Genomic DNA, 144179 nt, shown 5'->3' with positions numbered 1-144179 from the left:
GGAAAAAGCGAAGGAAATGTTGGCGGAGTTGTTTGTTTATTTAACCTAAGTCATTGTAACGACATCCCCGCAGTTAAATTTAGAAAATATTAAGTAAATGTAATAGGAATGCCTCATATATAAACAAATTATCACAACAGCCAACCAAAGAATCGACATCAAACTGCTTACAAAGTTGTGAAAATTGATTGCAAAGTTGGTTATTTCAAGCGGGATTGTTACCTGAGATATCATAATAACAAGTATCATAGTTAAAAGTTCGAAAATGTGAATAAATATTTCGAGAATTGCTGTTAAATTACCGTAGTGTTGCTCCAAGTATGTAGAGGTCATAGGTCAATACTAGAATGTACTTTGTGCCAGCGATAACGATTTTAAAACATCCAAAAACATGAAATACCCGCCAAATCGGCTTAACTTCAAATAATCCATGCAGCTACATGGTTATGTGACCGACAAATGTTTAAAATAAAGCAAGATCGGGCGTCGTTAGTACTTTGCATGGGAGACTCCCTGAGAGAACGAGCAGTTGAATTTATATTTTTTGTTTCATCACACACATAGTAAAGATATAAGGCAGCGTTCCTGCATTCTTTTATACAGTGATGTCAATCATTTATAGTGGAAAATCGTGGATTTTTTGTAACTGTTATAATTAAGGAAATGTTTTCAAATTGCTTCTAATTTTCATGAACAAGTTGTAGATGCTATCGGCACGTAGTGGGTTTTAAGCCGTTAACACACCGGGCAAAGTTGTTCAAAGTGATGGCAAAATTGTGCAAAGTTGTGTAAACTTAGGTAGATTTATCAGTATATATGACATAAGTTGTTGGCATATAGAAACGTGCAGCAGTAAAGTCAACAAATTTAATAAATGCCAATTGAAAGCAACCTATAGATGTTCACATAAACTGACTGAAAAATGTTAGAAAACAGCGTGCAATGTTGGAAAAAGCGAAGGAAATGTTGGCGGAGTTGTTTGTTTATTTAACCTAAGTCATTGTAACGACACCCCCGCAGTTGCAATTAGAAAATATTAAGTAAATGCAATAGGAATGCCTCATATATAAACAAATTATCACAACAGCCAACCAAAGAATCGACAACAAACTGCTTACAAAGTTGTGAAAATTGATTGCAAAGTTGGTTGTTTCAAGCGGGATTGTTACCTGAGATATCATAATAACATGTATCATAGTTAAAAGTTCGAAAATGTGAATAAATATTTCGAGAATTGCTGTTAAATTACCGTAGTGTTGCTCCAAGTATGTAGAGGTCATAGGTCAATACTAGAATGTACTTAGTGCCAGCGATAACGATTTTAAAACATCCAAAAACATGAAATACCGCCAAATAGGCTTAACTTCAAATAATCCATGCAGCTACATGGTTATGTGACCGACAAATGTTTAAAGCAAAGCACGATCGGGCGTGGTTAGTACTTGCATGGGAGACTCCCTGAGTAAACGAGCAGTTGAATTAATATTTTTTGTTTCATCACACACGTAGTAAAGATATAAGGCAGCGTTCCTGCATTCTTTTTTACAGAGATGGCAATCATTTATAGTGGAAAATCGTGGATTTTTGTAACAATTATAATTAAGGAAAAGTTTTCAAATTGCTTCTAATTTTCAAGAACAAGTTGTAGATGCTATCGGCACGTAGTGGGTTTTAAGCCGTTAACACACCGGGCAAAGTTGTTCAAAGTGATGGCAAAATTGTGCAAAGTTATGTAAACTTTGGTAGATATATCAGTATATATGACCTAAGTTGTTGGCATATAGAAACGTGCAACAGTAAAGTCAACAAATTTAATAAATGCCAATTGAAAGCAACCTATAGATGTTCACATAAACTGACTGAAAAATGTTAGAAAACAGCGTGCAATGTTGGAAAAAGCGAAGGAAATGTTGGCGGAGTTGTTTGTTTATTTAACCTAAGTCATTGTAACGACACCCCCGCAGTTAAAATTAGAAAATATTAAGTAAATGCAATAGGAACGCCTCATATATAAACAAATTATCACAACAGCCAACCAAAGAATCGACAACAAACTGCTTACGAAGTTGTGAAAATTGATTGCAAAGTTGGTTGTTTCAAGCGGGATTGTTACCTGAGATATCATAATAACAAGTATCATAGTTAACAGTTCGAAAATGTGAATAAATATTTCGAGAATTGCTGTTAAATTACCGTAGTGTTGCTCCAAGTATGTAGAGGTCATAGGTCAATACTAGAATGTACTTTGTGCCAGCGATAACGATTTTAAAACATCCACAAACATGAAATACCCGCCAAATCGGCTTAACTTCAAATAATCCATGCAGCTACATGGTTATGTGACCGACAAATGTTTAAAGTAAAGCAAGATCGGGCGTCGTTAGCACTTGCATGGGAGACTCCCTGAGTGAACGAGCAGTTGAATTTATATTTTTTGTTTCATCACACACATAGTAAAGATATAAGGCAGCGTTCCTGCATTCTTTTATACTGTGATGTCAATCATTTATAGTGGAAAATCGTGGATTTTTGTAACAATTATAATTAAGGAAAAGTTTTCAAATTGCTTCTAATTTTCAAGAACAAGTTGTAGATGCTATCGGCACGTAGTGGGTTTTAAGCCGATAACACACCGGGCAAAGTTGTTCAAAGTGATGGCAAAATTGTGCAAAGTTATGTAAACTTTGGTAGATATATCAGTATATATGACCTAAGTTGTTGGCATATAGAAACGTGCAACAGTAAAGTCAACAAATTTAATAAATGCCAATTGAAAGCAACCTATAGATGTTCACATAAACTGACTGAAAAATGTTAGAAAACAGCGTGCAATGTTGGAAAAAGCGAAGGAAATGTTGGCGGAGTTGTTTGTTTATTTAACCTAAGTCATTGTAACGACACCCCCGCAGTTAAAATTAGAAAATATTAAGTAAATGCAATAGGAATGCCTCATATATAAACAAATTATCACAACAGCCAACCAAAGAATCGACAACAAACTGCTTACGAAGTTGTGAAAATTGATTGCAAAGTTGGTTGTTTCAAGCGGGATTGTTACCTGAGATATCATAATAACAAGTATCATAGTTAACAGTTCGAAAATGTGAATAAATATTTCGAGAATTGCTGTTAAATTACCGTAGTGTTGCTCCAAGTATGTAGAGGTCATAGGTCAATACTAGAATGTACTTTGTGCCAGCGATAACGATTTTAAAACATCCGCAAACATGAAATACCCGCCAAATCGGCTTAACTTCAAATAATCCATGCAGCTACATGGTTATGTGACCGACAAATGTTTAAAGTAAAGCAAGATCGGGCGTCGTTAGCACTTGCATGGGAGACTCCCTGAGTGAACGAGCAGTTGAATTTATATTTTTTGTTTCATCACACACATAGTAAAGATATAAGGCAGCGTTCCTGCATTCTTTTATACTGTGATGTCAATCATTTATAGTGGAAAATCGTGGATTTTTGTAACAATTATAATTAAGGAAAAGTTTTCAAATTGCTTCTAATTTTCAAGAACAAGTTGTAGATGCTATCGGCACGTAGTGGGTTTTAAGCCGATAACACACCGGGCAAAGTTGTTCAAAGTGATGGCAAAATTGTGCAAAGTTATGTAAACTTTGGTAGATATATCAGTATATATGACCTAAGTTGTTGGCATATAGAAACGTGCAACAGTAAAGTCAACAAATTTAATAAATGCCAATTGAAAGCAACCTATAGATGTTCACATAAACTGACTGAAAAATGTTAGAAAACAGCGTGCAATGTTGGAAAAAGCGAAGGAAATGTTGGCGGAGTTGTTTGTTTATTTAACCTAAGTCATTGTAACGACACCCCCGCAGTTGAAATTAGAAAATATTAAGTAAATGCAATAGGAATGCCTGATATATAAACAAATTATCACAACAGCCAACCAAAGAATCGACAACAAACTGCTTACAAAGTTGTGAAAATTGATTACAAAGTTGGTTGTTTCAAGCGGGATTGTTACCTGAGATATCATAATAACATGTATCATAGTTAAAAGTTCGAAAATGTGAATAAATATTTCGAGAATTGCTGTTAAATTACCGTAGTGTTGCTCCAAGTATGTAGAGGTCATAGGTCAATACTAGAATGTACTTAGTGCCAGCGATAACGATTTTAAAACATCCAAAAACATGAAATACCGCCAAATAGGCTTAACTTCAAATAATCCATGCAGCTACATGGTTATGTGACCGACAAATGTTTAAAGCAAAGCACGATCGGGCGTGGTTAGTACTTGCATGGGAGACTCCCTGAGTAAACGAGCAGTTGAATTTATATTTTTTGTTTCATCACACACGTAGTAAAGATATAAGGCAGCGTTCCTGCATTCTTTTTTACAGAGATGGCAATCATTTATAGTGGAAAATCGTGGATTTTTGTAACAATTATAATTAAGGAAAAGTTTTCAAATTGCTTCTAATTTTCAAGAACAAGTTGTAGATGCTATCGGCACGTAGTGGGTTTTAAGCCGATAACACACCGGGCAAAGTTGTTCAAAGTGATGGCAAAATTGTGCAAAGTTATGTAAACTTTGGTAGATATATCAGTATATATGACCTAAGTTGTTGGCATATAGAAACGTGCAACAGTAAAGTCAACAAATTTAATAAATGCCAATTGAAAGCAACCTATAGATGTTCACATAAACTGACTGAAAAATGTTAGAAAACAGCGTGCAATGTTGGAAAAAGCGAAGGAAATGTTGGCGGAGTTGTTTGTTTGTTTAACCTAAGTCATTGTAACGACACCCCCGCAGTTAAAATTAGAAAATATTAAGTAAATGCAATAGGAATGCCTCATATATAAACAAATTATCACAACAGCCAACCAAAGAATCGACAACAAACTGCTTACAAAGTTGTGAAAATTGATTGCAAAGTTGGTTGTTTCAAGCGGGATTGTTACCTGAGATATCATAATAACAAGTATAATAGTTAAAAGTTCGAAAATGTGAATAAATATTTCGAGAATTGCTGTTAAATTACCGTAGTGTTGCTCCAAGTATGTAGAGGTCATAGGTCAATACTAGAATGTACTTTGTGCCAGCGATAACGATTTTAAAACATCCAAAAACATGAAATACCCGCCAAATCGGCTTAACTTCAAATAATCCATGCAGCTACATGGTTATGTGACCGACAAATGTTTAAAGTAAAGCAAGATCGGGCGTCGTTAGTACTTGCATGGGAGACTCCCTGAGAGAACGAGCAGTTGAATTTATATTTTTTGTTTCATCACACACATAGTAAAGATATAAGGCAGCGTTCCTGCATTCTTTTATACAGTGATGTCAATCATTTATAGTGGAAAATCGTGGATTTTTTGTAACTGTTATAATTAAGGAAATGTTTTCAAATTGCTTCTAATTTTCATGAACAAGTTGTAGATGCTATCGGCACGTAGTGGGTTTTAAGCCGTTAACACACCGGGCAAAGTTGTTCAAAGTGATGGCAAAATTGTGCAAAGTTGTGTAAACTTAGGTAGATATATCAGTATATATGACATAAGTTGTTGGCATATAGAAACGTGCAGCAGTAAAGTCAACAAATTTAATAAATGCCAATTGAAAGCAACCTATAGATGTTCACATAAACTGACTGAAAAATGTTAGAAAACAGCGTGCAATGTTGGAAAAAGCGAAGGAAATGTTGGCGGAGTTGTTTGTTTATTTAACCTAAGTCATTGTAACGACACCCCCGCAGTTGAAATTAGAAAATATTAAGTAAATGCAATAGGAATGCCTGATATATAAACAAATTATCACAACAGCCAACCAAAGAATCGACAACAAACTGCTTACAAAGTTGTGAAAATTGATTACAAAGTTGGTTGTTTCAAGCGGGATTGTTACCTGAGATATCATAATAACATGTATCATAGTTAAAAGTTCGAAAATGTGAATAAATATTTCGAGAATTGCTGTTAAATTACCGTAGTGTTGCTCCAAGTATGTAGAGGTCATAGGTCAATACTAGAATGTACTTAGTGCCAGCGATAACGATTTTAAAACATCCAAAAACATGAAATACCGCCAAATAGGCTTAACTTCAAATAATCCATGCAGCTACATGGTTATGTGACCGACAAATGTTTAAAGCAAAGCACGATCGGGCGTGGTTAGTACTTGCATGGGAGACTCCCTGAGTAAACGAGCAGTTGAATTTATATTTTTTGTTTCATCACACACGTAGTAAAGATATAAGGCAGCGTTCCTGCATTCTTTTTTACAGAGATGGCAATCATTTATAGTGGAAAATCGTGGATTTTTGTAACAATTATAATTAAGGAAAAGTTTTCAAATTGCTTCTAATTTTCAAGAACAAGTTGTAGATGCTATCGGCACGTAGTGGGTTTTAAGCCGATAACACACCGGGCAAAGTTGTTCAAAGTGATGGCAAAATTGTGCAAAGTTATGTAAACTTTGGTAGATATATCAGTATATATGACCTAAGTTGTTGGCATATAGAAACGTGCAACAGTAAAGTCAACAAATTTAATAAATGCCAATTGAAAGCAACCTATAGATGTTCACATAAACTGACTGAAAAATGTTAGAAAACAGCGTGCAATGTTGGAAAAAGCGAAGGAAATGTTGGCGGAGTTGTTTGTTTATTTAACCTAAGTCATTGTAACGACACCCCCGCAGTTAAAATTAGAAAATATTAAGTAAATGCAATAGGAATGCCTCATATATAAACAAATTATCACAACAGCCAACCAAAGAATCGACAACAAACTGCTTACAAAGTTGTGAAAATTGATTGCAAAGTTGGTTGTTTCAAGCGGGATTGTTACCTGAGATATCATAATAACAAGTATCATAGTTAACAGTTCGAAAATGTGAATAAATAATTCGAGAATTGCTGTTAAATTACCGTAGTGTTGCTCCAAGTATGTAGAGGTCATAGGTCAATACTAGAATGTACTTTGTGCCAGCGATAACGATTTTAAAACATCCACAAACATGAAATACCCGCCAAATCGGCTTAACTTCAAATAATCCATGCAGCTACATGGTTATGTGACCGACAAATGTTTAAAGTAAAGCAAGATTGGGCGTCGTTAGTACTTGCATGGGAGACTCCCTGAGTGAACGAGCAGTTGAATTTATATTTTTTGTTTCATCACACACGTAGTAAAGATATAAGGCAGCGTTCCTGCATTCTTTTTTACAGAGATGGCAATCATTTATAGTGGAAAATCGTGGATTTTTGTAACAATTATAATTAAGGAAAAGTTTTCAAATTGCTTCTAATTTTCAAGAACAAGTTGTAGATGCTATCGGCACGTAGTGGGTTTTAAGCCGATAACACACCGGGCAAAGTTGTTCAAAGTGATGGCAAAATTGTGCAAAGTTGTGTAAACTTTGGTAGATATATCAGTATATATGACCTAAGTTGTTGGCATATAGAAACGTGCAACAGTAAAGTCAACAAATTTAATAAATGCCAATTGAAAGCAACCTATAGATGTTCACATAAACTGACTGAAAAATGTTAGAAAACAGCGTGCAATGTTGGAAAAAGCGAAGGAAATGTTGGCGGAGTTGTTTGTTTATTTAACCTAAGTCATTGTAACGACATCCCCGCAGTTAAATTTAGAAAATATTAAGTAAATGTAATAGGAATGCCTCATATATAAACAAATTATCACAACAGCCAACCAAAGAATCGACAACAAACTGCTTACAAAGTTGTGAAAATTGATTGCAAAGTTGGTTGTTTCAAGCGGGATTGTTACCTGAGATATCATAATAACAAGTATCATAGTTAAAAGTTCGAAAATGTGAATAAATATTTCGAGAATTGCTGTTAAATTACCGTAGTGTTGCTCCAAGTATGTAGAGGTCATAGGTCAATACTAGAATGTACTTTGTGCCAGCGATAACGATTTTAAAACATCCAAAAACATGAAATACCCGCCAAATCGGCTTAACTTCAAATAATCCATGCAGCTACATGGTTATGTGACCGACAAATGTTTAAAGTAAAGCAAGATCGGTCGTCGTTAGTACTTGCATGGGAGACTCCCTGAGTGAACGAGCAGTTGAATTTATATTTTTTGTTTCATCACACACATAGTAAAGATATAAAGCAGCGTTCCTGCATTCTTTTATACAGTGATGTCAATCATTTATAGTGGAAAATCGTGGTTTTTTGTAACTATTATAATTAAGGAAATGTTTTCAAATTGCTTCTAATTTTCAAGAACAAGTTGTAGATGCTATCGGCACGTAGTGGGTTTTAAGCCGTTAACACACCGGGCAAAGTTGTTCAAAGTGATGGCAAAATTGTGCAAAGTTATGTAAACTTTGGTAGATATATCAGTATATATGACCTAAGTTGTTGGCATATAGAAACGTGCAGCAGTAAAGTCAACAAATATAAAAAAATGCCAATTGAAAGCAAACTATAGATGTTCACATAAACTGACTGAAAAATGTTAGAAAACAGCGTGCAATGTTGGAAAAAGCGAAGGAAATGTTGGCGAAGTTGTTTGTTTATTTAACCTAAGTCATTGTAACGACATCCCCGCAGTTAAATTTAGAAAATATTAAGTAAATGTAATAGGAATGCCTCATATATAAACAAATTATCACAACAGCCAACCAAAGAATCGACAACAAACTGCTTACAAAGTTGTGAAAATTGATTGCAAAGTTGGTTGTTTCAAGCGGGATTGTTACCTGAGATATCATAATAACATGTATCATAGTTAAAAGTTCGAAAATGTGAATAAATATTTCGAGAATTGCTGTTAAATTACCGTAGTGTTGCTCCAAGTATGTAGAGGTCATAGGTCAATACTAGAATGTACTTAGTGCCAGCGATAACGATTTTAACACATCCAAAAACATGAAATACCCGCCAAATCGGCTTAACTTCAAATAATCCATGCAGCTACATGGTTATGTGACCGACAAATGTTTAATGTAAAGCACGATCGGGCGTGGTTAGTACGTGCATGGGAGACTCCCTGAGTAAACGAGCAGTTGAATTTATATTTTTTGTTTCATCACACACATAGTAAAGATATAAGGCAGCGTTCCTGCATTCTTTTTTACAGTGATGGCAATCATTTATAATGGAAAATCGTGGATTTTTGTAACAATTATAATTAAGGAAAAGTTTTCAAATTGCTTCTAATTTTCAAGAACAAGTTGTAGATGCTATCGGCACGTAGTGGGTTTTAAGCCGTTAACACACTGGGCAAAGTTGTTCAAAGTGATGGCAAAGTTGTGCAAAGTAATGTAAACTTTGGTAGATATATCAGTATATATGACCTAAGTTGTTGGCATATAGAAACGTGTGACAGTAAAGTCAACAAATATAAAAAAATGCCAATTGAAAGCAACCTATAGATGTTCACATAAACTGACTGAAAAATGTTAGAAAACAGCGTGCAATGTTGGAAATAGCGAAGGAAATGTTGGCGAGGTTGTTTGTTTATTTAACCTAAGTCATTGTAACGACACCCCCGCAGTTGAAATTAGAAAATATTAAGTAAATGCAATAGGAATGCCTCATATATAAACAAATTATCACAACAGCCAACCAAAGAATCGACAACAAACTGCTTACAAAGTTGTGAAAATTGATTGCAAAGTTGGTTGTTTCAAGCGGGATTGTTACCTGAGATATCATAATAACATGTATCATAGTTAAAAGTTCGAAAATGTGAATAAATATTTCGAGAATTGCTGTTAAATTACCGTAGTGTTGCTCCAAGTATGTAGAGGTCATAGGTCAATACTAGAATGTACTTAGTGCCAGCGATAACGATTTTAAAACATCCAAAAACATGAAATACCGCCAAATAGGCTTAACTTCAAATAATCCATGCAGCTACATGGTTATGTGACCGACAAATGTTTAAAGCAAAGCACGATCGGGCGTGGTTAGTACTTGCATGGGAGACTCCCTGAGTAAACGAGCAGTTGAATTTATATTTTTTGTTTCATCACACACGTAGTAAAGATATAAGGCAGCGTTCCTGCATTCTTTTTTACAGAGATGGCAATCATTTATAGTGGAAAATCGTGGATTTTTGTAACAATTATAATTAAGGAAAAGTTTTCAAATTGCTTCTAATTTTCAAGAACAAGTTGTAGATGCTATCGGCACGTAGTGGGTTTTAAGCCGTTAACACACCGGGCAAAGTTGTTCAAAGTGATGGCAAAATTTTGCAAAGTTATGTAAACTTTGGTAGATATATCAGTATATATGACCTAAGTTGTTGGCATATAGAAACGTGCAACAGTAAAGTCAACAAACTTAATAAATGCCAATTGAAAGCAACCTATAGATGTTCACATAAACTGACTGAAAAATGTTAGAAAACAGCGTGCAATGTTGGAAAAAGCGAAGGAAATGTTGGCGGAGTTGTTTGTTTATTTAACCTAAGTCATTGTAACGACACCCCCGCAGTTAAAATTAGAAAATATTAAGTAAATGCAATAGGAATGCCTCATATATAAACAAATTATCACAACAGCCAACCAAAGAATCGACAACAAACTGCTTACAAAGTTGTGAAAATTGATTGCAAAGTTGGTTGTTTCAAGCGGGATTGTTACCTGAGATATCATAATAACAAGTATCATAGTTAACAGTTCGAAAATGTGAATAAATATTTCGAGAATTGCTGTTAAATTACCGTAGTGTTGCTCCAAGTATGTAGAGGTCATAGGTCACTGCTAGAATGTACTTTGTGCCAGCGATAACGATTTTAAAACATCCACAAACATGAAATACCCGCCAAATCGGCTTAACTTCAAATAATCCATGCAGCTACATGGTTATGTGACCGACAAATGTTTAAAGTAAAGCAAGATCGGGCGTCGTTAGTACTTGCATGGGAGACTCCCTGAGTGAACGAGCAGTTGAATTTATATTTTTTGTTTCATCACACACATAGTAAAGATATAAGGCAGCGTTCCTGCATTCTTTTATACTGTGATGTCAATCATTTATAGTGGAAAATCGTGGATTTTTTGTAACTATTATAATTAAGGAAATGTTTTCAAATTGCTTCTAATTTTCAAGAACAAGTTGTAGATGCTATCGGCACGTAGTGGCTTTTAAGCCGTTAACACACCGGGCAAAGTTGTTCAAAGTGATGGCAAAATTGTGCAAAGTTGTGTAAACTTTGGTAGATATATCAGTATATATGACATAAGTTGTTGGCATATAGAAACGTGCAGCAGTAAAGTCAACAAATTTAATAAATGCCAATTGAAAGCAACCTATAGATGTTCACATAAACTGACTGAAAAATGTTAGAAAACAGCGTGCAATGTTGGAAAAAGCGAAGGAAATGTTGGCGGAGTTGTTTGTTTATTTAACCTAAGTCATTGTAACGACATCCCCGCAGTTAAATTTAGAAAATATTAAGTAAATGTAATAGGAATGCCTCATATATAAACAAATTATCACAACAGCCAACCAAAGAATCGACAACAAACTGCTTACAAAGTTGTGAAAATTGATTGCAAAGTTGGTTGTTTCAAGCGGGATTGTTACCTGAGATATCATAATAACAAGTATCATAGTTAAAAGTTCGAAAATGTGAATAAATATTTCGAGAATTGCTGTTAAATTACCGTAGTGTTGCTCCAAGTATGTAGAGGTCATAGGTCAATACTAGAATGTACTTTGTGCCAGCGATAACGATTTTAAAACATCCAAAAACATGAAATACCCGCCAAATCGGCTTAACTTCAAATAATCCATGCAGCTACATGGTTATGTGACCGACAAATGTTTAAAGTAAAGCAAGATCGGTCGTCGTTAGTACTTGCATGGGAGACTCCCTGAGTGAACGAGCAGTTGAATTTATATTTTTTGTTTCATCACACACATAGTAAAGATATAAAGCAGCGTTCCTGCATTCTTTTATACAGTGATGTCAATCATTTATAGTGGAAAATCGTGGATTTTTTGTAACTATTATAATTAAGGAAATGTTTTCAAATTGCTTCTAATTTTCAAGAACAAGTTGTAGATGCTATCGGCACGTAGTGGGTTTTAAGCCGTTAACACACCGGGCAAAGTTGTTCAAAGTGATGGCAAAATTGTGCAAAGTTATGTAAACTTTGGTAGATATATCAGTATATATGACCTAAGTTGTTGGCATATAGAAACGTGCAGCAGTAAAGTCAACACATATAAAAAAATGCCAATTGAAAGCAAACTATAGATGTTCACATAAACTGACTGAAAAATGTTAGAAAACAGCGTGCAATGTTGGAAAAAGCGAAGGAAATGTTGGCGAAGTTGTTTGTTTATTTAACCTAAGTCATTGTAACGACATCCCCGCAGTTAAATTTAGAAAATATTAAGTAAATGTAATAGGAATGCCTCATATATAAACAAATTATCACAACAGCCAACCAAAGAATCGACAACAAACTGCTTACAAAGTTGTGAAAATTGATTGCAAAGTTGGTTGTTTCAAGCGGGATTGTTACCTGAGATATCATAATAACATGTATCATAGTTAAAAGTTCGAAAATGTGAATAAATATTTCGAGAATTGCTGTTAAATTACCGTAGTGTTGCTCCAAGTATGTAGAGGTCATAGGTCAATACTAGAATGTACTTAGTGCCAGCGATAACGATTTTAAAACATCCAAAAACATGAAATACCCGCCAAATCGGCTTAACTTCAAATAATCCATGCAGCTACATGGTTATGTGACCGACAAATGTTTAATGTAAAGCACGATCGGGCGTGGTTAGTACGTGCATGGGAGACTCCCTGAGTAAACGAGCAGTTGAATTTATATTTTTTGTTTCATCACACACATAGTAAAGATATAAGGCAGCGTTCCTGCATTCTTTTTTACAGTGATGGCAATCATTTATAGTGGAAAATCGTGGATTTTTGTAACAATTATAATTAAGGAAAAGTTTTCAAATTGCTTCTAATTTTCAAGAACAAGTTGTAGATGCTATCGGCACGTAGTGGGTTTTAAGCCGTTAACACACTGGGCAAAGTTGTTCAAAGTGATGGCAAAGTTGTGCAAAGTAATGTAAACTTTGGTAGATATATCAGTATATATGACCTAAGTTGTTGGCATATAGAAACGTGTGACAGTAAAGTCAACAAATATAAAAAAATGCCAATTGAAAGCAACCTATAGATGTTCACATAAACTGACTGAAAAATGTTAGAAAACAGCGTGCAATGTTGGAAATAGCGAAGGAAATGTTGGCGAGGTTGTTTGTTTATGTAACCTAAGTCATTGTAACGTCACCCCCGCAGTTAAATTTAGAAAATATTAAGTAAATGTAATAGGAATGCCTCATATATAAACAAATTATCACAACAGCCAACCAAAGAATCGACAACAAACTGCTTACAAAGTTGTGAAAATTCATTGCAAAGTTGGTTGTTTCAAGCGGAATTGTTACCTGAGATATCATTATAACATGTATCATAGTTAAAAGTTCGAAAATGTGAATAAATATTTCGAGAATTGCTGTTAAATTACCGTAGTGTTGCTCCAAGTATGTAGAGGGCATAGGTCAATACTAGAATGTACTTTGTGCCAGCGATAACGATTTTAAAACATCCAAAAACATGAAATACCCGCCAAATTGGCTTAACTTCGAATAATCCATGCAGCTACATGGTTATGTGACCGACAAATGTTTAAAGTAAAGCACGATCGGGCGTGGTCAGTACTTGCATGGGAGACTCCCTGAGTAAACGAGCAGTTGAATTTATATTTTTTGTTTCATCACACACATAGTAAAGATATAAGGCTGCGTTCCTGCATTCTTTTATACAGTGATGTCAATCATTTATAGTGGAAAATCGTGGATTTTTTGTAACTATTATAATTAAGGAAATGTTTTCAAATTGCTTCTAATTTTCAAGAACAAGTTGTAGATGCTATCGGCACGTAGTGGGTTTTAATCCGTTAACACACCGGGCAAAGTTGTTCAAAGTGATGGCAAAATTGAGCAAAGTTATGTAAACTTTGGTAGATATATCAGTATATATGACCTAAGTTGTTGGCATATAGAAACGTGCGACAGTAAAGTCAACAAATATAAAAAAATGCCAATTGAAAGCAAACTATAGATGTTCACATAAACTGACTGAAAAATGTTAGAAAACAGCGTGCAATGTTGGAAAAAGCGAAGGAAATGTTGGCGAAGTTGTTTGTTTATTTAACCTAAGTCATTGTAACGACATCCCCGCAGTTAAATTTAGAAAATATTAAGTAAATGTAATAGGAATGCCTCATATATAAACAAATTATCACAACAGCCAACCAAAGAATCGACAACAAACTGCTTACAAAGTTGTGAAAATTGATTGCAAAGTTGGTTGTTTCAAGCGGGATTGTTACCTGAGATATCATAATAACATGTATCATAGTTAAAAGTTCGAAAATGTGAATAAATATTTCGAGAATTGCTGTTAAATTACCGTAGTGTTGCTCCAAGTATGTAGAGGTCATAGGTCTATACTAGAATGTACTTAGTGCCAGCGATAACGATTTTAACACATCCAAAAACATGAAATACCCGCCAAATCGGCTTAACTTCAAATAATCCATGCAGCTACATGGTTATGTGACCGACAAATGTTTAATGTAAAGCACGATCGGGCGTGGTTAGTACGTGCATGGGAGACTCCCTGAGTAAACGAGCAGTTGAATTTATATTTTTTGTTTCATCACACACATAGTAAAGATATAAGGCAGCGTTCCTGCATTCTTTTTTACAGTGATGGCAATCATTTATAGTGGAAAATCGTGGATTTTTGTAACAATTATAATTAAGGAAAAGTTTTCAAATTGCTTCTAATTTTCAAGAACAAGTTGTAGATGCTATCGGCACGTAGTGGGTTTTAAGCCGTTAACACACTGGGCAAAGTTGTTCAAAGTGATGGCAAAGTTGTGCAAAGTAATGTAAACTTTGGTAGATATATCAGTATATATGACCTAAGTTGTTGGCATATAGAAACGTGTGACAGTAAAGTCAACAAATATAAAAAAATGCCAATTGAAAGCAACCTATAGATGTTCACATAAACTGACTGAAAAATGTTAGAAAACAGCGTGCAATGTTGGAAATAGCGAAGGAAATGTTGGCGAGGTTGTTTGTTTATGTAACCTAAGTCATTGTAACGACACCCCCGCAGTTAAATTTAGAAAATATTAAGTAAATGTAATAGGAATGCCTCATATATAAACAAATTATCACAACAGCCAACCAAAGAATCGACAACAAACTGCTTACAAAGTTGTGAAAATTCATTGCAAAGTTGGTTGTTTCAAGCGGAATTGTTACCTGAGATATCATAATAACATGTATCATAGTTAAAAGTTCGAAAATGTGAATAAATATTTCGAGAATTGCTGTTAAATTACCGTAGTGTTGCTCCAAGTATGTAGAGGGCATAGGTCAATACTAGAATGTACTTTGTGCCAGCGATAACGATTTTAAAACATCCAAAAACATGAAATACCCGCCAAATCGGCTTAACTTCGAATAATCCATGCAGCTACATGGTTATGTGACCGACAAATGTTTAAAGTAAAGCACGATCGGGCGTGGTCAGTACTTGCATGGGAGACTCCCTGAGTAAACGAGCAGTTGAATTTATATTTTTTGTTTCATCACACACATATTAAAGATATAAGGCAGCGTTCCTGCATTCTTTTATACAGTGATGTCAATCATTTATAGTGGAAAATCGTGGATTTTTTGTAACTATTATAATTAAGGAAATGTTTTCAAATTGCTTCTAATTTTCAAGAACAAGTTGTAGATGCTATCGGCACGTAGTGGGTTTTAAGCCGTTAACACACCGGGCAAAGTTGTTCAAAGTGATGGCAAAATTGTGCAAAGTTATGTAAACTTTGGTAGATATATCAGTATATATGACCTAAGTTGTTGGCATATAGAAACGTGCCACAGTAAAGTCAACAAATATAAAAAAATGCCAATTGAAAGCAAACTATAGATGTTCACATAAACTGACTGAAAAATGTTAGAAAACAGCGTGCAATGTTGGAAAAAGCGAAGGAAATGTTGGCGAAGTTGTTTGTTTATTTAACCTAAGTCATTGTAACGACATCCCCGCAGTTAAATTTAGAATATATTAAGTAAATGTAATAGGAATGCCTCATATATAAACAAATTATCACAACAGCCAACCAAAGAATCGACAACAAACTGCTTACAAAGTTGTGAAAATTGATTGCAAAGTTGGTTGTTTCAAGCGGGATTGTTACCTGAGATATCATAATAACAAGGATCATAGTTAAAAGTTCGAAAATGTGAATAAATATTTCGAGAATTGCTGTTAAATTACCGTACGTAGTGTTGCTCCAAGTATGTAGAGGTCATAGGTCAATACTAGAATGTACTTAGTGCCAGCGATAACGATTTTAACACATCCAAAAACATGAAATACCCGCCAAATCGGCTTAACTTCAAATAATCCATGCAGCTACATGGTTATGTGACCGACAAATGTTTAATGTAAAGCACGATCGGGCGTGGTTAGTACGTGCATGGGAGACTCCCTGAGTAAACGAGCAGTTGAATTTATATTTTTTGTTTCATCACACACATAGTAAAGATATAAGGCAGCGTTCCTGCATTCTTTTTTACAGTGATGGCAATCATTTATAGTGGAAAATCGTGGATTTTTGTAACAATTATAATTGAGGAAAAGTTTTCAAATTGCTTCTAATTTTCAAGAACAAGTTGTAGATGCTATCGGCACGTAGTGGGTTTTAAGCCGTTAACACACTGGGCAAAGTTGTTCAAAGTGATGGCAAAGTTGTGCAAAGTAATGTAAACTTTGGTAGATATATCAGTATATATGACCTAAGTTGTTGGCATATAGAAACGTGCGACAGTAAAGTCAACAAATATAAAAACATGCCAATTGAAAGCAACCTATAGATGTTCACATAAACTGACTGAAAAATGTTAGAAAACAGCGTGCAATGTTGGAAATAGCGAAGAAAATGTTGGCGAGGTTGTTTGTTTATGTAACCTAAGTCATTGTAACGACACCCCCGCAGTTAAATTTAGAAAATATTAAGTAAATGCAATAGGAATGCCTCATATATAAACAAATTATCACAACAGTCAACCAAAGAATCGACAACAAACTGCTTACAAAGTTGTGAAAATTCATTGCAATGTTGGTTGTTTCAAGCGGGATTGTTACCTGAGATATCATAATAACATGTATCATAGTTAAAAGTTCGAAAATGTGAATAAATATTTCGAGAATTGCTGTTAAATTACTGTAGTGTTGCTCCAAGTATGTAGAGGTCATAGGTCAATACTAGAATGTACTTTGTGCCAGCGATAACGATTTTAAAACATCCAAAAACATGAAATACCCGCCAAATCGGCTTAACTTCGAATAATCCATGCAGCTACATGGTTATGTGACCGACAAATGTTTAAAGTAAAGCACGATCGGGCGTGGTCAGTACTTGCATGTGAGACTACCTGAGTAAACGAGCAGTTGAATTTATATTTTTTGTTTCACCACACACATAGTAAAGATATAAGGCTGCGTTCCTGCATTCTTTTTTTACAGTTATGGCAATCATTTATAGTGAAAAATCGTGGATTTTTGTAACTATTATAAAAAAGGAACAGTTTTCAAATTGCTTCTAATTTTCAAGAACAAGTTGTAGATGCTATCGGCACGTAGTGGGTTTTAAGTCGTTAACACACCGGGCAAAGTTGTTCAAAGTGATGGCAAAGTTGTGCAAAGTAATGTCAACTTTGGTAGATATATCAGTATCTATGACCTAAGTTGTTGGCATATAGAAACGTGCGACAGTAAAGTCAACAAATATAAAAAAAAGCCAATTGAAAGCAACCTATAGATGTTCACATAAACTGACCGAAAAATGTTAGAAAACAGCGTACAATATTGGAAATAGCGAAGGAAATGTTGGCGGAGTTGTTTGTTTATTTAACCTAAGTCATTGTAACGACACCCCCGCAGTTAAATTTAGAAAATATTAAGTAAATGTAATAGGAATGCCTCATATATAAACAAATTATCACAACAGCCAACCAAAGAATCGACAACAAACTGCTTACAAAGTTGTGAAAATTCATTGCAAAGTTGGTTGTTTCAAGCGGGATTGTTACCTGAGATATCATAATAACATGTATCATAGTTAAAAGTTCGAAAATGTGAATAAATATTTCGAGAATTGCTGTTAAATTACCGTAGTGTTGCTCCAAGTATGTAGAGGTCATAGGTCAATACTAGAATGTACTTTGTGCCAGCGATAACGATTTTAAAACATCCAAAAACATGAAATACCCGGCAAATCGGCTTAACTTCAAATAATCCATGCAGCTACATGGTTATGTGACCGACAAATGTTTAAAGTAAAGCACCATCGGGGGTGGTCAGTACTTGCATGGGAGACTCCCTGAGTAAACGAGCAGTTGAATTTATATTTTTTGTTTCATCACACACATTGTAAAGATATAAGGCAGCGTTCCTGCATTCTTTTTTACAGTTATGGCAATCATTTATAGTTGAAAATCGTGGATTTTTTGTAACTATTATAAAAAAGGAAAAGTTTTCAAATTGCTTCTAATTTTCAAGAACAAGTTGTAGATGCTATCGGCACGTAGTGGGTTTTAAGCCGTTAACACACCGGGCAAAGTTGTTCAAAGTGATGGCAAAGTTGTGCAAAGTAATGTAAACTTTGGTAGATATATCAGTGTATATGACCTAAGATGTTGGCATATAGAAACGTGCGACAGTAAAGTCAACAAATACAAAAAAATGCCAATTGAAAGCAACCTATAGATGTTCACATAAACTGACCGAAAAATGTTAGAAAACAGCGTACAATGTTGGAAATAGCGAAGGAAATGTTGGCGGAGTTGTTTGTTTATTTAACCTAAGTCATTGTAACGACACCCCCGCAGTTAAATTTAGAAAATATTAAGTAAATGTAATAGGAATGCCTCATATATAAACAAATTATCACAACAGCCAACCAAAGAATCAACAACAAACTGCTTACAAAGTTGTGAAAATTCATTGCAAAGTTGGTTGTTTCAAGCGGGATTGTTACCTGAGATATCATAATAACATGTATCATAGTTAAAAGTTCGAAGATGTGAATAAATATTTCGAGAATTGCTGTTAAATTACCGTAGTGTTGCTCCAAGTATGTAGAGGTCATAGGTCAATACTATAATGTACTTTGTGCCAGCGATAACGATTTTAAAACATCCAAAAACATGAAATACCCGCCAAATCGGCTTAACTTCGAATAATCCATGCAGCTACATGGTTATGTGACCGACAAATGTTTAAAGTAAAGCACGATCGGGGGTGGTCAGTACTTGCATGGGAGACTCCCTGAATAAACGAGCAGTTGAATTTATATTTTTTGTTTCATCACACACATAGTAAATATATAAGGCAGCGTTCCTGCATTCTTTTTTACAGTTATGGCAATCATTTATAGTTGAAAATCGTGGATTTTTTGTAACTATTATAAAAAAGGAAAAGTTTTCAAATTGCTTCTAAATTTCAAGAACAAGTTGTAGATGCTATCGGCACGTAGTGGGTTTTAAGCCGTTAACACACCGGGCAAAGTTGTTCAAAGTGATGGCAAAGTTGTGCAAAGTAATGTAAACTTTGGTAGATATATCAGTGTATATGACCTAAGATGTTGGCATATAGAAACGTGCGACAGTAAAGTCAACAAATATAAAAAAATGCCAATTGAAAGCAACCTATAGATGTTCACATAAACTGACCGAAAAATGTTAGAAAACAGCGTGCAATGTTGGAAATAGCGAAGGAAATGTTGGCGGAGTTGTTTGTTTATTTAACCTAAGTCATTGTAACGACACCCCCGCAGTTAAATTTAGAAAATATTAAGTAAATGTAATAGGAATGCCTCATATATAAACAAATTATCACAACAGCCAACCAAAGAATCGACAACAAACTGCTTACAAAGTTGTGAAAATTGATTGCAAAGTTGGTTGTTTCAAGCGGGATTGTTACCTGAGATATCATAATAACAAGAATCATAGTTAACAGTTCGAAAATGTGAATAAATATTTCGAGAATTGCTGTTAAATTACCGTAGTGTTGCTCCAAGTATGTAGAGGTCATAGGTCAATACTAGAATGTACTTTGTGCCAGCGATAACGATTTTAAAACATCCACAAACATGAAATACCCGCCAAATCGGCTTAACTTCAAATAATCCATGCAGCTACATGGTTATGTGACCGACAAATGTTTAAAGTAAAGCAAGATCGGGCGTCGTTAGTACTTGCATGGGAGACTCCCTGAGTGAACGAGCAGTTGAATTTATATTTTTTGTTTCATCACACACATAGTAAAGATATAAGGCAGCGTTCCTGCATTCTTTTATACTGTGATGTCAATCATTTATAGTGGAAAATCGTGGATTTTTTGTAACTATTATAATTAAGGAAATGTTTTCAAATTGCTTCTAATTTTCAAGAACAAGTTGTAGATGCTATCGGCACGTAGTGGGTTTTAAGCCGTTAACACACCGGGCAAAGTTGTTCAAAGTGATGGCAAAGTTGTGCAAAGTAATGTAAACTTTGGTAGATATATCAGTGTATATGACCTAAGATGTTGGCATATAGAAACGTGCGACAGTAAAGTCAACAAATATAAAAAAATGCCAATTGAAAGCAACCTATAGATGTTCACATAAACTGACCGAAAAATGTTAGAAAACAGCGTACAATGTTGGAAATAGCGAAGGAAATGTTGGCGGAGTTGTTTGTTTATTTAACCTAAGTCATTGTAACGACACCCCCGCAGTTAAATTTAGAAAATATTAAGTAAATGTAATAGGAATGCCTCATATATAAACAAATTATCACAACAGCCAACCAAAGAATCGACAACAAACTGCTTACAAAGTTGTGAAAATTCATTGCAAAGTTGGTTGTTTCAAGCGGGATTGTTACCTGAGATATCATAATAACATGTATCATAGTTAAAAGTTCGAAAATGTGAATAAATATTTCGAGAATTGCTGTTAAATTACCGTAGTGTTGCTCCAAGTATGTAGAGGTCATAGGCCAATACTAGAATGTACTTTGTGCCAGCGATAACGATTTTAAAACATCCAAAAACATGAAATACCCGCCAAATCGGCTTAACTTCGAATAATCCATGCAGCTACATGGTTATGTGACCGACAAATGTTTAAAGTAAAGCACCATCGGGGGTGGTCAGTACTTGCATGGGAGACTCCCTGAGTAAACGAGCAGTTGAATTTATATTTTTTGTTTCATCACACACATAGTAAAGATATAAGGCAGCGTTCCTGCATTTTTTTTTACAGTTATGGCAATCATTTATAGTTGAAAATCGTGGATTTTTTGTAACTATTATAAAAAAGGAAAAGTTTTCAAATTGCTTCTAATTTTCAAGAACAAGTTGTAGATGCTATCGGCACGTAGTGGGTTTTAAGCCGTTAACACACCGGGCAAAGTTGTTCAAAGTGATGGCAAAGTTGTGCAAAGTAATGTAAACTTTGGTAGATATATCAGTGTATATGACCTAAGATGTTGGCATATAGAAACGTGCGACAGTAAAGTCAACAAATATAAAAAAATGCCAATTGAAAGCAACCTATAGATGTTCACATAAACTGACCGAAAAATGTTAGAAAACAGCGTACAATGTTGGAAATAGCGAAGGAAATGTTGGCGGAGTTGTTTGTTTATTTAACCTAAGTCATTGTAACGACACCCCCGCAGTTAAATTTAGAAAATATTAAGTAAATGTAATAGGAATGCCTCATATATAAACAAATTATCACAACAGCCAACCAAAGAATCGACAACAAACTGCTTACAAAGTTGTGAAAATTCATTGCAAAGTTGGTTGTTTCAAGCGGGATTGTTACCTGAGATATCATAATAACATGTATCATAGTTAAAAGTTCGAAAATGTGAATAAATATTTCGAGAATTGCTGTTAAATTACCGTAGTGTTGCTCCAAGTATGTAGAGGTCATAGGTCAATACTATAATGTACTTTGTGCCAGCGATAACGATTTTAAAACATCCAAAAACATGAAATACCCGCCAAATCGGCTTAACTTCGAATAATCCATGCAGCTACATGGTTATGTGACCGACAAATGTTTAAAGTAAAGCACGATCGGGGGTGGTCAGTACTTGCATGGGAGACTCCCTGAGTAAACGAGCAGTTGAATTTATATTTTTTGTTTCATCACACACATAGTAAAGATATAAGGCAGCGTTCCTGCATTCTTTTTTACAGTTATGGCAATCATTTATAGTTGAAAATCGTGGATTTTTTGTAACTATTATAAAAAAGGAAAAGTTTTCAAATTGCTTCTAAATTTCAAGAACAAGTTGTAGATGCTATCGGCACGTAGTGGGTTTTAAGCCGTTAACACACCGGGCAAAGTTGTTCAAAGTGATGGCAAAGTTGTGCAAAGTAATGTAAACTTTGGTAGATATATCAGTGTATATGACCTAAGATGTTGGCATATAGAAACGTGCGACAGTAAAGTCAACAAATATAAAAAAATGCCAATTGAAAGCAACCTATAGATGTTCACATAAACTGACCGAAAAATGTTAGAAAACAGCGTACAATGTTGGAAATAGCGAAGGAAATGTTGGCGGAGTTGTTTGTTTATTTAACCTAAGTCATTGTAACGACACCCCCGCAGTTAAATTTAGAAAATATTAAGTAAATGTAATAGGAATGCCTCATATATAAACAAATTATCACAACAGCCAACCAAAGAATCGACAACAAACTGCTTACAAAGTTGTGAAAATTCATTGCAAAGTTGGTTGTTTCAAGCGGGATTGTTACCTGAGATATCATAATAACATGTATCATAGTTAAAAGTTCGAAAATGTGAATAAATATTTCGAGAATTGATGTTAAATTACCGTAGTGTTGCTCCAAGTATGTAGAGGTCATAGGCCAATACTAGAATGTACTTTGTGCCAGCGATAACGATTTTAAAACATCCAAAAACATGAAATACCCGCCAAATCGGCTTAACTTCGAATAATCCATGCAGCTACATGGTTATGTGACCGACAAATGTTTAAAGTAAAGCACCATCGGGGGTGGTCAGTACTTGCATGGGAGACTCCCTGAGTAAACGAGCAGTTGAATTTATATTTTTTGTTTCATCACACACATAGTAAAGATATAAGGCAGCGTTCCTGCATTTTTTTTTTACAGTTATGGCAATCGTTTATAGTTGAAAATCGTGGATTTTTTGTAACTATTATAAAAAAGGAAAAGTTTTCAAATTGCTTCTAATTTTCAAGAACAAGTTGTAGATGCTATCGGCACGTAGTGGGTTTTAAGCCGTTAACACACCGGGCAAAGTTGTTCAAAGTGATGGCAAAGTTGTGCAAAGTAATGTAAACTTTGGTAGATATATCAGTGTATATGACCTAAGATGTTGGCATATAGAAACGTGCGACAGTAAAGTCAACAAATATAAAAAAATGCCAATTGAAAGCAACCTATAGATGTTCACATAAACTGACCGAAAAATGTTAGAAAACAGCGTACAATGTTGGAAATAGCGAAGGAAATGTTGGCGGAGTTGTTTGTTTATTTAACCTAAGTCATTGTAACGACACCCCCGCAGTTAAATTTAGAAAATATTAAGTAAATGTAAAAGGAATGCCTCATATATAAACAAATTATCACAACAGCCAACCAAAGAATCGACAACAAACTGCTTACAAAGTTGTGAAAATTCATTGCAAAGTTGGTTGTTTCAAGCGGGATTGTTACCTGAGATATCATAATAACATGTATCATAGTTAAAAGTTCGAAAATGTGAATAAATATTTCGAGAATTGCTGTTAAATTACCGTAGTGTTGCTCCAAGTATGTAGAGGTCATAGGTCAATACTATAATGTACTTTGTGCCAGCGATAACGATTTTAAAACATCCAAAAACATGAAATACCCGCCAAATCGGCTTAACTTCGAATAATCCATGCAGCTACATGGTTATGTGACCGACAAATGTTTAAAGTAAAGCACGATCGGGGGTGGTCAGTACTTGCATGGGAGACTCCCTGAGTAAACGAGCAGTTGAATTTATATTTTTTGTTTCATCACACACATAGTAAAGATATAAGGCAGCGTTCCTGCATTCTTTTTTACAGTTATGGCAATCATTTATAGTTGAAAATCGTGGATTTTTTGTAACTATTATAAAAAAGGAAAAGTTTTCAAATTGCTTCTAATTTTCAAGAACAAGTTGTAGATGCTATCGGCACGTAGTGGGTTTTAAGCCGTTAACACACCGGGCAAAGTTGTTCAAAGTGATGGCAAAGTTGTGCAAAGTAATGTAAACTTTGGTAGATATATCAGTGTATATGACCTAAGATGTTGGCATATAGAAACGTGCGACAGTAAAGTCAACAAATATAAAAAAATGCCAATTGAAAGCAACCTATAGATGTTCACATAAACTGACCGAAAAATGTTAGAAAACAGCGTACAATGTTGGAAATAGCGAAGGAAATGTTGGCGGAGTTGTTTGTTTATTTAACCTAAGTCATTGTAACGACACCCCCGCAGTTAAATTTAGAAAATATTAAGTAAATGTAATAGGAATGCCTCATATATAAACAAATTATCACAACAGCCAACCAAAGAATCGACAACAAACTGCTTACAAAGTTGTGAAAATTCATTGCAAAGTTGGTTGTTTCAAGCGGGATTGTTACCTGAGATATCATAATAACATGTATCATAGTTAAAAGTTCGAAAATGTGAATAAATATTTCGAGAATTGCTGTTAAATTACCGTAGTGTTGCTCCAAGTATGTAGAGGTCATAGGTCAATACTATAATGTACTTTGTGCCAGCGATAACGATTTTAAAACATCCAAAAACATGAAATACCCGCCAAATCGGCTTAACTTCGAATAATCCATGCAGCTACATGGTTATGTGACCGACAAATGTTTAAAGTAAAGCACGATCGGGGGTGGTCAGTACTTGCATGGGAGACTCCCTGAGTAAACGAGCAGTTGAATTTATATTTTTTGTTTCATCACACACATAGTAAAGATATAAGGCAGCGTTCCTGCATTCTTTTTTACAGTTATGGCAATCATTTATAGTTGAAAATCGTGGATTTTTTGTAACTATTATAAAAAAGGAAAAGTTTTCAAATTGCTTCTAAATTTCAAGAACAAGTTGTAGATGCTATCGGCACGTAGTGGGTTTTAAGCCGTTAACACACCGGGCAAAGTTGTTCAAAGTGATGGCAAAGTTGTGCAAAGTAATGTAAACTTTGGTAGATATATCAGTGTATATGACCTAAGATGTTGGCATATAGAAACGTGCGACAGTAAAGTCAACAAATATAAAAAAATGCCAATTGAAAGCAACCTATAGATGTTCACATAAACTGACCGAAAAATGTTAGAAAACAGCGTACAATGTTGGAAATAGCGAAGGAAATGTTGGCGGAGTTGTTTGTTTATTTAACCTAAGTCATTGTAACGACACCCCCGCAGTTAAATTTAGAAAATATTAAGTAAATGTAATAGGAATGCCTCATATATAAACAAATTATCACAACAGCCAACCAAAGAATCGACAACAAACTGCTTACAAAGTTGTGAAAATTCATTGCAAAGTTGGTTGTTTCAAGCGGGATTGTTACCTGAGATATCATAATAACATGTATCATAGTTAAAAGTTCGAAAATGTGAATAAATATTTCGAGAATTGATGTTAAATTACCGTAGTGTTGCTCCAAGTATGTAGAGGTCATAGGCCAATACTAGAATGTACTTTGTGCCAGCGATAACGATTTTAAAACATCCAAAAACATGAAATACCCGCCAAATCGGCTTAACTTCGAATAATCCATGCAGCTACATGGTTATGTGACCGACAAATGTTTAAAGTAAAGCACCATCGGGGGTGGTCAGTACTTGCATGGGAGACTCCCTGAGTAAACGAGCAGTTGAATTTATATTTTTTGTTTCATCACACACATAGTAAAGATATAAGGCAGCGTTCCTGCATTTTTTTTTTACAGTTATGGCAATCGTTTATAGTTGAAAATCGTGGATTTTTTGTAACTATTATAAAAAAGGAAAAGTTTTCAAATTGCTTCTAATTTTCAAGAACAAGTTGTAGATGCTATCGGCACGTAGTGGGTTTTAAGCCGTTAACACACCGGGCAAAGTTGTTCAAAGTGATGGCAAAGTTGTGCAAAGTAATGTAAACTTTGGTAGATATATCAGTGTATATGACCTAAGATGTTGGCATATAGAAACGTGCGACAGTAAAGTCAACAAATATAAAAAAATGCCAATTGAAAGCAACCTATAGATGTTCACATAAACTGACCGAAAAATGTTAGAAAACAGCGTACAATGTTGGAAATAGCGAAGGAAATGTTGGCGGAGTTGTTTGTTTATTTAACCTAAGTCATTGTAACGACACCCCCGCAGTTAAATTTAGAAAATATTAAGTAAATGTAAAAGGAATGCCTCATATATAAACAAATTATCACAACAGCCAACCAAAGAATCGACAACAAACTGCTTACAAAGTTGTGAAAATTCATTGCAAAGTTGGTTGTTTCAAGCGGGATTGTTACCTGAGATATCATAATAACATGTATCATAGTTAAAAGTTCGAAAATGTGAATAAATATTTCGAGAATTGCTGTTAAATTACCGTAGTGTTGCTCCAAGTATGTAGAGGTCATAGGTCAATACTATAATGTACTTTGTGCCAGCGATAACGATTTTAAAACATCCAAAAACATGAAATACCCGCCAAATCGGCTTAACTTCGAATAATCCATGCAGCTACATGGTTATGTGACCGACAAATGTTTAAAGTAAAGCACGATCGGGGGTGGTCAGTACTTGCATGGGAGACTCCCTGAGTAAACGAGCAGTTGAATTTATATTTTTTGTTTCATCACACACATAGTAAAGATATAAGGCAGCGTTCCTGCATTCTTTTTTACAGTTATGGCAATCATTTATAGTTGAAAATCGTGGATTTTTTGTAACTATTATAAAAAAGGAAAAGTTTTCAAATTGCTTCTAAATTTCAAGAACAAGTTGTAGATGCTATCGGCACGTAGTGGGTTTTAAGCCGTTAACACACCGGGCAAAGTTGTTCAAAGTGATGGCAAAGTTGTGCAAAGTAATGTAAACTTTGGTAGATATATCAGTGTATATGACCTAAGATGTTGGCATATAGAAACGTGCGACAGTAAAGTCAACAAATATAAAAAAATGCCAATTGAAAGCAACCTATAGATGTTCACATAAACTGACCGAAAAATGTTAGAAAACAGCGTACAATGTTGGAAATAGCGAAGGAAATGTTGGCGGAGTTGTTTGTTTATTTAACCTAAGTCATTGTAACGACACCCCCGCAGTTAAATTTAGAAAATATTAAGTAAATGTAATAGGAATGCCTCATATATAAACAAATTATCACAACAGCCAACCAAAGAATCGACAACAAACTGCTTACAAAGTTGTGAAAATTCATTGCAAAGTTGGTTGTTTCAAGCGGGATTGTTACCTGAGATATCATAATAACATGTATCATAGTTAAAAGTTCGAAAATGTGAATAAATATTTCGAGAATTGCTGTTAAATTACCGTAGTGTTGCTCCAAGTATGTAGAGGTCATAGGCCAATACTAGAATGTACTTTGTGCCAGCGATAACGATTTTAAAACATCCAAAAACATGAAATACCCGCCAAATCGGCTTAACTTCGAATAATCCATGCAGCTACATGGTTATGTGACCGACAAATGTTTAAAGTAAAGCACCATCGGGGGTGGTCAGTACTTGCATGGGAGACTCCCTGAGTAAACGAGCAGTTGAATTTATATTTTTTGTTTCATCACACACATAGTAAAGATATAAGGCAGCGTTCCTGCATTTTTTTTTACAGTTATGGCAATCGTTTATAGTTGAAAATCGTGGATTTTTTGTAACTATTATAAAAAAGGAAAAGTTTTCAAATTGCTTCTAATTTTCAAGAACAAGTTGTAGATGCTATCGGCACGTAGTGGGTTTTAAGCCGTTAACACACCGGGCAAAGTTGTTCAAAGTGATGGCAAAGTTGTGCAAAGTAATGTAAACTTTGGTAGATATATCAGTGTATATGACCTAAGATGTTGGCATATAGAAACGTGCGACAGTAAAGTCAACAAATATAAAAAAATGCCAATTGAAAGCAACCTATAGATGTTCACATAAACTGACCGAAAAATGTTAGAAAACAGCGTACAATGTTGGAAATAGCGAAGGAAATGTTGGCGGAGTTGTTTGTTTATTTAACCTAAGTCATTGTAACGACACCCCCGCAGTTAAATTAGAAAATATTAAGTAAATGTAATAGGAATGCCTCATATATAAACAAATTATCACAACAGCCAACCAAAGAATCGACAACAAACTGCTTACAAAGTTGTGAAAATTCATTGCAAAGTTGGTTGTTTCAAGCGGGATTGTTACCTGAGATATCATAATAACATGTATCATAGTTAAAAGTTCGAAAATGTGAATAAATATTTCGAGAATTGCTGTTAAATTACCGTAGTGTTGCTCCAAGTATGTAGAGGTCATAGGCCAATACTAGAATGTACTTTGTGCCAGCGATAACGATTTTAAAACATCCAAAAACATGAAATACCCGCCAAATCGGCTTAACTTCGAATAATCCATGCAGCTACATGGTTATGTGACCGACAAATGTTTAAAGTAAAGCACCATCGGGGGTGGTCAGTACTTGCATGGGAGACTCCCTGAGTAAATGAGCAGTTGAATTTATATTTTTTGTTTCATCACACACATAGTAAAGATATAAGGCAGCGTTCCTGCATTTTTTTTACAGTTATGGCAATCATTTATAGTTGAAAATCGTGGATTTTTTGTAACTATTATAAAAAAGGAAAAGTTTTCAAATTGCTTCTAATTTTCAAGAACAAGTTGTAGATGCTATCGGCACGTAGTGGGTTTTAAGCCGTTAACACACCGGGCAAAGTTGTTCAAAGTGATGGCAAAGTTGTGCAAAGTAATGTAAACTTTGGTAGATATATCAGTGTATATGACCTAAGATGTTGGCATATAGAAACGTGCGACAGTAAAGTCAACAAATATAAAAAAATGCCAATTGAAAGCAACCTATAGATGTTCACATAAACTGACCGAAAAATGTTAGAAAACAGCGTACAATGTTGGAAATAGCGAAGGAAATGTTGGCGGAGTTGTTTGTTTATTTAACCTAAGTCATTGTAACGACACCCCCGCAGTTAAATTTAGAAAATATTAAGTAAATGTAATAGGAATGCCTCATATATAAACAAATTATCACAACAGCCAACCAAAGAATCGACAACAAACTGCTTACAAAGTTGTGAAAATTCATTGCAAAGTTGGTTGTTTCAAGCGGGATTGTTACCTGAGATATCATAATAACATGTATCATAGTTAAAAGTTCGAAAATGTGAATAAATATTTCGAGAATTGCTGTTAAATTACCGTAGTGTTGCTCCAAGTATGTAGAGGTCATAGGCCAATACTAGAATGTACTTTGTGCCAGCGATAACGATTTTAAAACATCCAAAAACATGAAATACCCGCCAAATCGGCTTAACTTCGAATAATCCATGCAGCTACATGGTTATGTGACCGACAAATGTTTAAAGTAAAGCACCATCGGGGGTGGTCAGTACTTGCATGGGAGACTCCCTGAGTAAACGAGCAGTTGAATTTATATTTTTTGTTTCATCACACACATAGTAAAGATATAAGGCAGCGTTCCTGCATTTTTTTTTACAGTTATGGCAATCGTTTATAGTTGAAAATCGTGGATTTTTTGTAACTATTATAAAAAAGGAAAAGTTTTCAAATTGCTTCTAATTTTCAAGAACAAGTTGTAGATGCTATCGGCACGTAGTGGGTTTTAAGCCGTTAACACACCGGGCAAAGTTGTTCAAAGTGATGGCAAAGTTGTGCAAAGTAATGTAAACTTTGGTAGATATATCAGTGTATATGACCTAAGATGTTGGCATATAGAAACGTGCGACAGTAAAGTCAACAAATATAAAAAAATGCCAATTGAAAGCAACCTATAGATGTTCACATAAACTGACCGAAAAATGTTAGAAAACAGCGTACAATGTTGGAAATAGCGAAGGAAATGTTGGCGGAGTTGTTTGTTTATTTAACCTAAGTCATTGTAACGACACCCCCGCAGTTAAATTAGAAAATATTAAGTAAATGTAATAGGAATGCCTCATATATAAACAAATTATCACAACAGCCAACCAAAGAATCGACAACAAACTGCTTACAAAGTTGTGAAAATTCATTGCAAAGTTGGTTGTTTCAAGCGGGATTGTTACCTGAGATATCATAATAACATGTATCATAGTTAAAAGTTCGAAAATGTGAATAAATATTTCGAGAATTGCTGTTAAATTACCGTAGTGTTGCTCCAAGTATGTAGAGGTCATAGGCCAATACTAGAATGTACTTTGTGCCAGCGATAACGATTTTAAAACATCCAAAAACATGAAATACCCGCCAAATCGGCTTAACTTCGAATAATCCATGCAGCTACATGGTTATGTGACCGACAAATGTTTAAAGTAAAGCACCATCGGGGGTGGTCAGTACTTGCATGGGAGACTCCCTGAGTAAATGAGCAGTTGAATTTATATTTTTTGTTTCATCACACACATAGTAAAGATATAAGGCAGCGTTCCTGCATTTTTTTTTACAGTTATGGCAATCATTTATAGTTGAAAATCGTGGATTTTTTGTAACTATTATAAAAAAGGAAAAGTTTTCAAATTGCTTCTAATTTTCAAGAACAAGTTGTAGATGCTATCGGCACGTAGTGGGTTTTAAGCCGTTAACACACCGGGCAAAGTTGTTCAAAGTGATGGCAAAGTTGTGCAAAGTAATGTAAACTTTGGTAGATATATCAGTGTATATGACCTAAGATGTTGGCATATAGAAACGTGCGACAGTAAAGTCAACAAATATAAAAAAATGCCAATTGAAAGCAACCTATAGATGTTCACATAAACTGACCGAAAAATGTTAGAAAACAGCGTACAATGTTGGAAATAGCGAAGGAAATGTTGGCGGAGTTGTTTGTTTATTTAACCTAAGTCATTGTAACGACACCCCCGCAGTTAAATTTAGAAAATATTAAGTAAATGTAATAGGAATGCCTCATATATAAACAAATTATCACAACAGCCAACCAAAGAATCGACAACAAACTGCTTACAAAGTTGTGAAAATTCATTGCAAAGTTGGTTGTTTCAAGCGGGATTGTTACCTGAGATATCATAATAACATGTATCATAGTTAAAAGTTCGAAAATGTGAATAAATATTTCGAGAATTGCTGTTAAATTACCGTAGTGTTGCTCCAAGTATGTAGAGGTCATAGGTCAATACTATAATGTACTTTGTGCCAGCGATAACGATTTTAAAACATCCAAAAACATGAAATACCCGCCAAATCGGCTTAACTTCGAATAATCCATGCAGCTACATGGTTATGTGACCGACAAATGTTTAAAGTAAAGCACGATCGGGGGTGGTCAGTACTTGCATGGGAGACTCCCTGAGTAAACGAGCAGTTGAATTTATATTTTTTGTTTCATCACACACATAGTAAAGATATAAGGCAGCGTTCCTGCATTCTTTTTTACAGTTATGGCAATCATTTATAGTTGAAAATCGTGGATTTTTTGTAACTATTATAAAAAAGGAAAAGTTTTCAAATTGCTTCTAAATTTCAAGAACAAGTTGTAGATGCTATCGGCACGTAGTGGGTTTTAAGCCGTTAACACACCGGGCAAAGTTGTTCAAAGTGATGGCAAAGTTGTGCAAAGTAATGTAAACTTTGGTAGATATATCAGTGTATATGACCTAAGATGTTGGCATATAGAAACGTGCGACAGTAAAGTCAACAAATATAAAAAAATGCCAATTGAAAGCAACCTATAGATGTTCACATAAACTGACCGAAAAATGTTAGAAAACAGCGTGCAATGTTGGAAATAGCGAAGGAAATGTTGGCGGAGTTGTTTGTTTATTTAACCTAAGTCATTGTAACGACACCCCCGCAGTTAAATTTAGAAAATATTAAGTAAATGTAATAGGAATGCCTCATATATAAACAAATTATCACAACAGCCAACCAAAGAATCGACAACAAACTGCTTACAAAGTTGTGAAAATTGATTGCAAAGTTGGTTGTTTCAAGCGGGATTGTTACCTGAGATATCATAATAACAAGTATCATAGTTAACAGTTCGAAAATGTGAATAAATATTTCGAGAATTGCTGTTAAATTACCGTAGTGTTGCTCCAAGTATGTAGAGGTCATAGGTCAATACTAGAATGTACTTTGTGCCAGCGATAACGATTTTAAAACATCCACAAACATGAAATACCCGCCAAATCGGCTTAACTTCAAATAATCCATGCAGCTACATGGTTATGTGACCGACAAATGTTTAAAGTAAAGCAAGATCGGGCGTCGTTAGTACTTGCATGGGAGACTCCCTGAGTGAACGAGCAGTTGAATTTATATTTTTTGTTTCATCACACACATAGTAAAGATATAAGGCAGCGTTCCTGCATTCTTTTATACTGTGATGTCAATCATTTATAGTGGAAAATCGTGGATTTTTTGTAACTATTATAATTAAGGAAAAGTTTTCAAATTGCTTCTAATTTTCAAGAACAAGTTGTAGATGCTATCGGCACGTAGTGGGTTTTACGTCGTTAACACACCGGGCAAAGATGTTCAAAGTGATGGCAAAGTTGTGCAAAGTAATGTAAACTTTGGTAGATATATCAGTATATATGACCAAAGTTGTTGGCATATAGAAACGTGCGACAGTAATGTCAACAAATATAAAAAAATGCCAATTGAAAGCAACCTATAGATGTTCACATAAACTGACCGAAAAATGTTAGAAAACAGCGTACAATGTTGGAAATAGCGAAGGAAATGTTGGCGGAGTTGTTTGTTTATTTAACCTAAGTCATTGTAACGACACCCCCGCAGTTAAATTTAGAAAATATTAAGTAAATGTAATAGGAATGCCTCATATATAAACAAATTATCACAACAGCCAACCAAAGAATCGACCACAAACTGCTTACAAAGTTGTGAAAATTCATTGCAAAGTTGGTTGTTTCAAGCGGGATTGTTACCTGAGATATCATAATAACATGTATCATAGTTAAAAGTTCGAAAATGTGAATAAATATTTCGAGAATTGCTGTTAAATTACCGTAGTGTTGCTCCAAGTATGTAGAGGTCATAGGTCAATACTATAATGTACTTTGTGCCAGCGATAACGATTTTAAAACATCCAAAAACATGAAATACCCGCCAAATCGGCTTAACTTCGAATAATCCATGCAGCTACATGGTTATGTGACCGACAAATGTTTAAAGTAAAGCACGATCGGGCGTGGTCAATACTTGCATGGGAGACTCCCTGAGTAAACGAGCAGTTGAATTTATATTTTTTGTTTCATCACACACATAGTAAAGATATAAGGCAGCGTTCCTGCATTCTTTTTTACAGTTATGGCAATCATTTATAGTTGAAAATCGTGGATTTTTTGTAACTATTATAAAAAAGTAAAAGTTTTCAAATTGCTTCTAACTTTCAAGAACAAGTTGTAGATGCTATCGGCACGTAGTGGGTTTTAAGCCGTTAACACACCGGGCAAAGTTGTTCAAAGTGATGGCAAAGTTGTGCAAAGTAATGTAAACTTTGGTAGATATATCAGTATATATGACCTAAGTTGTTGGCATATAGAAACGTGCGACAGTAAAGTCAACAAATATAAAAAAATGCCAATTGAAAGCAACCTATAGATGTTCACATAAACTGACTGAAAAATGTTAGAAAACAGCGTGCAATGTAGGAAATAGCGAAGGAAATGTTGGCGGAGTTGTTTGGTTATTTAACCTAAGTCATTGTAACGACACCCCCGCAGTTAAAATTAGAAAATATTAAGTAAATGCAATAGGAATGCCTCATATATAAACAAATTATCACAACAGCCAACCAAAGAATCGACAACAAACTGCTTACAAAGTTGTGAAAATTCATTGCAAAGTTGGTTGTTTCAAGCGGGATTGTTACCTGAGATATCATAATAACATGTATCATAGTTAAAAGTTCGAAAATGTGAATAAATATTTCGAGAATTGCTGTTAAATTACCGTAGTGTTGCTCCAAGTATGTAGAGGTCATAGGTCAATACTAGAATGTACTTTGTGCCAGCGATAACGATTTTAAAACATCCAAAAACATGAAATACCCGCCAAATCGGCATAACTTCGAATAATCCATGCAGCTACATGGTTATGTGACCGACAAATGTTTAAAGTAAAGCACGATCGGGCGTGGTCAGTACTTGCATGGGAGACTCCCTGAGTAAACGAGCAGTTGAATTTATATGTTTTGTTTCATAACACACATAGTAAAGATATAAGGCAGCGTTCCTGCATTCTTTTTTACAGTTATGGCAATCATTTATAGTTGAAAATCGTGGATTTTTTGTAACTATTATAATTAAGGAAAAGTTTTCAAATTGCTTCTAATTTTCAAGAACAAGTTGTAGATGCTATCGGCACGTCGTGGGTTTTAAGCCGTTAACACACCGGGCAAAGTTGTTCAAAGTGATGGCAAAGTTGTGCAAAGTAATGTAAACTTTGGTAGATATATCAGTATATATGACCTAAGTTGTTGGCATATAGAAACGTGCGACAGTAAAGTCAACAAATATAAAAAAATGCCAATTGAAAGCAACCTATAGATGTTCACATAAACTGACTGAAAAATGTTAGAAAACAGCGTGCAATGTAGGAAATAGCGAAGGAAATGTTGGCGGAGTTGTTTGTTTATTTAACCTAAGTCATTGTAACGACACCCCCGCAGTTAAAATTAGAAAATATTAAGTAAATGCAATAGGAATGCCTCATATATAAACAAATTATCACAACAGCCAACCAAAGAATCGACAACAAACTGCTTACAAAGTTGTGAAAATTCATTGCAAAGTTGGTTGTTTCAAGCGGGATTGTTACCTGAGATATCATAATAACATGTATCATAGTTAAAAGTTCGAAAATGTGAATAAATATTTCGAGAATTGCTGTTAAATTACCGTAGTGTTGCTCCAAGTATGTAGAGGTCATAGGTCAATACTAGAATGTACTTTGTGCCAGCGATAACGATTTTAAAACATCCAAAAACAAGAAATACCCGCCAAATCGGCATAACTTCGAATAATCCATGCAGCTACATGGTTATGTGACCGACAAATGTTTAAAGTAAAGCACGATCGGGCGTAGTCAGTACTTGCATGGGAGACTCCCTGAGTAAACGAGCAGTTGAATTTATATGTTTTGTTTCATCACACACATAGTAAAGATATAAGGCAGCGTTCCTGCATTCTTTTTTACAGTTATGGCAATCATTTATAGTTGAAAATCGTGGATTTTTTGTAACTATTATAATTAAGGAACAGTTTTCAAATTGCTTCTAATTTTCAAGAACAAGTTGTAGATGCTATCGGCACGTAGTGGGTTTTAAGCCGTTAACACACCGGGCAAAGTTGTTCAAAGTGATGGCAAAGTTGTGCAAAGTAATGTAAACTTTGGTAGATATATCAGTGTATATGACCTAAGTTGTTGGCATATAGAAACGTGCGACAGTAAAGTCAACAAATATAAAAAAATGCCAATTGAATGCAACCTATAGATGTTCACATAAACTGACTGAAAAATGTTAGAAAACAGCGTGCAATCTTGGAAATAGCGAAGGAAATGTTGGCGGAGTTGTTTGTTTATTTAACCTAAGTCATTGTAACGACACCCCCACAGTTAAATTTAGAAAATATTAAGTAAATGTAATAGGAATGCCTCATATATAAACAAATTATCACAACAGCCAACCAAAGAATCGACAACAAACTGCTTACAAAGTTGTGAAAATTCATTGCAAAGTTGGTTGTTTCAAGCGGGATTGTTACCTGAGATATCATAATAACATGTATCATAGTTAAAAGTTCGAAAATGTGAATAAATATTTCGAGAATTGCTGTTAAATTACCGTAGTGTTGCTCCAAGTATGTAGAGGTCATAGGCCAATACTAGAATGTACTTTGTGCCAGCGATAACGATTTTAAAACATCCAAAAACATGAAATACCCGCCAAATCGGCTTAACTTCGAATAATCCATGCAGCTACATGGTTATGTGACCGACAAATGTTTAAAGTAAAGCACGATCGGGCGTGGTCAATACTTGCATGGGAGACTCCCTGAGTAAACGAGCAGTTGAATTTATATTTTTTGTTTCATCACACACATAGTAAAGATATAAGGCAGCGTTCCTGCATTCTTTTTTACAGTTATGGCAATCATTTATAGTTGAAAATCGTGGATTTTTTGTAACTATTATAAAAAAGTAAAAGTTTTCAAATTGCTTCTAATTTTCAAGAACAAGTTGTAGATGCTATCGGCACGTAGTGGGTTTTAAGCCGTTGACACACCGGGCAAAGTTGTTCAAAGTGATGGCAAAGTTGTGCAAAGTAATGTAAACTTTGGTAGATATATCAGTGTATATGACCTAAGTTGTTGGCATATAGAAACGTGCGACAGTAAAGTCAACAAATATAAAAAAATGCCAATTGAATGCAACCTATAGATGTTCACATAAACTGACTGAAAAATGTTAGAAAACAGCGTGCAATGTTGGAAATAGCGAAGGAAATGTTGGCGGAGTTGTTTGTTTATTTAACCTAAGTCATTGTAACGACACCCCCACAGTTAAATTTAGAAAATATTAAGTAAATGTAATAGGAATGCCTCATATATAAACAAATTATCACAACAGCCAACCAACGAATCGACAACAAACTGCTTACAAAGTTGTGAAAATTCATTGCAAAGTTGGTTGTTTCAAGCGGGATTGTTACCTGAGATATCATAATAACATGTATCATAGTTAAAAGTTCGAAAATGTGAATAAATATTTCGAGAATTGCTGTTAAATTATCGTAGTGTTGCTCCAAGTATGTGGAGGTCATAGGCCAATACTAGAATGTACTTTGTGCCAGCGATAACGATTTTAAAACATCCAAAAACATGAAATACCCGCCAAATCGGCTTAACTTCGAATAATCCATGCAGCTACATGGTTATGTGACCGACAAATGTTTAAAGTAAAGCACGATCGGGCGTGGTCAGTACTTGCATGGGAGACTCCCTGAGTAAACGAGCAGTTGAATTTATATGTTTTGTTTCATCACACACATAGTAAAGATATAAGGCAGCGTTCCTGCATTCTTTTTTACAGTTATGGCAATCATTTATAGTTGAAAATCGTGGATTTTTTGTAACTATTATAATTAAGGAAAAGTTTTCAAATTGCTTCTAATTTTCAAGAACAAGTTGTAGATGCTATCGGCACGTAGTGGGTTTTAAGCCGTTAACACACCGGGCAAAGTTGTTCAAAGTGATGGCAAAGTTGTGCAAAGTAATGTAAACTTTGGTAGATATATCAGTGTATATGACCTAAGTTGTTGGCATATAGAAACGTGCGACAGTAAAGTCAACAAATATAAAAAAATGCCAATTGAATGCAACCTATAGATGTTCACATAAACTGACTGAAAAATGTTAGAAAACAGCGTGCAATGTTGGAAAAAGCGAAGGAAATGTTGGCGGAGTTGTTTGTTTATTTAACCTAAGTCATTGTAACGACACCCCCGCAGTTAAATTTAGAAAATATTAAGTAAATGTAATAGGAATGCCTCATATATAAACAAATTATCACAACAGCCAACCAAAGAATCGACAACAAACTGCTTACAAAGTTGTGAAAATTCATTGCAAAGTTGGTTGTTTCAAGCGGGATTGTTACCTGAGATATCATAATAACATGTATCATAGTTAAAAGTTCGAAAATGTGAATAAATATTTCGAGAATTGCTGTTAAATTACCGTAGTGTTGCTCCAAGTATGTAGAGGTCATAGGCCAATACTAGAATGTACTTTGTGCCAGCGATAACGATTTTAAAACATCAAAAAACATGAAATACCCGCCAAATCGGCTTAACTTCGAATAATCCATGCAGCTACATGGTTATGTGACCGACAAATGTTTAAAGTAAAGCACGATCGGGCGTGGTCAGTACTTGCATGGGAGACTCCCTGAGTAAACGAGCAGTTGAATTTATATGTTTTGTTTCATCACACACATAGTAAAGATATAAGGCAGCGTTCCTGCATTCTTTTTTACAGTTATGGCAATCATTTATAGTTGAAAATCGTGGATTTTTTGTAACTATTATTATTAAGGAAAAGTTTTCAAATTGCTTCTAATTTTCAAGAACAAGTTGTAGATGCTATCGGCACGTAGTGGGTTTTAAGCCGTTAACACACCGGGCAAAGTTGTTCAAAGTGATGGCAAAGTTGTGCAAAGTAATGTAAACTTTGGTAGATATATCAGTGTATATGACCTAAGTTGTTGGCATATAGAAACGTGCGACAGTAAAGTCAACAAATATAAAAAAATGCCAATTGAATGCAACCTATAGATGTTCACATAAACTGACTGAAAAATGTTAGAAAACAGCGTGCAATGTTGGAAAAAGCGAAGGAAATGTTGGCGGAGTTGTTTGTTTATTTAACCTAAGTCATTGTAACGACACCACCGCAGTTAAATTTAGAAAATATTAAGTAAATGTAATAGGAATGCCTCATATATAAACAAATTATCACAACAGCCAACCAAAGAATCGACAACAAACTGCTTACAAAGTTGTGAAAATTCATTGCAAAGTTGGTTGTTTCAAGCGGGATTGTTACCTGAGATATCATAATAACATGTATCATAGTTAAAAGTTCGAAAATGTGAATAAATATTTCGAGAATTGCTGTTAAATTACCGTAGTGTTGCTCCAAGTATGTAGAGGTCATAGGCCAATACTAGAATGTACTTTGTGCCAGCGATAACGATTTTAAAACATCAAAAAACATGAAATACCCGCCAAATCGGCTTAACTTCGAATAATCCATGCAGCTACATGGTTATGTGACCGACAAATGTTTAAAGTAAAGCACGATCGGGCGTGGTCAGTACTTGCATGGGAGACTCCCTGAGTAAACGAGCAGTTGAATTTATATTTTTTGTTTCATCACACACATAGTAAAGATATAAGGCAGCGTTCCTGCATTCTTTTTTACAGTTATGGCAATCATTTATAGTTGAAAATCGTGGATTTTTTGTAACTATTATAATTAAGGAAAAGTTTTCAAATTGCTTCTAATTTTCAAGAACAAGTTGTAGATGCTATCGGCACGTAGTGGGTTTTAAGCCGTTAACACACCGGGCAAAGTTGTTCAAAGTGATGGCAAAGTTGTGCAAAGTAATGTAAACTTTGGTAGATATATCAGTATATATGACCTAAGTTGTTGGCATATAGAAACGTGCGACAGTAAAGTCAACAAATATAAAAAAATGCCAATTGAAAGCAACCTATAGATGTTCACATAAACTGACTGAAAAATGTTAGAAAACAGCGTGCAATGTTGGAAAAAGCGAAGGAAATGTTGGCGGAGTTATTTGTTTATTTAACCTAAGTCATTGTAACGACACCCCCGCAGTTAAAATTATAAAATATTAAGTAAATGCAATAGGAATGCCTCATATATAAACAAATTATCACAACAGCCAACCAAAGAATCGACAACAAACTGCTTACAAAGTTGTGAAAATTGATTGCAAAGTTGGTTGTTTCAAGCGGGATTGTTACCTGAGATATCATAATAACAAGTATAATAGTTAAAAGTTCGAAAATGTGAATAAATATTTCGAGAATTGCTGTTAAATTACCGTAGTGTTGCTCCAAGTATGTAGAGGTCATAGGTCAATACTAGAATGTACTTTGTGCCAGCGATAACGATTTTAAAACATCCAAAAAACATGAAATACCCGCCAAATCGGCTTAACTTCGAATAATCCATGCAGCTACATGGTTATGTGACCGACAAATGTTTAAAGTAAAGCACGATCGGGCGTGGTCAGTACTTGCATGGGAGACTCCCTGAGTAAACGAGCAGTTGAATTTATATGTTTTGTTTCATCACACACATAGTAAAGATATAAGGCAGCGTTCCTGCATTCTTTTTTACAGTTATGGCAATCATTTATAGTTGAAAATCGTAGATTTTTTGTAACTATTATAATTAAGGAAAAGTTTTCAAATTGCTTCTAATTTTCAAGAACAAGTTGTAGATGCTATCGGCACGTAGTGGGTTTTAAGCCGTTAACACACCGGGCAAAGTTGTTCAAAGTGATGGCAAAGTTGTGCAAAGTAATGTAAACTTTGGTAGATATATCAGTGTATATGACCTAAGTTGTTGGCATATAGAAACGTGCGACAGTAAAGTCAACAAATATAAAAAAATGCCAATTGAATGCAACCTATAGATGTTCACATAAACTGACTGAAAAATGTTAGAAAACAGCGTGCAATGTTGGAAAAAGCGAAGGAAATGTTGGCGGAGTTGTTTGTTTATTTAACCTAAGTCATTGTAACGACACCCCCGCAGTTAAATTTAGAAAATATTAAGTAAATGTAATAGGAATGCCTCATATATAAACAAATTATCACAACAGCCAACCAAAGAATCGACAACAAACTGCTTACAAAGTTGTGAAAATTCATTGCAAAGTTGGTTGTTTCAAGCGGGATTGTTACCTGAGATATCATAATAACATGTATCATAGTTAAAAGTTCGAAAATGTGAATAAATATTTCGAGAATTGCTGTTAAATTACCGTAGTGTTGCTCCAAGTATGTAGAGGTCATAGGCCAATACTAGAATGTACTTTGTGCCAGCGATAACGATTTTAAAACATCAAAAAACATGAAATACCCGCCAAATCGGCTTAACTTCGAATAATCCATGCAGCTACATGGTTATGTGACCGACAAATGTTTAAAGTAAAGCACGATCGGGCGTGGTCAGTACTTGCATGGGAGACTCCCTGAGTAAACGAGCAGTTGAATTTATATGTTTTGTTTCATCACACACATAGTAAAGATATAAGGCAGCGTTCCTGCATTCTTTTTTACAGTTATGGCAATCATTTATAGTTGAAAATCGTGGATTTTTTGTAACTATTATTATTAAGGAAAAGTTTTCAAATTGCTTCTAATTTTCAAGAACAAGTTGTAGATGCTATCGGCACGTAGTGGGTTTTAAGCCGTTAACACACCGGGCAAAGTTGTTCAAAGTGATGGCAAAGTTGTGCAAAGTAATGTAAACTTTGGTAGATATATCAGTGTATATGACCTAAGTTGTTGGCATATAGAAACGTGCGACAGTAAAGTCAACAAATATAACAAAATGCCAATTGAATGCAACCTATAGATGTTCACATAAACTGACTGAAAAATGTTAGAAAACAGCGTGCAATGTTGGAAAAAGCGAAGGAAATGTTGGCGGAGTTGTTTGTTTATTTAACCTAAGTCATTGTAACGACACCCCCGCAGTTAAATTTAGAAAATATTAAGTAAATGTAATAGGAATGCCTCATATATAAACAAATTATCACAACAGCCAACCAAAGAATCGACAACAAACTGCTTACAAAGTTGTGAAAATTCATTGCAAAGTTGGTTGTTTCAAGCGGGATTGTTACCTGAGATATCATAATAACATGTATCATAGTTAAAAGTTCGAAAATGTGAATAAATATTTCGAGAATTGCTGTTAAATTACCGTAGTGTTGCTCCAAGTATGTAGAGGTCATAGGCCAATACTAGAATGTACTTTGTGCCAGCGATAACGATTTTAAAACATCAAAAAACATGAAATACCCGCCAAATCGGCTTAACTTCGAATAATCCATGCAGCTACATGGTTATGTGACCGACAAATGTTTAAAGTAAAGCACGATCGGGCGTGGTCAGTACTTGCATGGGAGACTCCCTGAGTAAACGAGCAGTTGAATTTATATGTTTTGTTTCATCACACACATAGTAAAGATATAAGGCAGCGTTCCTGCATTCTTTTTTACAGTTATGGCAATCATTTATAGTTGAAAATCGTGGATTTTTTGTAACTATTATTATTAAGGAAAAGTTTTCAAATTGCTTCTAATTTTCAAGAACAAGTTGTAGATGCTATCGGCACGTAGTGGGTTTTAAGCCGTTAACACACCGGGCAAAGTTGTTCAAAGTGATGGCAAAGTTGTGCAAAGTAATGTAAACTTTGGTAGATATATCAGTGTATATGACCTAAGTTGTTGGCATATAGAAACGTGCGACAGTAAAGTCAACAAATATAACAAAATGCCAATTGAATGCAACCTATAGATGTTCACATAAACTGACTGAAAAATGTTAGAAAACAGCGTGCAATGTTGGAAAAAGCGAAGGAAATGTTGGCGGAGTTGTTTGTTTATTTATCCTAAGTCATTGTAACGACACCCCCGCAGTTAAATTTAGAAAATATTAAGTAAATGTAATAGGAATGCCTCATATATAAACAAATTATCACAACAGCCAACCAAAGAATCGACAACAAACTGCTTACAAAGTTGTGAAAATTCATTGCAAAGTTGGTTGTTTCAAGCGGGATTGTTACCTGAGATATCATAATAACATGTATCATAGTTAAAAGTTCGAAAATGTGAATAAATATTTCGAGAATTGCTGTTAAATTACCGTAGTGTTGCTCCAAGTATGTAGAGGTCATAGGCCAATACTAGAATGTACTTTGTGCCAGCGATAACGATTTTAAAACATCAAAAAACATGAAATACCCGCCAAATCGGCTTGACTTCGAATAATCCATGCAGCTACATGGTTATGTGACCGACAAATGTTTAAAGTAAAGCACGATCGGGCGTGGTCAGTACTTGCATGGGAGACTCCCTGAGTAAACGAGCAGTTGAATTTATATGTTTTGTTTCATCACACACATAGTAAAGATATAAGGCAGCGTTCCTGCATTCTTTTTTACAGTTATGGCAATCATTTATAGTTGAAAATCGTGGATTTTTTGTAACTATTATTATTAAGGAAAAGTTTTCAAATTGCTTCTAATTTTCAAGAACAAGTTGTAGATGCTATCGGCACGTAGTGGGTTTTAAGCCGTTAACACACCGGGCAAAGTTGTTCAAAGTGATGGCAAAGTTGTGCAAAGTAATGTAAACTTTGGTAGATATATCAGTGTATATGACCTAAGTTGTTGGCATATAGAAACGTGCGACAGTAAAGTCAACAAATATAAAAAAATGCCAATTGAATGCAACCTATAGATGTTCACATAAACTGACTGAGAAATGTTAGAAAACAGCGTGCAATGTTGGAAAAAGCGAAGGAAATGTTGGCGGAGTTGTTTGTTTATTTAACCTAAGTCAATGTAACGACATCCCCGCAGTTAAATTTAGAAAATATTAAGTAAATGTAATAGGAATGCCTCATATATAAACAAATTATCACAACAGCCAACCAAAGAATCGACAACAAACTGCTTACAAAGTTGTGAAAATTCATTGCAAAGTTGGTTGTTTCAAGCGGGATTGTTACCTGAGATATCATAATAACATGTATCATAGTTAAAAGTTCGAAAATGTGAATAAATATTTCGAGAATTGCTGTTAAATTACCGTAGTGTTGCTCCAAGTATGTAGAGGTCATAGGCCAATACTAGAATGTACTTTGTGCCAGCGATAACGATTTTAAAACATCAAAAAACATGAAATACCCGCCAAATCGGCTTAACTTCGAATAATCCATGCAGCTACATGGTTATGTGACCGACAAATGTTTAAAGTAAAGCACGATCGGGCGTGGTCAGTACTTGCATGGGAGACTCCCTGAGTAAACGAGCAGTTGAATTTATATTTTTTGTTTCATCACACACATAGTAAAGATATAAGGCAGCGTTCCTGCATTCTTTTTTACAGTTATGGCAATCATTTATAGTTGAAAATCGTGGATTTTTTGTAACTATTATAATTAAGGAAAAGTTTTCAAATTGCTTCTAATTTTCAAGAACAAGTTGTAGATGCTATCGGCACGTAGTGGGTTTTAAGCCGTTAACACACCGGGCAAAGTTGTTCAAAGTGATGGCAAAGTTGTGCAAAGTAATGTAAACTTTGGTAGATATATCAGTATATATGACCTAAGTTGTTGGCATATAGAAACGTGCGACAGTAAAGTCAACAAATATAAAAAATGCCAATTGAAAGCAACCTATAGATGTTCACATAAACTGACTGAAAAATGTTAGAAAACAGCGTGCAATATTGGAAATAGCGAAGGAAATGTTGGCGGAGTTGTTTGTTTATTTAACCTAAGTCATTGTAACGACACCCCCGCAGTTAAAATTATAAAATATTAAGTAAATGCAATAGGAATGCCTCATATATAAACAAATTATCACAACAGCCAACCAAAGAATCGACAACAAACTGCTTACAAAGTTGTGAAAATTCATTGCAAAGTTGGTTGTTTCAAGCGGGATTGTTACCTGAGATATCATAATAACATGTATCATAGTTAAAAGTTCGAAAATGTGAATAAATATTTCGAGAATTGCTGTTAAATTACCGTAGTGTTGCTCCAAGTATGTAGAGGTCATAGGCCAATACTAGAATGTACTTTGTGCCAGCGATAACGATTTTAAAACATCAAAAAACATGAAATACCCGCCAAATCGGCTTAACTTCGAATAATCCATGCAGCTACATGGTTATGTGACCGACAAATGTTTAAAGTAAAGCACGATCGGGCGTGGTCAGTACTTGCATGGGAGACTCCCTGAGTAAACGAGCAGTTGAATTTATATTTTTTGTTTCATCACACACATAGTAAAGATATAAGGCAGCGTTCCTGCATTCTTTTTTACAGTTATGGCAATCATTTATAGTTGAAAATCGTGGATATTTTGTAACTATTATAATTAAGGAAAAGTTTTCAAATTGCTTCTAATTTTCAAGAACAAGTTGTAGATGCTATCGGCACGTAGTGGGTTTTAAGCCGTTAACACACCGGGCAAAGTTGTTCAAAGTGATGGCAAAGTTGTGCAAAGTAATGTAAACTTTGGTAGATATATCAGTATATAAGACCTAAGTTGTTGGCATATAGAAACGTGCGACAGTAAAGTCAACAAATATAAAAAAATGCCAATTGAAAGCAACCTATAGATGTTCACATAAACTGACTGAAAAATGTTAGAAAACAGCGTGCAATATTGGAAATAGCGAAGGAAATGTTGGCGGAGTTGTTTGTTTATTTAACCTAAGTCATTGTAACGACACCCCCGCAGTTAAAATTATAAAATATTAAGTAAATGCAATAGGAATGCCTCATATATAAACAAATTATCACAACAGCCAACCAAAGAATCGACAACAAACTGCTTACAAAGTTGTGAAAATTGATTGCAAAGTTGGTTGTTTCAAGCGGGATTGTTACCTGAGATATCATAATAACACGTATAATAGTTAAAAGTTCGAAAATGTGAATAAATATTTCGAGAATTGCTGTTAAATTACCGTAGTGTTGCTCCAAGTATGTAGAGGTCATAGGTCAATACTAGAATGTACTTTGTGCCAGCGATAACGATTTTAAAACATCCAAAAAACATGAAATACCCGCCAAATCGGCTTAACTTCGAATAATCCATGCAGCTACATGGTTATGTGACCGACAAATGATTAAAGTAAAGCACGATCGGGCGTGGTCAGTACTTGCATGGGAGACTCCCTGAGTAAACGAGCAGTTGAATTTATATGTTTTGTTTCATCACACACATAGTAAAGATATAAGGCAGCGTTCCTGCATTCTTTTTTACAGTTATGGCAATCATTTATAGTTGAAAATCGTAGATTTTTTGTAACTATTATAATTAAGGAAAAGTTTTCAAATTGCTTCTAATTTTCAAGAACAAGTTGTAGATGCTATCGGCACGTAGTGGGTTTTAAGCCGTTAACACACCGGGCAAAGTTGTTCAAAGTGATGGCAAAGTTGTGCAAAGTAATGTAAACTTTGGTAGATATATCAGTATATATGACCTAAGTTGTTGGCATATAGAAACGTGCGACAGTAAAGTCAACAAATATAAAAAAATGCCAATTGAAAGCAACCTATAGATGTTCACATAAACTGACTGAAAAATGTTAGAAAACAGCGTGCAATATTGGAAATAGCGAAGGAAATGTTGGCGGAGTTGTTTGTTTATTTAACCTAAGTCATTGTAACGACACCCCCGCAGTTAAAATTATAAAATATTAAGTAAATGCAATAGGAATGCCTCATATATAAACAAATTATCACAACAGCCAACCAAAGAATCGACAACAAACTGCTTACAAAGTTGTGAAAATTGATTGCAAAGTTGGTTGTTTCAAGCGGGATTGTTACCTGAGATATCATAATAACACGTATAATAGTTAAAAGTTCGAAAATGTGAATAAATATTTCGAGAATTGCTGTTAAATTACCGTAGTGTTGCTCCAAGTATGTAGAGGTCATAGGTCAATACTATAATGTACTTTGTGCCAGCGATAACGATTTTAAAACATCCAAAAAACATGAAATACCCGCCAAATCGGCTTAACTTCGAATAATCCATGCAGCTACATGGTTATGTGACCGACAAATGTTTAAAGTAAAGCACGATCGGGCGTGGTCAGTACTTGCATGGGAGACTCCCTGAGTAAACGAGCAGTTGAATTTATATGTTTTGTTTCATCACACACATAGTAAAGATATAAGGCAGCGTTCCTGCATTCTTTTTTACAGTTATGGCAATCATTTATAGTTGAAAATCGTAGATTTTTTGTAACTATTATAATTAAGGAAAAGTTTTCAAATTGCTTCTAATTTTCAAGAACAAGTTGTAGATGCTATCGGCACGTAGTGGGTTTTAAGCCGTTAACACACCGGGCAAAGTTGTTCAAAGTGATGGCAAAGTTGTGCAAAGTAATGTAAACTTTGGTAGATATATCAGTGTATATGACCTAAGTTGTTGGCATATAGAAACGTGCGACAGTAAAGTCAACAAATATAAAAAAATGCCAATTGAATGCAACCTATAGATGTTCACATAAACTGACTGAAAAATGTTAGAAAACAGCGTGCAATGTTGGAAAAAGCGAAGGAAATGTTGGCGGAGTTGTTTGTTTATTTAACCTAAGTCATTGTAACGACACCCCCGCAGTTAAATTTAGAAAATATTAAGTAAATGTAATAGGAATGCCTCATATATAAACAAATTATCACAACAGCCAACCAAAGAATCGACAACAAACTGCTTACAAAGTTGTGAAAATTCATTGCAAAGTTGGTTGTTTCAAGCGGGATTGTTACCTGAGATATCATAATAACATGTATCATAGTTAAAAGTTCGAAAATGTGAATAAATATTTCGAGAATTGCTGTTAAATTACCGTAGTGTTGCTCCAAGTATGTAGAGGTCATAGGCCAATACTAGAATGTACTTTGTGCCAGCGATAACGATTTTAAAACATCAAAAAACATGAAATACCCGCCAAATCGGCTTAACTTCGAATAATCCATGCAGCTACATGGTTATGTGACCGACAAATGTTTAAAGTAAAGCACGATCGGGCGTGGTCAGTACTTGCATGGGAGACTCCCTGAGTAAACGAGCAGTTGAATTTATATGTTTTGTTTCATCACACACATAGTAAAGATATAAGGCAGCGTTCCTGCATTCTTTTTTACAGTTATGGCAATCATTTATAGTTGAAAATCGTGGATTTTTTGTAACTATTATTATTAAGGAAAAGTTTTCAAATTGCTTCTAATTTTCAAGAACAAGTTGTAGATGCTATCGGCACGTAGTGGGTTTTAAGCCGTTAACACACCGGGCAAAGTTGTTCAAAGTGATGGCAAAGTTGTGCAAAGTAATGTAAACTTTGGTAGATATATCAGTGTATATGACCTAAGTTGTTGGCATATAGAAACGTGCGACAGTAAAGTCAACAAATATAACAAAATGCCAATTGAATGCAACCTATAGATGTTCACATAAACTGACTGAAAAATGTTAGAAAACAGCGTGCAATGTTGGAAAAAGCGAAGGAAATGTTGGCGGAGTTGTTTGTTTATTTAACCTAAGTCATTGTAACGACACCCCCGCAGTTAAATTTAGAAAATATTAAGTAAATGTAATAGGAATGCCTCATATATAAACAAATTATCACAACAGCCAACCAAAGAATCGACAACAAACTGCTTACAAAGTTGTGAAAATTCATTGCAAAGTTGGTTGTTTCAAGCGGGATTGTTACCTGAGATATCATAATAACATGTATCATAGTTAAAAGTTCGAAAATGTGAATAAATATTTCGAGAATTGCTGTTAAATTACCGTAGTGTTGCTCCAAGTATGTAGAGGTCATAGGCCAATACTAGAATGTACTTTGTGCCAGCGATAACGATTTTAAAACATCAAAAAACATGAAATACCCGCCAAATCGGCTTAACTTCGAATAATCCATGCAGATACATGGTTATGTGACCGACAAATGTTTAAAGTAAAGCACGATCGGGCGTGGTCAGTACTTGCATGGGAGACTCCCTGAGTAAACGAGCAGTTGAATTTATATGTTTTGTTTCATCACACACATAGTAAAGATATAAGGCAGCGTTCCTGCATTCTTTTTTACAGTTATGGCAATCATTTATAGTTGAAAATCGTGGATTTTTTGTAACTATTATTATTAAGGAAAAGTTTTCAAATTGCTTCTAATTTTCAAGAACAAGTTGTAGATGCTATCGGCACGTAGTGGGTTTTAAGCCGTTAACACACCGGGCAAAGTTGTTCAAAGTGATGGCAAAGTTGTGCAAAGTAATGTAAACTTTGGTAGATATATCAGTGTATATGACCTAAGTTGTTGGCATATAGAAACGTGCGACAGTAAAGTCAACAAATATAACAAAATGCCAATTGAATGCAACCTATAGATGTTCACATAAACTGACTGAAAAATGTTAGAAAACAGCGTGCAATGTTGGAAAAAGCGAAGGAAATGTTGGCGGAGTTGTTTGTTTATTTATCCTAAGTCATTGTAACGACACCCCCGCAGTTAAATTTAGAAAATATTAAGTAAATGTAATAGGAATGCCTCATATATAAACAAATTATCACAACAGCCAACCAAAGAATCGACAACAAACTGCTTACAAAGTTGTGAAAATTCATTGCAAAGTTGGTTGTTTCAAGCGGGATTGTTACCTGAGATATCATAATAACATGTATCATAGTTAAAAGTTCGAAAATGTGAATAAATATTTCGAGAATTGCTGTTAAATTACCGTAGTGTTGCTCCAAGTATGTAGAGGTCATAGGCCAATACTAGAATGTACTTTGTGCCAGCGATAACGATTTTAAAACATCAAAAAACATGAAATACCCGCCAAATCGGCTTGACTTCGAATAATCCATGCAGCTACATGGTTATGTGACCGACAAATGTTTAAAGTAAAGCACGATCGGGCGTGGTCAGTACTTGCATGGGAGACTCCCTGAGTAAACGAGCAGTTGAATTTATATGTTTTGTTTCATCACACACATAGTAAAGATATAAGGCAGCGTTCCTGCATTCTTTTTTACAGTTATGGCAATCATTTATAGTTGAAAATCGTGGATTTTTTGTAACTATTATTATTAAGGAAAAGTTTTCAAATTGCTTCTAATTTTCAAGAACAAGTTGTAGATGCTATCGGCACGTAGTGGGTTTTAAGCCGTTAACACACCGGGCAAAGTTGTTCAAAGTGATGGCAAAGTTGTGCAAAGTAATGTAAACTTTGGTAGATATATCAGTGTATATGACCTAAGTTGTTGGCATATAGAAACGTGCGACAGTAAAGTCAACAAATATAAAAATATGCCAATTGAATGCAACCTATAGATGTTCACATAAACTGACTGAGAAATGTTAGAAAACAGCGTGCAATGTTGGAAAAAGCGAAGGAAATGTTGGCGGAGTTGTTTGTTTATTTAACCTAAGTCAATGTAACAACATCCCCGCAGTTAAATTTAGAAAATATTAAGTAAATGTAATAGGAATGCCTCATATATAAACAAATTATCACAACAGCCAACCAAAGAATCGACAACAAACTGCTTACAAAGTTGTGAAAATTCATTGCAAAGTTGGTTGTTTCAAGCGGGATTGTTACCTGAGATATCATAATAACATGTATCATAGTTAAAAGTTCGAAAATGTGAATAAATATTTCGAGAATTGCTGTTAAATTACCGTAGTGTTGCTCCAAGTATGTAGAGGTCATAGGCCAATACTAGAATGTACTTTGTGCCAGCGATAACGATTTTAAAACATCAAAAAACATGAAATACCCGCCAAATCGGCTTAACTTCGAATAATCCATGCAGCTACATGGTTATGTGACCGACAAATGTTTAAAGTAAAGCACGATCGGGCGTGGTCAGTACTTGCATGGGAGACTCCCTGAGTAAACGAGCAGTTGAATTTATATTTTTTGTTTCATCACACACATAGTAAAGATATAAGGCAGCGTTCCTGCATTCTTTTTTACAGTTATGGCAATCATTTATAGTTGAAAATCGTGGATTTTTTGTAACTATTATAATTAAGGAAAAGTTTTCAAATTGCTTCTAATTTTCAAGAACAAGTTGTAGATGCTATCGGCACGTAGTGGGTTTTAAGCCGTTAACACACCGGGCAAAGTTGTTCAAAGTGATGGCAAAGTTGTGCAAAGTAATGTAAACTTTGGTAGATATATCAGTATATATGACCTAAGTTGTTGGCATATAGAAACGTGCGACAGTAAAGTCAACAAATATAAAAAATGCCAATTGAAAGCAACCTATAGATGTTCACATAAACTGACTGAAAAATGTTAGAAAACAGCGTGCAATATTGGAAATAGCGAAGGAAATGTTGGCGGAGTTGTTTGTTTATTTAACCTAAGTCATTGTAACGACACCCCCGCATTTAAAATTATAAAATATTAAGTAAATGCAATAGGAATGCCTCATATATAAACAAATTATCACAACAGCCAACCAAAGAATCGACAACAAACTGCTTACAAAGTTGTGAAAATTCATTGCAAAGTTGGTTGTTTCAAGCGGGATTGTTACCTGAGATATCATAATAACATGTATCATAGTTAAAAGTTCGAAAATGTGAATAAATATTTCGAGAATTGCTGTTAAATTACCGTAGTGTTGCTCCAAGTATGTAGAGGTCATAGGCCAATACTAGAATGTACTTTGTGCCAGCGATAACGATTTTAAAACATCAAAAAACATGAAATACCCGCCAAATCGGCTTAACTTCGAATAATCCATGCAGCTACATGGTTATGTGACCGACAAATGTTTAAAGTAAAGCACGATCGGGCGTGGTCAGTACTTGCATGGGAGACTCCCTGAGTAAACGAGCAGTTGAATTTATATTTTTTGTTTCATCACACACATAGTAAAGATATAAGGCAGCGTTCCTGCATTCTTTTTTACAGTTATGGCAATCATTTATAGTTGAAAATCGTGGATTTTTTGTAACTATTATAATTAAGGAAAAGTTTTCAAATTGCTTCTAATTTTCAAGAACAAGTTGTAGATGCTTTCGGCACGTAGTGGGTTTTAAGCCGTTAACACACCGGGCAAAGTTGTTCAAAGTGATGGCAAAGTTGTGCAAAGTAATGTAAACTTTGGTAGATATATCAGTATATAAGACCTAAGTTGTTGGCATATAGAAACGTGCAGCAGTAAAGTCAACAAATTTAATAAATGCCAATTGAAAGCAACCTATAGATGTTCACATAAACTGACTGAAAAATGTTAGAAAACAGCGTGCAATATTGGAAATAGCGAAGGAAATGTTGGCGGAGTTGTTTGTTTATTTAACCTAAGTCATTGTAACGACACCCCCGCAGTTAAAATTATAAAATATTAAGTAAATGCAATAGGAATGCCTCATATATAAACAAATTATCACAACAGCCAACCAAAGAATCGACAACAAACTGCTTACAAAGTTGTGAAAATTGATTGCAAAGTTGGTTGTTTCAAGCGGGATTGTTACCTGAGATATCATAATAACACGTATAATAGTTAAAAGTTCGAAAATGTGAATAAATATTTCGAGAATTGCTGTTAAATTACCGTAGTGTTGCTCCAAGTATGTAGAGGTCATAGGTCAATACTAGAATGTACTTTGTGCCAGCGATAACGATTTTAAAACATCCAAAAAACATGAAATACCCGCCAAATCGGCTTAACTTCGAATAATCCATGCAGCTACATGGTTATGTGACCGACAAATGATTAAAGTAAAGCACGATCGGGCGTGGTCAGTACTTGCATGGGAGACTCCCTGAGTAAACGAGCAGTTGAATTTATATGTTTTGTTTCATCACACACATAGTAAAGATATAAGGCAGCGTTCCTGCATTCTTTTTTACAGTTATGGCAATCATTTATAGTTGAAAATCGTAGATTTTTTGTAACTATTATAATTAAGGAAAAGTTTTCAAATTGCTTCTAATTTTCAAGAACAAGTTGTAGATGCTATCGGCACGTAGTGGGTTTTAAGCCGTTAACACACCGGGCAAAGTTGTTCAAAGTGATGGCAAAGTTGTGCAAAGTAATGTAAACTTTGGTAGATATATCAGTATATATGACCTAAGTTGTTGGCATATAGAAACGTGCGACAGTAAAGTCAACAAATATAAAAAAATGCCAATTGAAAGCAACCTATAGATGTTCACATAAACTGACTGAAAAATGTTAGAAAACAGCGTGCAATATTGGAAATAGCGAAGGAAATGTTGGCGGAGTTGTTTGTTTATTTAACCTAAGTCATTGTAACGACACCCCCGCAGTTAAAATTATAAAATATTAAGTAAATGCAATAGGAATGCCTCATATATAAACAAATTATCACAACAGCCAACCAAAGAATCGACAACAAACTGCTTACAAAGTTGTGAAAATTGATTGCAAAGTTGGTTGTTTCAAGCGGGATTGTTACCTGAGATATCATAATAACACGTATAATAGTTAAAAGTTCGAAAATGTGAATAAATATTTCGAGAATTGCTGTTAAATTACCGTAGTGTTGCTCCAAGTATGTAGAGGTCATAGGTCAATACTAGAATGTACTTTGTGCCAGCGATAACGATTTTAAAACATCCAAAAAACATGAAATACCCGCCAAATCGGCTTAACTTCGAATAATCCATGCAGCTACATGGTTATGTGACCGACAAATGTTTAAAGTAAAGCACGATCGGGCGTGGTCAGTACTTGCATGGGAGACTCCCTGAGTAAACGAGCAGTTGAATTTATATGTTTTGTTTCATCACACACATAGTAAAGATATAAGGCAGCGTTCCTGCATTCTTTTTTACAGTTATGGCAATCATTTATAGTTGAAAATCGTAGATTTTTTGTAACTATTATAATTAAGGAAAAGTTTTCAAATTGCTTCTAATTTTCAAGAACAAGTTGTAGATGCTATCGGCACGTAGTGGGTTTTAAGCCGTTAACACACCGGGCAAAGTTGTTCAAAGTGATGGCAAAGTTGTGCAAAGTAATGTAAACTTTGGTAGATATATCAGTGTATATGACCTAAGTTGTTGGCATATAGAAACGTGCGACAGTAAAGTCAACAAATATAAAAAAATGCCAATTGAATGCAACCTATAGATGTTCACATAAACTGACTGAAAAATGTTAGAAAACAGCGTGCAATGTTGGAAAAAGCGAAGGAAATGTTGGCGTAGTTGTTTGTTTATTTAACCTAAGTCATTGTAACGACACCCCCGCAGTTAAATTTAGAAAATATTAAGTAAATGTAATAGGAATGCCTCATATATAAACAAATTATCACAACAGCCAACCAAAGAATCGGCAACAAACTGCTTACAAAGTTGTGAAAATTTATTGTAAAGTTGGTTGTTTCAAGCGGGATTGTTACCTGAGATATCATAATAACATGTATCATAGTTAAAAGTTCGAAAATGTGAATAAATATTTCGAGAATTGCTGTTAAATTACCGTAGTGTTGCTCCAAGTATGTAGAGGTCATAGGCCAATACTAGAATGTACTTTGTGCCAGCGATAACGATTTTAAAACATCCAAAAACATGAAATACCCGCCAAATCGGCTTAACTTCGAATAATCCATGCAGCTACATGGTTATGTGACCGACAAATGTTTAAAGTAAAGCACGATCGGGCGTGGTCAGTACTTGCATGGGAGACTCCCTGAGTAAACGAGCAGTTGAATTTATATGTTTTGTTTCATCACACACATAGTAAAGATATAAGGCAGCGTTCCTGCATTCTTTTTTACAGTTATGGCAATCATTTATAGTTGAAAATCGTGGATTTTTTGTAACTATTATAATTAAGGAAAAGTTTTCAAATTGCTTCTAATTTTCAAGAACAAGTTGGAGATGCTATCGGCACGTAGTGGGTTTTAAGCCGTTAACACACCGGGCAAAGTTGTTCAAAGTGATGGCAAAGTTGTGCAAAGTAATGTAAACTTTGGTAGATATATCAGTGTATATGACCTAAGTTGTTGGCATATAGAAACGTGCGACAGTAAAGTCAACAAATATAAAAAATGCCAATTGAATGCAACCTATAGATGTTCACATAAACTGACTGAAAAATGTTAGAAAACAGCGTGCAATGTTGGAAAAAGCGAAGGAAATGTTGGCGTAGTTGTTTGTTTATTTAACCTAAGTCATTGTAACGACACCCCCGCAGTTAAAATTATAAAATATTAAGTAAATGCAATAGGAATGCCTCATATATAAACAAATTATCACAACAGCCAACCAAAGAATCGACAACAAACTGCTTACAAAGTTGTGAAAATTCATTGCAAAGTTGGTTGTTTCAAGCGGGATTGTTACCTGAGATATCATAATAACATGTATCATAGTTAAAAGTTCGAAAATGTGAATAAATATTTCGAGAATTGCTGTTAAATTACCGTAGTGTTGCTCCAAGTATGTAGAGGTCATAGGCCAATACTAGAATGTACTTTGTGCCAGCGATAACGATTTTAAAACATCAAAAAACATGAAATACCCGCCAAATCGGCTTAACTTCGAATAATCCATGCAGCTACATGGTTATGTGACCGACAAATGTTTAAAGTAAAGCACGATCGGGCGTGGTCAGTACTTGCATGGGAGACTCCCTGAGTAAACGAGCAGTTGAATTTATATTTTTTGTTTCATCACACACATAGTAAAGATATAAGGCAGCGTTCCTGCATTCTTTTTTACAGTTATGGCAATCATTTATAGTTGAAAATCGTGGATTTTTTGTAACTATTATAATTAAGGAAAAGTTTTCAAATTGCTTCTAATTTTCAAGAACAAGTTGTAGATGCTATCGGCACGTAGTGGGTTTTAAGCCGTTAACACACCGGGCAAAGTTGTTCAAAGTGATGGCAAAGTTGTGCAAAGTAATGTAAACTTTGGTAGATATATCAGTATATATGACCTAAGTTGTTGGCATATAGAAACGTGCGACAGTAAAGTCAACAAATATAAAAAAATGCCAATTGAAAGCAACCTATAGATGTTCACATAAACTGACTGAAAAATGTTAGAAAACAGCGTGCAATATTGGAAATAGCGAAGGAAATGTTGGCGGAGTTGTTTGTTTATTTAACCTAAGTCATTGTAACGACACCCCCGCAGTTAAAATTATAAAATATTAAGTAAATGCAATAGGAATGCCTCATATATAAACAAATTATCACAACAGCCAACCAAAGAATCGACAACAAACTGCTTACAAAGTTGTGAAAATTGATTGCAAAGTTGGTTGTTTCAAGCGGGATTGTTACCTGAGATATCATAATAACACGTATAATAGTTAAAAGTTCGAAAATGTGAATAAATATTTCGAGAATTGCTGTTAAATTACCGTAGTGTTGCTCCAAGTATGTAGAGGTCATAGGTCAATACTAGAATGTACTTTGTGCCAGCGATAACGATTTTAAAACATCCAAAAAACATGAAATACCCGCCAAATCGGCTTAACTTCGAATAATCCATGCAGCTACAGGGTTATGTGACCGACAAATGTTTAAAGTAAAGCACGATCGGGCGTGGTCAGTACTTGCATGGGAGACTCCCTGAGTAAACGAGCAGTTGAATTTATATGTTTTGTTTCATCACACACATAGTAAAGATATAAGGCAGCGTTCCTGCATTCTTTTTTACAGTTATGGCAATCATTTATAGTTGAAAATCGTAGATTTTTTGTAACTATTATAATTAAGGAAAAGTTTTCAAATTGCTTCTAATTTTCAAGAACAAGTTGTAGATGCTATCGGCACGTAGTGGGTTTTAAGCCGTTAACACACCGGGCAAAGTTGTTCAAAGTGATGGCAAAGTTGTGCAAAGTAATGTAAACTTTGGTAGATATATCAGTGTATATGACCTAAGTTGTTGGCATATAGAAACGTGCGACAGTAAAGTCAACAAATATAAAAAAATGCCAATTGAATGCAACCTATAGATGTTCACATAAACTGACTGAAAAATGTTAGAAAACAGCGTGCAATGTTGGAAAAAGCGAAGGAAATGTTGGCGTAGTTGTTTGTTTATTTAACCTAAGTCATTGTAACGACACCCCCGCAGTTAAAATTATAAAATATTAAGTAAATGCAATAGGAATGCCTCATATATAAACAAATTATCACAACAGCCAACCAAAGAATCGACAACAAACTGCTTACAAAGTTGTGAAAATTGATTGCAAAGTTGGTTGTTTCAAGCGGGATTGTTACCTGAGATATCATAATAACACGTATAATAGTTAAAAGTTCGAAAATGTGAATAAATATTTCGAGAATTGCTGTTAAATTACCGTAGTGTTGCTCCAAGTATGTAGAGGTCATAGGTCAATACTAGAATGTACTTTGTGCCAGCGATAACGATTTTAAAACATCCAAAAAACATGAAATACCCGCCAAATCGGCTTAACTTCGAATAATCCATGCAGCTACATGGTTATGTGACCGACAAATGTTTAAAGTAAAGCACGATCGGGCGTGGTCAGTACTTGCATGGGAGACTCCCTGAGTAAACGAGCAGTTGAATTTATATGTTTTGTTTCATCACACACATAGTAAAGATATAAGGCAGCGTTCCTGCATTCTTTTTTACAGTTATGGCAATCATTTATAGTTGAAAATCGTAGATTTTTTGTAACTATTATAATTAAGGAAAAGTTTTCAAATTGCTTCTAATTTTCAAGAACAAGTTGTAGATGCTATCGGCACGTAGTGGGTTTTAAGCCGTTAACACACCGGGCAAAGTTGTTCAAAGTGATGGCAAAGTTGTGCAAAGTAATGTAAACTTTCGTAGATATATCAGTGTATATGACCTAAGTTGTTGGCATATAGAAACGTGCGACAGTAAAGTCAACAAATATAAAAAAATGCCAATTGAATGCAACCTATAGATGTTCACATAAACTGACTGAAAAATGTTAGAAAACAGCGTGCAATGTTGGAAAAAGCGAAGGAAATTTTGGCGTAGTTGTTTGTTTATTTAACCTAAGTCATTGTAACGACACCCCCGCAGTTAAATTTAGAAAATATTAAGTAAATGTAATAGGAATGCCTCATATATAAACAAATTATCACAACAGCCAACCAAAGAATCGGCAACAAACTGCTTACAAAGTTGTGAAAATTTATTGCAAAGTTGGTTGTTTCAAGCGGGATTGTTACCTGAGATATCATAATAACATGTATCATAGTTAAAAGTTCGAAAATGTGAATAAATATTTCGAGAATTGCTGTTAAATTACCGTAGTGTTGCTCCAAGTATGTAGAGGTCATAGGCCAATACTAGAATGTACTTTGTGCCAGCGATAACGATTTTAAAACATCCAAAAACATGAAATACCCGCCAAATCGGCTTAACTTCGAATAATCCATGCAGCTACATGGTTATGTGACCGACAAATGTTTAAAGTAAAGCACGATCGGGCGTGGTCAGTACTTGCATGGGAGACTCCCTGAGTAAACGAGCAGTTGAATTTATATGTTTTGTTTCATCACACACATAGTAAAGATATAAGGCAGCGTTCCTGCATTCTTTTTTACAGTTATGGCAATCATTTATAGTTGAAAATCGTAGATTTTTTGTAACTATTATAATTAAGGAAAAGTTTTCAAATTGCTTCTAATTTTCAAGAACAAGTTGTAGATGCTATCGGCACGTAGTGGGTTTTAAGCCGTTAACACACCGGGCAAAGTTGTTCAAAGTGATGGCAAAGTTGTGCAAAGTAATGTAAACTTTGGTAGATATATCAGTGTATATGACCTAAGTTGTTGGCATATAGAAACGTGCGACAGTAAAGTCAACAAATATAAAAAAATGCCAATTGAATGCAACCTATAGATGTTCACATAAACTGACTGAAAAATGTTAGAAAACAGCGTGCAATGTTGGAAAAAGCGAAGGAAATGTTGACGTAGTTGTTTGTTTATTTAACCTAAGTCATTGTAACGACACCCCCGCAGTTAAATTTAGAAAATATTAAGTAAATGTAATAGGAATGCCTCATATATAAACAAATTATCACAACAGCCAACCAAAGAATCGGCAACAAACTGCTTACAAAGTTGTGAAAATTTATTGCAAAGTTGGTTGTTTCAAGCGGGATTGTTACCTGAGATATCATAATAACATGTATCATAGTTAAAAGTTCGAAAATGTGAATAAATATTTCGAGAATTGCTGTTAAATTACCGTAGTGTTGCTCCAAGTATGTAGAGGTCATAGGCCAATACTAGAATGTACTTTGTGCCAGCGATAACGATTTTAAAACATCCAAAAACATGAAATACCCGCCAAATCGGCTTAACTTCGAATAATCCATGCAGCTACATGGTTATGTGACCGACACATGTTTAAAGTAAAGCACGATCGGGCGTGGTCAGTACTTGCATGGGAGACTCCCTGAGTAAACGAGCAGTTGAATTTATATGTTTTGTTTCATCACACACATAGTAAAGATATAAGGCAGCGTTCCTGCATTCTTTTTTACAGTTATGGCAATCATTTATAGTTGAAAATCGTAGATTTTTTGTAACTATTATAATTAAGGAAAAGTTTTCAAATTGCTTCTAATTTTCAAGAACAAGTTGTAGATGCTATCGGCACGTAGTGGGTTTTAAGCCGTTAACACACCGGGCAAAGTTGTTCAAAGTGATGGCAAAGTTGTGCAAAGTAATGTAAACTTTGGTAGATATATCAGTGTATATGACCTAAGTTGTTGGCATATAGAAACGTGCGACAGTAAAGTCAACAAATATAAAAAAATGCCAATTGAATGCAACCTATAGATGTTCACATAAACTGACTGAAAAATGTTAGAAAACAGCGTGCAATGTTGGAAAAAGCGAAGGAAATGTTGGCGTAGTTGTTTGTTTATTTAACCTAAGTCATTGTAACGACACCCCCGCAGTTAAATTTAGAAAATATTAAGTAAATGTAATAGGAATGCCTCATATATAAACAAATTATCACAACAGCCAACCAAAGAATCGGCAACAAACTGCTTACAAAGTTGTGAAAATTTATTGCAAAGTTGGTTGTTTCAAGCGGGATTGTTACCTGAGATATCATAATAACATATATCATAGTTAAAAGTTCGAAAATGTGAATAAATATTTCGAGAATTGCTGTTAAATTACCGTAGTGTTGCTCCAAGTATGTAGAGGTCATAGGCCAATACTAGAATGTACTTTGTGCCAGCGATAACGATTTTAAAACATCCAAAAACATGAAATACCCGCCAAATCGGCTTAACTTCGAATAATCCATGCAGCTACATGGTTATGTGACCGACAAATGTTTAAAGTAAAGCACGATCGGGCGTGGTCAGTACTTGCATGGGAGACTCCCTGAGTAAACGAGCAGTTGAATTTATATGTTTTGTTTCATCACACACATAGTAAAGATATAAGGCAGCGTTCCTGCATTCTTTTTTACAGTTATGGCAATCATTTATAGTTGAAAATCGTAGATTTTTTGTAACTATTATAATTAAGGAAAAGTTTTCAAATTGCTTCTAATTTTCAAGAACAAGTTGTAGATGCTATCGGCACGTAGTGGGTTTTAAGCCGTTAACACACCGGGCAAAGTTGTTCAAAGTGATGGCAAAGTTGTGCAAAGTAATGTAAACTTTGGTAGATATATCAGTGTATATGACCTAAGTTGTTGGCATATAGAAACGTGCGACAGTAAAGTCAACAAATATAAAAAAATGCCAATTGAATGCAACCTATAGATGTTCACATAAACTGACTGAAAAATGTTAGAAAACAGCGTGCAATGTTGGAAAAAGCGAAGGAAATGTTGGCGTAGTTGTTTGTTTATTTAACCTAAGTCATTGTAACGACACCCCCGCAGTTAAATTTAGAAAATATTAAGTAAATGTAATAGGAATGCCTCATATATAAACAAATTATCACAACAGCCAACCAAAGAATCGGCAACAAACTGCTTACAAAGTTGTGAAAATTTATTGCAAAGTTGGTTGTTTCAAGCGGGATTGTTACCTGAGATATCATAATAACATGTATCATAGTTAAAAGTTCGAAAATGTGAATAAATATTTCGAGAATTGCTGTTAAATTACCGTAGTGTTGCTCCAAGTATGTAGAGGTCATAGGCCAATACTAGAATGTACTTTGTGCCAGCGATAACGATTTTAAAACATCCAAAAACATGAAATACCCGCCAAATCGGCTTAACTTCGAATAATCCATGCAGCTACATGGTTATGTGACCGACAAATGTTTAAAGTAAAGCACGATCGGGCGTGGTCAGTACTTGCATGGGAGACTCCCTGAGTAAACGAGCAGTTGAATTTATATTTTTTGTTTCATCACACACATAGTAAAGATATAAGGCAGCGTTCCTGCATTCTTTTTTACAGTTATGGCAATCATTTATAGTTGAAAATCGTGGATTTTTTGTAACTATTATAATTAAGGAAAAGTTTTCAAATTGCTTCTAATTTTCAAGAACAAGTTGTAGATGCTATCGGCACGTAGTGGGTTTTAAGCCGTTAACACACCGGGCAAAGTTGTTCAAAGTGATGGCAAAGTTGTGCAAAGTAATGTAAACTTTGGTAGATATATCAGTGTATATGACCTAAGTTGTTGGCATATAGAAACGTGCGACAGTAAAGTCAACAAATATAAAAAAATGCCAATTGAATGCAACCTATAGATGTTCACATAAACTGACTGAAAAATGTTAGAAAACAGCGTGCAATGTTGGAAAAAGCGAAGGAAATGTTGGCGTAGTTGTTTGTTTATTTAACCTAAGTCATTGTAACGACACCCCCGCAGTTAAATTTAGAAAATATTAAGTAAATGTAATAGGAATGCCTCATATATAAACAAATTATCACAACAGCCAACCAAAGAATCGGCAACAAACTGCTTACAAAGTTGTGAAAATTTATTGCAAAGTTGGTTGTTTCAAGCGGGATTGTTACCTGAGATATCATAATAACATGTATCATAGTTAAAAGTTCGAAAATGTGAATAAATATTTCGAGAATTGCTGTTAAATTACCGTAGTGTTGCTCCAAGTATGTAGAGGTCATAGGCCAATACTAGAATGTACTTTGTGCCAGCGATAACGATTTTAAAACATCCAAAAACATGAAATACCCGCCAAATCGGCTTAACTTCGAATAATCCATGCAGCTACATGGTTATGTGACCGACAAATGTTTAAAGTAAAGCACGATCGGGCGTGGTCAGTACTTGCATGGGAGACTCCCTGAGTAAACGAGCAGTTGAATTTATATTTTTTGTTTCATCACACACATAGTAAAGATATAAGGCAGCGTTCCTGCATTCTTTTTTACAGTTATGGCAATCATTTATAGTTGAAAATCGTGGATTTTTTGTAACTATTATAATTAAGGAAAAGTTTTCAAATTGCTTCTAATTTTCAAGAACAAGTTGTAGATGCTATCGGCACGTAGTGGGTTTTAAGCCGTTAACACACCGGGCAAAGTTGTTCAAAGTGATGGCAAAGTTGTGCAAAGTAATGTAAACTTTGGTAGATATATCAGTATATATGACCTAAGTTGTTGGCATATAGAAACGTGCGACAGTAAAGTCAACAAATATAAAAAAATGCCAATTGAAAGCAACCTATAGATGTTCACATAAACTGACTGAAAAATGTTAGAAAACAGCGTGCAATATTGGAAATAGCGAAGGAAATGTTGGCGGAGTTGTTTGTTTATTTAACCTAAGTCATTGTAACGACACCCCCGCAGTTAAAATTATAAAATATTAAGTAAATGCAATAGGAATGCCTCATATATAAACAAATTATCACAACAGCCAACCAAAGAATCGACAACAAACTGCTTACAAAGTTGTGAAAATTCATTGCAAAGTTGGTTGTTTCAAGCGGGATTGTTACCTGAGATATCATAATAACATGTATCATAGTTAAAAGTTCGAAAATGTGAATAAATATTTCGAGAATTGCTGTTAAATTACCGTAGTGTTGCTCCAAGTATGTAGAGGTCATAGGCCAATACTAGAATGTACTTTGTGCCAGCGATAACGATTTTAAAACATCCAAAAACATGAAATACCCGCCAAATCGGCTTAACTTCGAATAATCCATGCAGCTACATGGTTATGTGACCGACAAATGTTTAAAGTAAAGCACGATCGGGCGTGGTCAGTACTTGCATGGGAGACTCCCTGAGTAAACGAGCAGTTGAATTTATATTTTTTGTTTCATCACACACATAGTAAAGATATAAGGCAGCGTTCCTGCATTCTTTTTTACAGTTATGGCAATCATTTATAGTTGAAAATCGTGGATTTTTTGTAACTATTATAATTAAGGAAAAGTTTTCAAATTGCTTCTAATTTTCAAGAACAAGTTGTAGATGCTATCGGCACGTAGTGGGTTTTAAGCCGTTAACACACCGGGCAAAGTTGTTCAAAGTGATGGCAAAGTTGTGCAAAGTAATGTAAACTTTGGTAGATATATCAGTATATATGACCTAAGTTGTTGGCATATAGAAACGTGCGACAGTAAAGTCAACAAATATAAAAAAATGCCAATTGAAAGCAACCTATAGATGTTCACATAAACTGACTGAAAAATGTTAGAAAACAGCGTGCAATATTGGAAATAGCGAAGGAAATGTTGGCGGAGTTGTTTGTTTATTTAACCTAAGTCATTGTAACGACACCCCCGCAGTTAAAATTATAAAATATTAAGTAAATGCAATAGGAATGCCTCATATATAAACAAATTATCACAACAGCCAACCAAAGAATCGACAACAAACTGCTTACAAAGTTGTGAAAATTGATTGCAAAGTTGGTTGTTTCAAGCGGGATTGTTACCTGAGATATCATAATAACACGTATAATAGTTAAAAGTTCGAAAATGTGAATAAATATTTCGAGAATTGCTGTTAAATTACCGTAGTGTTGCTCCAAGTATGTAGAGGTCATAGGTCAATACTAGAATGTACTTTGTGCCAGCGATAACGATTTTAAAACATCCAAAAAACATGAAATACCCGCCAAATCGGCTTAACTTCGAATAATCCATGCAGCTACATGGTTATGTGACCGACAAATGTTTAAAGTAAAGCACGATCGGGCGTGGTCAGTACTTGCATGGGAGACTCCCTGAGTAAACGAGCAGTTGAATTTATATTTTTTGTTTCATCACACACATAGTAAAGATATAAGGCAGCGTTCCTGCATTCTTTTTTACAGTTATGGCAATCATTTATAGTTGAAAATCGTGGATTTTTTGTAACTATTATAATTAAGGAAAAGTTTTCAAATTGCTTCTAATTTTCAAGAACAAGTTGTAGATGCTATCGGCACGTAGTGGGTTTTAAGCCGTTAACACACCGGGCAAAGTTGTTCAAAGTGATGGCAAAGTTGTGCAAAGTAATGTAAACTTTGGTAGATATATCAGTATATATGACCTAAGTTGTTGGCATATAGAAACGTGCGACAGTAAAGTCAACAAATATAAAAAAATGCCAATTGAAAGCAACCTATAGATGTTCACATAAACTGACTGAAAAATGTTAGAAAACAGCGTGCAATATTGGAAATAGCGAAGGAAATGTTGGCGGAGTTGTTTGTTTATTTAACCTAAGTCATTGTAACGACACCCCCGCAGTTAAAATTATAAAATATTAAGTAAATGCAATAGGAATGCCTCATATATAAACAAATTATCACAACAGCCAACCAAAGAATCGACAACAAACTGCTTACAAAGTTGTGAAAATTCATTGCAAAGTTGGTTGTTTCAAGCGGGATTGTTACCTGAGATATCATAATAACATGTATCATAGTTAAAAGTTCGAAAATGTGAATAAATATTTCGAGAATTGCTGTTAAATTACCGTAGTGTTGCTCCAAGTATGTAGAGGTCATAGGCCAATACTAGAATGTACTTTGTGCCAGCGATAACGATTTTAAAACATCCAAAAACATGAAATACCCGCCAAATCGGCTTAACTTCGAATAATCCATGCAGCTACATGGTTATGTGACCGACAAATGTTTAAAGTAAAGCACGATCGGGCGTGGTCAGTACTTGCATGGGAGACTCCCTGAGTAAACGAGCAGTTGAATTTATATTTTTTGTTTCATCACACACATAGTAAAGATATAAGGCAGCGTTCCTGCATTCTTTTTTACAGTTATGGCAATCATTTATAGTTGAAAATCGTGGATTTTTTGTAACTATTATAATTAAGGAAAAGTTTTCAAATTGCTTCTAATTTTCAAGAACAAGTTGTAGATGCTATCGGCACGTAGTGGGTTTTAAGCCGTTAACACACCGGGCAAAGTTGTTCAAAGTGATGGCAAAGTTGTGCAAAGTAATGTAAACTTTGGTAGATATATCAGTATATATGACCTAAGTTGTTGGCATATAGAAACGTGCGACAGTAAAGTCAACAAATATAAAAAAATGCCAATTGAAAGCAACCTATAGATGTTCACATAAACTGACTGAAAAATGTTAGAAAACAGCGTGCAATATTGGAAATAGCGAAGGAAATGTTGGCGGAGTTGTTTGTTTATTTAACCTAAGTCATTGTAACGACACCCCCGCAGTTAAAATTATAAAATATTAAGTAAATGCAATAGGAATGCCTCATATATAAACAAATTATCACAACAGCCAACCAAAGAATCGACAACAAACTGCTTACAAAGTTGTGAAAATTGATTGCAAAGTTGGTTGTTTCAAGCGGGATTGTTACCTGAGATATCATAATAACACGTATAATAGTTAAAAGTTCGAAAATGTGAATAAATATTTCGAGAATTGCTGTTAAATTACCGTAGTGTTGCTCCAAGTATGTAGAGGTCATAGGTCAATACTAGAATGTACTTTGTGCCAGCGATAACGATTTTAAAACATCCAAAAAACATGAAATACCCGCCAAATCGGCTTAACTTCGAATAATCCATGCAGCTACATGGTTATGTGACCGACAAATGTTTAAAGTAAAGCACGATCGGGCGTGGTCAGTACTTGCATGGGAGACTCCCTGAGTAAACGAGCAGTTGAATTTATATTTTTTGTTTCATCACACACATAGTAAAGATATAAGGCAGCGTTCCTGCATTCTTTTTTACAGTTATGGCAATCATTTATAGTTGAAAATCGTGGATTTTTTGTAACTATTATAATTAAGGAAAAGTTTTCAAATTGCTTCTAATTTTCAAGAACAAGTTGTAGATGCTATCGGCACGTAGTGGGTTTTAAGCCGTTAACACACCGGGCAAAGTTGTTCAAAGTGATGGCAAAGTTGTGCAAAGTAATGTAAACTTTGGTAGATATATCAGTATATATGACCTAAGTTGTTGGCATATAGAAACGTGCGACAGTAAAGTCAACAAATATAAAAAAATGCCAATTGAAAGCAACCTATAGATGTTCACATAAACTGACTGAAAAATGTTAGAAAACAGCGTGCAATATTGGAAATAGCGAAGGAAATGTTGGCGGAGTTGTTTGTTTATTTAACCTAAGTCATTGTAACGACACCCCCGCAGTTAAAATTATAAAATATTAAGTAAATGCAATAGGAATGCCTCATATATAAACAAATTATCACAACAGCCAACCAAAGAATCGACAACAAACTGCTTACAAAGTTGTGAAAATTGATTGCAAAGTTGGTTGTTTCAAGCGGGATTGTTACCTGAGATATCATAATAACACGTATAATAGTTAAAAGTTCGAAAATGTGAATAAATATTTCGAGAATTGCTGTTAAATTACCGTAGTGTTGCTCCAAGTATGTAGAGGTCATAGGTCAATACTAGAATGTACTTTGTGCCAGCGATAACGATTTTAAAACATCCAAAAAACATGAAATACCCGCCAAATCGGCTTAACTTCGAATAATCCATGCAGCTACATGGTTATGTGACCGACAAATGTTTAAAGTAAAGCACGATCGGGCGTGGTCAGTACTTGCATGGGAGACTCCCTGAGTAAACGAGCAGTTGAATTTATATGTTTTGTTTCATCACACACATAGTAAAGATATAAGGCAGCGTTCCTGCATTCTTTTTTACAGTTATGGCAATCATTTATAGTTGAAAATCGTAGATTTTTTGTAACTATTATAATTAAGGAAAAGTTTTCAAATTGCTTCTAATTTTCAAGAACAAGTTGTAGATGCTATCGGCACGTAGTGGGTTTTAAGCCGTTAACACACCGGGCAAAGTTGTTCAAAGTGATGGCAAAGTTGTGCAAAGTAATGTAAACTTTGGTAGATATATCAGTGTATATGACCTAAGTTGTTGGCATATAGAAACGTGCGACAGTAAAGTCAACAAATATAAAAAAATGCCAATTGAATGCAACCTATAGATGTTCACATAAACTGACTGAAAAATGTTAGAAAACAGCGTGCAATGTTGGAAAAAGCGAAGGAAATGTTGGCGTAGTTGTTTGTTTATTTAACCTAAGTCATTGTAACGACACCCCCGCAGTTAAATTTAGAAAATATTAAGTAAATGTAATAGGAATGCCTCATATATAAGCAAATTATCACAACAGCCAACCAAAGAATCGGCAACAAACTGCTTACAAAGTTGTAAAAATTTATTGCAAAGTTGGTTGTTTCAAGCGGGATTGTTACCTGAGATATCATAATAACATGTATCATAGTTAAAAGTTCGAAAATGTGAATAAATATTTCGAGAATTGCTGTTAAATTACCGTAGTGTTGCTCCAAGTATGTAGAGGTCATAGGCCAATACTAGAATGTACTTTGTGCCAGCGATAACGATTTTAAAACATCCAAAAACATGAAATACCCGCCAAATCGGCTTAACTTCGAATAATCCATGCAGCTACATGGTTATGTGACCGACAAATGTTTAAAGTAAAGCACGATCGGGCGTGGTCAGTACTTGCATGGGAGACTCCCTGAGTAAACGAGCAGTTGAATTTATATGTTTTGTTTCATCACACACATAGTAAAGATATAAGGCAGCGTTCCTGCATTCTTTTTTACAGTTATGGCAATCATTTATAGTTGAAAATCGTAGATTTTTTGTAACTATTATAATTAAGGAAAAGTTTTCAAATTGCTTCTAATTTTCAAGAACAAGTTGTAGATGCTATCGGCACGTAGTGGGTTTTAAGCCGTTAACACACCGGGAAAAGTTGTTCAAAGTGATGGCAAAGTTGTGCAAAGTAATGTAAACTTTGGTAGATATATCAGTGTATATGACCTAAGTTGTTGGCATATAGAAACGTGCGACAGTAAAGTCAACAAATATAAAAAAATGCCATTTGAATGCAACCTATAGATGTTCACATAAACTGACTGAAAAATGTTAGAAAACAGCGTGCAATGTTGGAAAAAGCGAAGGAAATGTTGGCGTAGTTGTTTGTTTATTTAACCTAAGTCTTTGTAACGACACCCCCGCAGTTAAATTTAGAAAATATTAAGTAAATGTAATAGGAATGCCTCATATATAAACAAATTATCACAACAGCCAACCAAAGAATCGGCAACAAACTGCTTACAAAGTTGTGAAAATTTATTGCAAAGTTGGTTGTTTCAAGCGGGATTGTTACCTGAGATATCATAATAACATGTATCATAGTTAAAAGTTCGAAAATGTGAATAAATATTTCGAGAATTGCTGTTAAATTACCGTAGTATGGCTCCAAGTATGTAGAGGTCATAGGCCAATACTAGAATGTACTTTGTGCCAGCGATAACGATTTTAAAACATCCAAAAACATGAAATACCCGCCAAATCGGCTTAACTTCGAATAATCCATGCAGCTACATGGTTATGTGACCGACAAATGTTTAAAGTAAAGCACGATCGGGCGTGGTCAGTACTTGCATGGGAGACTCCCTGAGTAAACGAGCAGTTGAATTTATATTTTTTGTTCCATTACACACATAGTAAAGATATAAGGCAGCGTTCCTGCATTCTTTTTTACAGTTATGGCAATCATTTATAGTTGAAAATCGTGGATTTTTTGTAACTATTATAATTAAGGAAAAGTTTTCAAATTGCTTCTAATTTTCAAGAACAAGTTGTAGATGCTATCGGCACGTAGTGGGTTTTAAGCCGTTAACACACCGGGCAAAGTTGTTCAAAGTGATGGCAAAGTTGTGCAAAGTAATGTAAACTTTGGTAGATATATCAGTATATATGACCTAAGTTGTTGGCATATAGAAACGTGCGACAGTAAAGTCAACAAATATAAAAAAATGCCAATTGAAAGCAACCTATAGATGTTCACATAAACTGACTGAAAAATGTTAGAAAACAGCGTGCAATATTGGAAATAGCGAAGGAAATGTTGGCGGAGTTGTTTGTTTATTTAACCTAAGTCATTGTAACGACACCCCCGCAGTTAAAATTATAAAATATTAAGTAAATGCAATAGGAATGCCTCATATATAAACAAATTATCACACCAGCCAACCAAAGAATCGACAACAAACTGCTTACAAAGTTGTGAAAATTGATTGCAAAGTTGGTTGTTTCAAGCGGGATTGTTACCTGAGATATCATAATAACAAGTATAATAGTTAAAAGTTCGAAAATGTGAATAAATATTTCGAGAATTGCTGTTAAATTACCGTAGTGTTGCTCCAAGTATGTAGAGGTCATAGGTCAATACTAGAATGTACTTTGTGCCAGCGATAACGATTTTAAAACATCCAAAAAACATGAAATACCCGCCAAATCGGCTTATCTTCGATTAATCCATGCAGCTACATGGTTATGTGACCGACAAATGTTTAAAGTAAAGCACGATCGGGCGTGGTCAGTACTTGCATGGGAGACTCCCTGAGTAAACGAGCAGTTGAATTTATATGTTTTGTTTCATCACACACATAGTAAAGATATAAGGCAGCGTTCCTGCATTCTTTTTTACAGTTATGGCAATCATTTATAGATGAAAATCGTGGATTTTTTGTAACTATTATAATTAAGGAAAAGTTTTCAAATTGCTTCTAATTTTCAAGAACAAGTTGTAGATGCTATCGGCACGTAGTGGGTTTTAAGCCGTTAACACACCGGGCAAAGTTGTTCAAAGTGATGGCAAAGTTGTGCAAAGTAATGTAAACTTTGGTAGATATATCAGTGTATATGACCTAAGTTGTTGGCATATAGAAACGTGCGACAGTAAAGTCAACAAATATAAAAAAATGCCAATTGAATGCAACCTATAGATGTTCACATAAACTGACTGAAAAATGTTAGAAAACAGCGTGCAATGTTGGAAAAAGCGAAGGAAATGTTGGCGGAGTTGTTTGTTTATTTAACCTAAGTCATTGTAACGACATCCCCGCAGTTAAATTTAGAAAATATTAAGTAAATGTAATAGGAATGCCTCATATATAAACAAATTATCACAACAGCCAACCAAAGAATCGACAACAAACTGCTTACAATGTTGTGAAAATTGATTGCAAAGTTGGTTGTTTCAAGCGGGATTGATACCTGAGATATCATAATAACATGTATCATAGTTAAAAGTTCGAAAATGTGAATAAATATTTCGAGAATTGCTGTTAAATTACCGTAGTGTTGCTCCAAATATGTAGAGGTCATAGGTCAATACTAGAATGTACTTTGTGCCAGCGATAACGATATTAAAACATCCAAAAACATGAAATACCCGCCAAATCGGCTTAACCAAAGAATCGACAACAAACTGCTTACAAAGTTGTGAAAATTGATTGCAAAGTTGGTTGTTTCAAGCGGGATTGTTACCTGAGATATCATAATAACAAGTATCATAGTTAAAAGTTTGAAAATGTGAATAAATATTTCGAGAATTGCTGTTAAATTACCGTAGTGTTGCTCCAAGTATGTAGAGGTCATAGGTCAATACTAGAATGTACTTTGTGCCAGCGATAACGATGTTAAAACATCCAAAAACATGAAATACCCGCCAAATCGGCTTAACTTCAAATAATCCATGCAGCTACATGGTTATGTGACCGACAAATGTTTAAAGTAAAGCACGATCGGGCGTGGTTAGTACTTGCATGGGAGACTCCCTGAGTAAACGAGCAGTTGAATTTATATTTTTTGTTTCATCACACACATAGTAAAGATATAAGGCAGCGTTCCTGCATTCTTTTTTACAGTTATGGCAATCATTTATAGTGAAAAATCGTGGATTTTTGTAACTATTATAAAAAAGGAAAAGTTTTCAAATTGCTTCTAATTTTCAAGAACAAGTTGTAGATGCTATCGGCACGTAGTGGATTTTAAGCCGTTAACACACCGGGCAAAGTTGTTCAAAGTGATGGCAAAATTGTGCAAAGTTATGTAAACTTTGGTAGATATATCAGTATATATTACCTAAGTTGTTGGCATATAGAAACGTGCAGCAGTAAAGTCAACAAATTTAATAAATGCCAATTGAAAGCAACCTATAGATGATCACATAAACTGACTGGAAAATGTTAGAAAACAGCGTGCAATGTTGGAAAAAGCGAAGGAAATGTTGGTGGAGTTGTTTGTTTATTTAACCTAAGTCATTGTAACGACACCCCCGCAGTTAAATTTAGAAAATATTAAGTAAATGTAATAGGAATGCCTCATATATAAACAAATTATCACAACAGCCAACCAAAGAATCGACAACAAACTGCTTTCAATGTTGTGAAAATTGATTGCAAAGTTGGTTGTTTCAAGCGGGATTGATACCTGAGATATCATAATAACATGTATCATAGTTAAAAGTTCGAAAATGTGAATAAATATTTCGAGAATTGCTGTTAAATTACCGTAGTGTTGCTCCAAATATGTAGAGGTCATAGGTCAATACTAGAATGTAATTTGTGCCAGCGATAACGATATTAAAACATCCAAAAACATGAAATACCCGCCAAATCGGCTTAACCAAAGAATCGACAACAAACTGCTTACAAAGTTGTGAAAATTGATTGCAAAGTTGGTTGTTTCAAGCGGGATTGTTACCTGAGATATCATAATAACAAGTATCATAGTTAAAAGTTTGAAAATGTGAATAAATATTTCGAGAATTGCTGTTAAATTACCGTAGTGTTGCTCCAAGTATGTAGAGGTCATAGGTCAATACTAGAATGTAATTTGTGCCAGCGATAACGATTTTAAAACATCCAAAAACATGAAATACCCGCCAAATCGGCTTAACTTCGAATAATCCATGCAGCTACATCGTTATGTGACCGACAAATGTTTAAAGTAAAGCACGATCGGGCGTGGTCAGTACTTGCATGGGAGACTCCCTGAGTAAACGAGCAGTTGAATTTATATATTTTGTTTCATCACACACATAGTAAAGATATAAGGCAGCGTTCCTGCATTCTTTTTTACAGTTATGGCAATCATTTATAGTTGAAAATCGTGGATTTTTTGTAACTATTATAATTAAGGAAAAGTTTTCAAATTGCTTCTAATTTTCAAGAACAAGTTGTAGATGCTATCGGCACGTAGTAGGTTTTAAGCCGTTAACACACCGGGCAAAGTTGTTCAAAGTGATGGCAAAGTTGTGCAAAGTTATGTAAACTTTGGTAGATATATCAGTATATATGACCTAAGTTGTTGGCATATAGAAACGTACAGCAGTAAAGTCAACAAATTTAATAAATGCCAATTGAAAGCAACCTATAGATGTTCACATAAACTGACTGAAAAATGTTAGAAAACAGTGTGCAATGTTGGAAAAAGCGAAGGAAATGTTGGCGGAGTTGTTTGTTTATTTAACCTAAGTCATTGTAACGACACCCCCGCAGTTAAATTTAGAAAATATTAAGTAAATGTAATAGGAATGCCTCATATATAAACAAATTATCACAACAGCCAACCAAAGAATCGACAACAAACTGCTTACAATGTTGTGAAAATTGATTGCAAAGTTGGTTGTTTCAAGCGGGATTGATACTTGAGATATCATAATAACATGTATCATAGTTAAAAGTTTGAAAATGTGAATAAATATTTCGAGAATTGCTGTTAAATTACCGTAGTGTTGCTCCAAGTATGTAGAGGTCATAGGTCAATACTAGAATGTACTTTGTGCCAGCGATAACGATTTTAAAACATCCAAAAACATGAAATGCCCGCCAAATCGGCTTAACTTCAAATAATCCATGCAGCTACATGGTTATGTGACCGACAAATGTTTAAAGTAAATCACGATCGGGCGTGGTTAGTACTTGCATGGGAGACTCCCTGAGTAAACGAGCAGTTGAATATATTTTTTGTTTCATCACACGCATAGTAAAGATATAAGTCAGCGTTCCTGCATTCTTTTTTACAGTGATGGCAATCATTTATATTGGAAAATCGTGGATTTTTGTAACTATTATAATTAAGGAAAAGTTTTCAAATTGCTTCTAATTTTCAGGAACAAGTTGTAGATGCTATCGGCACGTAGTAGGTTTTAAGCCGTTAACACACCGGGCAAAGTTGTTCAAAGTGATGGCAAAGTTGTGCAAAGTTATGCAAACTTTGGTAGATATATCAGTATATATGACCTAAGTTGTTGGCATATAGAAACGTGCAGCAGTAAAGTCAACAAATTTAATAAATGCCAATTGAAAGCAACCTATAGATGTTCACATAAACTGACTGAAAAATGTTAGAAAACAGCGTGCAATGTTGGAAAAAGCGAAGGAAATGTTGGCGGAGTTGTTTGTTTATTTAACCTAAGTCATTGTAACGACACCCCCGCAGTTAAATTTAGAAAATATTAAGTAAATGTAATAGGAATGCCTCATATATAAACAAATTGTCACAACAGCCAACCAAAGAATCGACAACAAACTGCTTACAAAGTTGTGAAAATTGATTGAAAAGTTTCTTGTTTCAAGCGGGATTGATACTTGAGATATCATAATAATATGTATCATAGTTAAAAGTTCGAAAATGTGAATAAATATTTCGCGAATTGCTGTTAAATTACCGTAGTGTTGCTCCAAGTATGTAGAGGTCATAGGTCAATACTAGAATGTACTTTGTGAGAGCGATAACGATTTTAAAACATCCAAAAACATGAAATACCCGCCAAATCGGCTTAATTTCAAATAATCAATGCAGCTACATGGTTATGTGACCGACAAATGTTTAAAGTAAAGCACGATCGAGCGTGGTTAGTACTTGCAAGGGAGACTCCCTGAGTGAACGAGCAGTTGAATTTATATTTTTGTTTCATCACACACATAGTAAAGATATAAGGCAGCGTTCCTGCATTCTTTTTTGCAGTTATGGCAATCATTTATAGTGAAAAATCGTGGATTTTTGTAACTATTATAAAATAGGAAAAGTTTTCAAATTGCTTCTAATTTTCAAGAACAAGTTGTAGATGCTATCGGCACGTAGTGGGTTTTAAGCCGATAACACACCGGACAAAGTTGTTCAAAATGATGGCAAAATTGTGCAAAGTTATGTAAACTTTGGTAGATATATCAGTATATATGACCTAAGTTGTTGGCATATAGAAACGTGCAGCAGTAAAGTCAGCAAATTTAATAAATGCCAATTGAAAGCAACCTATAGATGTTCACATAAACTGACTGAAAAATGTTAGAAAATAGATTTAATAAATGCCAATTGAAAGCAACCTATAGATGTTCACATAAACTGACTGAAAAATGTTAGAAACAGCGTGCAATGTTGGAAAAAGCGAAGGAAATGTTGGCGGAGTTGTTTGTTTATTTAACCTAAGTCATTGTAACGACACCCCCGCAGTTAAATTTAGAAAATATTAAGTAAATGCAATAGGAATGCCTCATATATAAACAAATTATCACAACAGCTAACCAAAGAATCGAAAACAAACTGCTTACAAAGTTGTGAAAATTGATTGCAAAGTTGGTTGTTTCAAGCGGGATTGTTACCTGAGATATCATAATAACAAGTATCATAGTTAAAAGTTCGAAAATGTGAATAAATATTTCGAGAATTGCTGTTAAATTACCGTAGTGTTGCTCCAAGTATGTAGAGGTCATAGGTCAATACTAGAATGTACTTTGTGTCACCGATAACGATTTTAAAACATCCAAAAACATGAAATACCCGCCAAATCGACTTAACTTCAAATAATCCATGCAGCTACATGGTTATGTGACCGACAAATGTTTAAAGTAAAGCACGATCGGGCGTGGTTAGTCCTTGCATGGGAGCCTCCCTGAGTAAACGAGCAGTTGAATTTATATTTTTTGTTTCATCACACACATAGTAAAGATATAAGGCAGCGTTCCTGCATTCTTTTTTACAGTGATGGCAATCATTTATAGTGGAAAATCGTGGATTTTTGTAACTATTATAATTAAGGAAAAGTTTTCAAATTGCTTCTAATTTTCAAGAACAAGTTCTAGATGCTATCGGCACGTAGTGGGTTTTAAGCCGTTAACACACCGGGCAAAGTTGTTCAAAAAGATGGCAAAGTTGTGCAAAGTTATGTAAACTTTGGTAGATATATCAGTATATATGACCTAAGTTGTTGGCATATAGAAACGTGCAGCAGTAAAGTCAACAAATTTAATAAATGCCAATTGAAAGCAACCTATAGATGTTCACATAAACTGACTGAAAAATGTTTGAAAACAGCGTGCAATGTTGGAAAAGCGAAGGAAATGTTGGCGGATTGTTTGTTTATTTAACCTAAGTCTCTGTAACGACACCCCCGCAGTTAAATTTAGAAAATATTATGTAAATGCAATAGGAATGCCTCATATATAAACAAATTATCACAACAGCTAACCAGAGAATCGAAAACAAACTGCTTACAAAGTTGTGAAAATTGATTGCAAAGTTGGTTGTTTCAAGCGGGATTGTTACCTGAGATATCATAATAACAAGGATCATAGTTAAAAGTTCGAAAATGTGAATAAATATTTCGAGAATTGCTGTTAAATTACCGTAGTGTTGCTCCAAGTATGTAGAGGTCATAGGTCAATACTAGAATGTACTTTGTGCCACCGATAACGATTTTAAAACATCCAAAAACATGAAATACCCGCCAAATCGACTTAACTTCAAATAATCCATGCAGCTACAGGGTTTTGTGACCGACAAATGTTTAAAGTAAAGCACGATCGGGCGTGGTTAGTCCTTGCATGGGAGACTCCCTGAGTAAACGAGCAGTTGAATTTATATTTTTTGTTTCATCACACACATAGTAAAGATATAAGGCAGCGTTCCTGCATTCTTTTTTACAGTGATGGTAATCATTTATAGTGGAAAATCGTGGATTTTTGTAACTATTATAATTAAGGAAGAGTTTTCAAATTGCTTCTAATTTTCAAGAACAAGTTCTAGATGCTATCGGCACGTAGTGGGTTTTAAGCCGTTAACACACCGGACAAAGTTGTTCAAAGTGATGGCAAAGTTGTGCAAAGTTATGTAAACTTTGGTAGATATATCAGTATATATGACCTAAGTTGTTGGCATATAGAAACGTGCAGCAGTAAAGTCAACAAATTTAATAAATGACAATTGAAAGCAACCTATAGATGTTCACATAAACTGACTGAAAAATGTTAGAAACAGCGTGCAATGTTGGAAAAAGCGAAGGAAATGTTGGCGGAGTTGTTTGTTTATTTAACCTAAGTCTCTGTAACGACACCCCCGCAGTTAAATTTAGAAAATATTAAGTAAATGTAATAGGAATGCCTCATATATAAACAAATTATCACAACAGCCAACCAGAGAATCGACAACAAACTGCTTACAAAGTTGTGAAAATTGGTTGCAAAGTTGGTTGTTTCAAGCGGGATTGTTACCTGAGATATCATAATAACATGTATCATAGTTAAAAGTCCGAAAATGTGAATAAATATTTCGAGAATTGCTGTTAAATTACCGTAGTGTTGCTCCAAGTATGTAGAGGTCATAGGTCAATACTAGAATGTACTTTGTGTCACCGATAACGATTTTAAAACATCCAAAAACATGAAATACCCGCCAAATCGACTTAACTTCAAATAATCCATGCAGCTACATGGTTATGTGACCGACAAATGTTTAAAGTAAAGCACGATCGGGCGTGGTTAGTCCTTGCATGGGAGACTCCCTGAGTAAACGAGCAGTTGAATTTATATTTTTTGTTTCATCACACACATAGTAAAGATATAAGGCAGCGTTCCTGCATTCTTTTTTACAGTGATGGCAATCATTTATAGTGCAAAATCGTGGATTTTTGTAACTATTATAATTAAGGAAAAGTTTTCAAATTGCTTCTAATTTTCAAGAACAAGTTCTAGATGCTATCGGCACGTAGTGGGTTTTAAGCCGTTAACACACCGGGCAAAGTTGTTCAAAGTGATGGCAAAGTTGTGCAAAGTTATGTAAACTTTGGTAGATATATCAGTATATATGACCTAAGTTGTTGGCATATAGAAACGTGCAGCAGTAAAGTCAACAAATTTAATAAATGCCAATTGAAAGCAACCTATAGATGTTCACATAGACTGACTGAAAAATGTTAGAAAACAGCGTGCAATGTTGGAAAAGCGAAGGAAATGTTGGCGGATTGTTTGTTTATTTAACCTAAGTCTCTGTAACGACACCCCCGCAGTTAAATTTAGAAAATATTATGTAAATGCAATAGGAATGCCTCATATATAAACAAATTATCACAACAGCTAACCAGAGAATCGAAAACAAACTGCTTACAAAGTTGTGAAAATTGATTGCAAAGTTGGTTGTTTCAAGCGGGATTGTTACCTGAGATATCATAATAACAAGGATCATAGTTAAAAGTTCGAAAATGTGAATAAATATTTCGAGAATTGCTGTTAAATTACCGTAGTGTTGCTCCAAGTATGTAGAGGTCATAGGTCAATACTAGAATGTACTTTGTGCCACCGATAACGATTTTAAAACATCCAAAAACATGAAATACCCGCCAAATCGACTTAACTTCAAATAATCCATGCAGCTACATGGTTATGTGACCGACAAATGTTTAAAGTAAAGCACGATCGGGCGTGGTTAGTCCTTGCATGGGAGACTCCCTGAGTAAACGAGCAGTTGAATTTATATTTTTTGTTTCATCACACACATAGTAAAGATATAAGGCAGCGTTCCTGCATTCTTTTTTACAGTGATGGCAATCATTTATAGTGGAAAATCGTGGATTTTTGTAACTATTATAATTAAGGAAAAGTTTTCAAATTGCTTCTAATTTTCAAGAACAAGTTCTAGATGCTATCGGCACGTAGTGGGTTTTAAGCCGTTAACACACCGGGCAAAGTTGTTCAAAGTGATGGCAAAGTTGTGCAAAGTTATGTAAACTTTGGTAGATATATCAGTATATATGACCTAAGTTGTTGGCATATAGAAACGTGCAGCAGTAAAGTCAACAAATTTAATAAATGCCAATTGAAAGCAACCTATAGATGTTCACATAAACTGACTGAAAAATGTTTGAAAACAGCGTGCAATGTTGGAAAAGCGAAGGAAATGTTGGCGGATTGTTTGTTTATTTAACCTAAGTCTCTGTAACGACACCCCCGCAGTTAAATTTAGAAAATATTATGTAAATGCAATAGGAATGCCTCATATATAAACAAATTATCACAACAGCTAACCAGAGAATCGAAAACAAACTGCTTACAAAGTTGTGAAAATTGATTGCAAAGTTGGTTGTTTCAAGCGGGATTGTTACCTGAGATATCATAATAACAAGGATCATAGTTAAAAGTTCGAAAATGTGAATAAATATTTCGAGAATTGCTGTTAAATTACCGTAGTGTTGCTCCAAGTATGTAGAGGTCATAGGTCAATACTAGAATGTACTTTGTGCCACCGATAACGATTTTAAAACATCCAAAAACATGAAATACCCGCCAAATCGGCTTAAATTCAAATAATCCATGCAGCCACAGGGTTTTGTGACCGACAAATGTTTAAAGTAAAGCACGATCGGGCGTGGTTAGTACTTGCATGGGAGACTCCCTGAGTAAACGAGCAGTTGAATTTATATTTTTTGTTTCATCACACACATAGTAAAGATATAAGGCAGCGTTCCTGCATTCTTTTTTACAGTGATGGTAATCATTTATAGTGGAAAATCGTGGATTTTTGTAACTATTATAATTAAGGAAGAGTTTTCAAATTGCTTCTAATTTTCAAGAACAAGTTCTAGATGCTATCGGCACGTAGTGGGTTTTAAGCCGTTAACACACCGGACAAAGTTGTTCAAAGTGATGGCAAAGTTGTGCAAAGTTATGTAAACTTTGGTAGATATATCAGTATATATGACCTAAGTTGTTGGCATATAGAAACGTGCAGCAGTAAAGTCAACAAATTTAATAAATGCCAATTGAAAGCAACCTATAGATGTTCACATAAACTGACTGAAAAATGTTTGAAAACAGCGTGCAATGTTGGAAAAGCGAAGGAAATGTTGGCGGATTGTTTGTTTATTTAACCTAAGTCTCTGTAACGACACCCCCGCAGTTAAATTTAGAAAATATTATGTAAATGCAATAGGAATGCCTCATATATAAACAAATTATCACAACAGCTAACCAGAGAATCGAAAACAAACTGCTTACAAAGTTGTGAAAATTGATTGCAAAGTTGGTTGTTTCAAGCGGGATTGTTACCTGAGATATCATAATAACAAGGATCATAGTTAAAAGTTCGAAAATGTGAATAAATATTTCGAGAATTGCTGTTAAATTACCGTAGTGTTGCTCCAAGTATGTAGAGGTCATAGGTCAATACTAGAATGTACTTTGTGCCACCGATAACGATTTTAAAACATCCAAAAACATGAAATACCCGCCAAATCGACTTAACTTCAAATAATCCATGCAGCTACAGGGTTTTGTGACCGACAAATGTTTAAAGTAAAGCACGATCGGGCGTGGTTAGTCCTTGCATGGGAGACTCCCTGAGTAAACGAGCAGTTGAATTTATATTTTTTGTTTCATCACACACATAGTAAAGATATAAGGCAGCGTTCCTGCATTCTTTTTTACAGTGATGGCAATCATTTATAGTGGAAAATCGTGGATTTTTGTAACTATTATAATTAAGGAAAAGTTTTCAAATTGCTTCTAATTTTCAAGAACAAGTTCTAGATGCTATCGGCACGTAGTGGGTTTTAAGCCGTTAACACACCGGGCAAAGTTGTTCAAAGTGATGGCAAAGTTGTGCAAAGTTATGTAAACTTTGGTAGATATATCAGTATATATGACCTAAGTTGTTGGCATATAGAAACGTGCAGCAGTAAAGTCAACAAATTTAATAAATGCCAATTGAAAGCAACCTATAGATGTTCACATAAACTGACTGAAAAATGTTTGAAAACAGCGTGCAATGTTGGAAAAGCGAAGGAAATGTTGGCGGATTGTTTGTTTATTTAACCTAAGTCTCTGTAACGACACCCCCGCAGTTAAATTTAGAAAATATTATGTAAATGCAATAGGAATGCCTCATATATAAACAAATTATCACAACAGCTAACCAGAGAATCGAAAACAAACTGCTTACAAAGTTGTGAAAATTGATTGCAAAGTTGGTTGTTTCAAGCGGGATTGTTACCTGAGATATCATAATAACAAGGATCATAGTTAAAAGTTCGAAAATGTGAATAAATATTTCGAGAATTGCTGTTAAATTACCGTAGTGTTGCTCCAAGTATGTAGAGGTCATAGGTCAATACTAGAATGTACTTTGTGCCACCGATAACGATTTTAAAACATCCAAAAACATGAAATACCCGCCAAATCGGCTTAAATTCAAATAATCCATGCAGCCACAGGGTTTTGTGACCGACAAATGTTTAAAGTAAAGCACGATCGGGCGTGGTTAGTACTTGCATGGGAGACTCCCTGAGTAAACGAGCAGTTGAATTTATATTTTTTGTTTCATCACACACATAGTAAAGATATAAGGCAGCGTTCCTGCATTCTTTTTTACAGTGATGGTAATCATTTATAGTGGAAAATCGTGGATTTTTGTAACTATTATAATTAAGGAAGAGTTTTCAAATTGCTTCTAATTTTCAAGAACAAGTTCTAGATGCTATCGGCACGTAGTGGGTTTTAAGCCGTTAACACACCGGACAAAGTTGTTCAAAGTGATGGCAAAGTTGTGCAAAGTTATGTAAACTTTGGTAGATATATCAGTATATATGACCTAAGTTGTTGGCATATAGAAACGTGCAGCAGTAAAGTCAACAAATTTAATAAATGACAATTGAAAGCAACCTATAGATGTTCACATAAACTGACTGAAAAATGTTAGAAAATAGATTTAATAAATGCCAATTGAAAGCAACCTATAGATGTTCACATAAACTGACTGAAAAATGTTAGAAACAGCGTGCAATGTTGGAAAAAGCGAAGGAAATGTTGGCGGAGTTGTTTGTTTATTTAACCTAAGTCTCTGTAACGACACCCCCGCAGTTAAATTTAGAAAATATTAAGTAAATGTAATAGGAATGCCTCATATATAAACAAATTATCACAACAGCCAACCAGAGAATCGACAACAAACTGCTTACAAAGTTGTGAAAATTGGTTGCAAAGTTGGTTGTTTCAAGCGGGATTGTTACCTGAGATATCATAATAACATGTATCATAGTTAAAAGTCCGAAAATGTGAATAAATATTTCGAGAATTGCTGTTAAATTACCGTAGTGTTGCTCCAAGTATGTAGAGGTCATAGGTCAATACTAGAATGTACTTTGTGTCACCGATAACGATTTTAAAACATCCAAAAACATGAAATACCCGCCAAATCGACTTAACTTCAAATAATCCATGCAGCTACATGGTTATGTGACCGACAAATGTTTAAAGTAAAGCACGATCGGGCGTGGTTAGTGCTTGCATGGGAGACTCCCTGAGTAAACGAGCAGTTGAATTTATATTTTTTGTTTCATCACACACATAGTAAAGATATAAGGCAGCGCTCCTGCATTCGTTTTTACAGTTATGGCAGTCATTTATAGTTGAAAATCGTGGATTATTTGTAACTATTATAATTAAGGAAAAGTTTTCAATTTGCTTCTAATTTTCAAGAACAAGTTGTAGATGCTATCGGCACGTAGTGGGTTATAAGCCGTTAACACACCGGGCAAAGTTGTTCAAAATGATGGCAAAGTTGTGCAAAGTAATGTAAACTTTGGTAGAAATATCAGTATATATGACCTAAGTTGTTGGCATATAGAAACGTGCAACAGTAAAGTCAACAAATTTAATAAATGCCAATTGAAAGCAACCTATAGATGTTCACATAAACTGACTGAAAAATGTTAGAAAACAGCGTGCAATGTTGGAAAAAGCGAAGGAAATGTTGGCGGAGTTGTTTGTTTATTTACCCTAAGTCATTGTAACGACACCCCCGCAGTTAAATTTAGAAAATATTAAGTAAATGCAATAGGAATGCCTCATATATAAACAAATTATCACAACAGCTAACCAAAGAATCGAAAACAAACTGCTTACAAAGTTGTGAAAATTGATTGCAAAGTTGGTTGTTTCAAGCGGGATTGTTACCTGAGATATCATAATAACAAGTATCATAGTTAAAAGTTCGAAAATGTGAATAAATATTTCGAGAATTGCTGTTAAATTACCGTAGTGTTGCTCCAAGTATGTAGAGGTCATAGGTCAATACTAGAATGTACTTTGTGTCACCGATAACGATTTTAAAACATCCAAAAACATGAAATACCCGCCAAATCGACTTAACTTCAAATAATCCATGCAGCTACATGGTTATGTGACCGACAAATGTTTAAAGTAAAGCACGATCGGGCGTGGTTAGTCCTTGCATGGGAGACTCCCTGAGTAAACGAGCAGTTGAATTTATATTTTTTGTTTCATCACACACAGTAAAGATATAAGGCAGCGTTCCTGCATTCTTTTTTACAGTGATGGCAATCATTTATAGTGGAAAATCGTGGATTTTTGTAACTATTATAATTAAGGAAAAGTTTTTAAATTGCTTCTAATTTTCAAGAACAAGTTCTAGATGCTATCGGCACGTAGTGGGTTTTAAGCCGTTAACACACCGGGCAAAGTTGTTCAAAGTGATGGCAAAGTTGTGCAAAGTTATGTAAACTTTGGTAGATATATCAGTATATATGACCTAAGTTGTTGGCATATAGAAACGTGCAGCAGTAAAGTCAACAAATTTAATAAATGCCAATTGAAAGCAACCTATAGATGTTCACATAAACTGACTGAAAAATGTTAGAAAACAGCGTGCAATGTTGGAAAAGCGAAGGAAATGTTGGCGGATTGTTTGTTTATTTAACCTAAGTCTCTGTAACGACACCCCCGCAGTTAAATTTAGAAAATATTATGTAAATGCAATAGGAATGCCTCATATATAAATAAATTATCACAACAGCTAACCAGAGAATCGAAAACAAACTGCTTACAAAGTTGTGAAAATTGATTGCAAAGTTGGTTGTTTCAAGCGGGATTGTTACCTGAGATATCATAATAACAAGGATCATAGTTAAAAGTTCGAAAATGTGAAAAAATATTTCGAGAATTGCTGTTAAATTACCGTTGTGTTGCTCCAAGTATGTAGAGGTCATAGGTCAATACTAGAATGTACTTTGTGCCACCGATAACGATTTTAAAACATCCAAAAACATGAAATACCCGCCAAATCGGCTTAAATTCAAATAATCCATGCAGCTACAGGGTTTTGTGACCGACAAATGTTTACAGTAAAGCACGATCGGGCGTGGTTAGTACTTGCATGGGAGACTCCCTGAGTAAACGAGCAGTTGAATTTATATTTTTTGTTTCATCACACACATAGTAAAGATATAAGGTAGCGTTCCTGCATTCTTTTTTACAGTGATGGTAATCATTTATAGTGGAAAATCGTGGATTTTTGTAACTATTATAATTAAGGAAGAGTTTTCAAATTGCTTCTAATTTTCAAGAACAAGTTGTAGATGCTATCGGCACGTAGTGGGTTTTAAGCCGATAACACACCGGACAAAGTTGTTCAAAATGATGGCAAAATTGTGCAAAGTTATGTAAACTTTGGTAGATATATCAGTATATATGACCTAAGTTGTTGGCATATAGAAACGTGCAGCAGTAAAGTCAACAAATTTAATAAATGACAATTGAAAGCAACCTATAGATGTTCACATAAACTGACTGAAAAATGTTAGAAAACAGCGTGCAATGTTGGAAAAGCGAAGGAAATGTTGGCGGATTGTTTGTTTATTTAACCTAAGTCTCTGTAACGACACCCCCGCAGTTAAATTTAGAAAATATTATGTAAATGCAATAGGAATGCCTCATATATAAATAAATTATCACAACAGCTAACCAGAGAATCGAAAACAAACTGCTTACAAAGTTGTGAAAATTGATTGCAAAGTTGGTTGTTTCAAGCGGGATTGTTACCTGAGATATCATAATAACAAGGATCATAGTTAAAAGTTCGAAAATGTGAAAAAATATTTCGAGAATTGCTGTTAAATTACCGTAGTGTTGCTCCAAGTATGTAGAGGTCATAGGTCAATACTAGAATGTACTTTGTGCCACCGATAACGATTTTAAAACATCCAAAAACATGAAATACCCGCCAAATCGGCTTAAATTCAAATAATCCATGCAGCTACAGGGTTTTGTGACCGACAAATGTTTAAAGTAAAGCACGATCGGGCGTGGTTAGTACTTGCATGGGAGACTCCCTGAGTAAACGAGCAGTTGAATTTATATTTTTTGTTTCATCACACACATAGTAAAGATATAAGGTAGCGTTCCTGCATTCTTTTTTACAGTGATGGTAATCATTTATAGTGGAAAATCGTGGATTTTTGTAACTATTATAATTAAGGAAGAGTTTTCAAATTGCTTCTAATTTTCAAGAACAAGTTCTAGATGCTATCGGCACGTAGTGGGTTTTAAGCCGTTAACACACCGGACAAAGTTGTTCAAAGTGATGGCAAAGTTGTGCAAAGTTATGAAAACTTTGGTAGATATATCAGTATATATGACCTAAGTTGTTGGCATATAGAAACGTGCAGCAGTAAAGTCAACAAATTTAATAAATGACAATTGAAAGCAACCTATAGATGTTCACATAAACTGACTGAAAAATGTTAGAAAACAGCGTGCAATGTTGGAAAAAGCGAAGGAAATGTTGGCGGAGTTATTTGTTTATTTAACCTAAGTCATTGTAACGACACCCCCGCAGTTAAATTTAGAAAATATTAAGTAAATGTAATAGGAATGCCTCATATATAAACAAATTATTCACAGTGTTCGGTGTACTTGTACAGCTATTGTATTCTCAGTATTCGCAGTGTTCGGTGTACTTGTACACCTATTATATTCTTAGTATTCACTGTGTTCGGTGTACTTGTACAGCTATTATATTCTCAGTATTCACAGTATTCGGTGTACCTTTACAGCTATTATATTCTTAGTATTCACAGTGCTAGGTGCACATGTACAGCTATTATGTTCTCAGTATTCACAGTGTTCGGTGTACTTGTACAGCTATTATTACCAAACGCTTCAGCGTGGTATTAAGAGTTTGTTTTCAGGGGTGGGTGATACCAAGGTGGGAAATGGATGCACATATGGGGTTAATTCCTTGAATTGCAATATAGAGGGTTCAGGCTGAAATACAATATATAGTGTTTACATGTTTACTCTGATATTTCTGTGGTATTCTGCTGCTATAAGTAATGCACGATTTGTTCCGAAATTCAGTATATTGTGTGTATTCCAGGGTTATTCGTTTTTTGCTGAAAACACCCCTATTTTTTAGTGGCAGAGTTTGAATAGTCTCACTCCCACTGGGAAATCTGCATTGTTGCTTGAATGTGAGTTAATTAAACACATTTTCCAGACCGGCGAAAGAGTATGCAACAGCCAATTTTAACAGCCTGTCACGTGATTTTAGTCTGAATGTCAACATGAAGAGGCTAGTCCATTTTACGCAGGAGTAATTGGGAGTAGAATATGTGAGGGATAGTATCAACAGAGATGTGTATAGTGAAAAGTAATATCTATCCTTCATTTACATCTCTGAGCATTTCTGTTTTAGTATATTGGTTTGAAAATGTTGAACTTGCATGATTTGCAATGTGTTTTTTTAATGGGACTCCCCTATTGATCGAATCCCGGGTTTGAACGAGAACGGCACACCACGTGATTCGTTTGAATACAATGCTGATGGCAAACATGCCGTGTTACTGCGGTATTCCACTGACGGGATGACTTACTGCATGCTACAACTTCGCTTGTGATGTTGCTTGTTAGCCATGGATTACATGAATCTTGATTACCAGTCAAATGTTGCTCATTTGACGTTGGTAATCTTTATTTGGAACTGAGTAACTTCCTGGTACTTCGTACTATGATAAAAAATCAGTCAACATACATCAAGTTCTCACAATCGTAGTATTCCATGTGATGTACACCTAATATGCCAAAAATGTTGCTGAACGATTTGAACTGAATAAAAATAGCAGACGAAAATTTGTTTACAAAATAAAAATACTTCGGTTGCCAATGAAAACCGGTAAAAAACAAGCAATATGTTTTCGGCTGTTATCATGGAAGGGACATGAACGTGAAGCTAACGTCTGTTTATAACTAAAACCGGGCACCTTATACGAGGTTTGCAAAATAACATGGCAGTCATTAGAAGTCACTTTATTTTATTGTTAGGACGTATTCAACCGTTAAATGTATAATTTCCAATCGTTTTGCGATAGTATTTTCTAGATTGGAAGCAGCATTTACATTTTATTCAAAGTTCAAAGCTGCGTTGGGATTCCGTTGACAGTGGTAACAATGTCGGCGCCGGTGATCTCTTACCAGTGCGCAACGTAGCCAAAATAAAAGGCATGATCATTTGGGCACTGCTATTACAAGACTTTGGCTGTTGCCATGGTAGCCGTGGGTCAGGATTGTTTTTCCAATTAGTGATGCTACGACCTGCCTGTCAAGTATGAACCGTGACAAAATCAGCCAAGCCAAAAAAAAAAATCACAGAAGAGTTAAAAAGCCATTCCTGCTGAACAGTTACTTTAACTTCGGGGTCAACTTTCTCATTAATGAAAAAAGATATCAAAAATTCAAATAGTAACTTTTTGCCCACACTCCAGCCGAGGACAATGAGCTATGTCTGAGGTGTTGTATCACAGGGAGTTGGACAAACTTGTGTATTTTAATAAATTATTGAATAATAAAATGTTATATAACTTTTCTTTTACCCCCTCCCCTTCCTGGTATATATTTCAAGTATTTTTGTCAGGTTCAAATCGTTCACCAGCATTTTTGGCATGTTAGATGTACATCACATAGAATACTAGGATTGGGAGAACTTAATGTTTGTTGACCACCTGGAATCTGAGTTTTATAAATCTTGAAGGGCTCTCGGAAGATCCACCCGCTGCCTGGACCCGCAGTAAAATCTCCGATTAATATGGAGCCGCAACCATCAACATCGATATACCATGAGGTTTAGGCTGGCGACGTTGCGGCATTACTCAGTTCCAAATAAAGATTACCAACGCCAAATTAGCAAAATTTAACCTGTAACCAAGACTCAGTCTATCCACGACAAGCAAGCAACATCACAAACGAGGTTGTAGTGTGCAGCTCACGAGTCAGCGACGACCGATTTCAACGAAAGTCATTCCGTCAGTGGAGTACCGCAGTTGCACGGCATGTTTGCCAATGTACAGATCTGTGGAGGAACTTTTAACTTCAACATCAACCGTGTATCGTAGTCGCCCAGTTTAAGTTCTGGTTCTGTCGTGGTCCCAACTAAAGGGCGACAGTCGTCGTGTCGCGTCCTGTTCGATACGGGACTCACAGCGACGTATACAACGCGTGTAAAATACATTGTTTATTTACATGAAATTCGAACACGCGCTGTGCTACGACCACCGCGCTTAAACATCCACGAGTTATTTATTCGGACAATGACTTAAATTAGACGTCTGATTATTTTATTTTCACACGTACAGCGACACGCGTTCTACACTGACAAGCGTTGCTAGGTCGCAGCACTGTCTTGGAGCATATTAATGGGCAATTGGGTTCCCCGATCTAAATTTCTATCCCGGTTTGTTGCACGTTCTTTTTTTAATATGAAATAATCAAATATGGGATATGTGTATAATAACAACTCCACACCCTCCCCGTGGCTTCGCTCGTGAAAGTACGGCAGCAGGATACACCGCATCACTCGTGAAAATAACTTCCATACGCAATGAAAGCCACGGGGAGGGTATCTGTCATAATACTTCATTATCACTGAAAACATTTTTCCCCTGAAATAAATTCCAGTGAATATGCCATTTCCCTCATACTATATTGAGACACAGCGCAGTGAAAATTAGATTCACATGTAATGCTTGAAAACATGTCAGCAAAAATAAATTAAATGAAATTCTACGTGACTTCATAATAGTTGGAAATGAACACATTACACCCGACCCTACCACTCCATATACAATGTAAACTACACCCCAAAACATCCTTTCACCCACAGTTACTACCGTGTTTCACCAGTGTATTCTATTTGACGTCAGGAGAAATTGAAATAAACAAATTAATTATAATTTCAGCCTCTAGTTGACCACTGATTAAATAAACTACCTCGTCTTTATGTCAACTTGCAGTTATTCGTTGCCTACATCAGTGACTTCAAAATATATGTTTCAATCCCAGGAATTTCACTCGCTGTTAATTGCATGGGAGTGGCAGTCTTTAATGAATTTCTATTGTCATGTCAATTTCTTGCGATTACTCGAACATTAAGCTGTAACCACATACCGCCTAGGTGCTGTAATTAAATCCTGGTGTAAGCACCATATGAACTATGAACAATGCATGTGAAGCCAGCTGTGGGGTATATTCAATCCTATAGATTTCTCATTGTTTGGTAACTATTTGCTGCAAATGCAACAAAAATCAATATAAAAAATATTACCCACACAGTATTCTACAGGTTACTTGTATTCTTAGTATTCACTGTGTTCGGTGTACTTTTACAGCTATTATATTCTCAGTATTCACAGTATTCGATGTACCTATACAGCTATTATATTCTTAGTATTTACAGTGTTCGGTGTACTTGTTCAGCTATTATATTCTCAGTATTCACTGTGTTCGGTGTACTTGTACAGCTATTATATTCTTAGTATTCACAGTGATCGGTGTACTTGTACAGCTATTATATTCTCAGTATTCACTGTGTTCGGTGTACTTGTACAGCTATTATATTCTTAGTATTCACAGTGATCGGTGTACTTGTACAGCTATTATATTCTCAGTATTCACAGTGTTCAGTGTACTAGTACAACTATTATATTCTTAGTATTCATAGTGTTCGGTGTACTTGTACAACTATTATGTTCTCAGTATTCACTGTGTTCGGTGTACATGTACAGCTATTTATATTCTCAGTATTCACAGTGTTCGGTGTACTTGTACACCTATTATATTCTTAGTATTCACTGTGTTCGGTCTACTTGTACAACTATTATATTCTTAGTATTCACAGTGATCGGTGTACTTGTACAGCTATTATATTTTCAGTATTCACAGTGTTCGATGTACTTGTACACCTATTATATTCTCAGTATTTACAGTGTTCGGTGTACATGTACAGCTATTATATTCTCAGTATTCACAGTGTTCGGTGTACTTGTACAGCTATTATATTCTCAGTATTCACTGTGTTCGGTGTACATGTACAGCTATTATATTCTTAGTATTCACAGTGTTCGGTGTACTTGTACAGCTATTGTATTCTCAGTATTCGCAGTGTTCGGTGTACTTGTACACCTATTATATTCTTAGTATTCACTGTGTTCTGTGTACTTGTACAGCTATTATATTCTCAGTATTCACAGTATTCGGTGTACCTGTACAGCTATTATATTCTTAGTATTCACAGTGCTAGGTGCACATGTACAGCTATTATGTTCTCAGTATTCACAGTGTTCAGTGTACTTGTACAACTATTATATTCTTAGTATTCATAGTGTTCGGTGCACTTGTACAACTATTATGTTCTCAGTATTCACTGTGTTCGGTGTACATGTACAGCTATTATATTCTCAGTATTCACAGTGTTCGGTGTACTTGTATACCTATTATATTCTTAGTATTCACTGTGTTCGGTGTACTTGTACAACTATTATATTCTTAGTATTCACAGTGATCGGTGTACTTGTACAGCTATTATATTCTCAGTATTCACAGTGTTCGGTGTACTTGTACAACTATTATATTCTTAGTATTCATAGTGTTCGGTGTACTTGTACAGCTATTATATTCTCAGTATTCACAGTGTTCGGTGTACTTGTACAACTATTATTTTCTCAGTATTCACTGTGTTCGGTGTACATGTACAGCTATTATATTCTCAGTATTAACAGTGTTCGATGTACTTGTACAGCTATTATGTTCTTAGTATTCACAGTGTTCGGTGTACTTGTACAGCTATTATATTCTCAGTATTCACAGTGTTCGGTGTACTTGTACAGCTATTATATTCTCAGTATTCACAGTGTTCGTTGTACTTGTACAGCTAATATATTCTTAGTATTCACAGTGATCGGAGTACTTGTACAGCTATTATATTCTCAGTATTCACAGTGTTCGTTGTACTTGTACAACTATTATATTCTTAGTATTCATAGTGTTCGGTGTACTTGTACAACTATTATGTTCTCAGTATTCACTGTGTTCAGTGTACATGTACAGCTATTACATTCTCAGTATTCACAGTATTCGGTGTACTTGTACACGTATTATAGTCTTAGTATTCACTGTGTTCGGTGTACTTGTACAACTATTATATTTTTTAGTATTCATAGTGTTCGGTGTACATGTACAGCTATTATATTCTCAATATTCACAGTGTTCCGTGTACTTGTACAGCTATTATATTCTCAGTATTCACTGTGTTCGGTGTACTTGTACAGCTATTATATTCTTAGTATTCACTGTGTTCGGTGTACATGTACAGCTATTATATTCTCAGTATTCACAGTGTTCGGTGTACTTGTACAGCTATTATTTTCTCAGTAGTCACTGTGTTCGGTGTACATGTACAGCTATTATATTCTCAGTATTCACTGTGTTCGATGTACTTGTACAGCTATTATGTTCTTAGTATTCACAGTGTTCGGTGTACTTGTACAGCTATTATAATCTCAGTATTCACAGTGTTCGGTGTACTTGTACAGCTATTATATTTTCAGTATTCACAGTGTTCGTTGTACTTGTACAGCTATTATATTCTCAGTATTCACTGTGTTCGGTGTACATGTACAGCTATTATATTCTCAGTATTCAGAGTGTTCGGTGTACTTGTACACCTATTATATTCTCAGTATTTACAGTGTTCGGTGTACATGTACAGAAATTATATTCTTAGTATTCACAGTGTTCGGTGTACTTGTACAGCTATTGTATTCTCAGTATTCGCAGTGTTCGGTGTACTTGTACACCTATTATATTCGTAGTATTCACTGTGTTCGGTGTACTTGTACAGCTATTATATTCTCAGTATTCACAGTATTCGGTGTACCTGTACAGCTATTATATTCTTAGTATTCACAGTGCTAGGTGCACATGTACATCTATTATGTTCTCAGTATTCACAGTGTTCGGTGTACTTGTACAGCTATTATATTCATAGTATTCACTGTGTTCGGTGTACTTTTACAGCTATTATATTCTCAGTATTCACAGTATTCGATGTACATGTACAGCTATTATATTCTTAGTATTCACAGTGTTCGGTGTACTTGTTCAGCTATTATATTCTCAGTATTCACTGTGTTCGGTGTACTTGTACAGCTATTATATTCTTAGTATTCACAGTGATCGGTGTACTTGTACAGCTATTATATTCTCAGTATTCACAGTGTTCAGTGTACTTGTACAACTATTATATTCTTAGTATTCATAGTGTTCGGTGTACTTGTACAACTATTATGTTCTCAGTATTCACAGTGTTCGGTGTACTTGTACACCTATTATATTCTCAGTATTCACTGTGTTCGGTGTACTTGTACAACTATTATATTCTTAGTATTCACAGTGATCGGTGTACTTGTACAGCTATTATATTCTCAGTATTCACAGTGTTCGGTGTACTTGTACAACTATTATATTCTTAGTATTCATAGTGTTCGGTGTACTTGTACAGCTATTATATTCTCAGTATTCACAGTGTTCGGTGTACTTGTAGAACTATTATTTTCTCAGTATTCACTGTGTTCGGTGTACATGTACAGCTATTATATTCTCAGTATTACCTGTGTTCGATGTACTTGTACAGCTATTATGTTCTTAGTATTCACAGTGTTCGGTGTACTTGTACAGCTATTACATTCTCAGTATTCACAGTGTTCGGAGTACTTGTACAGCTATTATATTCTCAGTATTCACAGTGTTCATTGTACTTGTACAGCTATTATATTCTTAGTATTCACAGTGATCGGTGTACTTGTACAGCTATTATATTCTCAGTATTCACAGTGTTCGTTGTACTTGTACAACTATTATATTCTTAGTATTCATAGTGTTCGGTGTACTTGTACATCTATTATGTTCTCAGTATTCACTGTGTTCAGTGTACATGTACATCTATTACATTCTCAGTATTCACAGTATTCGGTGTACTTGTACAACTATTATATTCTTAGTATTCATAGTGTTCGGTGTACTTGTACAGCTATTATATTCTCAGTATTCACAGTGTTCGGTGTACTTGTACAACTATTGTTTTCTCAGTATTCACAGAGTTCGTTGTACTTGTACAACTATTATATTCTTAGTATTCATAGTGTTCGGTGTACTTGTACATCTATTATGTTCTCAGTATTCACTGTGTTCAGTGTACATGTACATCTATTACATTCTCAGTATTCACAGTATTCGGTGTACTTGTACAACTATTATATTCTTAGTATTCATAGTGTTCGGTGTACTTGTACAGCTATTATATTCTCAGTATTCACAGTGTTCGGTGTACTTGTACAACTATTGTTTTCTCAGTATTCACTGTGTTCGGTGTACATGTACAGCTATTATATTCTCAGTATTACCTGTGTTCGATGTACTTGTACAGCTATTATGTTCTTAGTATTCACAGTGTTCGGTGTACTTGTACAGCTATTGTATTCTCAGTTTTCGCAGTGTTCGGTGTACTTGTACACCTATTATATTCTTAGTATTCACTGTGTTCTGTGTACTTGTACAGCTATTATATTCTTAGTATTCACAGTGATCGGTGTACTTGTACAGCTATTATATTCTCAGTATTCACAGTGTTCAGTGTACTTGTACAACTATTATATTCTTAGTATTCATAGTGTTCGGTGTACTTGTACATCTATTATGTTCTCAGTATTCACTGTGTTCAGTGTACATGTACATCTATTACATTCTCAGTATTCACAGTATTCGGTGTACTTGTACAACTATTATATTCTTAGTATTCATAGTGTTCGGTGTACTTGTACAGCTATTATATTCTCAGTATTCACAGTGTTCGGTGTACTTGTACAACTATTGTTTTCTCAGTATTCACAGAGTTCGTTGTACTTGTACAACTATTATATTCTTAGTATTCATAGTGTTCGGTGTACTTGTACATCTATTATGTTCTCAGTATTCACTGTGTTCAGTGTACATGTACATCTATTACATTCTCAGTATTCACAGTATTCGGTGTACTTGTACAACTATTATATTCTTAGTATTCATAGTGTTCGGTGTACTTGTACAGCTATTATATTCTCAGTATTCACAGTGTTCGGTGTACTTGTACAACTATTGTTTTCTCAGTATTCACTGTGTTCGGTGTACATGTACAGCTATTATATTCTCAGTATTACCTGTGTTCGATGTACTTGTACAGCTATTATGTTCTTAGTATTCACAGTGTTCGGTGTACTTGTACAGCTATTGTATTCTCAGTTTTCGCAGTGTTCGGTGTACTTGTACACCTATTATATTCTTAGTATTCACTGTGTTCTGTGTACTTGTACAGCTATTATATTCTTAGTATTCACAGTGATCGGTGTACTTGTACAGCTATTATATTCTCAGTATTCACAGTGTTCAGTGTACTTGTACAACTATTATATTCTTAGTATTCATAGTGTTCGGTGTACTTGTACAACTATTATGTTCTCAGTATTCACTGTGTTCGGTGTACATGTACAGCTATTATATTCTCAGTATTCACAGTGTTCGGTGTACTTGTACACCTATTATATTCTTAGTATTCACTGTGTTCGGTCTACTTGTACAACTATTATATTCTTAGTATTCACAGTGATCGGTGTACTTGTACAGCTATTATATTTTCAGTATTCACAGTGTTCGATGTACTTGTACACCTATTATATTCTCAGTATTTACAGTGTTCGGTGTACATGTACAGCTATTATATTCTCAGTATTCACAGTGTTCGGTGTACTTGTACAGCTATTATATTCTCAGTATTCACTGTGTTCGGTGTACATGTACAGCTATTATATTCTTAGTATTCACAGTGTTCGGTGTACTTGTACAGCTATTGTATTCTCAGTATTCGCAGTGTTCGGTGTACTTGTACACCTATTATATTCTTAGTATTCACTGTGTTCTGTGTACTTGTACAGCTATTATATTCTCAGTATTCACAGTATTCGGTGTACCTGTACAGCTATTATATTCTTAGTATTCACAGTGCTAGGTGCACATGTACAGCTATTATGTTCTCAGTATTCACAGTGTTCGGTGTACTTGTACAGCTATTATATTCTTAGTATTCACTGTGTTCGGTGTACTTTTACAGCTATAATATTCTCAGTATTCACAGTATTCGATGTACCTGTACAGCTATTATATTATTAGTATTCACAATGTTCGGTGTACTTGTTCAGCTATTATATTCTCAGTATTCACTGTGTTCGGTGTACTTGTACAGCTATTATATTCTTAGTATTCACAGTGATCGGTGTACTTGTACAGCTATTATATTATCAGTATTCACAGTGTTCAGTGTACTTGTACAACTATTATATTCTTAGTATTCATAGTGTTCGGTGCACTTGTACAACTATTATGTTCTCAGTATTCACTGTGTTCGGTGTACGTGTACAGCTATTATATTCTCAGTATTCACAGTGTTCGGTGTACTTGTATACCTATTATATTCTTAGTATTCACTGTGTTCGGTGTACTTGTACAACTATTATATTCTTAGTATTCACAGTGATCGGTGTACTTGTACAGCTATTATATTCTCAGTATTCACAGTGTTCGGTGTACTTGTACAACTATTATATTCTTAGTATTCATAGTTTTCGGTGTACTTGTACAGCTATTATATTCTCAGTATTCACAGTGTTCGGTGTACTTGTACAACTATTATTTTCTCAGTATTCACTGTGTTCGGTGTACATGTACAGCTATTATATTCTCAGTATTAACAGTGTTCGATGTACTTGTACAGCTATTATGTTCTTAGTATTCACAGTGTTCGGTGTACTTGTACAGCTATTATATTCTCAGTATTCACAGTGTTCGGTGTACTTGTACAGCTATTATATTCTCAGTATTCACAGTGTTCGTTGTACTTGTACAGCTAATATATTCTTAGTATTCACAGTGATCGGAGTACTTGTACAGCTATTATATTCTCAGTATTCACAGTGTTCGTTGTACTTGTACAACTATTATATTCTTAGTATTCATAGTGTTCGGTGTACTTGTACAACTATTATGTTCTCAGTATTCACTGTGTTCAGTGTACATGTACAGCTATTACATTCTCAGTATTCACAGTATTCGGTGTACTTGTACACGTATTATATTCTTAGTATTCACTGTGTTCGGTGTACTTGTACAACTATTATATTTTTAGTATTCATAGTGTTCGGTGTACATGTACAGCTATTATATTCTCAATATTCACAGTGTTCCGTGTACTTGTACAGCTATTATATTCTCAGTATTCACTGTGTTCGGTGTACTTGTACAGCTATTATATTCTTAGTATTCACTGTGTTCGGTGTACATGTACAGCTATTATATTCTCAGTATTCACAGTGTTCGGTGTACTTGTACAGCTATTATTTTCTCAGTAGTCACTGTGTTCGTTGTACATGTACAGCTATTATATTCTCAGTATTCACTGTGTTCGATGTACTTGTACAGCTATTATGTTCTTAGTATTCACAGTGTTCGGTGTACTTGTACAGCTATTATAATCTCAGTATTCACAGTGTTCGGTGTACTTGTACAGCTATTATATTCTCAGTATTCACAGTGTTCGTTGTACTTGTACAGCTATTATATTCTCAGTATTCACTGTGTTCGGTGTACATGTACAGCTATTATATTCTCAGTATTCAGAGTGTTCGGTATACTTGTACACCTATTATATTCTCAGTATTTACAGTGTTCGGTGTACATGTACAGCAATTATATTCTTAGTATTCACAGTGTTCGGTGTACTTGTACAGCTATTGTATTCTCAGTATTCGCAGTGTTCGGTGTACTTGTACACCTATTATATTCTTAGTATTCACTGTGTTCGGTGTACTTGTACAGCTATTATATTCTCAGTATTCACAGTATTCGTTGTACCTGTACAGCTATTATATTCTTAGTATTCACAGTGCTAGGTGCACATGTACAGCTATTATGTTCTCAGTATTCACAGTGTTCGGTGTACTTGTACAGCTATTATATTCTTAGTATTCACTGTGTTCGGTGTACTTTTACAGCTATTATATTCTCAGTATTCACAGTATTCGATGTACATGTACAGCTATTATATTCTTAGTATTCACAGTGTTCGGTGTACTTGTTCAGCTATTATATTCTCAGTATTCACTGTGTTCGGTGTACTTGCACAGCTATTATATTCTTAGTATTCACAGTGATCGGTGTACTTGTACAGCTATTATATTCTCAGTATTCACAGTGTTCAGTGTACTTGTACAACTATTATATTCTCAGTATTCATAGTGTTCGGTGTACTTGTACAACTATTATGTTCTCAGTATTCACAGTGTTCGGTGTACTTGTACACCTATTATATTCTCAGTATTCACTGTGTTCGGTGTACTTGTACAACTATTATATTCTTAGTATTCACAGTGATCGGTGTACTTGTACAGCTATTATATTCTCAGTATTCACAGTGTTCGGTGTACTTGTACAACTATTATATTCTTAGTATTCATAGTGTTCGGTGTACTTGTACAGCTATTATATTCTCAGTATTCACAGTGTTCGGTGTACTTGTAGAACTATTATTTTCTCAGTATTCACTGTGTTCGGTGTACATGTACAGCTATTATATTCTCAGTATTACCTGTGTTCGATGTACTTGTACAGCTATTATGTTCTTAGTATTCACAGTGTTCGGTGTACTTGTACAGCTATTACATTCTCAGTATTCACAGTGTTCGGTGTACTTGTACAGCTATTATATTCTCAGTATTCACAGTGTTCATTGTACTTGTACAGCTATTATATTCTTAGTATTCACAGTGATCGGTGTACTTGTACAGCTATTATATTCTCAGTATTCACAGTGTTCGTTGTACTTGTACAACTATTATATTCTTAGTATTCATAGTGTTCGGTGTACTTGTACATCTATTATGTTCTCAGTATTCACTGTGTTCAGTGTACATGTACATCTATTACATTCTCAGTATTCACAGTATTCGGTGTACTTGTACAACTATTATATTCTTAGTATTCATAGTGTTCGGTGTACTTGTACAGCTATTATATTCTCAGTATTCACAGTGTTCGGTGTACTTGTACAGCTATTATATTCTCAGTATTCACAGTGTTCATTGTACTTGTACAGCTATTATATTCTCAGTATTCACAGTGTTCATTGTACTTGTACAGCTATTATGTTCTTAGTATTCACAGTGTTCGGTGTACTTGTACAGCTATTACATTCTCAGTATTCACAGTGTTCGGTGTACTTGTACAGCTATTATATTCTCAGTATTCACAGTGTTCATTGTACTTGTACAGCTATTATATTCTTAGTATTCACAGTGATCGGTGTACTTGTACAGCTATTATATTCTCAGTATTCACAGTGTTCGTTGTACTTGTACAACTATTATATTCTTAGTATTCATAGTGTTCGGTGTACTTGTACAACTATTATGTTCTCAGTATTCACTGTGTTCAGTGTACATGTACAGCTATTACATTCTCAGTATTCACAGTATTCGGTGTACTTGTACACGTATTATATTCTTAGTATTCACTGTGTTCGGTGTACTTGTACAACTATTATATTTTTAGTATTCATAGTGTTCGGTGTACATGTACAGCTATTATATTCTCAATATTCACAGTGTTCCGTGTACTTGTACAGCTATTATATTCTCAGTATTCACTGTGTTCGGTGTACTTGTACAGCTATTATATTCTTAGTATTCACTGTGTTCGGTGTACATGTACAGCTATTATATTCTCAGTATTCACAGTGTTCGGTGTACTTGTACAGCTATTATTTTCTCAGTAGTCACTGTGTTCGGTGTACATGTACAGCTATTATATTCTCAGTATTCACTGTGTTCGATGTACTTGTACAGCTATTATGTTCTTAGTATTCACAGTGTTCGGTGTACTTGTACAGCTATTATAATCTCAGTATTCACAGTGCTCGGTGTACTTGTACAGCTATTATATTCTCAGTATTCACAGTGTTCGTTGTACTTGTACAGCTATTATATTCTCAGTATTCACTGTGTTCGGTGTACATGTACAGCTATTATATTCTCAGTATTCAGAGTGTTCGGTGTACTTGTACACCTATTATATTCTCAGTATTTACAGTGTTCGGTGTACATGTACAGCAATTATATTCTTAGTATTCACAGTGTTCGGTGTACTTGTACAGCTATTGTATTCTCAGTATTCGCAGTGTTCGGTGTACTTGTACACCTATTATATTCTTAGTATTCACTGTGTTCGGTGTACTTGTACAGCTATTATATTCTCAGTATTCACAGTATTCGGTGTACCTGTACAGCTATTATATTCTTAGTATTCACAGTGCTAGGTGCACATGTACAGCTATTATGTTCTCAGTATTCACAGTGTTCGGTGTACTTGTACAGCTATTATATTCTTAGTATTCACTGTGTTCGGTGTACTTTTACAGCTATTATATTCTCAGTATTCACAGTATTCGATGTACATGTACAGCTATTATATTCTTAGTATTCACAGTGTTCGGTGTACTTGTTCAGCTATTATATTCTCAGTATTCACTGTGTTCGGTGTACTTGTACAGCTATTATATTCTTAGTATTCACAGTGATCGGTGTACTTGTACAGCTATTATATTCTCAGTATTCACAGTGTTCAGTGTACTTGTACAACTATTATATTCTTAGTATTCATAGTGTTCGGTGTACTTGTACAACTATTATGTTCTCAGTATTCACAGTGTTCGGTGTACTTGTACACCTATTATATTCTCAGTATTCACTGTGTTCGGTGTACTTGTACAACTATTATATTCTTAGTATTCACAGTGATCGGTGTACTTGTACAGCTATTATATTCTCAGTATTCACAGTGTTCGGTGTACTTGTACAACTATTATATTCTTAGTATTCATAGTGTTCGGAGTACTTGTACAGCTATTATATTCTCAGTATTCACAGTGTTCGGTGTACTTGTAGAACTATTATTTTCTCAGTATTCACTGTGTTCGGTGTACATGTACAGCTATTATATTCTCAGTATTACCTGTGTTCGATGCACTTGTACAGCTATTATGTTCTTAGTATTCACAGTGTTCGGTGTACTTGTACAGCTATTACATTCTCAGTATTCACAGTGTTCGGTGTACTTGTACAGCTATTATATTCTCAGTTTTCACAGTGTTCATTGTACTTGTACAGCTATTATATTCTTAGTATTCACAGTGATCGGTGTACTTGTACAGCTATTATATTCTCAGTATTCACAGTGTTCGTTGTACTTGTACAACTATTATATTCTTAGTATTCATAGTGTTCGGTGTACTTGTACATCTATTATGTTCTCAGTATTCACTGTGTTCAGTGTACATGTACATCTATTACATTCTCAGTATTCACAGTATTCGGTGTACTTGTACAACTATTATATTCTTAGTATTCATAGTGTTCGGTGTACTTGTACAGCTATTATATTCTCAGTATTCACAGTGTTCGGTGTACTTGTACAGCTATTATATTCTTAGTATTCACTGTGTTCGGTGTACTTTTACAGCTATTATATTCTCAGTATTCACAGTATTCGATGTACATGTACAGCTATTATATTCTTAGTATTCACAGTGTTCGGTGTACTTGTTCAGCTATTATATTCTCAGTATTCACTGTGTTCGGTGTACTTGTACAGCTATTATATTCTTAGTATTCACAGTGATCGGTGTACTTGTACAGCTATTATATTCTCAGTATTCACAGTGTTCAGTGTACTTGTACAACTATTATATTCTTAGTATTCATAGTGTTCGGTGTACTTGTACAACTATTATGTTCTCAGTATTCACAGTGTTCGGTGTACTTGTACACCTATTATATTCTCAGTATTCACTGTGTTCGGTGTACTTGTACAACTATTATATTCTTAGTATTCACAGTGATCGGTGTACTTGTACAGCTATTATATTCTCAGTATTCACAGTGTTCGGTGTACTTGTACAACTATTATATTCTTAGTATTCATAGTGTTCGGTGTACTTGTACAGCTATTATATTCTCAGTATTCACAGTGTTCGGTGTACTTGTAGAACTATTATTTTCTCAGTATTCACTGTGTTCGGTGTACATGTACAGCTATTATATTCTCAGTATTACCTGTGTTCGATGTACTTGTACAGCTATTATGTTCTTAGTATTCACAGTGTTCGGTGTACTTGTACAGCTATTACATTCTCAGTATTCACAGTGTTCGGTGTACTTGTACAGCTATTATATTCTCAGTATTCACAGTGTTCATTGTACTTGTACAGCTATTATATTCTTAGTATTCACAGTGATCGGTGTACTTGTACAGCTATTATATTCTCAGTATTCACAGTGTTCGTTGTACTTGTACAACTATTATATTCTTAGTATTCATAGTGTTCGGTGTACTTGTACATCTATTATGTTCTCAGTATTCACTGTGTTCAGTGTACATGTACATCTATTACATTCTCAGTATTCACAGTATTCGGTGTACTTGTACAACTATTATATTCTTAGTATTCATAGTGTTCGGTGTACTTGTACAGCTATTATATTCTCAGTATTCATAGTGTTCGGTGTACTTGTACATCTATTATGTTCTCAGTATTCACTGTGTTCAGTGTACATGTACATCTATTACATTCTCAGTATTCACAGTATTCGGTGTACTTGTACAACTATTATATTCTTAGTATTCATAGTGTTCGGTGTACTTGTACAGCTATTATATTCTCAGTATTCACAGTGTTCGGTGTACTTGTACAACTATTGTTTTCTCAGTATTCACTGTGTTCGGTGTACATGTACAGCTATTATATTCTCAGTATTACCTGTGTTCGATGTACTTGTACAGCTATTATGTTCTTAGTATTCACAGTGTTCGGTGTACTTGTACAGCTATTGTATTCTCAGTTTTCGCAGTGTTCGGTGTACTTGTACACCTATTATATTCTTAGTATTCACTGTGTTCTGTGTACTTGTACAGCTATTATATTCTCAGTATTCACAGTATTCGGTGTACCTGTACAGCTATTATATTCTTAGTATTCACAGTGCTAGGTGCACATGTACAGCTATTATGTTCTCAGTATTCACAGTGTTCGGTGTACTTGTACAGCTATTATATTCTTAGTATTCACTGTGTTCGGTGTACTTTTACAGCTATTATATTCTCAGTATTCACAGTGTTCGGTGTACTTGTACAGCTATTATATTCTTAGTATTCACTGTGTTCGGTGTACTTTTACAGCTATTATATTCTCAGTATTCACAGTATTCGATGTACCTGTACAGCTATTATATTATTAGTATTCACAGTGTTCGGTGTACTTGTTCAGCTATTATATTCTCAGTATTCACTGTGTTCGGTGTACTTGTACAGCTATTATATTCTTAGTATTCACAGTGATCGGTGTACTTGTACAGCTATTATATTATCAGTATTCACAGTGTTCAGTGTACTTGTACAACTATTATATTCTTAGTATTCATAGTGTTCGGTGTACTTGTACAACTATTATGTTCTCAGTATTCACTGTGTTCAGTGTACATGTACAGCTATTATATTCTCAGTATTCACAGTGTTCGGTGTACTCGTATACCTATTATATTTTTAGTATTCACTGTGTTCGGTGTACTTGTACAACTATTATATTCTTAGTATTCACAGTGATCGGTGTACTTGTACAGCTATTATATTCTCAGTATTCACAGTGTTCGGTGTACTTGTACAACTATTATATTCTTAGTATTCATAGTGTTCGGTGTACTTGTACAGCTATTATATTCTCAGTATTCACAGTGTTCGGTGTACTTGTACAACTATTATTTTCTCAGTATTCACTGTGTTCGGTGTACATGTACAGCTATTATATTCTCAGTATTAACTGTGTTCGATGTACTTGTACAGCTATTATGTTCTTAGTATTCACAGTGTTCGGTGTACTTGTACAGCTATTATATTCTCAGTATTCACAGTGTTCGGTGTACTTGTACAGCTATTATATTCTCAGTATTCACAGTGTTCGTTGTACTTGTACAGCTAATATATTCTTAGTATTCACAGTGATCGGAGTACTTGTACAGCTATTATATTCTCAGTATTCACAGTGTTCGTTGTACTTGTACAACTATTATATTCTTAGTATTCATAGTGTTCGGTGTACTTGTACAACTATTATGTTCTCAGTATTCACTGTGTTCAGTGTACATGTACAGCTATTACATTCTCAGTATTCACAGTATTCGGTGTACTTGTACACGTATTATATTCTTAGTATTCACTGTGTTCGGTGTACTTGTACAACTATTATATTTTTAGTATTCATAGTGTTCGGTGTACATGTACAGCTATTATATTCTCAATATTCACAGTGTTCCGTGTACTTGTACAGCTATTATTTTCTCAGCAGTCACTGTGTTCGCTGTACATGTACAGCTATTATATTCTCAGTATTCACTGTGTTCGATGTACTTGTACAGCTATTATGTTCTTAGTATTCACAGTGTTCGGTGTACTTGTACAGCTATTATAATCTCAGTATTCACAGTGTTCGGTGTACTTGTACAGCTATTATATTCTCAGTATTCACTGTGTTCGGTGTACATGTACAGCTATTATATTCTCAGTATTCACAGTGTTCGGTGTACTTGTACAGCTATTGTATTCTCAGTATTCGCAGTGTTCGGTGTACTTGTACACCTATTATATTCTTAGTATTCACTGTGTTCGGTGTACTTGTACAGCTATTATATTCTCAGTATTCACAGTATTCGGTGTACCTGTACAGCTATTATATTCTTAGTATTCAGAGTGCTAGGTGCACATGTACAGCTATTATGTTCTCAGTATTCACAGTGTTCGGTGTACTTGTTCAGCTATTATATTCTCAGTATTCACTGTGTTCGGTGTACTTGTACAGCTATTATGTTCTTAGTATTCACAGTGATCGGTGTACTTGTACAGCTATTATATTCTCAGTATTCACAGTGTTCAGTGTACTTGTACAACTATTATATTCTTAGTATTCATAGTGTTCGGTGTACTTGTACAACTATTATGTTCTCAGTATTCACAGTGTTCGGTGTACTTGTACACCTATTATATTCTTAGTATTCACAGTGATCGGTGTACTTGTACAACTATTATATTCTCAGTATTCACAGTGTTCGGTGTACTTGTACAACTATTATATTCTTAGTATTCTTAGTGTTCGGTGTACTTATACAACTATTATGTTCTCAGTATTCACTGTGTTGTGTGTACATGTACAGCAATTATATTATCAGTATTCACAGTGTTCGGTGTACTTGTACACCTATTATATTCTTAGTATTCACAGTGATCGGTGTACTTGTACAGCTATTATATTCTCAGTATTCACAGTGTTCGGTGTACTTGTACAACTATTATATTCTTAGTATTCATAGTGTTCGGTGTACTTGTACAGCTATTATATTCTCAGTATTCACAGTGTTCGGTGTACTTGTACAACTAATATTTTCTCAGTATTCACTGTGTTCGGTGTACATGTACAGCTATTATATTCTCAGTATTACCTGTGTTCGATGTACTTGAACAGCTATTATGTTCTTAGTATTCACAGTGTTCGGTGTACTTGTACAGCTATTACATTCTCAGTATTCACAGTGTTCGGTGTACTTGTACAGCTATTATATTCTCAGTATTCACAGTGTTCATTGTACTTGTACAGCTATTATATTCTCAGTATTCACAGTGTTCGTTGTACTTGTACAACTATTATATTCTTAGTATTCATAGTGTTCGGTGTACTTGTACAACTATTATGTTCTCAGTATTCACTGTGTTCAGTGTACATGTACAGCTATTACATTCTCAGTATTCACAGTATTCGGTGTACTTGTACACGTATTATATTCTTAGTATTCACTGTGTTCGGTGTACTTGTACAACTATTATATTTTTAGTATTCATAGTGTTCGGTGTACATGTACAGCTATTATATTCTCAATATTCACAGTGTTCCGTGTAATTGTACAGCTATTATTTTCTCAGTAGTCACTGTGTTCGCTGTACATGTACAGCTATTATATTCTCAGTATTCACTGTGTTCGATGTACTTGTACAGCTATTATGTTCTTAGTATTCACAGTGTTCGGTGTACTTGTACAGCTATTATAATCTCAGTATTCACAGTGTTCGGTGTACTTGTACAGCTATTATATTCTCAGTATTCACAGTGTTCGTTGTACTTGTACAGCTATTATATTCTCAGTATTCACTGTGTTCGGTGTACATGTACAGCTATTATATTCTCAGTATTCAGAATGTTCGGTGTACTTGTACACCTATTATATTCTCAGTATTTACAGTGTTCGGTGTACATGTACAGCTATTATATTCTCAGTATTCACAGTGTTCGGTGTACTTGTACAGCTATTATATTCTCAGTATTCACTGTGTTCGGTGTACATGTACAGCTATTATATTCTCAGTATTCACAGTGTTCGGTGTACTTGTACAGCTATTGTATTCTCAGTATTCGCAGTGTTCGGTGTACTTGTACACCTATTATATTCTTAGTATTCACTGTGTTCGGTGTACTTGTACAGCTATTATATTCTCAGTATTCACAGTATTCGGTGTACCTGTACAGCTATTATATTCTTAGTATTCAGAGTGCTAGGTGCACATGTACAGCTATTATGTTCTCAGTATTCACAGTGTTCGGTGTACTTGTTCAGCTATTATATTCTCAGTATTCACTGTGTTCGGTGTACTTGTACAGCTATTATGTTCTTAGTATTCACAGTGATCGGTGTACTTGTACAGCTATTATATTCTCAGTATTCACAGTGTTCAGTGTACTTGTACAACTATTATATTCTTAGTATTCATAGTGTTCGGTGTACTTGTACAACTATTATGTTCTCAGTATTCACAGTGTTCGGTGTACTTGTACACCTATTATATTCTTAGTATTCACAGTGATCGGTGTACTTGTACAACTATTATATTCTCAGTATTCACAGTGTTCGGTGTACTTGTACAACTATTATATTCTTAGTATTCTTAGTGTTCGGTGTACTTATACAACTATTATGTTCTCAGTATTCACTGTGTTGTGTGTACATGTACAGCAATTATATTATCAGTATTCACAGTGTTCGGTGTACTTGTACACCTATTATATTCTTAGTATTCACAGTGATCGGTGTACTTGTACAGCTATTATATTCTCAGTATTCACAGTGTTCGGTGTACTTGTACAACTATTATATTCTTAGTATTCATAGTGTTCGGTGTACTTGTACAGCTATTATATTCTCAGTATTCACAGTGTTCGGTGTACTTGTACAACTAATATTTTCTCAGTATTCACTGTGTTCGGTGTACATGTACAGCTATTATATTCTCAGTATTACCTGTGTTCGATGTACTTGAACAGCTATTATGTTCTTAGTATTCACAGTGTTCGGTGTACTTGTACAGCTATTACATTCTCAGTATTCACAGTGTTCGGTGTACTTGTACAGCTATTATATTCTCAGTATTCACAGTGTTCATTGTACTTGTACAGCTATTATATTCTTAGTATTCACAGTGATCGGTGTACTTGTACAGCTATTATATTCTCAGTATTCACAGTGTTCGTTGTACTTGTACAACTATTATATTCTTAGTATTCATAGTGTTCGGTGTACTTGTACAACTATTATGTTCTCAGTATTCACTGTGTTCAGTGTACATGTACATCTATTACATTCTCAGTATTCACAGTATTCGGTGTACTTGTACAACTATTATATTCTTAGTATTCATAGTGTTCGGTGTACTTGTACAGCTATTATATTCTCAGTATTCACAGTGTTCGGTGTACTTGTACAACTATTGTTTTCTCAGTATTCACTGTGTTCGGTGTACATGTACAGCTATTATATTCTCAGTATTACCTGTGTTCGATGTACTTGTACAGCTATTATGTTCTTAGTATTCACAGTGTTCGGTGTACTTGTACAGCTATTACATTCTCAGTATTCACAGTGTTCGGTGTACTTTTACAGCTATTATATTCTCAGTATTCACAGTGTTCATTGTACTTGTACAGCTATTATATTCTTAGTATTTACAGTGATCGGTGTACTTGTACAGCTATTATATTCTCAGTATTCACAGTATTCGGTGTACCTGTACAGCTATTATATTCTTAGTATTCACAGTACTAGGTGCACATGTACAGCTATTATGTTCTCAGTATTCACAGTGTTCGGTGTACTTGTACAGCTATTATATTCTTAGTATTCACTGTGTTCGGTGTACTTTTACAGCTATTATATTCGCAGCATTCACAGTATTCGATGTACATGTACAGCTATTATATTCTTAGTATTCACAGTGTTCGGTGTACTTGTTCAGCTATTATATTCTCAGTATTCACTGTGTTCGGTGTACTTGTACAGCTATTATATTCTTAGTATTCACAGTGTTCGGTGTACTTGTACAGCTATTACATTCTCAGTATTCACAGTGTTCGGTGTACTTGTACATCTATTATATTCTCAGTATTCACAGTGTTCATTGTACTTGTACAGCTATTATATTCTTAGTATTCACAGTGATCGGTGTACTTGTACAACTATTATTTTCTCAGTATTCACTGTGTTCGGTGTACATGTACAGCTATTATATTCTCAGTATTACCTGTGTTCGATGTACTTGTACAGCTATTATGTTCTTAGTATTCACAGTGTTCGGTGTACTTGTACAGCTATTACATTCTCAGTATTCACAGTGTTCGGTGTACTTGTACATCTATTATATTCTCAGTATTCACAGTGTTCATTGTACTTGTACAGCTATTATATTCTTAGTATTCACAGTGATCGGTGTACTTGTACAGCTATTATATTCTCAGTATTCACAGTGTTCGTTGTACTTGTACAACTATTATATTCTTAGTATTCATAGTGTTCGGTGTACTTGTACAACTATTATGTTCTCAGTATTCACTGTGTTCAGTGTACATGTACATCTATTACATTATCAGTATTCACAGTATTCGGTGTACTTGTACAACTATTATATTCTTAGTATTCACAGTGATCGGTGTACTTGTACAGCTATTATATTCTCAGTATTCACAGTGTTCGGTGTACTTGTACAGCTATTACATTCTCAGTATTCACAGTGTTCGGTGTACTTGTACAGCTATTATATTCTCAGTATTCACAGTGTTCATTGTACTTGTACAGCTATTATATTCTCAGTATTCACAGTGTTCATTGTACTTGTACAGCTATTATATTCTTAGTATTCACAGTGATCGGTGTACTTGTACAGCTATTATATTCTCAGTATTCACAGTGTTCGTTGTACTTGTACAACTATTATATTCTTAGTATTCATAGTGTTCGGTGTACTTGTACAACTATTATGTTCTCAGTATTCACTGTGTTCAGTGTACATGTACATGTATTACATTCTTAGTATTCACTGTGTTCGGTGTACTTGTACAACTATTATATTCTTAGTATTCACAGTGATCGGTGTACTTGTACAGCTATTATATTCTCGCTATTCACAGTGTTCGGTGTACTTGTACAACTATTATTTTCTCAGTATTCACTGTGTTCGGTGTACATGTACAGCTATTATATTCTCAGTATTACCTGTGTTCGATGTACTTGTACAGCTATTATGTTCTTAGTATTCACAGTGTTCGGTGTACTTGTACAGCTATTACATTCTCAGTATTCACAGTGTTCGGTGTACTTGTACAGCTATTATATTCTCAGTATTCACAGTGTTCATTGTACTTGTACAGCTATTATATTCTTAGTATTCACAGTGATCGGTGTACTTGTACAGCTATTATATTCTCAGTATTCACAGTGTTCGTTGTACTTGTACAACTATTATATTCTTAGTATTCATAGTGTTCGGTGTACTTGTACAACTATTATGTTCTCAGTATTCACTGTGTTCAGTGTACATGTACATCTATTACATTCTCAGTATTCACAGTATTCGGTGTACTTGTACACCTATTATATTCTTAGTATTCACTGTGTTCGGTCTACTTGTACAACTATTATATTCTTAGTATTCATAGTGTTCGTTGTACATGTACAGCTATTATATTCTCAATATTCACAGTGTTCCGTGTACTTGTACAGCTATTATATTCTCAGTATTCACTGTGTTTGGTGTACTTGTACAGCTATTATATTCTTAGTATTCACTGTGTTCGGTGTACATGTACAGCTATTATATTCTCAGTATTCACAGTGTTCGGTGTACTTGTACAGCTATTATTTTCTCAGTAGTCACTGTGTTCGGTGTACATGTACAGCTATTATATTCTCAGTATTCACTGTGTTCGATGTACTTGTACAGCTATTATGTTCTTAGTATTCACAGTGTTCGGTGTACTTGTACAGATATTATATTCTCAGTATACACAGTGTTCGGTGTACTTGTACAGCTATTATATTCTCAGTATTCACAGTGTTCGTTGTACTTGTACAGCTATTATATTCTCAGTATTCACTGTGTTCGGTGTACATGTACAGCTATTATATTCTCAGCATTCAGATTGTTCGGTGTACTTGTACACCTATTATATTCTCAGTATTTAGAGTGTTCGGTGTACATGTACAGCTATTATATTCTCAGTATTCACAGTGTTCGGTGTACTTGTACAGCTATTATATTCTCAGTATTCACTGTGTTCGGTGTACATGTACAGCTATTATATTCTCAGTATTCACAGTGTTCGGTGTACTTGTACAGCTATTGTATTCTCAGTATTCGCAGTGTTCGGTGTACTTGTACACCTATTATATTCTTAGTATTCACTGTGTTCGGTGTACTTGTACAGCTATTATATTCTCAGTATTCACAGTATTCGGTGTACCTGTACAGCTATTATATTCTTAGTATTAAAAGTGCTAGGTGCACATGTACAGCTATTATGTTCTCAGTATTCACAGTGTTCGGTGTACTTGTACAGCTATTATATTCTTAGTATTCACTGTGTTCGGTGTACTTTTACAGCTATTATATTCTCAGTATTCACAGTATTCGATGTACCTGTACAGCTATTATATTCTTTGTATTCACAGTGTTCGGTGTACTTGTTCAGCTATTATATTCTCAGTATTCACTTTACTTGTACAGCTATTATATTCTTAGTATTCTTAGTGTTCAGTGTACTTGTACAACTATTATATTCTTAGTATTCATAGTGTTCGGTGTACTTGTACAACTACTATGTTCTCAGTATTCACTGTGTTCGGTGTACATGTACAGCTATTATATTCTCAGTATTAACTGTGTTCGATGTACTTGTACAGCTATTATGTTCTTAGTATTCACAGTGTTCGGTGTACTTGTACAGCTATTATATTCTCAGTATTCACAGTGTTCGGTGTACTTGTACAGCTATTATATTCTCAGTATTCACAGTGATCGGTGTACTTGTACAGCTATTATATTCTCAGTATTCACAGTGTTCGTTGTACTTGTACAACTATTATATTCTTAGTATTCACTGTGTTCAGTGTACATGTACAGCTATTACATTCTCAGTATTCACAGTATTCGGTGTACTTGTACACCTATTATATTCTTAGTATTCACTGTGTTCGGTGTACTTGTACAACTATTATATTCTTAGTATTCATAGTGTTCGGTGTACATGTACAGCTATTATATTCTCAATATTCACAGTGTTCCGTGTACTTGTACAGCTATTATATTCTCAGTATTCACTGTGTTCGGTGTACTTGTACAGCTATTATATTCTTAGTATTCACTGTGTTCGGTGTACTTGTACAGCTATTATATTCTTAGTATTCACAGTGTTCGGTGGACTTGTACAGCTATTATATTCTCAGTATTCACTGTGTTCGGTGTACTTGTACAGCTATTATATTCTTAGTATTCACTGTGTTCGATGTACTTGTACAGCTATTTTGTTCTTAGTATTCACAGTGTTCGGTGTACTTGTACAGCTATTTTGTTCTTAGTATTCACAGTTTTCGGTGTACTTGTACATCTATTATATTCTCAGTATTCACAGTGTTCATTGTACTTGTACAGCTATTATATTCTTAGTATTCACAGTGATCGGTGTACTTGTACAGCTATTATATTCTCAGTATTCACAGTGTTCGTTGTACTTGTACAACTATTATATTCTTAGTATTCATAGTGTTCGGTGTACTTGTACAACTATTATGTTCTCAGTATTCACTGTGTTCAGTGTACATGTACATCTATTACATTCTCAGTATTCACAGTATTCGGTGTACTTGTACAACTATTATATTCTTAGTATTCACAGTGATCGGTGTACTTGTACAGCTATTATATTCTCAGTATTCACAGTGTTCGGTGTACTTGTACAGCTATTACATTCTCAGTATTCACAGTGTTCGGTGTACTTGAACAGCTATTATATTCTCAGTATTCACAGTGTTCATTGTACTTGTACAGCTATTATATTCTCAGTATTCACAGTGTTCATTGTACTTGTACAGCTATTATATTCTTAGTATTCACAGTGATCGGTGTACTTGTACAGCTATTATATTCTCAGTATTCACAGTGTTCGTTGTACTTGTACAACTATTATATTCTTAGTATTCATAGTGTTCGGTGTACTTGTACAACTATTATGTTCTCAGTATTCACTGTGTTCAGTGTACATGTACATCTATTACATTCTCAGTATTCACAGTATTCGGTGTACTTGTACAACTATTATATTCTTAGTATTCATAGTGTTCGGTGTACTTGTACAGCTATTATATTCTCAGTATTCACAGTGTTCGGTGTACTTGTACAACTATTGTTTTCTCAGTATTCACTGTGTTCGGTGTACATGTACAGCTATTATATTCTCAGTATTACCTGTGTTCGATGTACTTGTACAGCTATTATGTTCTTAGTATTCACAGTGTTCGGTGTACTTGTACAGCTATTACATTCTCAGTATTCACAGTGTTCGGTGTACTTTTACAGCTATTATATTCTCAGTATTCACAGTGTTCATTGTACTTGTACAGCTATTATATTCTTAGTATTTACAGTGATCGGTGTACTTGTACAGCTATTATATTCTCAGTATTCACAGTATTCGGTGTACCTGTACAGCTATTATATTCTTAGTATTCACAGTACTAGGTGCACATGTACAGCTATTATGTTCTCAGTATTCACAGTGTTCGGTGTACTTGTACAGCTATTATAATCTTAGTATTCACTGTGTTCGGTGTACTTTTACAGCTATTATATTCGCAGCATTCACAGTATTCGATGTACATGTACAGCTATTATATTCTTAGTATTCACAGTGTTCGGTGTACTTGTTCAGCTATTATATTCTCACTATTCACTGTGTTCGGTGTAATTGTACAGCTATTATATTCTTAGTATTCACAGTGATCGGTGTACTTGTACAGCTATTATATTCTCAGTATTCACAGTGTTCAGTGTACTTGTACAACTATTATATTCTTAGTATTCATAGTGTTCGGTGTACTTGTACAACTATTATGTTCTCAGTATTCACAGTGTTCGGTGTACTTGTACACCTATTATATTCTTAGTATTCACTGTGTTCGGTGTACTTGTACAACTATTATATTCTTAGTATTCACAGTGATCGGTGTACTTGTACAGCTATTATATTCTCGCTATTCACAGTGTTCGGTGTACTTGTACAACTATTATTTTCTCAGTATTCACTGTGTTCGGTGTACATGTACAGCTATTATATTCTCAGTATTACCTGTGTTCGATGTACTTGTACAGCTATTATGTTCTTAGTATTCACAGTGTTCGGTGTACTTGTACAGCTATTACATTCTCAGTATTCACAGTGTTCGGTGTACTTGTACAGCTATTATATTCTCAGTATTCACAGTGTTCATTGTACTTGTACAGCTATTATATTCTTAGTATTCACAGTGATCGGTGTACTTGTACAGCTATTATATTCTCAGTATTCACAGTGTTCGTTGTACTTGTACAACTATTATATTCTTAGTATTCATAGTGTTCGGTGTACTTGTACAACTATTATGTTCTCAGTATTCACTGTGTTCAGTGTACATGTACATCTATTACATTCTCAGTATTCACAGTATTCGGTGTACTTGTACAACTATTATATTCTTAGTATTCACAGTGATCGGTGTACTTGTACAGCTATTATATTCTCAGTATTCACAGTGTTCGGTGTACTTGTACAGCTATTACATTCTCAGTATTCACAGTGTTCGGTGTACTTGTACAGCTATTATATTCTCAGTATTCACAGTGTTCATTGTACTTGTACAGCTATTATATTCTCAGTATTCACAGTGTTCATTGTACTTGTACAGCTATTATATTCTTAGTATTCACAGTGATCGGTGTACTTGTACAGCTATTATATTCTCAGTATTCACAGTGTTCGTTGTACTTGTACAACTATTATATTCTTAGTATTCATAGTGTTCGGTGTACTTGTACAACTATTATGTTCTCAGTATTCACTGTGTTCAGTGTACATGTACATCTATTACATTCTCAGTATTCACAGTATTCGGTGTACTTGTACAACTATTATATTCTTAGTATTCATAGTGTTCGGTGTACTTGTACAGCTATTATATTCTCAGTATTCACAGTGTTCGGTGTACTTGTACAACTATTGTTTTCTCAGTATTCACTGTGTTCGGTGTACATGTACAGCTATTATATTCTCAGTATTACCTGTGTTCGATGTACTTGTACAGCTATTATGTTCTTAGTATTCACAGTGTTCGGTGTACTTGTACAGCTATTACATTCTCAGTATTCACAGTGTTCGGTGTACTTTTACAGCTATTATATTCTCAGTATTCACAGTGTTCATTGTACTTGTACAGCTATTATATTCTTAGTATTTACAGTGATCGGTGTACTTGTACAGCTATTATATTCTCAGTATTCACAGTATTCGGTGTACCTGTACAGCTATTATATTCTTAGTATTCACAGTACTAGGTGCACATGTACAGCTATTATGTTCTCAGTATTCACAGCGTTCGGTGTACTTGTACAGCTATTATATTCTTAGTATTCACTGTGTTCGGTGTACTTTTACAGCTATTATATTCGCAGCATTCACAGTATTCGATGTACATGTACAGCTATTATATTCTTAGTATTCACAGTGTTCGGTGTACTTGTTCAGCTATTATATTCTCAGTATTCACTGTGTTCGGTGTAATTGTACAGCTATTATATTCTTAGTATTCACAGTGATCGGTGTACTTGTACAGCTATTATATTCTCAGTATTCACAGTGTTCAGTGTACTTGTACAACTATTATATTCTTAGTATTCATAGTGTTCGGTGTACTTGTACAACTGTTATGTTCTCAGTATTCACAGTGTTCGGTGTACTTGTACACCTATTATATTCTTAGTATTCACTGTGTTCGGTGTACTTGTACAACTATTATATTCTTAGTATTCACAGTGATCGGTGTACTTGTACAGCTATTATATTCTCGCTATTCACAGTGTTCGGTGTACTTGTACAACTATTATTTTCTCAGTATTCACTGTGTTCGGTGTACATGTACAGCTATTATATTCTCAGTATTACCTGTGTTCGATGTACTTGTACAGCTATTATGTTCTTAGTATTCACAGTGTTCGGTGTACTTGTACAGCTATTACATTCTCAGTATTCACAGTGTTCGGTGTACTTGTACAGCTATTATATTCTCAGTATTCACAGTGTTCATTGTACTTGTACAGCTATTATATTCTTAGTATTCACAGTGATCGGTGTACTTGTACAGCTATTATATTCTCAGTATTCACAGTGTTCGTTGTACTTGTACAACTATTATGTTCTCAGTATTCACTGTGTTCAGTGTACATGTACATCTATTACATTCTCAGTATTCACAGTATTCGGTGTACTTGTACACCTATTATATTCTTAATATTCACTGTGTTCGGTCTACTTGTACAACTATTATATTCTTAGTATTCATAGTGTTCGGTGTACATGTACAGCTATTATATTCTCAATATTCACAGTGTTCCGTGTACTTGTACAGCTATTATATTCTCAGTATTCACTGTGTTTGGTGTACTTGTACAGCTATTATATTCTTAGTATTCACTGTGTTCGGTGTACATGTACAGCTATTATATTCTCAGTATTCACAGTGTTCGGTGTACTTGTACAGCTATTATTTTCTCAGTAGTCACTGTGTTCGGTGTACATGTACAGCTATTATATTCTCAGTATTCACTGTGTTCGATGTACTTGTACAGCTATTATGTTCTTAGTATTCACAGTGTTCGGTGTACTTGTACAGCTATTATATTCTCAGTATACACAGTGTTCGGTGTACTTGTACAGCTATTATATTCTCAGTATTCACAGTGTTCGTTGTACTTGTACAGCTATTATATTCTCAGTATTCACTGTGTTCGGTGTACATGTACAGCTATTATATTCTCAGCATTCAGATTGTTCGGTGTACTTGTACACCTATTATATTCTCAGTATTTAGAGTGTTCGGTGTACATGTACAGCTATTATATTCTCAGTATTCACAGTGTTCGGTGTACTTGTACAGCTATTATATTCTCAGTATTCACTGTGTTCGGTGTACATGTACAGCTATTATATTCTCAGTATTCACAGTGTTCGGTGTACTTGTACAGCTATTGTATTCTCAGTATTCGCAGTGTTCGGTGTACTTGTACACCTATTATATTCTTAGTATTCACTGTGTTCGGTGTACTTGTACAGCTATTATATTCTCAGTATTCACAGTATTCGGTGTACCTGTACAGCTATTATATTCTTAGTATTAAAAGTGCTAGGTGCACATGTACAGCTATTATGTTCTCAGTATTCACAGTGTTCGGTGTACTTGTACAGCTATTATATTCTTAGTATTCACTGTGTTCGGTGTACTTTTACAGCTATTATATTCTCAGTATTCACAGTATTCGATGTACCTGTACAGCTATTATATTCTTTGTATTCACAGTGTTCGGTGTACTTGTTCAGCTATTATATTCTCAGTATTCACTTTACTTGTACAGCTATTATATTCTTAGTATTCACAGTGATCGGTGTACTTGTACAGCTATTATATTCTCAGTATTCTTAGTGTTCAGTGTACTTGTACAACTATTATATTCTTAGTATTCATAGTGTTCGGTGTACTTGTACAACTACTATGTTCTCAGTATTCACTGTGTTCGGTGTACATGTACAGCTATTATATTCTCAGTATTAACTGTGTTCGATGTACTTGTACAGCTATTATGTTCTTAGTATTCACAGTGTTCGGTGTACTTGTACAGCTATTATATTCTCAGTATTCACAGTGTTCGGTGTACTTGTACAGCTATTATATTCTCAGTATTCACAGTGATCGGTGTACTTGTACAGCTATTATATTCTCAGTATTCACAGTGTTCGTTGTACTTGTACAACTATTATATTCTTAGTATTCACTGTGTTCAGTGTACATGTACAGCTATTACATTCTCAGTATTCACAGTATTCGGTGTACTTGTACACCTATTATATTCTTAGTATTCACTGTGTTCGGTGTACTTGTACAACTATTATATTCTTAGTATTCATAGTGTTCGGTGTACATGTACAGCTATTATATTCTCAATATTCACAGTGTTCCGTGTACTTGTACAGCTATTATATTCTCAGTATTCACTGTGTTCGGTGTACTTGTACAGCTATTATATTCTTAGTATTCACTGTGTTCGGTGTACTTGTACAGCTATTATATTCTTAGTATTCACAGTGTTCGGTGGACTTGTACAGCTATTATATTCTCAGTATTCACTGTGTTCGGTGTACTTGTACAGCTATTATATTCTTAGTATTCACTGTGTTCGATGTACTTGTACAGCTATTTTGTTCTTAGTATTCACAGTGTTCGGTGTACTTGTACAGCTATTATATTCTCAGTATTCACATTGTTCGGTGTACTTGTACAGCTATTATATTCTCAGTATACACAGTGTTCGTTGTACTTGTACAGCTATTATATTCTCAGTATTCACTGTGTTCGGTGTACATGTACAGCTATTATATTCTCAGTATTCAGAGTGTTCGGTGTACTTGTACAGCTATTATATTCTCAGTATTCACAGTGTTCGGTGTACATGTACAGCTATTATATTCTCAGTATTCACAGTGTTCGGTGTACTTGTACAGCTATTATTTTCTTAGTATTCACTGTGTTCGGTGTACATGTACAGCTATTATATTCTCAGTATTCACTGTGTTCGGTGTACTTGTACAGCTATTATATTCTCAGTATTCACAGTGTTCGGTGTACTTGTACAGCTATTATATTCTCAGTATTCACAGTGTTCGTTGTACTTGTACAGCTATTATATTCTCAGTATTCACTGTGTTCGGTGTACATGTACAGCTATTATATTCTCAGTATTCAGAGTGTTCGGTGTACTTGTACACCTATTATATTCTCAGTATTTACAGTGTTCGGTGTACATGTACAGCTATTATATTCTCAGTATTCACAGTGTTCGGTGTTCTTGTACAGCTATTATATTCTCAGTATTCACTGTGTTCGTTGTACATGTACTGCTATTATATTCTCAGTATTCACAGTTTTCGGTGTACTTGTACAGCTATTGTATTCTCAGTATTCACAGTGTTCGGTGTACTTGTACACCTATTATGTTCTTAGTGTTCACTGTGTACGGTGTACTTGTACATCTATTATATTCTCAGTATTCACAGTATTCGGTGTACCTGTACAGCTATTATATTATTAGTATTCACAGTGCTAGGTGCACATGTACAGCTATTATGTTCTCAGTATTCACAGTGTTCGGTGTACTTGTACAGCTATTATATTCTCAGTATTTACAGTGTTCTGTGTACATGTACAGCTATTATATTCTCAGTATTCACAGTGTTCGGTGTACTTGTACAGCTATTATATTCTCAGTATTCACTGTGTTCGGTGTACATGTACAGCTATTATATTCTCAGTATTCACAGTGTTCGGTGTACTTGTACAGCTATTGTATTCTCAGTATTCGCAGTGTTCGGTGTACTTGTACACCTATTATATTCTTAGTATTCACTGTGTTCGGTGTACTTGTACAGCTATTATATTCTCAGTATTCACAGTATTCGGTGTACCTGTACAGCTATTATATTCTTAGTATTAAAAGTGCTAGGTGCACATGTACAGCTATTATGTTCTCAGTATTCACAGTGTTCGGTGTACTTGTACAGCTATTATATTCTTAGTATTCACTGTGTTCGGTGTACTTTTACAGCTATTATATTCTCAGTATTCACAGTATTCGATGTACCTGTACAGCTATTATATTCTTTGTATTCACAGTGTTCGGTGTACTTGTTCAGCTATTATATTCTCAGTATTCACTGTACTTGTACAGCTATTATATTCTTAGTATTCACAGTGATCGGTGTACTTGTACAGCTATTATATTCTCAGTATTCTTAGTGTTCAGTGTACTTGTACAACTATTATATTCTTAGTATTCATAGTGTTCGGTGTACTTGTACAACTATTATGTTCTCAGTATTCACTGTGTTCGGTGTACATGTACAGCTATTATATTCTCAGTATTAACTGTGTTCGATGTACTTGTACAGCTATTATGTTCTTAGTATTCACAGTGTTCGGTGTACTTGTACAGCTATTATATTCTCAGTATTCACAGTGTTCGGTGTACTTGTACAGCTATTATATTCTCAGTATTCACAGTGATCGGTGTACTTGTACAGCTATTATATTCTCAGTATTCACAGTGTTCGTTGTACTTGTACAACTATTATATTCTTAGTATTCACTGTGTTCAGTGTACATGTACAGCTATTACATTCTCAGTATTCACAGTATTCGGTGTACTTGTACACCTATTATATTCTTAGTATTCACTGTGTTCGGTGTACTTGTACAACTATTATATTCTTAGTATTCATAGTGTTCGGTGTACATGTACAGCTATTATATTCTCAATATTCACAGTGTTCCGTGTACTTGTACAGCTATTATATTCTCAGTATTCACTGTGTTCGGTGTACTTGTACAGCTATTATATTCTTAGTATTCACTGTGTTCGGTGTACTTGTACAGCTATTATATTCTTAGTATTCACAGTGTTCGGTGGACTTGTACAGCTATTATATTCTCAGTATTCACTGTGTTCGGTGTACTTGTACAGCTATTATATTCTTAGTATTCACTGTGTTCGATGTACTTGTACAGCTATTTTGTTCTTATTATTCACAGTGTTCGGTGTACTTGTACAGCTATTATATTCTCAGTATTCACAGTGTTCGGTGTACTTGTACAGCTATTATATTCTCAGTATTCACAGTGTTCGTTGTACTTGTACAGCTATTATATTCTCAGTATTCACTGTGTTCGGTGTACATGTACAGCTATTATATTCTCAGTATTCAGAGTGTTCGGTGTACTTCTACAGCTATTATATTCTCAGTATTCACAGTGTTCGGTGTACATGTACAGCTATTATATTCTCAGTATTCACAGTGTTCGGTGTACTTGTACAGCTATTCTTTTCTCAGTATTCACTGTGCTCGGTGTACATGTACAGCTATTATATTCTCAGTATTCACTGTGTTCGGTGTACTTGTACAGCTATTATATTCTCAGTATTCACAGTGTTCGGTGTACTTGTACAGCTATTATATTCTCAGTATTCACAGTGTTCGTTGTACTTGTACAGCTATTATATTCTCAGTATTCACTGTGTTCGGTGTACATGTACAGCTATTATATTCTCAGTATTCAGAGTGTTCGGTGTACTTGTACACCTATTATATTCTCAGTATTTACAGTGTTCGGTGTACATGTACAGCTATTATATTCTCAGTATTCACAGTGTTCGGTGTTCTTGTACAGCTATTATATTCTCAGTATTCACTGTGTTCGGTGTACATGTACAGCTATTATATTCTCAGTATTCACAGTTTTCGGTGTACTTGTACAGCTATTGTATTCTCAGAATTCGCAGTGTTCGGTGTACTTGTACACCTATTATATTCTTAGTATTCACTGTGTTCGGTGTACTTGTACAGCTATTATATTCTCAGTATTCACAGTATTCGGTGTACCTGTACAGCTATTATATTCTTAGTATTCACAGTGCTAGGTGCACATGTACAGCTATTATGTTCTCAGTATTCACAGTGTTCGGAGTACTTGTACAGCTATTATATTCTTAGTATTCACTGTGTTCGGTGTACATGTACAGCTATTATATTCTCAGTATTCACAGTATTCGATGTACCTGTACAGCTATTATATTCTTAGTATTCACAGTGTTCGGTGTACTTGTACAGCTATTATACTCTCAGTATTCACAGTGATCGGTGTACTTGTACAGCTATTATATTCTCAGTATTCACAGTGTTCGGTGTACTTGTACAACTATTATATTCTTAGTATTCATAGCGTTCGATGTACTTGTACAACTATTATATTCTTAGTGTTCATAGTGTTCGATGTACTTGTACAACTATTATGTTCTCAGTATTCACTGTGTTCGGTGTATATGTACAGCTATTATATTCTCAGTATTCACTGTACTTGTACAGCTATTATATTCTTAGTATTCACAGTGATCGGTGTACTTGTACAGCTATTATATTCTCAGTATTCTTAGTGTTCAGTGTACTTGTACAACTATTATATTCTTAGTTTTCATAGTGTTCGGTGTACTTGTACAACTATTATGTTCTCAGTATTCACTGTGTTCGGTGTACATGTACAGCTATTATATTCTCAGTATTAACTGTGTTCGATGTACTTGTACAGCTATTATGTTCTTAGTATTCCCAGTGTTCGGTGTACTTGTACAGCTATTATATTCTCAGTATTCACAGTGTTCGGTGTACTTGTACAGCTATTATATTCTCAGTATTCACAGTGATCGGTGTACTTGTACAGCTATTATATTCTCAGTATTCACAGTGTTCGTTGTACTTGTACAACTATTATATTCTTAGTATTCACTGTGTTCAGTGTACATGTACAGCTATTACATTCTCAGTATTCACAGTATTCGGTGTACTTGTACACCTATCATATTCTTAGTATTCACTGTGTTCGGTGTACTTGTACAACTATTATATTCTTAGTATTCATAGTGTTCTGTGTACATGTACAGCTATTATATTCTCAATATTCACAGTGTTCCGTGTACTTGTACAGCTATTATATTCTCAGTATTCACTGTGTTCGGTGTACTTGTACAGCTATTATATTCTTAGTATTCACTGTGTTCGGTGTACTTGTACAGCTATTATATTCTTAGTATTCACAGTGTTCGGTGGACTTGTACAGCTATTATATTCTCAGTATTCACTGTGTTCGGTGTACTTGTACAGCTATTATATTCTTAGTATTCACTGTGTTCGATGTACTTGTACAGCTATTTTGTTCTTAGTATTCACAGTGTTCGGTGTACTTGTACAGCTATTATATTCTCAGTATTCACAGTGTTCGGTGTACTTGTACAGCTATTATATTCTTAGTATTCACTGTGTTCGGTGTACTTGTACAGCTATTTTATTCTTAGTATTCACTGTGTTCGATGTACTTGTACAGCTATTAAATTCTCAGTATTCACAGTATTCGATGTACCTGTACAGCTATTATATTCTTAGTATTCACAGTGTTCGGTGTACTTGTACAGCTATTATATTCTCAGTATTCACAGTGATCGGTGTACTTGTACAGCTATTATATTCTCAGTATTCACAGTGTTCGGTGTACTTGTACAACTATTATATTCTTAGTATTCATAGCGTTCGATGTACTTGTACAACTATTATATTCTTAGTGTTCATAGTGTTCGATGTACTTGTACAACTATTATGTTCTCAGTATTCACTGTGTTCGGTGTATATGTACAGCTATTATATTCTCAGTATTCACTGTACTTGTACAGCTATTATATTCTTAGTATTCACAGTGATCGGTGTACTTGTACAGCTATTATATTCTCAGTATTCTTAGTGTTCAGTGTACTTGTACAACTATTATATTCTTAGTTTTCATAGTGTTCGGTGTACTTGTACAACTATTATGTTCTCAGTATTCACTGTGTTCGGTGTACATGTACAGCTATTATATTCTCAGTATTAACTGTGTTCGATGTACTTGTACAGCTATTATGTTCTTAGTATTCACAGTGTTCGGTGTACTTGTACAGCTATTATATTCTCAGTATTCACAGTGTTCGGTGTACTTGTACAGCTATTATATTCTCAGTATTCACAGTGATCGGTGTACTTGTACAGCTATTATATTCTCAGTATTCACAGTGTTCGTTGTACTTGTACAACTATTATATTCTTAGTATTCACTGTGTTCAGTGTACATGTACAGCTATTACATTCTCAGTATTCACAGTATTCGGTGTACTTGTACACCTATCATATTCTTAGTATTCACTGTGTTCGGTGTACTTGTACAACTATTATATTCTTAGTATTCATAGTGTTCGGTGTACATGTACAGCTATTATATTCTCAATATTCACAGTGTTCCGTGTACTTGTACAGCTATTATATTCTCAGTATTCACTGTGTTCGGTGTACTTGTACAGCTATTATATTCTTAGTATTCACTGTGTTCGGTGTACTTGTACAGCTATTATATTCTTAGTATTCACAGTGTTCGGTGGACTTGTACAGCTATTATATTCTCAGTATTCACTGTGTTCGGTGTACTTGTACAGCTATTATATTCTTAGTATTCACTGTGTTCGATGTACTTGTACAGCTATTTTGTTCTTAGTATTCACAGTGTTCGGTGTACTTGTACAGCTATTATATTCTCAGTATTCACAGTGTTCAGTGTACTTGTACAGCTATTATATTCTTAGTATTCACTGTGTTCGGTGTACTTGTACAGCTATTTTATTCTTAGTATTCACTGTGTTCGATGTACTTGTACAGCTATTAAATTCTCAGTATTCATAGTGTTCGTTGTACTTGTACAGCTATTATATTCTCAGTATTCACTGTGTTCGGTGTACATGTACAGCTATTATTTTCTCAGTATTCAGAGTGTTCGGTGTACTTGTACACCTATTATATTCTCAGTATTCACAGTGTTCGGTGTACATGTACAGCTATTATATTCTCAGTATTCACAGTGTTCTGTGTACTTGTACAGCTATTGTATTCTCAGTATTCGCAGTGTTCGGTGTACTTGTACACCTATTATATTCTTAGTATTCACTGTGTTCGGTGTACTTGTACAGCTATTATATTCTCAGTATTCACAGTATTCGGTGTACCTGTACAGCTATTATATTCTTAGTATTCACAGTGCTAGGTGCACATGTACAGCTATTATGTTCTCAGTATTCCCAGTGTTCGGTGTACTTGTACAACTATTATATTCTTAGTATTCACTGTGTTCAGTGTACGTGTACAGCTATTATATTCTCAGTATTCACAGTTTTCGATGTACTTGTACAGCTATTATATTCGTAGTATTCACAGTTTTCGGTGTACTTGTACTACTATTATATTCTCAGTATTCACTGTGTTCGGTGTACTTGTACAGCTATTATATTCTTAGTATTCACAGTGATCGGTGTACTTGTATAACTATTATATTCTCAGTATTCACAGTGTTCGGTGTACTTGTACAACTATTATATTCTTAATATTCATAGTGTTCGGTGTACTTGTACAACTATTATGTTCTCAGTATTCACTGTGTTCGGTGTACATGTACAGCTATTATATTCTCAGTATTCACAGTGTTCGGTGTACTTGTACACCTATTATATTCTTAGTATTCTCTGTGTTCGGAGTATTTGTACAACTATTATATTCTTAGTATTCACAGTGATCGGTGTACTTGTACAGCTATTATATTCTCAGTATTCACAGTGTTCGGTGTTCTTGTACAACTATTATATTCTTAGTATTCACAGTGTTCGGTGTACTTGTACAGCTATTATATTCTTAGTATTCACTGTGTTCGGTGTACTTGTACAGCTATTTTATTCTTAGTATTCACTGTGTTCGATGTACTTGTACAGCTATTAAATTCTCAGTATTCATAGTGTTCGTTGTACTTGTACAGCTATTATATTCTCAGTATTCACTGTGTTCGGTGTACATGTACAGGTATTATATTCTCAGTATTCAGAGTGTTCGGTGTACTTGTACACCTATTATATTCTCAGTATTTACAGTGTTCGGTGTACATGTACAGCTATTATATTCTCAGTATTCACAGTGTTCGGTGTTCTTGTACAGCTATTATATTCTCAGTATTCACAGTTTTCGGTGTACTTGTACAGCTATTGTATTCTCAGTATTCGCAGTGTTCGGTGTACTTGTACACCTATTATATTCTTAGTATTCACTGTGTTCGGTGTACTTGTACAGCTATTATATTCTCAGTATTCACAGTATTCGGTGTACCTGTACAGCTATTATATTCTTAGTATTCACAGTGCTAGGTGCACATGTACAGCTATTATGTTCTCAGTATTCACAGTGTTCGGTGTACTTGTACAGCTATTATATTCTTAGTATTCACTGTGTTCGGTGTACTTGTACAGCGATTATATTCTCAGTATTCACAGTATTCGATGTACCTGTACAGCTATTATATTCTTAGTATTCACAGTGTTCGGTGTACTTGTACAGCTATTATATTCTTAGTATTCACAGTGATCGGTGTACTTGTACAGCTATTATATTCTCAGTATTCACAGTGTTCGGTGTACTTGTACAACTATTATATTCTGAGTATTCATAGTGTTCGATGTACTTGTACAACTATTATATTCTTAGTATTCATAGTGTTCGGTGTACATGTACAGCTATTATATTCTCAGTATTCAGAGTGTTCGGTGTACTTGTACACCTATTATATTCTCAGTATTCACAGTGTTCCGTGTACATGTACAGCTATTATATTCTCAGTATTCACAGTGTTCGGTGTACTTGTACAGCTATTGTATTCTCAGTATTCGCAGTGTTCGGTGTACTTGTACAACTATTATATTCTTAGTATTCACTGTGTTCGGTGTACTTGTACAGCTATTATATTCTCAGTATTCACAGTATTCGGTGTATCTGTACAGCTATTATATTCTCAGTATTCACAGTATTCGATGTACTTGTACAGCTATTATATTCTTAGTATTCACAGTGTTCGGTGTACTTGTACAGCTATTATATTCTCAGTATTCATTGTGTTCGGTGTACTTGTACAGCTATTATATTCTTAGTATTCACAGTGTTCGGTGTACTTGTACAGCTATTATATTCTCAGTATTCACTGTGTTCGGTGTACATGTACAGCTATTGTATTCTCAGTATTCGCAGTGTTCGGTGTACTTGTACACCTATTATATTCTTAGTATTCACTGTGTTCGGTGTACTTGTACAGCTATTATATTCTCAGTATTCACAGTATTCGGTGTACCTGTACAGCTATTATATTCTTAGTATTCACAGTGCTAGGTGCACATGTACAGCTATTATGTTCTCAGTATTCCCAGTGTTCGGTGTACTTGTACAGCTATTATATTCTTAGTATTTACAGTGTTCGGTGTACTTGTACAACTATTATGTTCTCAGTATTCACTGTGTTCGGTGTACATGTACAGCTATTATATTCTCAGTATTCACAGTGTTCTTTGTACTTGCACAGCTATTATATTCTCAGTATTCACAGTGTTCGGTGTACTTGTACAGCTATTATATTCTCAGTATTCACTGTGTTCGGTGCACTTGTACAGCTATTATATTCTTAGTATTAGCAGTGTTCGATGTACTTGTACAGCTATTATATTCTCAGTATTCACAGTGTTCGGTGTACATGTACAGCTATTATATTCTCAGTATTCACAGTGTTCGGTATACTTGTACAGCTATTATATTCTCAGTATTGACAGTGTTCGATGTACTTGTACAGCTATTATATTCTCAGTACTCACTGTGTTCGGTGTACATGTACAGCTATTATATTCTAATTATCAACAGTATTCGATGTACTTGTACACCTATTATATTCTTAGTATTCACTGTGTTCCGTGTACTTTTACAGCTATTATATTCTTAGTATTCACTGTGTTCGGTGTACTTGTACAACTATTATATTCTTAGTATTCACAGTATTCGGTGTACGTGTACAGCTATTATATTCTTAGTATTCACAGTTTTCGGTGTACATGTACAGCTATTATATTCTTAGTATTCGCAGTGTTCGATGTACTTGTACAGCTATTATATTCTCAGTATTCACAGTGTTCGGTGTACATGTACAGCTATTATATTCTCAGTATTCACAGTGTTCCGTGTACTTGTACACCTATTATATTCTTAGTATTCACTGTGTTCCGTGTACTTGTACAGCTATTATATTCTCAGTATTCGGTGTACCTGTACAGCTATTATATTCTTAGTATTCACAGTGCTAGGTGCACATGTACAGCTACATGTATTATGTTCTCAGTATTCACAGTGTTCGGTGTACTTGTACAGCTATTATATTCTCAGTATTCACAGTATTCGGTGTACCTGTACAGCTATTATATTCTTAGTATTCACAGTGTTCGGTGTACTTGTACAGCTATTATATTCTCAGTATTCACTGTGTTCGGTGTACTTGTACAGCTATTATATTCTCAGTATTCACTGTGTTCGGTGTACTTGTACAGCTATTATATTCTTAGTATTCACAGTGTTCGATGTACTTGTACAGCTATTATATTCTCAGAATTCACAGTGTTCGGTGTACATGTACAGCTATGATATTCTCAGTATTCACAGTGTTCGGTGTACTTGTACAGCTATTATATTCTCAGTATTCACTGTGTTCGGTGTACATGTGCAGCTATTGTATTCTCAGTATTCACTGTGTTCGGTGTACTTGTACAGCTATTATATTCTTAGTATTCACAGTGTTCGGTGTACTTGTACAACTATTATGTTCTCAGTATTCACCGTGTTCGGTGTACATGTACAGCTATTATATTCTCAGTATTCACAGTGTTCTTTGTACTTGCACAGCTATTATATTCTCAGTATTCACAGTGTTCGGTGTACTTGTACAGCTATTATATTCTCAGTATTCACTGTGTTCGGTGCACTTGTACAGCTATTATATTCTTAGTATTAGCAGTGTTCGATGTACTTGTACAGCTATTATATTCTCAGTATTCACAGTGTTCGGTGTACTTGTACAACTATTATGTTCTCAGTATTCACCGTGTTCGGTGTACATGTACAGCTATTATATTCTCAGTATTCACAGTGTTCTTTGTACTTGCACAGCTATTATATTCTCAGTATTCACAGTGTTCGGTGTACTTGTACAGCTATTATATTCTCAGTATTCACTGTGTTCGGTGCACTTGTACAGCTATTATATTCTTAGTATTAGCAGTGTTCGATGTACTTGTACAGCTATTATATTCTCAGTATTCACAGTGTTCGGTGTACTTGTACAGCTATTATATTCTTAGTATTCAAAGTGTTCGGTGTACTTGTACAACTATTATGTTCTCACTATTCACCGTGTTCGGTGTACATGTACAGCTATTATATTCTCAGTATTCACAGTGTTCTTTGTACTTGCACAGCTATTATATTCTCAGTATTCACAGTGTTCGGTGTACTTGTACAGCTATTATATTCTCAGTATTCACTGTGTTCGGTGCACTTGTACAGCTATTATATTCTTAGTATTAGCAGTGTTCGATGTACTTGTACAGCTATCATATTCTCAGTATTCACAGTGTTCGGTGTACTTGTACACCTATTATATTCTCAGTATTCACTGTGTTCGGTGTACTTGTACAGCTATTATATTTGTAGTATTCACTGTGTTCGGTGTACTTGTATAGCTATTATATTCTTAGTATTCACAGTGTTCGGTGTACTTGTACAGCTATTATATTCTCAGTATTCAGAGTGTTCGGTGTACTTGTACACCTATTATATTCTCAATATTCACAGTATTCCGTGTACTTGTACAGCTATTATATTCTCAGTATTCACTGTGTTCGGTGTAATTGTACAGCTATTATATTTGTAGTATTCACTGTGTTCGGTGTACTTGTACAGCTATTATATTCTTAGTATTCACAGTGTTCGGTGTACTTGTACAGCTATTATATTCTCAGTATTCACTATGTTCGGTGTACTTGTACAGCTATTATATTCTTAGTATTCACTGTGTTCGATGTACTTGTACAGCTATTTTGTTCTTAGTATTCACCGTGTTCGGTGTACTTGTACAGCTATTATATTCTCAGTATTCACAGTGTTCGGTGTACTTGTACAGCTATTATATTCTCAGTATTCACAGTGTTCGTTGTACTTGTACAGCTATTATATTCTCAGTATTCACTGTGTTCGGTGTACATGTACAGCTATTATATTCTCAGTATTCAGAGTGTTCGGTGTACTTGTACACCTATTATATTCTCAGTATTCACAGTGTTCGGTGTACATGTACAGCTATTATATTCTCAGTATTCACAGTGTTCGGTGTACTTGTACAGCTATTATTTTCTCAGTATTCACTGTGTTCGGTGTACATGTACAGCTATTATATTCTCAGTATTCACTGTGTTCGGTGTACTTGTACAGCTATTATATTCTCAGTATTCACACTGTTCGGTGTACTTGTACAGCTATTATATTCTCAGTATTCACAGTGTTCGTTGTAATTGTACAGCTATTATATTCTCAGTATTCACTGTGTTCGGTGTACATGTACAGCTATTATATTCTCAGTATTCAGAGTGTTCGGTGTACTTGTACACCTGTTATATTCTCACTATTTACAGTGTTCGGTATACATGTACAGCTATTATATTCTCAGTATTCACAGTGTTCGGTGTTCTTGTACAGCTATTATATTCTCAGTATTCACAGTTTTCGGTGTACTTGTACAGCTATTGTATTCTCAGTATTCGCAGTGTTCGGTGTACTTGTACACCTATTATATTCTTAGTATTCACTGTGTTCGGTGTACTTGTACAGCTATTATATTCTCAGTATTCACAGTATTCGGTGTACCTGTACAGCTATTATATTCTTAGTATTCACAGTGCTAGGTGCACATGTACAGCTATTATGTTCTCAGTATTCACAGTGTTCGGTGTACTTGTACAGCTATTATATTCTTAGTATTCACTGTGTTCGGTGTACTTGAACAGCGATTATATTCTCAGTATTCACAGTATTCGATGTACCTGTACAGCTATTATATTCTTAGTATTCACAGTGTTCGGTGTACTTGTACAGCTATTATATTCTTAGTATTCACAGTGATCGGTGTACTTGTACAGCTATTATATTCTCAGTATTCTCAGTGTTCGGTGTACTTGTACAACTATTATATTCTTAGTATTCATAGTGTTCGATGTACTTGTACAACTATTATATTCTTAGTATTCATAGTGTTCGGTGTACATGTACAGCTATTATATTCTCAGTATTCAGAGTGTTCGGTGTACTTGTACACCTATTATATTCTCAGTATTCACAGTGTTCCGTGTACATGTACAGCTATTATATTCTCAGTATTCACAGTGTTCGGTGTACTTGTACAGCTATTGTATTCTCAGTATTCACAGTGTTCGGTGTACTTGTACAACTATTATATTCTTAGTATTCACTGTGTTCGGTGTACTTGTACAGCTATTATATTCTCAGTATTCACAGTATTCGGTGTATCTGTACAGCTATTATATTCTCAGTATTCACAGTATTCGATGTACTTGTACAGCTATTATATTCTTAGTATTCACAGTGTTCGGTGTACTTGTACAGCTATTATATTCTCAGTATTCATTGTGTTCGGTGTACTTGTACAGCTATTATATTCTTAGTATTCACAGTGTTCGGTGTACTTGTACAGCTATTATATTCTCAGTATTCACTGTGTTCGGTGTACATGTACAGCTATTGTATTCTCAGTATTCATTGTGTTCGGTGTACTTGTACAGCTATTATATTCTTAGTATTCACAGTATTCGATGTACCTGTACAGCTATTATATTCTTAGTATTCACAGTGTTCGGTGTACTTGTACAGCTATTATATTCTCAGTATTCATTGTGTTCGGTGTACTTGTACAGCTATTATATTCTTAGTATTCACAGTGTTCGGTGTACTTGTACAGCTATTATATTCTCAGTATTCACTGTGTTCGGTGTACATGTACAGCTATTGTATTCTCAGTATTCGCAGTGTTCGGTGTACTTGTACACCTATTATATTCTTAGTATTCACTGTGTTCGGTGTACTTGTACAGCTATTATATGCTCAATATTCACTGTGTTCGGTGTACTTGTACAGTTATTATATTCTTAGTATTTACAGTGTTCGGTGTACTTGTACAACTATTATGTTCTCAGTATTCACTGTGTTCGGTGTACATGTACAGCTATTATATTCTCAGTATTCACAGTGTTCTTTGTACTTGCACAGCTATTATATTCTCAGTATTCACAGTGTTCGGTGTACTTGTACAGCTATTATATTCTCAGTATTCACTGTGTTCGGTGCACTTGTACAGCTATTATATTCTTAGTATTAGCAGTGTTCGATGTACTTGTACAGCTATTATATTCTCAGTATTCACAGTGTTCGGTGTACATGTACAGCTATTATATTCTCAGTATTCACAGTGTTCGGTATACTTGTACAGCTATTATATTCTCAGTATTGACAGTGTTCGATGTACTTGTACAGCTATTATATTCTCAGTACTCACTGTGTTCGGTGTACATGTACAGCTATTATATTCTAATTATCCACAGTGTTCGATGTACTTGTACAGCTATTATATTCTTAGTATTCACTGTGTTCGGTGTACTTTTACAGCTATTGTATTCTCAGTATTCACAGTGTTCCGTGTACATGTACAGCTATTATATTCTAAGTATCAACAGTATTCGATGTACTCGTACACCTATTATATTCTTAGTATTCACTGTGTTCCGTGTACTTTTACAGCTATTATATTCTTAGTATTCACTGTGTTCGGTGTACTTGTACAACTATTATATTCTTAGTATTCACAGTATTCGGTGTACGTGTACAGCTATTATATTCTTAGTATTCACAGTTTTCGGTGTACATGTACAGCTATTATATTCTTAGTATTCGCAGTGTTCGATGTACTTGTACAGCTATTATATTCTCAGTATTCACAGTGTTCGGTGTACATGTACAGCTATTATATTCTCAGTATTCACAGTGTTCCGTGTACTTGTACACCTATTATATTCTTAGTATTCACTGTGTTCCGTGTACTTGTACAGCTATTATATTCTCAGTATTCGGTGTACCTGTACAGCTATTATATTCTTAGTATTCACAGTGCTAGGTGCACATGTACAGCTACATGTATTATGTTCTCAGTATTCACAGTGTTCGGTGTACTTGTACAGCTATTATAATATCAGTATTCACAGTATTCGGTGTACATGTACAGCTATTATATTCTTAGTATTCACAGTGTTCGGTGTACTTGTACAGCTATTATATTCTCAGTATTCACTGTGTTCGGTGTACTTGTACAGCTATTATATTCTCAGTATTCACTGTGTTCGGTGTACTTGTACAGCTATTATATTCTTAGTATTCACAGTGTTCGATGTACTTGTACAGCTATTATATTCTCAGAATTCACAGTGTTCGGTGTACATGTACAGCTATGATATTCTCAGTATTCACAGTGTTCGGTGTACTTGTACAGCTATTATATTCTCAGTATTCACTGTGTTCGGTGTACATGTGCAGCTATTGTATTCTCAGTATTCACTGTGTTCGGTGTACTTGTACAGCTATTATATTCTTAGTATTCACAGTGTTCGGTGTACTTGTACAACTATTATGTTCTCAGTATTCACCGTGTTCGGTGTACATGTACAGCTATTATATTCTCAGTATTCACAGTGTTCTTTGTACTTGCACAGCTATTATATTCTCAGTATTCACAGTGTTCGGTGTACTTGTACAGCTATTATATTCTCAGTATTCACTGTGTTCGGTGCACTTGTACAGCTATTATATTCTTAGTATTAGCAGTGTTCGATGTACTTGTACAGCTATTATATTCTCAGTATTCACAGTGTTCGGTGTACTTGTACAACTATTATGTTCTCAGTATTCACCGTGTTCGGTGTACATGTACAGCTATTATATTCTCAGTATTCACAGTGTTCTTTGTACTTGCACAGCTATTATATTCTAAGTATTCACAGTGTTCGGTGTACTTGTACAGCTATTATATTCTCAGTATTCACTGTGTTCGGTGCACTTGTACAGCTATTATATTCTTAGTATTAGCAGTGTTCGATGTACTTGTACAGCTATTATATTCTCAGTATTCACAGTGTTCGGTGTACATGTACAGCTATTATATTCTCAGTATTCACAGTGTTCTTTGTACTTGCACAGCTATTATATTCTCAGTATTCACAGTGTTCGGTGTACTTGTACAACTATTATGTTCTCAGTATTCACCGTGTTCGGTGTGCATGTACAGCTATTATATTCTCAGTATTCACAGTGTTCTTTGTACTTGCACAGCTATTATATTCTCAGTATTAGCAGTGTTCGATGTACTTGTACAGCTATTATATTCTCAGTATTCACTGTGTTCGGTGCACTTGTACAGCTATTATATTCTTAGTATTAGCAGTGTTCGATGTACTTGTACAGCTATTATATTCTCAGTATTCACAGTGTTCGGTGTACATGTACAGCTATTATATTCTCAGTATTCACAGTGTTCTTTGTACTTGCACAGCTATTATATTCTCAGTATTCACAGTGTTCGGTGTACTTGTACAGCTATTATATTCTCAGTATTCACTGTGTTCGGTGCACTTGTACAGGTATTATATTCTTAGTATTAGCAGTGTTCGATGTACTTGTACAGCTATTATATTCTCAGTATTCACAGTGTTCGGTGTACTTGTACAGCTATTATATTCTCAGTATTCACCGTATTCGGTGTACCTGTACAGCTATTATATTCTTAGTATTCACAGTGTTCGGTGTACTTGTACAGCAATTATATTCTCAGTATTCACTGTGTTCGGTGTACTTGTACAGCTATTATATTCTCAGTATTCACTGTGTTCGGTGTACTTGTACAGCTATTATATTCTTAGTATTCACAGTGTTCGATGTACTTGTACAGCTATTATATTCTCAGTATTCACAGTGTTCGGTGTACATGTACAGCTATGATATTCTCAGTATTCACAGTGTTCGGTGTACTTGTACAGCTATTATATTCTCAGTATTCACTGTGTTCGGTATACATGTGCAGCTATTGTATTCTCAGTATTCGCAGTATTCGGTGTACTTGTACACCTATTATATTCTTAGTATTCACTGTGTTCGGTGTACTTGTGCAGCTATTATATTCTCAGTATTCACTGTGTTTGGTGTACTTGTACAGCTATTATATTCTTAGTATTCACAGTGTTCGGTGTACTTGTACAACTATTATGTTCTCAGTATTCACCGTGTTCGGTGTACATGTACAGCTATTATATTCTCAGTATTCACAGTGTTCTTTGTACTTGCACTGCTATTATATTCTCAGTATTCGCAGTGTTCGGTGTACTTGTACAGCTATTATATTCTCAGTATTCACAGTGTTCAGTGCACTTGTACAGCTATTATATTCTTATTATTAGCAGTGTTCGATGTATTTGTACAGCTATTATATTCTCAGTATTCACAGTGTTCGGTGTACATGTACAGCTATTATATTCTCAGTATTCACAGTGTTCCGTGTACTTGTACACCTATTATATTCTTAGTATTCACTGTGTTCGGTGTACTTGTACAGCTATTATATTCTCAGTATTCACAGTATTCGGTGTACCTGTACAGCTATTATATTCTTAGTATTCACAGTGCTAGGTGCACATGTACAGCTATTATGTTCTCAGTATTCACAGTGTTCGGTGTACTTGTACAGCTATTATATTCTCAGTATTCACAGTATTCGGTGTACCTGTACAGCTATTATATTCTTAGTATTCACAGTGTTCGGTGTACTTGTACAGCTATTATATTCTCAGTATTCACTGTGTTCGGTGTACTTGTACAGCTATTATATTCTCAGTATTCACTGTGTTCGGTGAAGTTGTACAGCTATTATATTCTTAGTATTCACAGTGTTCGATGTACTTGTACAGCTATTATATTCTCAGTATTCACAGTGTTCGGTGTACATGTGCAGCTATTGAATTTTCAGTATTCACTGTGTTCGGTGTACTTGTACAGCTATTATATTCTTAGTATTCACAGTGTTCGGTGTACTTGTACAACTATTATGTTCTCAGTATTCACCGTGTTCGGTGTACATGTACAGCTATTATATTCTCAGTATTCACAGTGTTCTTTGTACTTGCACAGCTATTATATTCTCAGTATTCACAGTGTTCGGTGTACTTGTACAGCTATTATATTCTCAGTATTCACTGTGTTCGGTGCACTTGTACAGCTATTATATTCTTAGTATTAGCAGTGTTCGATGTACTTGTACAGCTATTATATTCTCAGTATTCACAGTGTTCGGTGTACTTGTACAACTATTATGTTCTCAGTATTCACCGTGTTCGGTGTACATGTACAGCTATTATATTCTCAGTATTCACAGTGTTCTTTGTACTTGCACAGCTATTATATTCTCAGTATTCACAGTGTTCGGTGTACTTGTACAGCTATTATATTCTCAGTATTCACTGTGTTCGGTGCACTTGTACAGCTATTATATTCTTAGTATTAGCAGTATCGATGTACTTGTACAGCTATTATATTCTCAGTATTCACTGTGTTCGGTGCACTTGTACAGCTATTATATTCTTAGTATTAGCAGTGTTCGATGTACTTGTACAGCTATTATATTCTCAGTATTCACAGTGTTCGGTGTACATGTACAGCTATTATATTCTCAGTATTCACAGTGTTCTTTGTACTTGCACAGCTATTATATTCTCAGTATTCACAGTGTTCGGTGTACTTGTACAGCTATTATATTCTCAGTATTCACTGTGTTCGGTGCACTTGTACAGCTATTATATTCTTAGTATTAGCAGTGTTCGAGGTACTTGTACAGCTATTATATTCTCAGTATTCACAGTATTCGGTGTACTTGTACAGCTATTATATTCTCAGTATTCACCGTATTCGGTGTACCTGTACAGCTATTATATTCTTAGTATTCACAGTGTTCGGTGTACTTGTACAGCAATTATATTCTCAGTATTCATTGTGTTCGGTGTACTTGTACAGCTATTATATTCTCAGTATTCACTGTGTTCAGTGTACTTGTACAGCTATTATATTCTTAGTATTCACAGTGTTCGATGTACTTGTACAGCTATTATATTCTCATTATTCACAGTGTTCGGTGTACATGTACAGCTATGATATTCTCAGTATTCACAGTGTTCGGTGTACTTGTACAGCTATTATATTCTCAGTATTCACTGTGTTCGGTGTACATGTGCAGCTATTGTATTCTCAGTATTCGCAGTATTCGGTGTACTTGTACACCTATTATATTCATAGTATTCACTGTGTTCGGTGTACTTGTGCAGCTATTATATTCTCAGTATTCACTGTGTTTGGTGTACTTGTACAGCTATTATATTCTTAGTATTCACAGTGTTCGGTGTACTTGTACAACTATTATGTTCTCAGTATTCACCGTGTTCGGTGTACATGTACAGCTATTATATTCTCAGTATTCACAGTGTTCTTTGTACTTGCACTGCTATTATATTCTCAGTATTCGCAGTGTTCGGTGTACTTGTACAGCTATTATATTCTCAGTATTCACAGTGTTCAGTGCACTTGTACAGCTATTATATTCTTATTATTAGCAGTGTTCGATGTATTTGTACAGCTATTATATTCTCAGTATTCACAGTGTTCGGTGTACATGTACAGCTATTATATTCTCAGTATTCAAAGTGTTCCGTGTACTTGTACACCTATTATATTCTTAGTATTCACTGTGTTCGGTGTACTTGTACAGCTATTATATTCTCAATATTCACTGTGTTCGGTGTACTTGTACAGCTATTATATTCTCAGTATTCACTGTGTTCGGTGTACTTGTACAGCTATTATATTCTTAGTATTCACAGTGCTAGGTGCACATGTACAGCTATTATGTTCTCAGTATTCACAGTGTTCGGTGTACTTGTACAGCTATTATATTCTCAGTATTCACAGTATTCGGTGTACCTGTACAGCTATTATATTCTTAGTATTCACAGTGTTCGGTGTACTTGTACAGCTATTATATTCTCAGTATTCACTGTGTTCGGTGTACTTGTACAGCTATTATATTCTCAGTATTCACTGTGTTCGGTGTACTTGTACAGCTATTATATTCTTAGTATTCACAGTGTTCGATGTACTTGTACAGCTATTATATTCTCAGTATTCACAGTGTTCGGTGTACATGTACAGCTATTATATTCTCAGTATTCACAGTGTTCGGTGTACTTGTACAGCTATTATATTCTCAGTATTCACTGTGTTCGGTGTACTTGTACAGCTATTATATTCTTAGTATTCACAGTGATCGGTGTACTTGTACAACTATTATATTCTCAGTATTCACAGTGTTCAGTGTACTTGTACAACTATTATATTATTAGTATTCATAGTGTTCGGTGTACTTGTACAACTATTATGTTCTCAGTATTCACTGTGTTCGGTGTACATGTACAGCTATTATATTCTCAGTATTCACAGTGTTCGGTGTACTTGTACACCTATTATATTCTTAGTATTCACTGTGTTCGGTGTACTTGTACAACTATTATATTCTTAGTATTCGCAGTGATCAGTGTACTTGTACAGCTATTATATTCTCAGTATTCACAGTGTTCGGTGTACTTGTACAACTATTATATTCGTAGTATTCATAGTGTTCGGTGTACTTGTACAACTATTATGTTCTCAGTATTCACAGTGTTCGGTGTACTTGTACAGCTATTTTATTCATAGTATTCACTGTGTTCGATGTACTTGTACAGCTATTATGTTCTTAGTATTCACAGTGTTCGGTGTACTTGTACAGCTATTATATTCTCAGTATTCACAGTGTTCGGTGTACTTGTACAGCTATTATATTCTCAGTATTCATAGTGTTCGTTGTACTTGTACAGCTATTATATTCTCATTATTTACTGTGTTCCGTGTACTTGTACAGCTATTATATTCTTAGTATTCACTGTGTTCGGTGTACTTTTACAGCTATTATATTCTCAGTATTCACAGTGTTCCGTGTACATGTACAGCTATTATATTCTTAGTATTCACTGTGTTCCGTGTACTTTTACAGCTATTATTTTCTCAGTATTCACAGTATTCGGTGTACGTGTACAGCTATTATATTTTTAGTATTCACAGTGTTTGGTGTACATGTACAGCTATTATATTCTTAGTTGTACTTGTACAGCTATTATATTCTCAGTATTCACAGTGTTCGGTGTACATGTACAGCTAATATATTCTCAGTATTCACAGTGTTCGGTGTACTTGTACAGCTATTATATTCTCAGTATTCACTGTGTTCGGTGTACATGTACACCTATTATATTCTTAGTATTCACTGTGTTCGGTGTACTTGTACAGCTATTATATTCTCAATATTCACTGTGTTCGGTGTACTTGTACAGCTATTATATTCTTAGTATTCACAGTGTTTGGTGCACATGTACAGCTATTATGTTCTCAGTATTCACAGTGTTCGGTGTACTTGTACAGCTATTATATTCTCAGTATTCACAGTATTCGGTGTACCTGTACAGCTATTATATTCTTAGTATTCACAGTGTTCGGTGTACTTGTACAGCTATTATATTCTCAGTATTCACTGTGTTCAGTGCACTTGTACAGCTATTATATTCTTATTATTAGCAGTGTTTGATGTACAAGTACAGCTATTATATTCTCAGTATTCACTGTGTTCGGTGTACTTGTACAGCTATTATATTCTCAGTATTCACTGTGTTCGGTGTACTTGTACAGCTATTATATTCTCAATATTCACAGTGTTCGGTGTACTTGTACAGCTATTATATTCTTAGTATTCACAGTGCTAGGTGCACATGTACAGCTATTATATTCTTAGTATTCACAGTGTTCGGTGTACTTGTACAGCTATTATATTCTCAGTATTCACAGTGTTCAGTGCACTTGTACAGCTATTATATTCTTATTATTAGCAGTGTTTGATGTACAAGTACAGCTATTATATTCTCAGTATTCACTGTGTTCGGTGTACTTGTACAGCTATTATATTCTCAGTATTCACTGTGTTCGGTGTCCTTGTACAGCTATTATATTCTCAATATTCACTGTGTTCGGTGTACTTGTACAGCTATTATATTCTTAGTATTCACAGTGCTAGGTGCACATGTACAGCTATTATGTTCTCAGTATTCACAGTGTTCGGTGTACTTGTACAGCTATTATATTCTCAGTATTCACAGTATTCGGTGTATCTGTACAGCTATTATATTCTTAGTATTCACAGTGTTCGGTGTACTTGTACAGCTATTATATTCTCAGTATTCACTGTGTTCGGTGTACTTGTACAGCTATTATATTCTCAGTATTCACTGTGTTCGGTGTACTTGTACAGCTATTATATTCTCAATATTCACTGTGTTCGGTGTACTTGTACAGCTATTATATTATTAGTATTCACAGTGTTTGGTGTACTTGTACAACTATTATGTTTTCAGTATTCACTGTGTTCGGTGTACATGTACAGCTATTATATTCTCAGTATTCACAGTGTTCTTTGTACTTGCACAGCTATTATATTCTCAGTATTCACAGTGTTCGGTGTACTTGTACAGCTATTATATTCTCAGTATTCACTGTGTTCGGTGCACTTTTACAGCTATTATATTCTTAGTATGAGCAGTGTTCGATGTACTTGTACAGCTATCATATTCTCAGTATTCACAGTGTTCGGTGTACATGTACAGCTATTATATTCTCAGTATTCACAGTGTTCGGTATACTTGTACAGCTATTATATTCTCAGTATTGACAGCGTTCGATGTACTTGTACAGCTATTATATTCTCAGTACTCACTGTGTTCGGTGTACATGTACAGCTATTATATTCTAAGTATCCACAGTGTTCGATGTAATTGTACAGCTATTATATTCTTAGTATTCACTGTGTTCGGTGTACTTTTACAGCTATTATATTCTCAGTATTCACAGTGTTCCGTGTACATGTACAACTATTATATTCTAAGTATCAACAGTATTCGATGTACTTGTACACCTATTATATTCTTAGTATTCACTGTGTTCCGTGTACTTTTACAGCTATTATATTCTTATTATTAGCAGTGTTTGATGTACAAGTACAGCTATTATATTCTCAGTATTCGGTGTACCTGTATAGCTATTATATTCTTAGTATTCACAGTATTCGGTGTACCTGTACAGCTATTATATTCTTAGTATTCACAGTGTTCGGTGTACTTGTACAGCTATTATATTCTCAGTATTCACTGTGTTCGGTGTACTTGTACAGCTATTATATTCTCAGTATTCACTGTGTTCGGTGTACTTGTACAGCTATTATATTCTCAATATTCACTGTGTTCGGTGTACTTGGACAGCTATTATATTCTTAGTATTCACAGTGTTCGGTGTACTTGTACAACTATTATGTTTTCAGTATTCACTGTGTTCGGTGTACATGTACAGCTATAATATTCTCAGTATTCACAGTGTTCTTTGTACTTGCACAGCTATTATATTCTCAGTATTCACAGTGTTCGGTGTACTTGTACAGCTATTATATTCTCAGTATTCACTGTGTTCGGTGCACTTGTACAGCTATTATATTCTTAGTATGAGCAGTGTTCGATGTACTTGTACAGCTATTATATTCTCAGTATTCACAGTGTTCGGTGTACATGTACAGCTATTATATTCTCAGTATTCACAGTGTTCGGTATACTTGTACAGCTATTATATTCTCAGTATTGACAGTGTTCGATGTACTTGTACAGCTATTATATTCTCAGTACTCACTGTGTTCGGTGTACATGTACAGCTATTATATTCTAAGTATCCACAGTGTTCGATGTAATTGTACAGCTATTATATTCTTAGTATTCACTGTGTTCGGTGTACTTTTACAGCTATTATATTCTCAGTATTCACAGTGTTCCGTGTACATGTACAACTATTATATTCTTCGTATTCACTGTGTTCCGTGTACTTTTACAGCTATTATATTCTCAGTATTCGGTGTACCTGTACAGCTATTATATTCTTAGTATTCACAGTGCTAGGTGCACATGTACAGCTACATGTATTATGTTCTCAGTATTCATAGTGTTCGGTGTACTTGTACAGCTATTATATTCTCAGTATTCACAGTATTCGGTGTACCTGTACAGCTATTATATTCTTAGTATTCACAGTGTTCGGTGTACTTGTACAGCTATTATATTCTCAGTATTCACTGTGTTCGGTGTACTTGTACAGCTATTATATTCTCAGTATTCACTGTGTTCGGTGTACTTGTACAGCTATTATATTCTTAGTATTCACAGTGTTCGATGTACTTGTACAGCTATTATATTCTCAGTATTCACAGTGTTCGGTGTACATGTACAGCTATGTTATTCTCAGTATTCACAGTGTTCGGTGTACTTGTACAGCTATTATATTCTCAGTATTCACTGTGTTCGGTGTACATGTGCAGCTATTGTATTCTCAGTATTCGCAGTGTTCGGTGTACTTGTACACCTATTATATTCTTAGTATTCACAGTGTTCGGTGTACTTTTACAGCTATTATATTCTTAGTATTCACAGTATTCGGTGTACTTGTACAGCTATTATATTCTCAGTATTCACTGTGTTCGGTGTACTTGTACAGCTATTATATTCTCAGTTTTCACTATGTTCGGTGTACTTGTACAGCTATTATATTCTTAGTATTCACAGTGTTCGATGTACTTGTACAGCTATTATATTCTCAGTATTCACAGTGTTCGGTGTACATGTACAGCTATTATATTCTCAGTATTCACAGTGTTCGGTGTACCTGTACAGCTATTATATTCTCAGTATTCACTGTGTTCGGTGTACTTGTACAGCTATTATATTCTTAGTATTCACAGTGATCGGTGTACTTGTACAACTATTATATTCTCAGTATTCACAGTGTTCAGTGTACTTGTACAACTATTATATTATTAGTATTCATAGTGTTCGGTGTACTTGTACACTTATTATATTCTTAGTATTCACTGTGTTCGGTGTACTTGTACAACTATTATATTCTTAGTATTCACAGTGATCAGTGTACTTGTACAGCTATTATATTCTCAGTATTCACAGTGTTCGGTGTACTTGTACAACTATTATATTCTTAGTATTCATAGTGTTCGGTGTACTTGTACAACTATTATGTTCTCAGTATTCACAGTGTTCGGTGTACTTGTACAGCTATTTTATTCTTAGTATTCACTGTGTTCGATGTACTTGTACAGCTATTATGTTCTTAGTATTCACAGTGTTCGGTGTACTTGTACAGCTATTATATTCTCAGTATTCACAGTGTTCGGTGTACTTGTACAGCTATTATATTCTCAGTATTCATAGTGTCCGTTGTACTTGTACAGCTATTATATTCTCATTATTTACTGTGTTCCGTGTACTTGTACAGCTATTATATTCTTAGTATTCACTGTGTTCGGTGTACTTTTACAACTATTATATTCTCAGTATTCACAGTGTTCCGTGTACATGTACAGCTATTATATTCTTAGTATTCACTGTGTTCCGTGTACTTTTACAGCTATTATATTCTTAGTATTCACTGTGTTCGGTGTACATGTACAACTATTATATTCTTAGTATTCACTGTGTTCGGTGTACTTGTACAGCTATTATTTTCTCAGTATTCACAGTATTCGGTGTACGTGTACAGCTATTATATTCTTAGTATTCACAGTGTTTGGTGTACATGTACAGCTATTATATTCTTAGTTGTACTTGTACAGCTATTATATTCTCAGTATTCACAGTGTTCGGTGTACATGTACAGCTAATATATTCTCAGTATTCACAGTGTTCGGTGTACTTGTACAGCTATAATATTCTCAGTATTCACTGTGTTCGGTGTACTTGTACAGCTATTATATTCTCAATATTCACTGTGTTCGGTGTACTTGTACAGCTATTATATTCTTAGTATTCACAGTGTTCGGTGTACTTGTACAACTATTATGTTCTCAGTATTCACTGTGTTCGGTGTACATGTACAGCTATTATATTCTCAGTATTCACAGTGTTCTTTGTACTTGCACAGCTATTATATTCTCAGTATTCACAGTGTTCGGTGTACTTGTACAGCTATTATATTCTCAGTATTCACTGTGTTCGGTGCACTTGTACAGCTATTATATTCTTAGTATGAGCAGTGTTCGATGTACTTGTACAGCTATTATATTCTCAGTATTCACAGTGTTCGGTGTACATGTACAGCTATTATATTCTCAGTATTCACAGTGTTCGGTATACTTGTACAGCTATTATATTCTCAGTATTGACAGTGTTCGATGTACTTGTACAGCTATTATATTCTCAGTATTCACTGTGTTCGGTGTACTTTTACAGCTATTATATTCTCAGTATTCACAGTGTTCCGTGTACATGTACAACTATTATATTCTAAGTATCAACAGTATTCGATGTACTTGTACACCTATTATATTCTTAGTATTCACTGTGTTCCGTGTACTTTTACAGCTATTATATTCTCAGTATTCACCGTGTTCGGTGTACATGTACAGCTATTATATTCTCAGTATTCACAGTGTTCTTTGTACTTGCACAGCTATTATATTCTCAGTATTCACAGTGTTCGGTGTACTTGTACAGCTATTATATTCTCAGTATTCACAGTGTTCAGTGCACTTGTACAGCTATTATATTCTTATTATTAGCAGTGTTTGATGTACAAGTACAGCTATTATATTCTCAGTATTCACAGTGTTCGGTGTACATGTACAGCTATTATATTCTCAGTATTCACAGTGTTCCGTGTACTTGTACACCTATTATATTCTTAGTATTCACTGTGTTCGGTGTACTTGTACAGCTATTATATTCTCAGTATTCACAGTATTCGGTGTACCTGTACAGCTATTATATTCTTAGTATTCACAGTGCTAGGTGCACATGTACAGCTATAATATTCTCAGTATTCACTGTGTTCGGTGTACTTGTACAGCTATTATATTCTCAATATTCACTGTGTTCGGTGTACTTGTACAACTATTATGTTCTCAGTATTCACTGTGTTCGGTGTACATGTACAGCTATTATATTCTCAGTATTCACAGTGTTCTTTGTACTTGTACAGCTATTATATTCTCTGTATTCACTGTGTTCGGTGCACTTGTACAGCTATTATATTCTTAGTATGAGCAGTGTTCGATGTACTTGTACAGCTATTATATTCTCAGTATTCACAGTGTTCGGTGTACATGTACAGCTATTATATTCTCAGTATTCACAGTGTTCGGTATACTTGTACAGCTATTATATTCTCAGTATTGACAGTGTTCGATGTACTTGTACAGCTATTATATTCTCAGTATTCACTGTGTTCGGTGTACTTTTACAGCTATTATATTCTCAGTATTCACAGTGTTCCGTGTACATGTACAACTATTATATTCTAAGTATCAACAGTATTCGATGTACTTGTACACCTATTATATTCTTAGCATTCACTGTGTTCCGTGTACTTTTACAGCTATTATATTCTTAGTATTCACTGTGTTCGGTGTACATGTACAACTATTATATTCTTAGTATTCACTGTGTTCGGTGTACTTGTACAGCTATTATTTTCTCAGTATTCACAGTGTTCGGTGTACATGTACAGCTGTTATATTCTTAGTATTCGCAGTGTTCAATGTACTTGTACAGCTATTATATTCTCAGTATTCACAGTGTTTGGTGTACATGTACAGCTATTATATTCTCAGTATTCACAGTGTTCCGTGTACTTGTACACTATTATATTCTCAGTATTCACTGTGTTCGGTGTACATGTGCAGCTATTGTATTCTCAGTATTCGCAGTATTAGGTGTACTTGTACACCTATTATATTCTCAGTATTCACTGTGTTCGGTGTACTTGTACAGCTATTATATTCTTAGTATTCACAGTGTTCGGTGTACTTGTACAACTATTATGTTCTCAGTATTCACCGTGTTCGGTGTACATGTACAGCTATTATATTCTCAGTATTCACAGTGTTCTTTGTACTTGCACAGCTATTATATTCTCAGTATGCACAGTGTTCGGTGTACTTGTACAGCTATTATATTCTCAGTATTCACTGTGTTCGGTGTACTTGTACAGCTATTATATTCTCAGTATTCACTGTGTTCGGTGTACTTGTACAGCTATTATATTCTCAGTATTCACTGTGTTCGGTGTACTTGTACAGCTATTATATTCTTAGTATTCACAGTGTTCG

Source organism: Saccoglossus kowalevskii, chromosome 13, assembly GCF_978046115.1.
Source record: "Saccoglossus kowalevskii chromosome 13, keSacKowa6.1, whole genome shotgun sequence".
In the NCBI taxonomy this organism is placed as follows: domain Eukaryota; kingdom Metazoa; phylum Hemichordata; class Enteropneusta; family Harrimaniidae; genus Saccoglossus; species Saccoglossus kowalevskii.
The sequence above is the reverse complement of the archived record's forward strand: the minus strand, read 5'-3'. Positions refer to the sequence as shown.